Raw genomic sequence first — 141,119 nt, 5'->3', positions numbered from 1 at the left:
TCTAGCAGACTGACATTGGACAAATTACCTAACTTTTCAGTGCTTCTTTCTTTTTGGAATAACCATACTTACTTCTTGTAAGTAAGTATGCCTGGCTGGCTCGGTGGGTGGGCACGTGGCTCTTGACCTTGGGGTTGTGAGTTCAGGCCCTACATTGGGTGTAGAGCTTACTTTAAAAAAATTAAAATTAAAAAAAAAATCAAAAAGGAAAAGTGTGCAGAGTTCTTAGACCAGAACCTGGCATACAGTGGCCACTCAACACTGTAGTAGTTTCCAACTTCGTGGCCTGCTGTCTTCCCCTCTCCTAACACAGGCCACCTCTGTGTCTTAGCTCCTGTGCCAATCTGCCACCCCCCCCCAATATGGAGTGTAACACTAATTTCCTAAGGTCTTGATGTCTTTGGGGATTCAAGGAGGCTCCCTGCATTGCTGGGGAAACCAGGTGGCTGGTTTTAGAGGATGGAGGGGAAGAAGGAGGTGGCAAGGCAGGCTGGTGCTAAACGGATGGGAGGCCAGTGGGCAGGAAAGGGCTAGGCCCTCCTGTCTAGCAGTGACTTCCCCTACTCTTTTTCCGATCCCCCTCAAATATAACCTTTAAAAAGGGTTAGTACTGAATTACACAGTAAATGTAAGAATCCAGCCTCCTTGTAAAAAAGGAAACAATAGGATTATGATCTTATTCTCCTTTGATCCTCCTCCCCTCCTTCAATTTTACTTACCTCCCCCTGCAGGTAATCACTGATATCCGTTTGGTCACACTGTCCTTTTGTGACATCTCCTCCTCTTCAGGGCTGCCCAGACCGTATCAGGCTGCAATGGCTGGGGAAATGCCACTCAGTCCTCTCCCCTTCCTAACCAATCCTACACAGGACTCATTAACTTACAGAAAATTTTCCAGAAGCTTCCAGTTCACACCTTCTCTCCCGCCTCTGAAGTCCTATGAGGACTTATCTCAGGTTTACAAAGTCCCAGTGTTTCCTGTCAGTGGCCAGTCTTGTTTTTTTTCACTAGAGTTTAAGCCCTTTGAGGCCAGGCCCTGTGGCCTCCGCATCCTCCATATCTGCAGAGTCTCTCTGGCAGAGCACACAGTATGAATGAGGTCAATCAAAGTCCTGAGTGAAGAATTCTCCCTTTACCTATTTGAACAAGGGAGGCCCTTGGAGTGTCTGCTTCTGGTCAGCACTCTAACCAGCAATTGAGGGATTTCTGCTGAGGATGCCTAACCCTATGGCCTTCCCGATGAGAGGAGGGATAGCTATGCCGTCAGGGGCCCAGACACCAGATTCAGACAGATCCTTGCTCAGCCACTTCCTGGCTAGGTGACCTTAGACAAGTCACTGAACCCTTCGGAGCTTTCCTCCCCTGTAGAATGCAGACAGCACCAGTCCCTACCTTACAGGCTGCTGTGAGGATCAGTGGGGTAATGGGCTTAGGCTTAGGCTGTTTCATGAGGTTCCAGGGTTACACAGGTTTGAACGCTGCCTTAGGAAAGATAAAGGTGTAAGATTTGTGAGCATCTCTCCAGCAGACCCTGGCGGAGGCAGTGTATGCGTGGGGTGGCTATCTCGGGGTGGGTAGGGGGAGGAGGATGCCGCCGTGTAGAGTACGAAGCTCTTCACCTCTCCAAGTCAAACGCTGCCACGTCTGTCCCTCTCACTTTCCATCCCGAGTTTACCTCCAAATATTAGACTATGGGAGAAAAGATCAGATAAAACGTTCACCGATTGAGCACACGTCCATCACTGGGTTGTCGCGGGTCGCAGGGCACGTATCTCCAGGCCCCGCCCCTCCCCGCCCCTCCCCGCCGCCGCGGGACTGCTCATTGGCCCGCGCTGCGTGACGTTACGCGCGGGTTTTTAAGGCGGAGTCCCGCGGACCGCTCCGCAGTGGCAGCAGCGCCGGCGGTGGTGGCGGCTGTGGCGCGCGCTGGGGGCGGGCGTGGAGTTTCGCGTGGAGGCTCGGGTGGCTGGCCTGGGGAGAGTGCGGCTGCCGGAAGGTAAAGGGGCTGTTCAGGCGGAGCTGTGGTGGCTCCGGTGCGGGGACCTGGGGAGCGGGAGTCGGAGATCCGGGCAAGGCGAAGTGTCACGGGACGGTGGGAAGGGGGTCGCGGTGTTAAGGAGGGGCGTGTCAACCGCTTGGGGATGTGGAGGGCAGGCGGGAGCGGGCCTTACTCTCCCGTCTGAGCGCCCGTACCCTAACTTAATTGGGGGCCGCTGCCCGACCTGCTCCTTCCTGTGAGGATTCTCGCGTGGGGAATGAGGGTCTCTGCGTCTGCGACAGCGCCACGAGCTCGGAGAAGAGTCGCGGGAAGCCGACCATCTCCAGATCAAGGCCTCACCCCCCAACCTGTGTCCAGGACCCGGGGGTCTCTCTAGATCTTGTCTCCCCTGAAAGCGGGGAGAGCCTCTGTTACACTTGGAGCTGTTTAAAAAACAAAACAAAAACTGGAATTTTAAAAAGGAAGGATGGGCGACTGATTTAGGACAGGATCTAGAAGTTGCACATTGCATGTTTATTTTTAAACGTCTCCTTTTTTCTCCCATGACTTTTTCCCGTTCAGATAACCCAGCAGCGGTCCCCAAAGCCTGCAGTTCAAGGCCACCTTCCTGCCTCTCCTGTGTGCCTCCTGACCTGCACCTTAGCTGGAGCTCACCATGGGGAACCACTTGACTGAGATGGCTCCCACTGCCTCCTCTTTCTTGCCCCACTTCCAGGCCCTGCATGTCGTGGTCGTTGGGCTGGACTCTGCTGGAAAGACCTCGCTCCTTTACCGGCTCAAGTTCAAGGAGTTTGTCCAGAGCGTACCCACCAAAGGCTTCAACACAGAGAAGATCCGGGTGCCCCTGGGAGGGTCCCGTGGCATCACCTTCCAAGTGTGGGATGTCGGGGGGCAAGAGAAGCTGCGACCACTGTGGCGCTCCTACACGCGTCGGACAGATGGGCTGGTGTTTGTGGTGGATGCTGCCGAGGCTGAGCGCCTGGAGGAGGCCAAGGTAGAGCTACACCGAATCAGTCGGGCTTCAGACAACCAGGGCGTGCCTGTGCTGGTGCTGGCCAACAAGCAGGATCAGCCTGGAGCACTGAGCGCGGCAGAGGTTGAGAAGAGGCTCTCGGTCCGAGAGCTTGCAGCGGCCACGCTCACCCACGTGCAGGGCTGCAGTGCTGTGGATGGGCTGGGCCTGCAGCCGGGCCTGGAGCGCCTGTATGAGATGATCCTCAAGAGGAAGAAGGCAGCCCGGGTAGGCAAGAAGAGACGGTGACCCGAGGCTGTCCCCTCCTCACCAGTAGGGGTCTATACACCGGGACAGCTAGGCGGAGCCTGTGGCCCCTCCCTCAGCTCTGGGATGCAGGACCTGTCCGCCTCAATGAAGGACCAAGGAGCACACTGGGGGTCCTGTTCTGGTGCAGCATTGGGGAGGGGAGGGGAGATGGGATGTCTTCTCCTCTCCCTCCCTCATCCTCACCTCTGGAGAAAAGGGGGCTGCAGGACTGGGGAGGCTTAAATGTAAGCCCTGACTCTACCTCAACCCTGTTTCTTCTTTTCTTCTCTGGCTTGTTGATGAGATGTGTTTGGAGCAAAAGAAGGTTGTTTGGAGAATGCATTTGGGATAAACGAGGACTGTCTCCCCACCTCCACTCCCCCCCCAGCTGGGGTGTCCCCCAGGCTGCTTTTCTAAGGATGCTAGTCACAATAGTCTTTATTTTTGTGTCTGTGTGAAAGTGCCAGGAACCCTTCCCCACATTTGTAGATCCACAACTGTTTTTATAAGCCGTGTGTGTCCTCTGTAGTATTATTAAATATTTTTTAGCATTTGCCTATAAGTTATTAAAGACTGATGATACTGTAGCTCTGACCTTGGTCTGGCATTTTCTTACCCAGCCCCAGGAGTAGTCCCAGATTTCTGTATGGGTGGCAGGAATGGGTCGGGGGGAGTTTTATCTTGAAGCTGAACTTGCAAAGGAAACACGGGATGGCTGGTGGAAATTACAGACGGAGTTGAAATTGCCCTCTCCCAAGCTATTACCTGATTTCTGCAGGTTTTTTGGGGGGGTGTCCCTTCTTTCTCCTGCTTCCTCCCCCCTCCCCTCATCCCCTGGCTCTTACTTGCCCCTCATACCAGCTGGTCCTTGGGGACACTTTCCTAGGTTTATATAGGTAAGTCCTCAAGGAGTCATTCTGTTCTCATCCTCCCCCACTCCTTGGCACTCAGGCTGATCTGTTTTTTTTTCCACCTTGGGGGATCCTGTGAGTATGGAAAGTAATTCCTTCCTGGCTTAAAGCCATCTCCGTGTGCTCAATCCTGCTGACTGCAGCTCACCGGCAGCAGCGGCAGGGGCTGGTGCTGGGGAGGTCTGGGCTGGATTGAGCCAGCCCGGCCCTGGTGACTAAGCTGTGAGTTGTCCAGCTCTGGGAATGGTGGCTGTTCCCACAAGAGGGGCTGTAATAGTAGTCGCGGTTTGTGCCTGGTGGGAGTGTGGACTACTAGACATCCACTACCCCCTCCAGGGGAGGATGGGGAAGGTGTAGGCCACCAATAGTGGTAATAAGAATAAAATGCTGGGCGCCTGGGTGGCTCAGATGGTTAAGGGCGCCTGGGTGGCTCAGATGGTTAAGCGTCTGCCTTCGGCTCAGGTCATGATCCCAGGGTCCTGGGATCGAGTCCCGCATCGGGCTCCCTGCTCCTTGGGAGCCTGCTTCTCCCTCTGCTTCTCTCTCTCTCTCTCTCTCTCCCCCCACCTCTGTCGCTCATGAATAAATAAATAAAATCATTAAAAAAAAAGAATAAAATGCTAGGGGCGCCTGGGTGGCTCAGTTGGTTAAGCATCTGCCTTTAGCTCAGGTCATGATCTCAGGGTCTGGTATCCAGCCCTGTCATGGGCTCCCCGCTTAGCAGGGAGTCTGCTTCTCCCTCTCCCTTTGCTCCTCCCCCTGCTCATGCTCTCTCTCTGAAATAAATAAAATCTTTAAAAAAAAAAAAAAAAGAATAAAATGCTAATGTTGTGAGGTCCAGAGGGTCTCTGCCCAGACTTTCAAGTCTGCTCCCTCCACCGACACCCAGGGCCAGCTGAGTCTGAGATGATGAAAGATCAGATCCTCCTAATCTGGGTGGGAGTAGTGGGTAAAAACCAAGCACAATTCTTTCCATCCCTCAGCCCCCCAGGCCCACCCCTACCCTTTGTGCAAACATGGGATCCAGAGCAGGTTCAGAGTCCCCACTCCAGAATCGAATAAAGGACCTGGGGAGGGAGAGAAGGTGCCGGCAATCCTGTCCTGGGGGACTTCCTAAGGAACTTGCTTCTTCCTAGCTAGAGTCAGCAGAAGCTGAGTTTTGCTGTGGAGTCTGGGCTGGTTCATATTTGTCCCCCTTCATGGCTGGCAGGATGCGGGTAGGTATGCATCGATCCGGAAGGGTGACCAAGTGTGCGTCAGTGCGGGGCCTGCTTGACAGAGCTGCTGGGCTGGTTCTGCTGGGGACATGTGCTACCTGGCCCCCCTCTACAAACACCTGTGACTCATCTCACTCAGTCCTCAGGGCAGAGTCCTCTTCTGCCCAGGAACAGGCTGGGGAGGACTTGGCTAGAAGGGCCTCTGTCCTGCTGGGAGATCTTTCCTCCTCACTCCACCCCAATAATGCCCTTTTGTCTCAGAATCTCCAAGGACATGTTTTCTCCATTTCTGGTCACCTGGGGGACTGAGGTCTCCAGATTGGAAGAAGAGCACACCCCCTCCCCCTGCAGAGGGGCCTCCATGGGGCCAGCTCCTGGTTCTGGCTCTGCCAACTACCTGACCTCCCTCCTGTTAGAATCGTCTTCTCCCCCAGACTCCAACCCTGGGCAGGAACCATGGTCCACAGGAGACTGCCAATGTCCCAGCTCTTCCCCACATTCCTCTGGCCTGACCAGCTGGTGGGGGTGGAGGAAGGGGTGTTGGCAGCCAGAGAGTGAGATGGAGAAACCAACTGCTTTGAAGGGGTTGTAGGGAGAGGGGAGCCCTGAAAGATTCTGGTAAGAAAGCTACATTCTGGCTGGGTGGGGATCAGGAGCTTTGGAATAATCCTCCTGCCTCGGTTCATCCTACCACAGGGATTCTACTTCTTCTTCTTCTTCTTCTTCTTCTTCTTCTTCGTCTTCGTCTTCGTCTTCGTCTTCGTCTTCGTCTTCGTCTTCTTCTTCTTCTTCTTCTTCTTCTTCTTCTTCTTCCTCCTTCGTCTTCTTCGTCTTCTTCGTCTTCTTCTTCTAAGATTTATTTATTTATTTAAGAGGGGGAGGGGCAGAGGGAGAGAATCTTTCAAGCCAACTTCCCCTGAGCACGGAGCCCCAGGTGGGGCTCGATCTCAGGACTCTGAGATCATGACCTGAGCCAAAACCAAGCTTCAGACACTTTTTTAAAAAAGATTTTATTTATTTATTTGAGAGAGAGAATGAGAGAGAGAGAAAGAGAGCACATGAGATGAGGGAGGGTCAGAGGGAAAAGCAGACTCCCTGCTGAGCAGGGAGCCCAATGCGGGACTCATCCCATCCCAGGACTCCAGGATCATGACTTGAGCCGAAGGCAGTTGCTTAACCAACTGAGCCACCCAGGTGCCCCCAAGATTCAGACACTTAACCAACTGAGTCACCTGGGCGCCCCTGCCCCAGGGATTCTGCATGCTGAGCTCTGGCCACAGGCTTGGAATGGGGGTGGGATCAGGGTTGGAGGTAGGCTGTATTTTCCTTGTCCTGGCTTCTTTATCAAGTAGAATTTCTTTGAGGCCCTGAGATGGACGTTGAGGAGATGCTGAGGGCAGAGGGTCTCAGGGGGCCAGGAGTGGTTGTTAGGGGCTGGTGGTGGGGGGCTGTGGGTAGGGTGGAAGGCTCCCTCTGAGCTGCCCTTCTCCCACCAGCCACCTCCTCTCCTTGCACAAGCTGGATGGTAACATCCAGGTGGACCGCATTTGCCCCGGGGGCCTTGCCCATCCCCCAGCAAAGATGGCAGTGGTCCCTCACCTCCTCTGCCCTCTCCAGTTGTCCTGTGCTGAGAGTGCTCCAGGCAGAGAGAAAACAAAGAGGAAGGGAAGAAGTCTCTAAGGCCCAGAGGAGGCAGCAACTTGCCCAAGAACATGTAGCTACTTAGTGGCACATCCAGATCCTTCCTCCCAGGTTGGCTTTTTGTACTCCCAGGGCCAGACAGATAGGAGATGGGCCACAAGTCTAGCAACTCAGAGCTCCCACCGCCCCTTCCCTCCCTCCTTTCCTCCCTGTATCCCCTCCCTGATTAGTTCAAAGGCCAGCTTTCCGCTCCCATGCTCCCCTTCCTGAGGAGTTGGAGCTTTATCTTTGAAGTCCAGAACTCTGGCCTCAAATCTGGCCAGAAGTCCCCACCCTCCTTTCCTACTGACCACATGTCATCCCAAGTCTTGCTTGAGATGGACTCCTCCACAGGGGTCTGGGAAGCACAGACTTCCACTGAGGCACCGGGGCGTGCATGGGACAGTGTGTTCTCCAAAACAGGCCTTTTGTGAATGGAGGCCAGTGGGAGCAGAGGGAGTGAAGACAGTAAGGGAGGCCCAGGCCAGCACTGGGCTGTAAAGGCTGGGGCCACACATCACTTCCAAGGCCATCAGCTGGGGAGTTTGTGGGTGGGTGTCACGGGACCTCCTCCCCTGGCTAAACCAGAGGAGGGGATTTGTTCTTCCTTTACAAAAAAAAAGTGTTTTCCTTTTTCTGTCCACCCCCCGCCCCGCCTGATTACAAAAGTAACAGATGTTTTTGTAAAGAAACTTAGAAAATGGAGAACCCCATAATCTAAATTTCCGAGCTAGCTAAATGTCGGGGACAGGTTTTTATATATAATCTTTCAGATATTTTTTTTCTCTGCATATACAAAAGAGGTATGTATTAATATCCAACACACAGGGAATTATAGGAGGCATATGGTGGTAGAGTTTTGCTTTTCTCATTTATATCTTGGGCATTATTCAATGATGGGACATATGGGTTTTTCTTGTTCTTTTTGATGACCACATGAGATTCCACTGTCTGAATATGCCATCATTTCTTAATTAAATCCTCTGTTAAATCCACAGCGTGTCCACAGCGATGACCTCCTTGCACATATTTCTTAGGCATGTAATCATTGTGTCAAAGGGTATATGTATTTCACATTTTCATAGATGCTGCCAAAATGTGTGTGTAGAGAGGGTTTGGGGTGAAGGAACTTTAATCCAGCCTTCTCATCCTCCATCCCCGGATTTAAGGGGCGTCTTCAAGCCAAGGTATGTCTGTGGGTGGGGGGGGTAGACATTATAGTGCCCTTGCGTTCGGGGAGGTAAGAGAATCTCCAGCCACTTGGCAGAAGATTTGCAGGCGTGGGAGGGAGCTTGGGCTGATTTTCCTGGTCTGGGAATTGAACCGCTTGGGGGCTGCCTGGCTGATGGTGGAGGTGGGCAGATGGTGAGGACTCCCTAAGCACCCAGCTTCTCACAGACGTCAGGCAGAGTGGGCGAAACATCTCCGGAAATAAATCCCAGCAGCTCAGGGAGGGAGCCTGGCTGAGACACAGAGTGCATGCTCCGAAGGGAACATGGAGAGGAGCTCTTCAGTCTGAAGAAGGGCAGCTGAGACCCCGGACTTTCCCAGGGTGACCCCCACTCTTCTAGCAAGGTCCCCCCACCAGCTGCTCTCGAGCATGGACTCCTGGAACGGGAAGCAGAAGCCCAAAGTATTAGATACCTCGGCCACTCTGGGCTGTGTGGGGTACCACTTCTCTGTTCATTCTGGCCCCTGGGCTAATCTTGGGTCCGTGCCCCTGCAGAATGGGGTGGGGAAGGCAGGAGGGCTTATCTCTTGAGCACCTCCCACCCCCTCCTATGAAATCTGGTGAGCAGTTTGGTGGAGTTGTACAGGGATGACAGCTGGGTTTTAAAGATTGCTGAGAGTGAGGTTTTGTGCTTTTGATTGTGTTTGTTTTTGCAAGATTATCCATTCCTTTCCATTCCAGAGGCTGACTCTTATCCTTAGGGAGTGAGACGGCAGAACTGCTTACTCACTCTCTGGAACTCTCCCAGGCTGATGTGGGGAGGGACAGAGCCACCGTCTGACCAGGCAGCACCTCAGAAAGGACCCCACAATTGGCCTCAGTTTACACATCTGTAAAGTGAGGGGGTTGAGTAGATAATATTGGATCTTTTCTGGTTCACTTTCTATGGTTCTCAGTACAAGGTGGGCATGGGGAACTCCTTCATGATCTTTCTGCCTTCATTTTATTGCCCTCTGAAATTACCTTGTTTGTTTTGTTTTTAAGTTTGTTTGCTGTCTGTCTTCATCTCTAGGCTACCCATTCTAGGAGGACAGCCCTCATTCGTTTTGTTCACCATGTATCCCTAGGACAGTAGTGGGCACACAGTAGGAGCTCATCTATACCTGTGGAATGTGGGGTGTCCAACTCAAGGGTTGGAGGGCTGGGGTATCACCTCAGTGAAGAAGTGGTTTCAGTCTGTAAATAGTGACAGCAACCAGGAAAGAAGCTATCAAGTAAGGTTGGAGAGTTTATCTGGGAAGGCCTCTTGGAGGAAGTGAAGCGGATTTGGAACCCAAGTTAAATATTCTGATTAACAAGGGACTTGGAGGATCATGGGCTTCAGAACATTTTCTTGGCTCTACCTACTGCTCAGGAGAAAAGATCTGAGTCTGAGGTTTAATAAACATAGTTTCGTTCCTCCCTTCCCAGTAATTAATTACCTGACCTAGGACGCTCCCTAGAGTCTGTTTACCACTCCCCTACCCCTGCTCCTCCCAAGGTCACCCCAGGATAGTCAAGTTAGATTGCCATTCTTCCACCCCAGAGGAACTGAGTGTAGGCTGGTGTCAAGGAAGGGACCCCCAGGGAACTCTAGACCCGTGCTGTCCAATATGGCAGCCACAAGCCACATGTGGCAACCAAGCATAGGAAATGTGGCTGAACTGAACTCAGATATGCCCTGAGTGTGAAATACAACAGATTCCGAAGACTTAGTAAGAGAAAAGAATGTAAAATATCTCATCAATACTTTTTAAAATTATTTTTTAATTTTTAATTTTATTTTTAAAAAAGTATTTGAGAGAGCCAGCGAGCACGAACAAGGGGAGGAGCAGAGGGAGTGGGAGAAGCAGGCTCCCCGCTGAGCACAGAGCCCAAACTACATGGGGCTCAATCCCAGGACCCTGGGATCATGACCTGAGCTGAAGGCAGACACTTAACAGACTGAGTCACGCAGGCGCCCTCACATTCTATTTCAATTGACAAGGCAGGTCCAGATATTTGGGGGAAGGAGCATCTTGGGGAAAAGAATGGGAGATCCATAGTTCTTCCTTTCTTCTGAAATTGGAAGGGAAACAGACCAAACTGCAGCAGTCTGGCAGGAGGGTAGATTCTAGGAAGGCCTTCTTGATGGGGAGAACTGAAAAACCTGAAAAATCTGTATACTCTCCTTCCTGGAAAGCTTTCAGGATAGGTAAAGACTTTGTGTATCTTGAATTATCTTAAAATATCTTATCAAATTATATGATTCTCAATGATCCCAACCTGATTGTTTAGCAGGCGATGTTCCTAGCTTCATTCAGGGTATTTTCACTCCTCTATAAGACAGCTCTTTAAATGTCTCTTTCATGTGGAGCCCAGATACCTGGAATCCACACAAAAATCCTAAGGTGATTTTATCCAGTGGTTTCTGATCTTTCACCGGATGGCTGTGGTAGTAACAGCAGCGTTGACTGACTGAGTTTGCATCATCATCTTGCCCTCCCCTGCTGCCTTCCTCTGCCCAAACCTACCAGCTCCCTCAACCTCCCCTCCCCCCAGCGCGAAGGTCCTGGAACAGGCAGGTGATGGGAAGATGACAGCCAGCTGGGGGTCTGGATAATCCACAAACTGGATTATCTGCCCCTGAGTTTGCACATATATAAGCAGGTGGCCTAGATGCAGACAGGATGTACTGGGATGAGCCAAGGGGATAAGGTTAACACCTTATGTGTGACTGTGTGTGTGTGTGTGTGTGTGTGTGTATGTGTGTAAGTGGGGGAGGGGGCAGTCCTACAATAAAAACCCCACCCACTTATCTCCCATCCTGAACATTAAGCCAATCAATCACTCCTCTCAATCAACCACATATAATATTTAGCATTATTGTGCATGGCCATATTGTCCTAGGCACTGGAACTAAGGTACGATTTGTACACAGAGAAGGTGTCCTGGTTTCCTGGATGCAGAGCCTGAGACAGGGATTCAGGGGGCACATGGTTTATTGAGGGCACATTTTCAGGAGAAAGGGAGGGAGGGGGCAGGGCAGGGGCTAACCAAGGATGTGCTCTCACAGTTGGAGTCTAATGTTGGCTTGGTCCCATGGGGAAGCTCTGGTTGGAGAATTGCACCTCAGAAAAGATCCCCCAGAGGCAGAGAGCCTGGTCTTTTATACCGTTCAGTCAGCGAATTGGCCGCTGTTTGCTCAAGTCTCAAGGGAATGAACAGCCAGGAGCCATTGGAGTCAACATTCACAGCCAGCGGAGGGCATCTGGGTGCTGTGTCAGGGGCATCCAATCAGGGTGGAGCCCCAGAAGAGAAGAGCAAGCGGCCCTGGGCAGGCCCCGAGTCCTGACAGCTGTCCTTGTTTGGCAATCCAGTCCTCTTTCTACTCTCACTCTCACTCTCGGCCTCAGCCTCAGCCTTTATCTGCCTTGTCCCCAGCTCCCGACACCCGCCCTTGGTTCCTGCCTCGGATGCTGCCCTCTCTCTTCTGGAGATTTATCTGAAACTCAAGACGGAATGCTGAGTTTCCTCAAGAACCTACAGGAAGGGCGCCTGGGTGGCTCAGTTGGTTAAGCGACTGCCTTCGGCTCAGGTCATGATCCCGGAGTCCCGGAATCGAGTCCCGCATCGGGCTCCCTGCTCAGCAGGGAGTCTGCTTCTCCCTCTGACCCTCCCCCCTCTCATGCTCTCTCTCTCTCATTCTCTCTTTCAAATAAATAAATAAATAAAATCTACAGGAAGCTGGGGCCACTGAGTCATCCCTGTGGACCTCTTCCCTTGCCAATGGGTCAGTGGAGCCCCACTGCTTCCCTAGGCAGAAAGCTTTGGTGTGCCAGGGGAGATTGAAACACACCCATTCTCCTGGGCCCTCCCTTTCCTGGGTGTGCCCATCCTCACCTCTCCTACAGAAAGGACAGTTCAGGAGAATTCATTCTCCAGGCTTGACTCCTACTTAAACATCACAGGATACGTTCTCTGGAAGGGAAGGGTGGGATCTGGGTTGGCTTCCTTAGAAACTTCAGAACAGAAAAGAAGTCTCCTTTCTCTGCCCCCTCCCAAAGTCAAACAGGGGCTGTCAGAGAGGAAGAGATGATTGTGTCTGCCCAAATGCTGGGAGATTGATGGTCTGATCTCTGAAACTTCTTTTTTCTCCGGCACAATCTGGTTTGTAGAGGTGCCAGAATTCTGAGGCAAAAAGCAAGAGAGAGAAAAAGAACATTCTTTGAGGGCATTTTGTGTACACACAAAATGACAAAGAGAGGGTCTAGTGTTAGGTCTTCCCATCTTCCTGTGGTATGTCACACCACACACACACACACACACACACACACACACACACACACACTCACGTTGTTGAAACCAGAGCTGCTGGCTCCAGGGAGGGGAGTGAGGGAGCAGCTGTGGACAGGTGTGGGTGGCCACATACTTCTCTTCTGGGAGGTGACACTTCCAGTACACCCCCACAGGTTTCATCTGAACCTCACCCTAGCCTTGGCTCTGTGTGGTCAGGGTGGGCACGAGGGACAGAAGAACAGAGCTGGCCCAAATGCCACCAGATCAGTTCTCCCAAGAACCAGATCTGGAGGAAACTGAGCTTAAAGAACAGCAACAGGAACAGAGCCTAGATCGCTGGGTGAACTTCAGTAGTTCTGGAGAAGTTTGGGGAAGCACCCATCCTCTGGTATATTGTCTGAAGGCAGGGTGTGGGGCCAGGATAAAGTTTGGAGTCTGGACTGGGGCATATGACCCTGGCAGCCCAAAGCATTTGGCATCTCGGAATCAGGGCAAGGGACTGCCTGGCTGGACGTGTCACCCCCATTAGGCTGGGGCTGGGGCTGTAATTGCTGTAATTCGTTGATGAATGCAATTTGCAGCTGGCTTCTCTCCCCGTGACAGGCCTCAATTAGAGCTGCCAGAAGGATCTGGGATGGGAGGGGGAGCTGGGTGGTTTCCAGTGGCTTCTCCTGGTCCCCTTTCAGCTCTCTGTTTTGCCCTTAAACAAAAGGGGGTCTTTAGGCTGATATATTATCACCCTCCCCTTACTCCTGAATTTGCCCCCAGAGATATAATTTCAGAATAAGTGGCATGGAAGTTGAGAGGGAGAAAGGCGTAAAATGAAGGATGCCTTCCTGCAGGTTGATCTGGGAAGCTATGGGTTTAAAGACTCAACCATGTTTAATTAAGTTTAGTATTTTCTCATTTATTTTAGAGCTTCTAAAAGTCCAAAGGAAGTCTTTTGAGCCATAATACTGATTTCTATCTTGTAGTCCCCACTCGATCTCACCAGACAAAGGAAAAAACCCAAGTCAGAAGGATGGAAAGGAGAGAGAGGAAAAAAAAAAATCAGGTCCACACAAATATATAATTTTAACTTTAAAGGACTGCAGGAACATTAGAGATCATTTAGTCCAGTGGTTTTCAGACTTTTTTTTAAAGCAACGAGTAAACAAAATTGAACATAGAAGCTCAGTATGTAGGATATGTCACGGCTGATCCAATTAAAGTGTACATGGGGGTTCTGAGCCCCCTGGACTGTCCTTCTCCCCGAGACCTGCCCCCCACTTCCTGCCTCCATGGTCTCCTTATGATATCTGACTTTAGGAAGTCCTGCGTCCCAAGAAATCACTCAGATGTGGGCAAACTGGGACAGTCAGTTGCCGATATTTGGGCAATGGAGCATAGTCAAAAAACCACTGATATAATCCTTTTGATCTATTGGAAGACACAGCCCAGGAGAGGTGATGTGGTTTGAAGTCTGGGTCATGGGTAGATTCCCCGTGCCCAAGAGTAGCCTATAACCTTTAGGGGTAAATCCTGCCTCTCTGCCCTGTGCCCCTTGTGAGAGTTAAGATTGCCCACCTTCAAATTTCTCTTCTCTTTCAACACCCTTTCTTCTGAAACCTTCTCTGATTCCCCCGGAAAGAGTTATGTCCACTCTTCTGAGTCTTCTTTTAAAGTACTTACAGGGTAGTCATTTTTACTTTGGGTCTTTCTTCTCATTTGGACTTGAAGATTCTTGATTCCATGTCTTATTTATTTCATATCCCTCAGTGACTAGTATAGTGTAGTACAATAGCAGGCATTCAAAAGATGTTTTTAGATAGATAGATAGATGATAGATAGATAGATGGATAGATAGATGTTTTGAGGGATAGATGGATGAATGGGTGGATGAATGGATTAATTGGAAGATGGATAGATGGAACAAATGAGTGGATAGAAAGATGGATGGATAGAAGGCTGCGTGTTGCGTTGAAGTCCTAAGCATGCGACAATTAGGCAGTTTCTAGGCAAGTTCCTCTTGCATCAATTCCCCTGAGCTGACGATTTTGCTTGAATTTGATTTTTGGAATATCTAACATACCTATATTCAGATGCAAGGACCGAAGTAGTTTCCCAATTAGAAGTCATTTAAATTGATCATTTTTGGATTTCTTATACCATTGCTTTCCTCTACAGAAATTTATGGTTTAAGAACACAAATACAATATCCGATGAAAATACCTCAAATAGGCAGCTGATGGCAGTGACGAATACTGTCTGAAAATAAAACCGTTTAAAAATATCAGACAAGGGAGAGTGTAGGAGGCAGGGAGAGAGGGTGAGCAGTTGGTGAATACAGTGAGCAAGACAATCAGGACTCAGGATTGCAAAGGCTGGAAGGTTGATAGGAGGGATTTGAGGTAGGTGTTCAAAGGACTTCCCAATTATCAGGGAAAAGAGACAATAGGACAGAAAGTTTTGAAAGAAAGAGGGGAATGTTGCTGATCACGTGTTGGAGCAAAGCATTAGGCTAAATAATAATCCACGACTTTTCCTGGACCGACTGTTCATTCAAGTACAATTTATTGAGCATCCATTCTGACCCACGTGTCAGACACGTTGTCTCAGCCCATTGTGCCTGTGGGCAGGAAGATGGCGTCTATACATTCTCAGACATGCGTATTCTCCTTGGGCGTCTCATCCACACCCATGGTTTTAAACCACAGCAGCTACACTGACTCCCAAGTGTTCATTGCTAGTCCGGACCCCTTCTTGAGTCCCATACCTTACCTCCACTGCCGAATATCTCTCCCTGGATGTCTGCAGGTGCCTTCAACTTGAGAGACCCCATGCTGAACTCATCTGCTTCCTCTCTAAACTTGCTCTTCTGCCCAGATTCCCCATCCCCATTCATCTGACCCACTCAACACCCAAGTCAGAACCTGAGCATCATCCTCTTTTCTGGTCCCCCACTCTGCCCCTCCATGCAGGTCACCCTGTCCAGGAACTCTACTCCCCACATACTTCACAAATCTGTGTCTTCCTCTTCTTCCCACGGGAATGACCCTAAGTTCAGGTCACCATTTGTACCTGGGTTACCACCCTACCCTCCTCAGTGGTCTCCCACTCTCCCATCTTGTACTCTGGGGATCCATTCCCCACTTGGTTGCCAGACTTATTTTTCCAAAATTCAAATCTGATCAGTCACCTCTTCCTAAAGCCTTATGATGAAAGCCCAACTGTCTCTAACTTTTTTTTTTAAGTTTTATTTATTTAAGTAATCTCTACCCCCAACAGGGGGCTGGAACTCACGATCCCGAGATGAAGAGTCGCGTGCTCTTCTGACTGAGCCACCCGGGCGCCCCTAAAGCCCAACTGTCTTTAAAATAACATCGCAACTCCTTTGCATGTGTGACCTCCTGTAGTTTCTCCTCCAAAGCTCTCATCCTCTGACCACTCCTTTTCTACACCCTTCACCAAGTCATGGCATCTATTCTTGCTGCCTCAGAATGCCTCTCCTCCTGTTTTCACTGATCTCATGCCTCCTCCTCTTCACGCAACTCCGTGTGTTGAATGTCACCCTCTCCAGGCAGATTCTCTGCTGACCCTTCACTCTGGAATCTGGGTGCAGTGCCCCTCCTCCGACCTCTTCCCTGTGTCCGGGGCCCCTCTCTCCCTTACCACTGCTCGCACTACAGTTGCCCGTTGACACGCCTGTGGCCCTCACTCCAATGCGAGATCTCCCAGGAGCAGGTATGCTGTCTTTCACATCTGCCTTCCTTGTGCTGTGTGTGTTGCTCAGCACGTAGTGTGCCCAGGAAATGTCTGTGGCATGAATGTGTGACCTCCTGTAGTTCTCGGTCATCTCTAGGCTTTTGATCTTGTCCTCCCTCTTGGGGAGGCCAAGTCAGTACACTCGGAGATAAGACTTTTAGACAGGACTCAGGATGTGCCGTGGCCATCAGTACATTTTCTTTCTCTCCCTCCCATCTCTCTCAGATTTTGCTGGTGGCCACACCCTTGGCACAGACACAAGCAGCTCAGTCTGCCCAACGTCAGCTGGCAGCAAACAGTCCCTCCCTTCCTCCCCGGCTCTGTCTTCACTCAGCACAACGGTTTTTCCTTTTTGGGTGTTCAGAGCTCTGATAGCAGAGGGCTGGGTGGGAGGGTGGCAGCATCGGCTGTCTGCAGGGAGGCAGAAAAGGGGGTGTGGGAGAGCCAAGACGTGGGTGGCAGCATACTATTGGGCCCTTTCGAGGGAGAAAGAAAATTTAGCTCTGGGGCTGTCCTGGTTGGAGAAGCTTGTCCCCTTTTGCTCCCTGGGAGCTGAAATTGCCCTGTTGATATTTAGCCTTCTAAATATTGGTGGGCTTTCTAAGGAAGAGAGGGAGGGAGGGAGAGAGAGAGGGAGGGAGGGAAATAGATTATGGATTTTCAGAACTGGCCCCAGACATGCCCTTGCCACCAAAGCACCGGACAGAATCTTGGGTGTCCGGCTACGGCTGTTTCCTTGTTTTGAAGAACATAGGAAAAGAAGATCTGCCACACACCTCATCCATTTTTTCACTCATTTCCTGGTTGATGCCAGATGCTGGGGCACAGGGTGAATAAGGCTCAGGGCTCCTGGAGCTCACAGGTGAAGGGGGATGGGCCGGTAAGTAGGTGTGTTACAACCCAGCAGCCTGGGGTGCGGTCTGGGAGGGCTGTGAGAGCGAGGGCTTGGTGGGATTGGAGGACGGGTCACTGTCCACAGAAAGGCATCAGCCGAGAAGGTGACATCAGGAGACATTTTTGTACAGTCTTGTTCTCACAACGCCTCCAATTTCAACTCCTCAGAGGAGACTGTTGAACTCTGGGTGAGGACAGTAGTATCACATATGGTAGGAAGTGCCGGATTCAGAGAAGACAACATCCTTCAGGTCCTGGCTTACTGACTCATTCATTCATTCACTCACTCATTCATTCAGTAAATACCCTTGATCAGCTGTGAGACCTTGAAAAATTGACAGGCATTCTCTGAGCTTCAGTTTTCTCATAATATAACTGGGATACTGTGACACCCACCTCGTCATTCTTTCTGGAGGCTTACGTGCGCTGATGTGACAATGCTTTGTCAGCTGTAATGTGCTTTACAAATGTGATCTGTTATTTATCCTTCCACTTAGGCACTCATTCCATCAGCCAGGAACTATGGAGTGCCCTCTTGTAAGGTCTGACTAGCTAGCCCCTGTCTGAGGCAGGAGCCTGTTCTGCACACGTGAGGGGGTGTGTGTGCCTCGGTGAGGGACTACAGCGTGCCTTCATCAAGCAACAACCATCTGTTCTGTCTGCAGGGGAGTCCTAGCCTCCCCAACCCCCAACCCTCACTCCCCCCACCCCGGGGTGCAGGTGGGCAGGGACACGTTCTCCCGAATCTCCCTGGGTCATGGATGCTGGTGCCTGGAGGAGGCCGGCCCTGGGCGCGTGACTCACCCGCTTTAGTCACGTTGCCTATGGGACTCCCCTTCCTACAGGGTGAGGACCCCAAATACAAGTGTGGCTGAAGAGCGAGGTAGTGTTCCAGGCTGTCTCCTGCGGCGCATCTGAGCCTCCAGGAAGGGAGCCGGATTCACCATTTGCTTGTCCCCCAGCTTCCCCACCACTCACAGCAGGGGCATCCAGGGGAACCCCAGGGCTGAAGGGTGGCAGAGGAAGAGGCGCTGGCCTCGTGGTGCCTGGGTGGGAGACTGGAGGTCACTTTTCCACCATCTGTCGTGGTCTCAGCAGGGGCTCAATCCCAGGACCCTGGGATCATGACCTGAGCTGAAGGCAGACCACTTAACGACTGAGCCACCCAGGCACCCCCCTCATTTTTTTTAAAGATTTATTTATTTATTTTAGAGAAAGAAAGCGTGCGTGAGTAAGCAGCTGCAGGTGCAGAGGGAGAGGGAGAATCCTTAAGCCGGCTCCCCACTGAAGGCAGAGCCCCTAGTGGAGCTCGATCCGATGACCGCGAGACCATGATCTGAGCTGAAACCAAGAGTCTGATGCTCAACTGACTGATCCATCCAGGCATCCTTCAGATTCCTTATTTTATTTTATTTGTATTTATTTTTAACTAGGCTCCATGTCTTGTGTGGAGCCCAATGTGGGGCTTGAACTCATGCCCCTGAGATCAAGACCTGAGCGCAGGCTGAGTGGGATGCTCAACTGACTGAGCCACCCAGGCACCCCCAGATTCCTCATTTTATTTATTTATTTATTCATTTTTAAAGATTTTATTTATTTATTCATGAGAGACAGAGACAGAGAGAGAGAGAGAGAGAGGCAGAGGGAGAAGCAGGCTCCCAAGGAGCAGAGAGCCCGATGCGGGACTCAATCCCAGGACCCTGGGATCATGACCTGAGTTGAAGGCAGACACTTAACCATCTGAGCCACCCAGGCGCCCCAGATTCCTCATTTTAAAAATGGGGATCACTGGGACGCCTGGCTGGCTCAGTCAGTAAAACATGGGACTCTTGATCTAGGGGTTGTAAGTTTAAGCCCTATGTTGAGTATAGAGATTACTTAAAAATAAAATTTAAAAACATTAAAAATTAAAAAAAATTAAAATGGGGATCATAAGGGGCACCCGGCTCGCTCAGTCAGTGGAGTATGAGACTCTTGCTCTCAGGGTTGTAAGTTCGAGCTGTGAGTTGAGTGTAGAGATTACTTTAAAAAAATTAAAAATGGGGATCATGTTAGCACTTACTCTATATGTTTTTTTATTTATTTAATTTTAAAAAATATTTTATTTATTTATTTGACAGAGAGAGACAGCGAGAGCAGGAACACAAGCAGGGAGAGTGGGAGAGGGAGAAGCAGGCTTCCGCGGAGCAGGGAGCCCGATGCGGGGCTCGATCCCAGGACCCTGAGATCATGACCTGAGCTGAAGGCAGACACTTAATGACTGAGCCACCCAGGCACCCCTTACTCTTTATAGTTTTTGTAAAGATTAACAGTTTACTTGTTTATTGTCTCTGTCTCTCCAAAGTAGACCACAAATTTTAAAGATTTTATTTATTTGAGAAAGAGAGAGAGCAAGAGAGCACAAATGGGGAGGAGAGGGTGAAGCAGGCTCCCTGAGAGCAGGGAGCTGGACGCAGGGCTCGATCCCAGGACCCCATGATCGTGACCTGAGCCAAAGGCAGACGCTTAACTGACTGAGCCACCCAGGTGCCCCTAGACCACAAATTTTAGAAAGAAGCGATCTTTGTTTTGTTTGCTGAGTGTCTGGAGTGTTTAGGACAGTGCTGGACACAGAGGTTTTTTGTTTGCTTGTTTTTTTTTTTAAGATTTTATTTATTTATTTGAGACAGAGAGGGAGAGAGAGAGAGAACGAGCACAGAGAGAGAGGGAGAAGCAGACTCCCTGCTGAGCAGAGAGCCTGACATGGGGCTCAATCCCAGGACCCTGAGAAAATGACTTGAACCCAAGGCAGTCACTTAACCGACTGAGCCATCCAGGCGCCCCTGGACACACGTTTGCAAGATACTTACAGAATGAATGAACAAGCCAGGTGCATAGTATGTCCTGTATGTTAGCTATTGCAGTCAGTTTGGAATGCCGTAACAAAAATACCATAGACTGGGTGGCTTAAACACAGAAATTTATCCTTCACAGTTCTGAAGGCTGGCAAGTCCAAGATCAAGGTGCCGACTGATTCAGTTCCTGGTGAGATCCTTCTTTCTAGTTTGCAGAGGGGTGCCTTCTTGCTGTATGCTCAGGTGGCAAAGAAAGAGCTCTTGTGTTTTCCTTTTCATAAGGCCCTTAATCCCATCATGGGGGGTCTACCATCATGACCTCATCCAACCCGAATTACCTCCAAATACCCTCCCATTGGGGATTAGGTTTGGACATGTGCATTTGGCCTGGGGGACACGAACATTCAGTCCATAGCAGTTATTATAGGATCTTCCCTATTTGGAGGCTGTAGGAACTGACGTTTAGAGCATAGAGATTTAGACTCATAGAATGTTAGAGCTGGAAGGAATCTTAGGGAGAATAGTCCAATCTTTTTTATATGTGAAAAAATGAAAACCTAGATCATTCCACTTGCCCAAGAATATAATACTTGTTTAAAACAAATCTCTTCAGGGCGCCTGGGTGGCTCAGTCGTTAAGCATCTGCCTTAGGCTCAGGTCATGATCCCAAGGTCCTAGGATAGAGCCCCGCATCAGGCTCCCTGCTCTACGGGAAGGCTGCTTCTCCCTCTCCTACTCCCCCTGCTTGTGTTCCCTCTCTCACTGTGTCTCTCTCTGTCAAATAAATAAAATCTTTAAAAAAAAAATAAAATAAAACAAATTTCCTTGAGGGGCACCTGGGTGGCTCGGTTGGTTAAGCGGCTGCCTTGGGCTCAGATCATGATCCCAGGGTCCTGGAATCGAGCCCTGCATCGGGCTCCCTGCTCAGCGGGGAGTCTGCTTCTCCCTCTCCCTCTGCTGCTCCCCCTGCTTGTGCTCTCTCTCTGTCTAATAAATAAATAAAATCTTTAAAAGAAATTAAAAAAAATCTCCCCGAGGGGCACCTGGGTGGCTCAGTCAGTTGAGTGTTGGACTCTTGATTTCGGCTCAGGTCATGATCTCAGGGTCCTGAGATCCAGCCCCGTGTGGGGCTCCATGCTTAGTGGGGAGTCTGCTTGTCCCTCTCCCTTCGCCCCTTCCTCTCCCCATCCTCCCACCGAATGCTCTCTCTCTCCCTCTATCTATCTCTAAAATAAATAAATAAAATCTTACGGAAAAAAAATCTCCCCTAGAGGAAACGGGGTGAAGATTTACAGGGACTCTTTTTACTGTTACAACTTTACAACTCGTTTGTAAACCTGAAATTATTTCAAATAAAAACAACAGCAGCAAAAAAAAAAAAAAACAAACCCGTGATCATAAGACAGGGAAGGGGATGAGGGTGGGTAGGGGTTGTGAGGCGAGGTGGGGAGGTATTTAAGAATATTCTTCTCCAATTGCCTTATTCCTCCCCCAAAGAGGCAGTGATTGTATCTCCGTGCACTTATTCCATCTCTGCTATAGCCCATCTATTAAACCCATCTACCGCTTTCTTATTTTCAGTGTCAATTTGATTTTTTTCTTTTCTTTTAATATTTTATTTTTATTTATTTGACACAGAGAGAGCACAAGCAGGGGGAGCGGCAGGCAGAGGGAGAAGCAGGCTCCCAACTGAGCAAGGAGCCCAATGTGGGGCTCGATTCCAGGACCTTGGGATCATGACCTGAGTCGAAGGCAGTTGCTTAACCAACTGAGCCACCCAGGCGCCCCTTGATTTTTTTTTTCTTATGAAATAACTGATTTTTTGTTCTTATTCTCTGTTGAAATTCTCCATTTTTCATCCATGGTGTACAGTTTTTCCTCTACTTTTTGAATATATATATATATATATATATATCTCCAGGAAAAAAAAATATAAAAAATATATTTTTTTAGAGAGGGAGGCAGGGAAGGGCAGAGGGAGAGAGAGAATCTTAAGCAGGTTCCATGCCCAGTGAGGAGCTCAACTTGGGCTCGATCTCACAACCCTGAGATCATGACCTGAGCCAAATTCAAGTCGGATGTTTAACCGACTAAGCCACCTAAGCGCCCCTATTTTCTCAGCATAGTAATAATAATTAATAATAATTATTTAAAAGTCCTTATCTTAGGGGCACCTGGCTGGCTCAGTCAGAAGAGCATGAGACTCATGATCTTGGGGTCATGAATTTGAGCCCATGATGGGTGTAGAGATTACCTAAATAAATAAAACTTAAAAAAAAAATCTTTAGGAAGATCATTTGCAAGGACATGCCAGCCAAAATCATTTTTAAGGATGACCAGTGTCTTGCTTTCCATGACATTTCCCCTGAAGCACCAACACATTTTCTGGTGATACCCGAGAAACATATATCCCAGATTTCTGTAGCAGAAGATGATGATGAAAGTCTTCTTGGACATTTGATGATTTTGGCAAGAAACATGCTGCTGGGAAGCCTGGCTGCCTTCAGCTCAGGTCGTGATCCCAGGGTCCTGGGATCAAGTCCCACGGCGGGCTCCTTGCTCAGCAGGGAGCCTGCTTCTCCCTCTGCCTCTGCCTGCCACTCCCCCTGCTTGTGCTCTCTCTCTCCCTCTCTCTCTGACAAATAAATGAATAAAATATTTTAAAAAAAGAAAAAAAAACATGCTGCTGATCTGCGCCTGAAGGAGGGGTATCAAAAGATAGTGAATGAAGGTTCAGACTGTCTGTCATGTTCATCTTCATGTTCTTGGAGGGTGGCAGATGAATTGGCTTCCTGACTAAGCATGTTTTAGGGATAATTTTTCTCTTATGTTCCAGTCCGGGCTTTTTTATTTATTTGTTGGGCAAACACAAGTAGGCATTTTGTTCCTTTGAGCTGGTTTTTGTTTGTTTGTTTTTTATTTTTATTTTTATTTTTTTAAAGATTTTATTTATTTATTTGGCAGAGAGATACAGAGAGAGAGCAAGTAGGCAGAGAGGCAGGCACAGGGAGAGGGAGAAGCAGGCTCCCCGCCGAGCAGGGAGCCCGATGCAGGGCTCGATCCCAGGACCCTGGGATTATGACCTGAGCCGAAGGGAGCCGCTTAACCGACTGAGCCACCCAGGCGCCCCTGTTTGTTTGTTTTTTAAATCTGTAAAATAAGAAACATAATCCCTGTTGTAGGATTAATTCATCACAATGGGAAGGGGATCCTCTGCCCTGATTGTATCCCTGACAGAGGTAAGTTTCTTACTGTGTCTGTTTAGGATTTCATTTGGTTTGTTTCCTCTTCTTTCCCAACCTGTCAATGTGATTGGGAATATTGCATGTGATGATACCAGGTGTGAAGGTACTTTGTAATTCAAAGGGGACCAGGAGAGGGGCCCAACCAGATACCTTCCTATCAGAAGGTATGATCCCAGTGACACACTGTCCCCCGACGCTCCCCCCATGCTGACGTCGCCCCATGGACACGTGGTGGTACCTGAAGAAATGCCCTTTGAGGAGTGTTTTGTGGTCAGAATATATTCTCTACACCCTCTCATTCTTTCATTCATTTGTTTGTTTGCTCACATGGACAACACCTCTTGAGTGTAACTCTATGTATATAGTCCCTATTCAGTGCACTGGGCAGAGAGTAGTGTGAAAAAGGCAGATCCGCTCCTTGCCCTCAGGCAGCAAACAGTCTATGGGACAGAGAGAGGCCCAGAGGTTTCCAGAGCTATGTGATTGGTGCCAGGATAGAGGGACACATCGGGGCTCTAGGATCACAGAATCCTCATATCAGTCCTTCCCAAGTTAGGGGTGGGCGTCTGCCCAGCATGGCCTCCCCCAGACAAGCCAAGATATCCCTTTGCTCTAGGTCATGGGTCCAGGGTGAACAGCAGTTGGGGGAGCTCTAGGAAGGCCCCAGAGGAGGAACCGAGGTTGGGCACATGCCTGCTCTAACCCTCCTGCCTAGACGCCCGTGTGTCCCCCAAGATGTCAGAGAGCAGAGCCGGTCACACCTTTTTTGCCTTCTGCAATTAAACATCACGAAGGCGGGGAGACTTGGAGTGCAGCCTGGCCAAGGGGTTATTTATTCCATCACTTGAATCACAATACATCTCCAAATTTCCCTTGATTTGGCTAATTCAAGAGATTAAGGCCCAGATGTGATGGGGGCAGGGTTGCCACTAAGTGTCACAAACCCTTCATTTTGTACCAGCTGATGGGAGACCATAATTGCCCAGATGGTGGGAGAGCATGATTTAGTCCTTCTTTTGTGCCAAGCCCCAAGGGAAATGGGAATTAATCGTGGAGCTGGGGTAGAGGAGCCTCTCCTATCTTGCTCTCCCTCTCGAGCTGGCAAGGAGGCCCCTGATGAATATGCAGGAGAGGAAGCTGGTCAAGTCTTCCTGCTTAGCTCCAGTCAGGTCTGGCTATAGTTCAGGATTCTAGCGACTCTGTGCTCAATATAGCTTTTTGCTCCAAGGTTTTTCCCTGTGACTGCATATTTTCTTTCTTCCATTTGCCTGCACACTTCACTTTTTTTTTTTTTTTTTTTTTACCTCCCACTCACCCCTTTCAATATGTTTTTATGTTCTTGGCAACAGCCTTAGCAAGGTCAAGAGTGACCTCCTACTCACCAAGACTAACGGCCTCCAGGATTGTCCTCATCTATTTGAACTCCCTGCTAATGTTTGAAGCTGTTGGCCACTTCCTCCTTCTGGGAACTCTCTTTTCTTGTCGCCCGAAACTCCCTCCTCCTGCTTTTCTGGTCTTTTCTCCTCCATCTCTACCTCCCTCCCTCCCTCCCCCCCCCCATCCAGAAAATGTTGACAAGTTCCCAGTTCTCTGTCTTTGGCCTTTGTCCATTCTCTCGGCTCCTTCAGGGAGTGGAGGATCCTGTTGGAGGCCCATTCCACATTGTCTTTTCTTCTTGTTCGGGGAGGAAGACCCCTCCTCTCTGCCTGGGGACGAATTATGATTGGTCCAAAAAAAAAATCACAGTAAAAAATGTGTCTTTATACTTGCGGCGCCTGGGTGGCTCAGTGGTTAAGTGTCTGCCTTCGGCTCAGGTCCCGATCCGGGATCGAGCCCCACGTCGAGCCCCACGTCGGGCTCCTTGCTTGGCGGGAGGCCTGCTTCTCCCTCTCCCTCTACTGTTCCCCTGCTTATGCTCTCTCTGTCAAATAAATAAATAAAATCTTTAAAAAAAAAGTGTCTTTGCACGTGATTTAAGGGTGGACACACGACATAGCCCTGGCTAACGGCCCATGAATAGAAATTAGGGTGGGAGGGATTTCAGGAGACCAATGTGTGAGGAGAAGCAGCCCTTCCTGCCTTTAATCAAGAGATGGGGAAAGGGGCACCTGGTTGACTCACTTGGTGGAGCATGCAGGTCTTGATCTCAGGATTGTGAGTTTGGGCCCCAGGTTGGGTGTACAGATTACTTAAAAAAAAAAAATCTAAAAAAAAAAAAATATGAGGATATAGTGCTAGAAGCTGTAGCATCCATCTTGTGAGCTTGGGGAGAAGACCCCACAGGCTCCATCACAGCCATGCCGCCCTGGAGCTGTGATCTAGTTAAGGCAGTGAATGTAGCAGTCCTGGGCTGGCCCTGCTATTCTCATTTTTAAGCTGCAAAAAGCATCCCTGACTGATATACTGAGAGATGCTGCTAACGTCTCCCATGACTTCAACTGCTGGTTTTCCACGGATACCTCCCAGGTTTATATGTTTAACAGCGAGAGAGGGAACACAAAGCAGGGGAGTGGGAGAGGGAGAGGGAGAGGGAGAAGCAGGCTTCCCGCCGAGCAGGGAGCCCGATGCGGGACTCGATCCCAGGACCCTGGGATCATGACCTGAGCCGAAGGCAGACGCTTAACGACTGAGCCACCCAGGCGCCGCTCCCAGGTTTATATGTTTAATTCAGACCTCTTGCCCACAGCATCACATACATCTTCGTGTGGATGTCCCTCGAAGCTAATGTCTAAAACAAAACACCATCTATAGATCCTCTTGTGCTTAGACCAAGTCACTTTGCCTTCTGTCATCCTGCAGTACTTTGTTCTTACTTCTGCTAGAGCACTTTTCCCATGGGTCTATTTGTTTTAACTGTCTGTCTTTCCCTCTAGAATTTAAGCTCCGAGAGGGCTGGAAACTCATCCATCTTTAAATCCCTGGTATCGAGTAGGAGCTCATTAGGTTCTTGTTGAACACATCAATTTGCAAATGTTTAGAATGTTCAGACGCATTCAGCTGTAAGTGACACATTACCTAAAGAACAGTAACCCCAATTGTAAAGGCATTTCATTATTTCACAAAACATAAGGTCTGGGGGTAAGTGGTTCCAGGATTAGTTAAGCTACTCAGCAAGGTCAGGGCACTGAGTCAGAATCTCAGGGATTCTCTTGACTCAGGATCTCTGAGAATCTGAGATTCTTCATGGTTTTAAGGTAGCTGTCACAGTTCCAACGCATCCTCCCACAAGTTGCCTCCAAACAGGACACAACAATGTGGATGGTCAGGTCTCGGTGGCAGGAAAAGGGATTCAGCTTCACATACTTCTCTCTTTTGGGCAAAGCAAATCCTTTTATTGTTGATAGCTCCAACCGTTTATATGCTCCCTTGGACCGATCACTGGCCAAGGGGACAGCAATTAGCAGGAATGGCTTAGACCCATCCCAAGTTGTCCTTGGTGCTGGGCACACTGCTGTATGGGAAAAGCAGGGTTCTGAATCAAGGCAGAAGAGGGAGTATCTGCTGGACGTGTGATCAATGATGCTTGCGACTGTTGTGTTCTGTCGCAGTCCAAGTTCTTCCGGAACTCTCACTGCTTTCTTGGGCACTTCCAAGGTACATGTAGCTCTTTGATGAACCTGTCCCTATATGCTCCATGTTTAGTGACCATAGTGGAGGCTGCTGATGGGCAGTCCTGCAACTCCCCCAGTAGCAGGTCTGCTGCAGATAATGGTGAGGGTTGGTTGTTGCACATAGGGGTTAGTGTCAAGGGGAGCAAGCCAGGGTTGAAAATCCAGCTTCAACTCTGCTCACCGAGCCACGCTCTGTGGCATGGGGTTGTGTCTACTTGGAGGGAGGGGCATCTTGCTCCAATTCTCACACAGGTACCCTAAGGGCTAGGGCTGCCCTGCCTTCTGGAAAAGCTGTGCTAATTTATACACCCACCAGCAGTATGTGAGAATGTGGGTCTCTCTGCACCCTCTCCACTACTAGATCTTATCACTTTAGAAAATCTTTAATAATCTCTTATTTGGTCCCGCTGACTCCTCTATAAATTTGCTATCTACTCTCAGATTTATCTTCCCCCAAATTTTGAATCAGTCACCTCCTTGCTCAAGATCTTCTACGACTATCTCTTAGGTTTAAGCTAAACCCCTTGTTTGGCATTCTGGGCCCCTCGAGATCAGGCCCCACCCAGCGCTCCCGGCCTTATTTCTCATGACGAATCTTTTGCCTAAGCCAAACATGTCCTTACGGCATTCTCCACCCTCAAATTCCTTTCCTCTTTTCTGCTCCTTCTTGAAGCCATGGCTCAGATCCCATCTCCTGCAGAAACATTCTTGGGCCACCCTGGCCTGTCCTCTTATCACCTCTGAATTCCTTCAGTTCAGTGGTTCTCAACCTTGGCTGCATGTTGGGGTAACCCAGGGAGCTATGGAACATAACGATGCTTGGATCCACCCACAGACATTCTGATTTAATTGTTCTGGGTGCCAGACTGGACACTGGGATCTTTAGACTCTTCAGGTGATTCTAATGTGCAGCCAAGTTCCAGAACCACCTCTCTCTCCTCTCTCTCTTTTTTTTTTTTTTTTAGGTTTTATTTATTTGACAGAGAGAGAGACAGTGAGAGAGGGAACACAAGCAGGGGGAGTGGGAGAGGGAGAAGCAGGCTTCTGCTGAGCAGGGAGCCCGATGCGGGGCTCGATCCCAGGACCCTAGGATCATGACCTGAGCTGGAGGCAGACACTTAACGACTGAGCCACCCAGGCGCCCTAAACCACCTCTTGAAATCACATGGACGTTTGCCTTGCCTAAGGGAGAGCTCTCTGGGGGAGCTTTCGAAATCAGATCCACACAGGTTCTGATATCTCATCTTTTTAAAGCTCCCCGGGTGATCCTGATGTGCAGCTTGATTGAGGGCCACTGTGCTGCCATGCTTATATACATATTTTTTTATACTTCTTATGGGGCCAGGTACGGAGGAGGTGTTTGATAACATCAAAGTGTTTCTACATCGACTAGGGAGAAATAGAACGACATAAATGTGTAAAGGAGAGTTGACCACTGTAATGTGCTGTGCAGGTATAAGAGTTTCTTTTTTTTTCTTTAAAGATTACTTATTTATTTATTTGACAGAGAGAGACACAGCAAGAGAGGGAACACAAGCAGGGGGAGCGGGAGAGGGAGAAGCAGGCTTCCTGCTGAGCAGGGAGCCCGATGCAGGGCTCGATCCCAGGACCCTGGGATCATGACCTGAGCCGAAGGCAGACGCCCAACGACTGAGCCACCCAGGAGCCCCGGGAAGGGTTTGGAGATGGAGTTGGGGGTTCAGATGGAGGTCAGGAGAGAAGAGTAGAAACGGGTGCTGAGGCCAGACCCATGTTGGATACAACTCTCAGTTAGTCTTATTTTTCCTCTGCCCTCTTGCCCATCATAGAAGTAGTACATGTTCAGCATGGACCGATGTGAGAAGCCTGCCAGAAACAGGACAGACGCACCTCACCACCCATAATCCCATCTACCAGAGGAAACCATTGTTATTTGAATTTCTTTCAGTCTTATTTCTATGCATAACAAAAATGGTATTATGTGGTGGCCCGATTTTTTATTTTCACTTAGAAATATATCACAAACATATTTGTTTGTCAGTAAATATTCTTCTAGAGCAGAGGTTGGCAAACTTTTTAAAAGATTTTATTTATTTATTTATTTATTTATTTATTTATTTATTTATTTATGGGTGTGTGTGTGTGTTTGTGTGCGCACATGAGCGGGTGAAGGGGCAGAGGGAGAGGGAGAGAATCTTAAGCAGACTCCCCACTGAGCAGGGACCCTGCTTGGGTTCTCGATCCCAGGACCCATGAGATCATGACTTGAGCCAAAATCAAGAGTCAGATGCTTAAGCCACTGAGCCACCCAGGCACCCCTGAACTTTTTAATTTAAATAAAGGTCCAGATAGTAAATATTTTAGGCTTTGCAAGTCATTAGGTCTGTTGCAATTACTACTTACATGCAGTGTAGCATGAAAGTAGTCATAGACACATAAACAAATGAGCATGGCTGTGTTTCAATAAAGTTTTATTTACAAAAGCAGGAGGCAGGTCCATTCTAACCATTGGTATGGTTTGCCAACTCCTGTTCTATGACCTTATTTTTATTTATCTATTTTTTAAAGATTTTTTTTCATTTATTTGACAGAGAGAGAGAGAGAGAGAACAGGAACACAAGCAGGGGGAGAGGGAGAGGGAGAAGCAGGCTTCCCGAGGAGCAGGGAGCCCGACGTGGGACTTGATCCCAGAACCCTAGGACCATGACCTGAACCGAAGGCAGACGCCTAACGACTGAGCCACCCAGGCGCTTTATGAGGTTATTTTATTTATTTATTTATTTTTGAGAGAGAGAGAATAAGAGATAGAGAGCACGAGAGGGAAGAGGGTCAGAGGGAGAAGCAGACTCCCCGCCGAGCAGGGAGCCTGATGTGGGACTCGATCCCGGGACTCCAGGATCATGACCTGGGCTGAAAGCAGTTGCTTAACCAACTGAGCCACCCAGGCTCCCATATGAGGTTATTTTTAAAGAGTTTACTAAGACCCCTTTGTATGTTTACTCCACAATTTTTGTTCTTTTGTCCTTGAACATTTTAAAAATATTACAAATGTCACTGCAAGGAGTATCTGTGCACCTTTGATTTTTTTTCTCCCTGCTCGGAATAAATTCCTAGAAGTGTGATTTCAGTGGCATGGGATTTGCCTAATTTTTAGGGCCTGTGACACAAACTTCCCATTTGCCCTCCAGGAAGTACAGCGGAAGAGTGGGCTGCCCACTTCTTGCATCCTTGCCAACACTGGGTATTAGAATTCCTTTTTTTTTTTTAAGATTTTGTTTATTTATTTGACAGAAAGAGACACAGAGAGAGAAGGAACACAAGCAGGGGGAGGGGGAGAGGGAGAAGCAGGCTTCCTGCTGAGCAGGGAGCCCGACGTGGGGCTCGATCCCAGGACCCCGGGATCATGACCTGAACCGAAGGCAGTCGCTTAACGACTGAGCCACCCAGGTACCTCTAGAATTCCTTTTCATCTTGGTCAACTTGAGAGATTTTTTTTTTAAAGATTTTTTTTGACGGCAACTGTAATGCCCTTGCGGTTTTTCCCACCTCAAAACCAATGTTTGCAGGTCATGATGTAGAGATACACGGTGGCTTTCCCAGTCCTTTGTCTCCAAAGCTGTTGTTTCTGACACCTTGTAACCCCCCCCCCCAGTGAAGACAGTTAGGTAAACAAATGACTTGATCTGGGCTGAGATTCCCCAGATGCCTGCTCCCAGGTAAATATTTGGTGGAGAGTAAGGTAGGAAGGTCGCTAGAAATCTGAAGTTTAATATCTTCTCACCCCTCCCCAAATAAAGGGAGGAAATATTTTGGAACTGATGTAAAAACATCTTTGTGATTTTGCCTAAGCAAACAAACCTGACACCCTGTTTTAAGTCCAGGAGCCGGGGGTCCACCCCCGGGTAGATGTCCTGTCCTTTCACACAGGAAGTGGTGTGTGGCTTCAAGGCTCTGCTGGCTCTTTGGGAGTTTGATTTGGGAAAGGGGGGAACAAAAGACAACTTAAATTGCTGCCATCTATCCCCGGGATGAATGGCTACATGATGGTGCTGATGAACAATTTGCATCTAAGAGGCGGTTTGGGAGTTTGGTGAATAGCCTGTGATTGCAGATAAACACCACCTGCCACGCTGGCCCCCGCAGCCCCCCTTCTGCTTGGGAGGGAGAGTTTTCTCCCGGGCAGAAAAGCTCTTCTCCTTTTCCTCCACTCTCCAAGGCTTCTATGCTAACGATTTGGAGCTTGCTGCGAAAACTGGATTTACAGGAAGTCTAGCCGGTTCCTCTGGGGAGAAGGAAGAGCCGTTTCCAGTGGAAATTTGTCTACATTTTGATTCAGTTGCAAGAATGGTGGTTGGGAGGCCTTTTCCCAGTCTGTGGACTGCATGCTTGTAGGAATGCACATCCCATGGCCCTACACCAGACCCTAGGTAGGCCGGAATCTACATTTTTAATAAGCACCCCTGGGTGATTTTATGAACTCTAAGGCAATGGCTTCTAAACTTAGGTGAACCTCATAATTCCATGGAGGGGGTTAAAAACTGTAGCTCCTCAGGCCCTAACCTCTGAAGATTCTGATTCCATAGACCAGGAATCTGTGTGTGGAAAGTGAGAAGGTTTCTCCCAAGGGATTTTGGGAAGCAGCCAAGTCTGGGAATCACAATCCTAAGGAATATATCAGAGGTGAAAGACTGGGAGCCTCTCCACTCCTTCTGTAGTACCTGGAGCAGAAAGGCAGGGAAGGAGGCTGAGGTGCTGGGATCGGCTCTGGGGGTTGTCTTTGCGGACCTCTTTAGACTTGAGCCGATTACTTGGCGAGACGGGTGATAACTCCAGAGGCTGAGAGGCCCTCTGCACCGACCCCTCATGTAGTCCTGGGTGGGAACTGCATCCTGTAATCTGATTTCAGCACTGAGTGCATCTGAGCAGGGGGAGGCTATGAAGTGGGCTGGAAAGAGCACTGGACTAAGCAGGTAGGAAACTTTCCTTCTAAGTTGGACCAACTCCATGAACTTGGGCAACTTTACCTCACCTCTCTAGTGGGGTTTTGATGTGTAAAATGAAGATAATAATTATCATTCTAGACACTGTGTACAATTTATTAATATAAGGAGGAATGCAATAATAAACAGCAGCAGGAAAACACATGAAATCACAGAAATGCAAATTTAAGTCAACTTGAAATACCACCATTTCACATACATGGACAATTATTTTTTTAAATGAAGAGTCCTTGGGGCGACGGGGGGGCTCAGTTGGTTAAGTGTCCAATTCTTGGTTTCGGCTCAGGTCATGATCTCAGGGTTGTGAGATTGAGCCTCACGTCGGGCTCTGTGGAGCCTGCCTGAGATTCTGAGACTCCACGGAGTCTTCCTGAGATTCTCGCTCTTCCTCTCCCTCTGCCCCTCCTGCTATGGTCTCTCTCTCTCTCTCTAATAAATAAATAAATCTTGGGGGGGAAAAAAAAGAAGTGTCTTAATGCTGGTGAAGTTGTAGTGAAATTGGTGCCCTCATAGACTGCCAGGAAACAATGTAAATTGGTGCTTATTTCTTGGGAAGTGATAGGGAACTTTGTTCCAAGAGCCATAAAGATGTCCACACCCATTGCCTCAATAATCCCATTTCTGGGAATTTTTTGAATAATTAAAACAGAAGGAGAGTTGTGTGCATAAAAATGTGTATTGCAGCATTACCGATACAGCAAAAAACCAACCAATAAACCTGGAAATTAGCTAAACATTTAGCATTTGGAAGTTTGCTTAAAATGAAAGTAGATCCTTTAAAAACGCTTGTACTAAAGATGTTTCTAAGGACCAATAATAATAATAAAAGTAGATCAATGTAATGGAACACTGCGCAGAAGACCATGTAGCAACATGGAAACCATTTATAAATGTTGACCGGAAACAGCAGAAGCCCAGATGGTTGCTCTTTGACTATACTCTGTACACTGAGAGCGAGTGTAGATAGGGAATGGAGGTAACACGCAAAACAAAGTAATTATGCAGGGAGTAGGAGTATAGGTACTTTTCTCTTTCCCAAAAGTAAAAAAATGCTCATTCTTTTTTCATAATAGAAATGACTCATTTCTAAAATGTGAAAACTGTGGTATGTCTGTGAAGGCTTGTTGGAGGTGAATCTACCATGTATGACTCATAGTTTAATCCCTATTATTTTAGGTTGATAAGATTGGACACCTCCATTCATTCAGCGCTCAGCCATATCCTGGGGGTGAGGACTGTAGGCACCTTCAGGCTCTGGGTACAATGCGTGCTCTGCGCTGTGGAGTGAATACATGCACAGATCCCTGGGCCGGTTGCTAGGGAAGGAGGGAAAGAAGACACATGGATATTAGGTCTCTCTCAAGAGGCTCACAAAATAAAGAGGTAGACACCTTTTGGGGGTGTCTATTTATCTCAGTGTTTCTTTCCTGAGGCTGGTACTCTCCCCTGGGAGCACTTTGATTGTCACAATGATTAGAATGATTAGTACCGGCATTTAGTAAACAGGCTTGAGATAGCCCTGCACAACAAATTATCTGGCTCTCAACCCCCATAGTGCCCCTGTTGAGAAACATTGGTCTAGTCCTTATTCCATAGTCAGGGCTGCTCTGCACGGGTATACAGGTTGCCCACTGCACAATTCTTTTTTTTTTTTTTTTTAAGATTTTATTTATTTTTCAACAGAGAGAGAGACAGCGAGAGAGGGAACACAAGCAGGGGGAGTGGGAGAGGGAGAAGCAGGCTTCCAGCAGAGCAGGGAGCCCGATGCGGGGCTCGATCCCAGGACGCTGGGATCATGACCGGAGCCGAAGGCAGACGCTTAATGACTGAGCCACCCAGGCGCCCCCCACTGCACAATTCTTAAAGGCATCATTCACATGGTGGTTAAATATGTGGATTCCAAAACCATACTGCCTGAGCTCAAGTGCAGGAAGGGTTGGAAGACCTTGGACATGTTGCTTTATCTTCTGTGTATCTTAGTTTCCTCATTTATGAAATGGCAATAGTAATGCACCTCAAAATAATAATAATGATGATGTAAGAAAAACCTCATTGGATTAACATGCAGGATTTAGGACAGTGCCTGGCACACGGTAAATATCCAGTTAATGCTAGGTGATTATTATTCTCTGAGCTCTAACTTCCCCCATCCATTAGGGTGGGACCCCAGTTTCTACTCCCTGATCTTGACCTTATATTCCCGGATTCCTGCTCTACCTTTTCCTAGTCCCACCTGTAATCTTATTGTAAACTCCCTTGTTGCTTAAACCTTGAGTTGGTTTTTGTAATTTGCAACCAAAAGTCTTAATAACTAAGACAGGGAGAGGAGACTGCATCAAACAACAGTGGATAATACAAAAGCACCTTCAATTAAGTGTGAGATTGCTTCCCCAATAAAGTCCATGAACGCCACAGACAATATCTAATCATAACTGAATGAAATTTCAATTCAAACCACAGTCATTAAGCGATTGGAAGGCTGCTAGCTACGATCTCATTCTCTGTTCTAAGAAAACAGGATCCAAAAGATCAGAACCAGGACAGTCACATGCCTGAAAGGTCAAGGGAAAGAGACCCTCTCCTCCAAAACCACCCCTACTAGCACCTCAAATTCTATCCTTAGCCATTCATGCCTTTGGTTGGCATCTGGTCTTCTTTGAAAATGTGAATGTCCCTCAGAAGGGTCATGAGGAAAGCTTGCTACATCCTGCTGGGAATGTGTTTTTTAAGTGGCTCCTTCCCTCCTCCTCCACGTTCCTATCCCCAACTACCAATGGGGGCCTGAGCAGGACAGAGGAGGCAAGGCACAGCAGAATGTACTCTCCTTGAACTGTTGATGGTCTCATCAACCACATGTTTGCGGAGAGAGCAGTGGCCATTAAGGAACTGGAAGGAATGTTCTAATTTGTTTCTGTCCAGCTTGGTGAACAGCAGGAATGATTGCATCTGTTCTTTTGGCCAAGGACAAATCCGATCTGATTTCTCTGAAGTCAAGCGGGGGAGGGGGCTGACTTTTGGTTCCCCGGGAACGGTTGTTCATCAACCATTTGCTAAGCCGGTGGTTTTCAAATTTTGTTGCATGGTAGAATCCACCCTAGAAGGCTTCAAAACTCTCAGTACTCGGGTTGCACCCCATATCAGTTTAATCACAATGTCTGGGGGTGGTTGCCAGACATCAGAAGTTTATAAAGATCTCCAGGTGGTTCCAATGTGTGGCTGCTGGGGAACCACTGTCCTAAGCATTTACTGTGTGATGAGACACAAAACAGGTGAGAACCTGGTTCCTGCCCTCCAGACACAATGCTTACTTTTATTAAATTTAATGAAAATTTTCTTCTGTTGGCGTACAGTTCTACGACTATTTTTGTCCATATAATTCACATACTGTAAAATTCACCCTTTGGGGGTGGGCAGAGGGAGAGAGAGAGAATCTCAAGCAGGCTCCATACCCAGTGCATGAGCCTGATGTGGGGCTCGATCTCATGACCCTGAGATCACGACCTGAGCTGAAACCAAGAATCAGACACTTAACCAACTGAGCCATCCAGGCGCCCCTCACCCTTTAAAAAAAAAAAGGTATTATTTTTAAGTAATCTCTCCATTCAGTGTGGGGCTCGAACTCACAACCTCGAGATCGAGAGTCATGTGCTTCACCCACCGAGCCAGCCAGGAGCCCCAATTCACCTTAGTTAAATACATAATTCAGTATGTATTTAAGTACATAATTCAGTGACTTTTGGTATATTCCCAAAGTTGTGCAACCATTGCCACTAATTCCAGAACATTTTCATCATTCCCAAAAGAAACTTTGTACCGTTTAGTCCCCATTTATCCCTCCCCGCAACCCCTGGCAAACATGAGTATACTCTCCGTCTCTATGGATTTGCCTGTTTCGACATTTCATATGAGTGGAATTGCACAATCTGTGGCCTTTTGTGTTCGGTTTATTTCACTTGGCATGTCTTCAGGATTCATCCATGTTATAGCATATATCAGTACTTCATTCCTTTTTATTGCCAAATAATATTTCATTGTATGGGTGTACCGCATTTTGTGTATCCATTCATCGGTTGGTGGACACTTGGGTTGTGTCCACTTTTTGGCTATTATAAATAATGCTGCTTCGAACATTGGTGTGCAAGTTTTTGTGTGGACATATATTTTCATTCTCTTGGGATAGATATATTGAAGAGTGGAATGACTGGATCCTATGGTAACTATGTTTAACTTTTTGAGGGACTGCCAGGTTGTTTTCCAAAGTGGCTGTACCATTTTACATTCCTTCCAGCCATCTGTCAGTGTTCCAATTATTTTACATCCTCCCCAACACTTGTAATTATCTTTCTTTTTGGTTATTTATTTATTTGAAAGAGAGAGTGCATGGGGGCGGGTAGAAGGAGAGGAAGAAGCAGACTCCCCACTGAGTAGGGAGCTCAACTAGGGGCTCGATCCCAGGACCCCGGGACCATGACCTGAGCTGAAGGCAGATGCTTAACCGACTGAGCCCCCCAGGCGCCCTTGGTTATAGCCATCCTAATGGGTAGTTCGTTCTTTTTTTTTGTTTAAGTTTTATTTAAGGGCGCCTGGGTGGCTCAGTTGTTAAACGTCTGCCTTCGGCTCAGGTCAGGATCCCAGGGTCCTGGGATCGAGCCCCGCATCGGGCTCCCTGCTCAGCGGGAAGCCTGCTTCTCCCTCTCCCACTCCCCCTGCTTGTGTTCCTGCTCTCATTATCTCTCTCTCTCCGTCAAATAAATAAATAAATAAATAAATAAATAAAATCTTTTAAAAAATAAAATAAAAAAGATAAAGTTTTATTTATTTAAGTAAGCTCTACACCCAATGTGGGGCTCAAACTCATAACCCCAAGATCAAGAGTTGAATACTCTTCCAGCCAGGTGCCCACCCCCCCCCCCCGGGGGTAGTTCTATAAGTTTTGACACATATATCGGTTTATATAACCACCACCATAATCAGGATACAGGATTGTTCCATCACCCCAAAAAACTCCCTTATGTTATCCCTTTATTGCCGTCCCTTCCCCAGCCGTATCCCTTGGCAGCCACCGATCTTTTCTCTACCCCTCCTCTAGTTTTATCATTTGAGAATGGCATGGGAATGGCATTATACAGCATGTAACATTTTGAAGCCTGGTTCTTTCCCTCAGCATAAATGCCTTTGAGAGTCATCCAAGTTGTGTGTACTAAAAGTTTGTTCCTTTTTATTGCTGAGTAGGATTCCATTGTATGGACATTCTACAGGGTTTTTTATTTTTTTTTTTAATTTTTAAAAAATGTTTTATTTATTTATTCATGAGAGTCAGAGAGAGAGAGAGAGAGAGAGAGAGGCAGAGGCAGAGGGAGAGGGAGAAGCAGGCTCCCCGCAGAGCAGGGAGCCCGATGCGGGACTCGACCCCAGGACTCTGGGATCATGACCTGAGCCGAAGGCAGACGCTTAACCATCTGAGCCACCCAGGCACCCTCTATGGGGTTTTTTAAATCCATTCAACCATTGAGAGACATTTGGGCTGATACCAGTTTTTGACAATTATACATATAGATGCTATAAATATGCATTTACAGGTTTTTGTGTGGACATATATATTCATTTCTCCAGGGTCAATGCCCAGGAGTGGGAATTTTGGGTCGCAGGGTAAATGTATGTATGTTTAGCTTCATAAGTAACTGCCAAAATATTTTCCATTTTGCATTCTCACCAGCAATGGAGGAGAGCTCCATATTATTGCCAGAACTTGGTATTATCTGTAGTTTTTATTTTAGTCATTCTAATAGTTGTGTCGTGATATCTCATCATAGTTTTAATTTGCATTTCCCTAATGACTAATGATACTGAACGTATTTTCATGTGCTTATTTGCCATCCTTATAATATCCTCTTTGGTAAAGTAGTCATGTCTTTTGCTCATTTTTAAAAAATTTTTAAAAGATTTTATTTATTTATTTGAGAGAGAGAGAATGAGAGAGAGAGCACACGAGAGGGGGGAGGATCAGAGAGAGAAGCAGACTCCCTGCTGAGCAGGGAGCCCGATGCGGGACTCGATCCCGGGACTCCAGGATCATGACCTGAGCCGAAGGCCGTCGCTTAACCAACTGAGCCACCCAGGCGCCCTTTTGCTCATTTTTTTTAAAAGATTATTTATTTTAGAGAGAGAGTGTGTGTGAGCGGGGGAGGCAGGGAGAAGCAGAGGGAGAGGGAGAAAGAATCTTCAAATAGACTCCCCACTGAGCGTGGAGCCTGACATGGGGCTCGATCCCACCACCCTGAGATCATGACCTGAACCGAAATCAAGAGCCGGCCGCTTAACCGACTGAGCCACCCACGCGCCCATATCTTCTGCGAATTTTTAAATTGAGTTGCCCATTTTCCTATTTGTTCAGTTATGAGAGTTCATTATATATTTTGGATACAAATCCCGTGTTGGGTATGTGATTTGTAAATATTTTCGCTCAGTCTGTCGCTGAGACACAGTCCTCTTTGTATATGTGTCTGAGGAGAGAAAGGAATGGCACTGATATTTATTGAGCACCTACCACGTACTAGACCTCATATTGGGTTGCTGGAAGAATGGGGGCATGAGTAAGGTAGAGTCCTGGGCCCAAGGGAGCTTTCTCCGGCATGAGGGTGGAGAAGGGACACCAGGACACCACCTTCCATACCACAAGCAGAAACGTCTGAGCCGCTTGAGGGCAGAAGAAGGAAATGGGAGCGCCCAATGTTTCAAAGCAAGGGCTCTGGAGTCAGCCTGGTCCCAACAGCACACTTGCCCCCTGTGTGACCTTGGGCGGGTTACTCAACTTTCTGTTCCTTAGTCTCTGCACTTGCAAAATCGGTGCAGTAATAACGCCCACCTGGAAGGGCTGGGGCGGGCGGGGGGGGGGGGCAATAAAAGGAGATGATACAGGTGGCACGTGGGAAACTCCACCAATGTTAGCTAGTGTTTCTTCCTCTTCTTCTTCTTTTTTTAGAGAGGGAGAGAGAGAGAGAGAAGGGAGGGAGGAGCAGAGGGAGAGGGAGAGAGAATCCGAAGCAGGCTCCACACCCAGCGCAGAGCCCGACAGGGGGCTTGATCTCATGACCCTGAGATCATGACCTGATCCAAAAATCAAGAGTCAGGGGCGCCTGGGTGGCTCAGTCGTTAAGTGTCTGCCTTTGGCTCGGGTCATGATCCCAGGGTCCTGGGATCGAGCCCCACATCGGGCTCCCTGCTCGGCGGGAAGCCTGCTTCTCCCTCTCCCACTCCCCCTGCTTGTGTTCCCTCTCTCGCTGTCTCTCCCTGTCAAATAAATAAGATCTTTAAAAAACAAAACAAAACAAAAATCAAGAGTCAGACGCTTAACTGACTGAGCCACCCAGGTGCCCTGCTATTGTTCCTTTTTGCAGCAACATCCTTCTGTGGCAATCAGCGAAAGCTTCCTGGAGGAAATCTTCCCTAAACGGAGGCTCAAGGACGGGAAGGACTTCCAGAAACTGAGATGGAGATGGTGAAAGGTAGAAGCTGCACTTTGGAGCCATGTATTTTGTCCCAAAGCTTGTATTTCTTCTCTCGTCCTTAGTCAAGCCTGTCTCCTCTTTCCTTTCCCTACATTTTTCCCCTTCTGATCCCCCACTGGTGGCCTCCGTGGGCCCTTCTGGTGCCCTTGGCCTTATGAGGTCACCGATCGCTGGACCGCTGCCCTGAGGCTGCAGGGCCACCTTGGTCCCTTGTTGGGGACTCTGTACTCCACTCCAAAAGGAAGCCAGATGCTCTGTGGAGGATTCGTCCCCAGCAGCCAGGTGCTGGTGCTCAAGGAGAGATGGATTTAGCTCTGGGTCACTTCCAGTACAAACTGTTGAGCAGTTTTCCATGTGGATGTCAGGCCTATGTTGGAAAAACAGCTGTACCAGCTCAAGCGTGTTCAGTTAATAATTTACTGCTGGGGAAATGGGAGTTAAATGAGCCAGGAGACATATTTTGTGTGAACTTTGAGATATCTCTGACAGCAATTTGTGTAATTTTTCCAGGAAGATACTAAAGCTGTCTGAATCCTAATGTCCAGCCTGCCATGCTGACCCTCTGGATCCCATTTTATTAACATGGTTGCTTTTGATTTATGCTTATTTTATTGCTTTGGTTTCTCTTCTGAGCTCATGATCAGAGCAGCAGTGAGTGTGGAAAGTGACCCTGTGAGGAAATTGGTTCCCAGGTGTCCGAGGAAACCTACCAGCTGCCATGGATTTTCTCTGCTTTGCAGGGCATTTGTCTTGCAGCGAAACCGCCCCCTTCTGCCCAGCTGGTCACTGGGTGTGTGCAGGGCCAGCTCCCTGGGGCAGGGGGCTGTGCAGTGGGGCAGGGCCTTTCATTTGCAAGGACCCCATGCTTGATTTCATGGTCTGCTGCTACTCTTTGAAATTCTTAATAATTTATGAATGACGAGTCAACATATCGTACTGGGCCCTGAGAATTATGTATCTGGTCCTACTTGTGTGCCATGGTTTTTTGTTTTTGTTTTCTTTTTAAGATTTTTTATTTTATTCATTTGATAAAGAGAGGCGGGGAGAAGCAGGCTCCCTGCTGAGCAGGGACCCTGATGTGGGGCTCGATCCCAGAACCCTGGGATCACGACCTGAGCCTAAGGCAGATGCTTAACCGACTGAGCCACCCAGGCGCCCCATTAATAGATATTTGTAGCAATATATATGCTACAATGAATGTCTTTGTGAACACTTCCTTTTGGCCCATGAGAGAATATATTTGTAGGATAAATTCAATTCGTTTAAAAGTCTGGTAGATTCTGTCAAATTGCCCTCCACAGGCCTCTGAGGGTTCTTGGCTGAGTTGTCTAATTGTGTTCCTGCTCATCACCTAAAGCCATTTGACCTTAGGAGAACTACCCCCTTGAGGTTGCCCTAAATGGAGGTCAGAAAGGAGCTGAAAGTACCAGCCTCATTACACCACCCCTTTATGCTTCTTCCATTAATTCATGCCAAGAAACGAGGAATTTTAGATGCAAATGGTGGTAAATAACATCTGGCTCATCAGGGTCCCTGGCTATCTTGTCCCCAGAGACTTTGGAGGAGCCCTTCGGGCCCTGCCAGCTCCTAGTGATGGATGGCTTTCATTGGTTGGGCTGTCCCAGAGGCACTCTTGGGTTCATAGTCCACCTGCCTCCCAATCTTCCAATCTGTCACCAACACAGGACGATTTAATCATTGTAACGAGGCTGTCACTGAGCATGCACGGCCACCTCTGGTGAGAAAGCGGGTTCCATATCTTCCGTGGCCAACCTCAGCACATGTGGTCTCTGTTTGCCATCCACTGAGATCTGGGCGAATCCAAGGTTACATGGAGCAGAGGGGACATGGTGTTAAGATTTTGGAGCTAGGAATCTGGATGTTTGGATCTGGAGCCCTCTTTCACCTCTTCCTGTATTAGCTGGGTGACCTTGAGCATCAGTTTCCTCTGCAGGAAAAAAGGGGCTAATAACCCCTACCTATTACCTGAAAGGTTCGTCATGAAATTCAAATCAATAATTTATGGGGAAAGGAGAGTGAAAATTATGATGCATCCTCTAAATATAAAATATTTTGAGGTTGGCAGTGTGGATGGCATAGGGGGTCAGGGTGTTTTTTTGAGTTATTATTATTTTTATTATTTTGTTGTTGTTGTTTGTTTTTTTACCAGTGTAGCTTCAAAATTTCTCTCCAAGAGGGCTTAAAGGGCCACCACATGGAAAGTGGGAGTGGGAACTTGCCCTTTAGAAAAGACGGGGAGGGCGCCTAGGTGGCTCAGTCGTTAAGCGTCTGCCTTCGGCTCAGGTCATGATCCCGGGGTCCTGGGATCGAACCCTGCATCTGGCTCCCTGCTCAGCTTCTCCCTCTCCCACTCCCCCTGCTTGTGTTCCCTCTCTCGCTTTGTCTCTCTCTGTCAAATAAATAAATAAAATCTTAAAAAAAAAAAGAAAAAGAAAAAGAAAAGACGGGGACACAGTCAGTATCAATAAGGCCCGGGGGCAAGGCAGGTCACTAACAGGGAATGGGTGAAACTTCTCTCAGCCATCCCTTGGTGACCCCACTGTCTCCTCCCAGGACTGGGAACTGGGGTGTCTGCTCCTCTGGGTTCCCTGTTTCTCTATGTAGAAGACCCTCTCACATTTGCTCATCAGGACAGACGATATTGACTCGGCCATACTCTAGAAACTTGCCATTTCCAAAGAGGCAACCGTCCAACCTAATTTAAGATTGAACTTCTTCCAAGTTCCCACCTTGGCACCTGGCAGTTCCTGGCAGGAGCTCTTGCAGTGCAAAAAAGAAGCCAATTTGTCAGCACTCTGGGGATCAGAGAGCCTTCCGAGAAGCGGCTGAGGAAGTGCTGAGCCCTGGGGCAAGGGAGGGTGCTTCATTTTTATACAACAAGGAGTGAAGTCCTGACCCTCCCCTCTCTGCCCGCACGATCTGGGTTTTTGTCTCCAGACTCCTTTTTTCCCTCTGAAGGAAAAGGTGGCAAATCACAGTGTGTGTGTGTGTGTGTGTGTGTGTGTGTGTGTGTGTGTGTGTGTGTGTGAGAGAGAGAGAGAGAGAGAGAGAGAGAGATGCAAAAGGATGCATTACTGACCTGGGCCCTTACCATGAGGACCAGTGACTTTTATCATTGTGAAGTGCCTGTGACCTGCAAATTGAGAACGATTTCCAACGTCTACTTGCAGCGTAAATCACCCCCCAAAGCCCCATGTTACACCTTCGAGGCTGCCCTCATAGAGTTGCCTTTCTTTGCCAGTTGTTGGGCCTGACAGCCTCACACCCCGGAGGTGGGAAATCCACAAGAATGAAAGTGGGTTCGTCCCGGCTGCTTGAGGGTGGGGAGGCCTTTCCCTGCAGAAAACAGACTTAACCAGAGCCGACCAAAGTGCCCCTTATCTCACGTTCAGCACCTGGGGGCAGAAATAGATTCTGAACTCTAACAAAGCAGAGAAGTGAGAGGTGGTTGGCGCTTGCACGCTGGAAAAATCTAGTATGCTCTTTTTTTTTTTTAAGATTTTATTTATTTATTTGAGAGAGAGAATGAGAGATAGAGAGCATGAGAGGGAAGAGGGTCAGAGGGAGAAGCAGACTCCCCGCCGAGCAGGGAGCCCGATGTGGGACTCGATCCCGGGACTCCAGGATCATGACCTGAGCCGAAGGCAGTCGCTTAACCAACTGAACCACCCAGGCGTCCCTCTAGTATGATCTTTATAGCACTTGTCCTGGGTGCCTGCACTCCCTCCAGCAAGGGAGGTATGCATCTGGCAGAGGGAGCCTCCCAAGTCTGGAGACGGTGACTGGTTCCTGCCTGGTAGGTGGTGGCCCAGCAGTGTTTCTTCACCGGAACTCTTACTTCCTTGGGAGTTCAGGTTAGAAAGCTGGATGAGGCCCTTTCAGGGTTCTGTTCCAGGCACAGGAAAATGGGCAAGTGGAAGAAGGAAGTGAAAATCTTCCCATTCTCCAAACCCATTCCCAGGACTCTCCTGCCCACCTATAGTTCTGAAGTTTGGAAACTTGTGGACTTTTCCAGGAAGTGTCAGTTCCTTCCTGCTTTGCTTCAGCTCCCCTGACCTCCTTTCTGTTCCTGGAAACCACCTTCCTGCCTCAGGGCCTTTGCGCCTGCGGTTCTCCTGCAAGGTTCTTGGAGAGACTTCCTCTTCAAATCAAAAAGTCTCTTCCTTAAAGGGGCTTCTCCTGACCACCACTTCTAACATAGGATCCCTCCTTTTACCTCCACACTCTCTATCCTCTAGGAGCTGGAACATGAGGTCCAGTGAACAGGGATCTCTGTCAGGTTTTGCTCGTTGACATATCTCCAGCACCTAGCAGTGCCCAGCCCAGCCCAGATGCTCCTACGTCTTGTTCGAATTGAACACTGAATGAATTAATCCCCCTGTTTTATATTTCCCATAGCCCTTATTTCTGTCAAACATCATCCTGTTTCCTTATTTATCTGTTTGCTTGTTTGTTGCCTAGAGGCGCTATTATTCTCCCACTTCAGAGATGACAAAGTTAAGGCTCAAAGAAGTTAGGAGAACACTTGTACCAGCAAAGGAAGCAGCCAGCCTCTGGGTGGGAATGGGGATGTAGACCTATGCCTTTTCTTGGCTCGAAAGATTTTTCAAAATGATTCCTACTTATAATTTTTCTAGAATCTCTGAGGGCAGAAGCATTTTTTCCAGACCTGTAGCCTGCCCAGATTTGAACTGGAAATCGGGACCAGGACTGAGAGCCAGCTTTCCCCTTTCACTCACCCAACAGATTACTAGCCTGCAGTTAGTAAGCTTCTCTCAAATGCAGAATTTGCCACACGTCCCTGGTTTTCCTGAGTTGGCCAGAGTCGGGCATCTCCTATGTGATGAGGCCAGGCCACTGAATGCTAATGGGTGACTGATGAGCACATGGGGAAATAATTACCTGCAGCACAAGCTGCAGGGGATGTCTCTGCTTTGCCCCCTGGGGAAGGGCCACGGTTTCATTTCAGGCACCTTGGTCCATTATTCATCTGTCACCCTCAAGGGCTCCCAATTAATTTTCATCTCTCCCGGTGCTTTACAAGAGTCTCCCTTCCTGGTGTCCTGCAAAAATCTTTCTTTTTTTTTTTTTTTAAATAGTACCCTGTCATAGAGAGAATAGATCTCTTTAGAGCTGAGTGATAGATGAAGGACTTTTTGTTTTGTTCTGAGAAGGGAGTGGGCCTGATTTGCCAAAATTCCAATGGCTGGCATTGATTCTGCTTTCGGATAGGATGTAATCCAAAGGGGGCATTTGCTTTTGTTCTATTTTCTTGTTATCATTTAAAAAATAAACCATGATCTAATGGCTGTGTGAAATGTAATTTAGTAATTTGTGGTACAATGCACGTAAGATAGACCATCTTAACCATTTTGAAGCATACGGTTCCGTGGCAGTAAGTACGTTCATCCTTGTGCAACCAGCACCACCATCCACAAAATCTTTTCATCTTGCAAAACTGAAACTGTCTACCTTTTAAACAATAACTCCCCATCCCGCCCCCACCCTTTCTTTCTTTTAAAGATTTATTTATTTTTTTAAAGATTTTATTTGTTTGAGAGAGAGAGAATGAGAGAGAGCACATGAGAGGGGTTAGGGTCAGAGGGAGGAGCAGACTCCCTGCTGAGCAGGGAGCCCAACGCGGGACTCGATCCAGGGACTCGATCCAAGGGACTCGATCCAAGGGACTCGATCCAAGGGACTCCAGGATCATGACCTGAGCCGAAGGCAGTCGCTTAACCAACTGAGCCACCCAGGCGCCCTTAAAGATTTATTTGTTTCAGAGAGAGAGAGAGAGTAGGGGAAGGAGGAGGGGTAGAGGGAGAGAAGTGGACTCCCTGCTAGGCAGGAAACTGACCTGGGGCTTGATCTCATGACGTTGAGATCGTGACTCCGAGATCGTGACCTGAGTGGAAATCAATGGTGAGATGCTTCACTGACTGAGCCACCCAGGTGCCCACCCCCACCCTTTCTTTTGACAGTATGTTTTCAGATGGTCAGAAAGAGAATTAACAATGTGGATTTGTCCCCCTTAACTGATTCGGTCTCTGTTTATCACTGTTTCTGGGAAGAAATGATCGTACAACCACATGAATCACCCACCTATAATGGGGTCAGGTGATTGAACCTTTTCCCCTTACAGATGTGGGCAGGAAAGGGACCTTGGAGTCACAATTCACAGAAGCCTATCAAGTTCAATGGCAAGCTCACTGGGTAATTAATGGTCCAGACAATGGTCAGGTGAGACAGATGCTGGGCTGACATCATTCTGAAAAAAATATCGACGAATAGAATTAAAAAAAAAAAAACAGTTTAAAAAAATGAAAGATAGGGGGATGGGGTAACTGGATGACGGGCATTAAGGAGGGATGTGATGTGATGAGCACTGGGTGTTATATGCTACTGATGAATAACTGAACTCTAATGATGTACTATATGTTGGCTAATTGAACTTAAATAAAAAAAATTTAAAGATAATGCTCCGTTTTAACTATTTAAACTGTATACAAGGATATAGAGAAAATTAAGTGTCCTTTCTTAGTTCTCTCTCCTGTTTCTTGTGCTTCTTTCCAGATTAGATATGTATAAAAACATATGTTTCTAAGTGTGTTTGTATCCATCTGTATCATCTATTCTTTAAGAAAGAAGAAAATAATGATATCATAGCACTGTGCCAGTTCTTGGCTGCTCACCATATGGCTGTCCTGCAATTCATTTAACCATTTCCCTGGTGATGGGCATTAGGGTGATTTTCACTAATATAAGCAGGGGGGCAATGAACATCTTTGTGCTTCTGGACATGTAGCCTTGCATGTTTCTGTGCACACGTCTGTAGCATACATTCCTGGAAACAAGATTTAAAAATTAGGTGGATATTGGGGCTCCTGGGTGGCTCAGTCGGTTAAGTGTCTGCCTTCGGCTCAGGTCACGATCCTGCCAAATCCCGAAACATAACATTTTTAGGACAGCTGCTGACCTCTTGAGAAGCTTTACTTAGGGCCTCATGACTCTATAAACCTAAGAGATCCTCACCCAGTAAGTCAGTTAGGACCATCCAACTGGTAGAGGTGCCGTGTGGTCCAGGCACCTGCGTTATTTCAGACTGGAGTGCTCCTAGCGCTGGGAAGGTGTGTGGTCATTATAAAGGGTCAACGTGGCCTGATTAAGTCAGTCTCTTGGTGACTTTGGTGAACATTTTTTTTTAAGATTTTATTTATTTATTAGAGAGAGAGAGAGAGAGAGCAGGAGCGGGTGGAGGAGGGACAGAGGGAAGGGGAGAGGCAGACTCCTCCATGAGCAAGGAGCCGATGAGGGACTCAATCCCAGCACTCAGGGATCATGACCTGAGCTGAAGGTAGACACTTAACCGACTGAGCCCCCCAGGCACCGCGCCTGACTTTGGTATTAATAAATTCTCTGGATACTGTTCATCAACGTAGGTGGACCAATGCAATTTACAATCTCCTTCCTTCCCTTGAGGTTTGAGATGGTCAACCACGGGGTGGCTGCACCGCTAAGCATTTATCCTGCACCACTCAGTCATTCTGCTGCATTGCTGGCTTGAATTACCAAGTGCCTGGAGCCACCCTGGGGCCTGGGATAAATCTGAGTGCTCATTTTCTCCGGAGCCCAAGGGGATGCCAAGGTGATTGTGGCTGACTGACCCCAAAGAGGCTGCCCTAAGAAACAAATCATTTTCCCCTGGGACTTACTCTATTTATTTCCTTGGGATCGGGTCTGGTTGGAATCTAGCCAGGAATTCGGATTGTCCAAGACAGATCTGAGTTGGAGATTCACACCCAGCTGATTCTGCCTGCCCAGGGAACAGAAGCATCTGTTGGGTGCCGGGGGAATTAGTGACAGATGGCTCCCGGGGGTGCAGGAAGAGCTTCTGCAACTTCAGCTGGAGGAGATTCCCCAAGTGACAGCAACGCCTTCAGCCCCATTTAAATTTTGATCTAATTTCTGCATGAACTGATATTCTTCTGGTGACAAGGAAATAAAGGAATGACAGGCCTCAATCATCTTCACATGCTCAGCAGGAGAAATCACGTTTTCTGCCACTGGGGCAGCCTGCTATACAAGGGCAGGGTTTCCAGTTCCCTTTTACACAACTTGGGCAATGGAATGTCCTTCTGCCTCCTCGAATTTGCTTCGCATGCCATTGAGAGTAGCAAAAAGGGAATTGGGACTGCATGTCTCATCCATAAATCACTCACTAGCTCCTGTAGAAATCACTCTTTTTTTTTTCTTGAGCATTTTTGCGCTGGAGTCCTAGGTTTCTGAAACAGCTTGCTTGGGAAGCAAGACCTTTCAGTGCTAGAAGGTCTAATAATGCCTATGGCCGGTAAACATTTATTTGAAGAACTTTTGGCTGGCAAGCCTGAGAGGTGGCAAAGGGCACTGCCTCTCTCATGCAGTAGAGAATTAAGGTCTCTGTACTTGCACTACATGAATTCATGAAGCGGTTAGAAACGCTCACAGCATCTTGTAGTCGGGTGCAGAGTGATGCAACCCAATTTTTAGTGCCCCCTCTGCCCTTGATTAGCTGTGTCACATCGGACGAGTCACTTCATGCTTTGGCCCCACATTTTTCATTCATCAAATGGTTGCTGAACATCTGAACATCGGTAGCGCATGAAGTGAAGGGATGAGTTTAACGAGCACCTACTATGCTCCTTGCACTGGGGTACATATCTTTTCACAGTCTTCTCTGTAAAATATAAGTTAATAACTGCACCTGCTCTCTATCCCTCTTGGGTTGCCATGGGACCCAAAACAAGATGATGAGTGGGAAGGGACTTTGGGAGCAGCAAAGCATATAACCATGGAGAGGTCTGTTATCTTTGCCTTTAGCTCACATTTTCTACTTCTTTCATTTTCCCTTCCCATCCTCCCAAGCCTGTATGAGTTTGTCTGGGTGTGGCTTCATTATCACCATGCCACCCAAGTCCAGTGTAGACACCTAGCTAGGAGTGTAACATTTCCTTCCGAGCCCATGCCCTAAGGTGCACATGTCATTTTTAAATGTACAACATCGGTGGGAACATCGGCTTCCCACACAGTGTGTGGGAAACTGAAGCTCAATATGTGTGCAAATCACATGAGGCTGAAGGGCTGGGTTTGATGCCTTTGTGCTGTTCATTCTCACATTGTCTGGCACAAGATCTGAGCAATCAGGTGAACTTGATCTACTGTGGCAGAAAGAGCCACAGGCTCAGGGGTCACCTCCTCTAGTCCAGGCCTCTTTACTCCCCAGTTGCCAGGTGCATAAAGACCACTTGACTCAGGTTACGCAAAAAGGGGGATTTAGTGGAAGGATCCAAGAGCATCTAGAATTGGGATAAGTGGAGTCAGGGACTTAAATACCTCCAGGACACTCTCTCCCATGGATTTTTTTTTTCCCCCTCTATAATGTGTTTGGCTTTATTCTTTCCGTTTGGCTTTCTTTCCAGAGAGGGGATCATGCTTTCTGGTAGCTCTTGTGTCTCATGGATCATAACATTACCATTAGAGAAGGCCTGGTCTCTTTCCTCTATTCCAATATCAAATATCCTAGAAAAGAAGTCTGATTGGCCTGGCATGGGTGGGGTGTCAGTCCTAGACCAATCCGATGTGGCAAGGTTAGGGAGGGAGGGTGTCAGGCAGCAGAGACAAAACTATTTCCAGAGATCCGGGACATTCACTGTGAGTCTGGCTGATAACCCAATGATACAGTTTCTTCACCTCTGAGACTCAGCTTGATCATATGTAAAATGAGACTAATCATACTATCCAATGACATAATGACATTTTGATACTTCCATCCTACCCTTAGATTTAGCTAGTATTGGGGGTTGAAAAATAATGAGACAAACTGGGAATCTTTAATGTATTAATACAAAGACATTTGGTGACATGCAATATTTACTTTCACATACCAAAAGTATGCAAAGCAGTTACTTTTAAATAAATTATTTCCTGGGCAAGACCTAAATTCTGGAATTCAGTGTCTAATTAAATAATACCTTTAAAAATGGTGAATGAAACTCTGTGGGTATTAAAAAATGCAAACTGATCTGAAGCATATTATTACAGAATGGACAAAAAGACAAAAAGCACTGGTGTAGGCCTAAAAGAACATAACCGAATGTGAAATCTTTCTGTTTTATGTAAACCAGGTTTAAAATGAATAAAGGGAAAGGTAAAATGTAGAAAATTATAAGGAATAGTTTTTTTATGAATCAGAAATTTAAAATTATAATAAACAAGTATATTGATAACATGGATTATTATAGATGCAATTTGTAATCTACAAGAGTATGTGCCATTAATCAGTTTTTCTATTATATTCATAGGAATAGCTAGATGATACCCAAAGAGGATCCTCCCTTGTGCTCTGGAGGAGGAAAGATCTCCCTGTGAGCTGGAGTGATAGTAACACTGTCTCCTAAGTGGCCAAGGGGATAGTTTCTTGATCACAAACTCAGCTGGAATTTACACGTAGCTGTGAAAGACTAGTCCGGGCCAAGGCAACTGGGGCAAATGGCTTTTAGAAAGAGTTGGAGGATATAGTTCAAGGCTTAAACCAACCATGCTCAAATCTGCTTCTGAAAAGCAGAGAAATTTGGAGACCCCATCATTTGAGGCCTGGCCAAATGGCCCTGCTGCCTATCTCCCCGCTTTCCTGTATCTTGCAGTCCCTACTTAACCTCCTCAGGCTGTGATGATAACCACTAGAGCATTTAGCCACATGCCTAAGTAGGTACTTAAGGAACACTGATTCCCTTTCTGTAGCTCAAAAAAAAAAAAAATTGGGGCGCCTGGGTGGCTCAGTCGTTGGGCGTCTGCCTTTGGCTCAGGTCATGATCCCAGGGTCCTGGGATCGAGCCCCGCATCGGGCTCCCTGCTCGGCGGGAAGCCTGCTTCTCTCTCTCCCACTCCCCCTTGCTTGTGTTCCCTCTCTCGCTATGTCTCTCTCTGTCAAAAAAATAAAAATAAAATCTTAAAAAAAAAAATCATGGACACATAAACAGGATTGGCTACAGACAATTCATTTGGAAAAGCAGGCCATATGGCTCAAATATTGATTATGGTATCCTCTGATTTGCTTAAAATTGGCCCAGAGGATCCCACAGTGAGTCTTAATTTCAAAAATATCTCAGTATTCTAAACAGTTCCTGGCCCACAATGAATTAGGCAGGCACGAGCATGTTTGGGTGAAGAGTCACATCTCCTCCATGAAAATACATAAAATGCTGATATTGTATCTTATATTACACAGACACATGGATATAATCAGAGTGCCATGGTATGCCAAAGGCTCAAAATGGCAGAACACTTATTTAAATTGTAGTTTAGAATTTCTCAAATCACTACCTTTTCCTAAGAAGCCCGTGTCCTCATGACATGGTCAGCCCCATAAAAAAAAAAGCAGGAAATTGTCTATCATCTGAATGTGCAGTCTCCATCATCTAGCAAAACATTTCTAACTAGATGTGTGGCTTTGGGCAAAGCTTCTTGAGCCCTTGAACTTGAGGAACATTTTCTGTGCCGACCACATGCAAGGCTTCGGGATGGACTTCTGTGGGATGACTCAGATGTGCCCTTAAGATTTGGAGCCTGAGAGGGTGCCTGGGTGGCTCAGATGGTTAAGCGTCTGCCTTCGGCTCAGGTCATGATCCCAGAGTCCTGGGATCAAGTCCCGCATCGGGCTCCCTGCTCCTTGGGAGCCTGCTTCTCCCTCTGCCTCTCTTTCTCTCTCTCTCTCCCCCTCTCTCTGTCTCTCATGAATAAATAAATACAATTAAAAAAAAGATTAAAAAAAAAAAGATTTGGAGCCTGAGCAACTTGGAGAATGGGATGTCTTTTAAGCAGCACTAGGGAAAATAGCAGGACGAGTTAGTGGGGGGTTTAGAGATACAAGTTAAAGATCCTAGTTGGATATCCAGCTGCCGCTCCCAATAGATAACTGAAATGTGGACTCAGAGCTTGGGAGAGTTGCAGCGGCTGGAGACAGATCTGAGCGTTGCTGGAAGTGATAGTTGAACTTGACTGAATCTGTCAAGGTTGTAGGTTCAGCTGATATAATAGGAACACCCAAATAATAGTAGCTTAACCCAGACAGAAGTGTATTTCATTTTTTGTTTTTTTGGAAGATTTTATTTTTAAGTAATCTCTAAGCCCAATGTGGGGCTCAAATTTACAACCCCAAGATCAAGAGTTGCATGCTCAAGAGTGGCCAACTAGTCTCCCCAGAAGTATATTTCTTTCTCTGTCACATAACAATTCAGGAGTAAGCAGTCTAGGGCTGGTATGATGGCTCTGGGAGGTCAGAGATTCAGGGTCCTTCTGTCATTTTGCTTCAACAGCCCCGGGGTCATGACCTTGCTCATATGGTCCAAGATGACTCAACACTACCACATCTGCACATCCAGCCAGTGGGAAGTGGGGGAAGTGGGGAAAGTGGGAAAAAGACAGGACCTGAAAGTACTGTAGGATCAGAACCGCAGTTTTTAGCTAGGCATGGCTGCCACCATGAAGGTCACATTTCTTGTGTCCCTAGCAGATAATTGGTTAAGGGGAGGTGAGCAAAAGACATGTGAGCAACTTCTAGGTCCACTCTGTAAACATGTTTTGAATATCAATATGTCCTTGATTACTGAGTCAGAGGGCAGTATTGGAGAAAGCCACATTAAGGAGAGTCTTCTTAAGGAGCATTTTTATAATGTTACCCACAAGCCAAGGAAGATGGGAACTGAAGATATTAGGGCAGTGGCTCTTAACCAGACTGATTTTGCTCCCTAGGGGATATTTGGCAATCTCTGGAGACTTTTTAAAAAGATTTTATTTATTTGTCAGAGAGAGAGAGAGAGAGAGAGAGAGAAAACAAGCAGGGGGAGTGGCAGAGGGAGAGGGAGAAGCAGACTCTCCATTGAGCAGGGAGCCCGATGCAGGGCTCGATCCCAGGACCCGGAGATCGTGACCTGAGCAGAAGGCAGACGCTTAACCAACTGAGCCACCCAGGAGCCCCTCTGGAGACACATTTTAACATTTGTGACAACTGGGGGGAGGGGATGCTTTTGGCATCTACTAGGTAGAGAGGTTGAGGATGCTGTTAACCACCGTACAATGAGTAGGAAGCCCCCAACAACAAAGAGTGATCCTGGTCCCAAATGTCAGTAGTGCTGAGGTTGAGAAACCATGCATTAGGGGATTGGGGCAGTGGTTCCCAGACTTTGCTACAAAGTAGACTCATCTGGGAACTTTTCAAAATCCTGATGCCCAGGTCATATTTAGACCAATTAACTCAGTATCTCAGAATGAGTTTGATTACATTATTTCTTAAATCCCTTCCAACTCTAAAGGATCACAGCATGGAGCCCAGCATGGGGCTCGAGCTCAAAACCCTGAGACCAAGACCTGAACTGTGATCAAGAGTCAGACGTCCAATCGACTGAGCCACCCAGGTGCCCCACTCACACCAATATTTGAGTGTAGGCTGTGGAAGTTAGGGAAGATCAGTCTTCCTGGGTCATGTCAAGGCAAATATATGACTAAGAAGAAAAAATATCTTTGCCCCACATATACCCATGTGATAGAGGTTTATCCTTACTTCCCCTTCCCCTCTTTCGGTCAGTTTGCAACAAAAGAGGGTAACATAGTCGACCTGGAACAAATGACTTTGAAAGGTGGACCCACAGGCTTGTGTTTACAAGATGACTGGGGGCACTAGAGAGGGGCAGAGGGGATGCTTGTTAGGACTTGTGATCATTATTGAACCAGGCAGGGGAGCCCAGGCCCCGGAACTCTGCCTCCTTCTGCTGAGCTCTGAAAGCAGGAGCTCGGCTCTCTAATTGCCCCATATGCTGGTTTTATTGGGTGGCTCAGCTGGGTGGAGTGAAGTCCAGGAAGAGATGCATTCATTTTTAGTTACCTCACCAGATTGCTAATTTTCACTCTGGAGGCATAAATCACCATAATTGCTGTAAACCCAAAATGGAGAGGCAGCTCTTCTAGGCATGGGGGGGAGGGGAGGGGGCAGGCAGCCGCTATGCTCCCACCAAAGCTCTCCTCCCTGAGGCTCAGGGCCTGGAGGGCCAGGGAAGGACTCTTGCATAGCTTGCTCTGAGGGGCACTCCAGATTTTGGATGGAGGCCACGCTGGAAACTCATCTTCCTTCACTTGGAAGAAGAAGTGGAGTTTCCAGAGCAGCAGTTTTTTGAGTTAGTGGCAAGAACATGCAGATTCACCCAGATCTTTGGTCTAGGACTAACCGGACAGCTGTTTACATGTTTGGCTTGCAAATGGATCGGCCCCTCTTTTATTCTGGTCTCTTCCCATCAATACGCTTCTTGGTTGGGCTTGCTTTTAGCATCTCTCCTGAGGAAAACCTTAAAAGTTCCTAAAGAATTACCTCAATCAGAAACCAGAGGTTACAAAAATCGTTAGAGAAAAAAGAAGCCTAATGTGTCTTGTCAATTTGTTGCCCATACTTGCAATACTGACTTTTAAAAGTTTCCTCTTAAAGAAAACCAACCTAGGGGTGCCTGGCTGGCTCAGTCTGAAGAGCATGTGACTCTTGATCTTGGGGTCATGAGTTCAAACCCCATGTTGGGTGTAGAGATTGCTAAAAAATAAATAAACTTAAAAAAAAACCAACTTTTTTTTTTTTTAAGATTTTATTTCTTTATTTGACAGAGACACAGCGAAAGAGGGAACACAAGCAGGGGGAGTGGGAGAGGGAGAAGCAGGCTTCCCGCTGAGCAGGGAGCCTGATGCGGGGCTCGATCCCAGGACCCTGCAACCATGGCCTGAGCCGAAGGTAGACACTTAACAACTGAGCCATCCAGGCACCTCAAAAAAGAAAACCAACTTAAATTAAGTTTTTTTTTTAAGATTTTATTTATTTATTTGAGAGAGAGAGAATGAGAGATAGAGAGCACGAGAGGGAAGAGGGTCAGAGGGAGAAGCAGACTCCCTGCTGAGCAGGGAGCCCGATGCGGGACTCGATCCCGGGACTCCAGGATCATGACCTGAGCCAAAGGCAGTCGCTTAACCAACTGAGCCACCCAGGCGCCCCCCAACTTAAATTAAGTTTAAGAAGCAGGGTCACTTAAAGGGTGATTAACTCGTAAATAAGTATGTGAAACTTCCTTACCATTCTCACAGAAGATGAGGAAGTGGAGATGGGAGAATAATTTTTTTTTTACAAAGTTCACCTCATAAGGGTGTCTGGGTGTCTGATTTTTTTTTTTTCTTTTTTCCTGATATTTTTAAGATAGCCCTGAAAGTGAGGAAGGAGGAAACTTGATTGTGACAAAAAAAAAAAAAAAAAAAAAAAGAAAGAAAGAAAGGCCTGTTGAGGAGGAATATTTTTTGCCTAATGCTATAAAGCTTTGGAGAATCTACAGCCAAAAGGTAGGTTGATGGCCTAACAAGAGAGGGAATTTTAGGTCAGGGACATTTAGGGCAAAATTGAGGCTGTGCCTGGGCATAAAAAGATAAGGCTGACAAATAATGGATTGCAGCAGAAGAAACTGTCCTGTGAGATGACCCTGGCCCTGGGCTGGCCCCTCCCCTCCCCCAACTGCCCCCAGATGACCGGGAGCAGACCTGCTTTGTTTTTTGTCTTCCAATCACCTGCCCTCATGTTTAGGCAGCTGAGAGACCAGAGTTGTAAACACAGCTCTGCCAACCAGCCACGAGTTCAGCATTTAGAGTATTCTAGTTCTTCCTTGATGGCTTCCCACCACCTTCCAGATCTCTAAGGGTCCTTTCCAGAACTTACCAAAGTGCCCGGGTCCAAAGTATTTTGATGAATTGATTCAAATCTGGAGAAGAATTTGGGGGAAAAGTCAAAGAAGGATTTCACTCCTTCATTTTTTCTGGGGTCCTGTCCCTATCAGGAAGGACCGCAGATGAAAGGGTTTAGGCCATTTTCATCGATGTCTTTAGGCTGGGTCAGGGCCTCAGTGGAGCAATGAAGGAGGGGCCATTTTTTCTGAAGTCCCCCTGCATTAATAACAATGAATAGCTGAGTGGCAGTTATATGCTTAGAAGCAAATCATTCTGATTTTTGCCTTCCAGAGCAGAGGTGTTTCCCCTAAGGTCTGAGTTTTACTCCAGCAGAAAAAGCTAGGGCTGTCTTGGTTGCAGCAATACCATTTTGTTTTGGAGACAGGAAGTCCTGTGATTTTTCTCACCAACTTCCCTGAGGATGCCACCTTTCAGCTACACACACTTAGGTGATTTCTGCCCTCCCCCATCCAATCCAGGACTGTTAAGAGGTTCACTACTTCTCTGCTTCCTACCTGCCCCAACTTCTTACCCAAATGCCAGCAGCTGTGACTAGTCTCTGGGACAGAGCAGAAATAATGCGGGGATTGCGGTTAGGGCCCAACACATATATCAGTCTAGGAATAGGCATCAAAGCAAAGTCTTTGTTACTACAAAGAAGGTGGTGAGAGATCATTTCTTATCCATAATGGGTGGTGGTGTGGGTGGTGATGAAGCATAGGCTATTTGTTTTAACATATTTTTTGGTGAAGGTAAATTATTTACAGGTAACTGTCAATGGCTGTGTTACAAGGGCCACATGGAAGCTATCTAAGGAAAGCAGTATAATAATAATGGGCAATTAAATGTATTTATCTGATATAATATTTAATATAACACTATAAATATTATATATGATATATAATATTTAATATAATATATATAATAACCAAAGGACAATTAGAATACATCCACTTTTGGACTGCATTTGATTCAGTGTCTCTTTTTTTTTTTAAAGATTTTATTTATTTATTTGACAGAGAAAGACACAGCGAGAGAGGGAACACAAGCAGAGGGAGTGGGAGAGGGAGAAGCAGGCTTCCCGCGGAGCGGGGAGCCCGATGCGGGGCTCGATCCCAGGACCCTGGGACCATGACCTGAGCCTAAGGCAGACGCTTAATGACTGAGCCACCCAGGCACCCCTGATTCAGTGTCTCTTAAGGGGAGAGGAAGATTCCATGTGCATCTGTGTTTGGGCTGTCAAGTTATCCATTATCTTTGCTTTTATTTCTTTTCCTTTGGCTTCAAAAAATTCCTTGGTGTTGCAGGAAATATGTGTATCGTGTAACAAACTTGCACTCTTGAAAACATGTATATGTAAATAAAATTTAGTAAGTTTTGCTGTTAATATTTACTGTTGAGACGTATGTTCAATGATTCCCAAATAATCCTAAGAGTGCTAAAAGTTAAACTTTATTTATTTATTTATTCGAGAGAGAGCACACAGGGGAGGGGGGCAGAGGGAGAGAGATAATTTTTTTTTAAAGATTTTATTTATTTATTTGAGAGAGAGAGAGAGCGCGCACACACATGCGAACAGGGGGAGGGGGAGAAACAGACCTCCCACCCAGCAAGGAGCTGGACTAGGGGCTTGATCCCAGTACCCCAGGATCAAGACCCAAGCTGAAGGCAGGCACTTAACTGACTGAGCCACCCAGGCTCCCCAGTCCTAAGCATTCTTACAGTACTTACTGCTACTACCACCACCCATTGTGGTTCTATAGCCCTTTCCCCCACAGCGCTTTTAAGACAAAACAAACTCCATGTTTTCCCCTTCCAGTTAAATATTGGAGAAAAGCAGAATATAAATACAAAATTTCTAAAAGCAGAGAAGCACAGAGAAAAGAAGTCAAATGGAATAAGTCCCTAATATCCTAACTCCAAGCTGGCAAGTTGAGCACGTTGAATCAAGAGCAGGATTTTCCTTTCCATTCATGAGGAAAAAGAATCAGTGCAGCACTGATTCCTTAGGAACTTGGAAACATGGAACTCTTGGAGTCAGTGAGAGCTACTGCTCCAGGGGTTTCGCTGTCATTTTTTTAGTCCATGGTGAGTTGTTGGAGGGACAGAGTCCAAAGGTGCAGCCGTGTAAATGTAGCCTGAAGCTAAAAGCAAAAGGGTTTGATTCCCTCCCTTTTGCTTGATTGGAGGGCCACTAACTCCGGGTGCCTTCATTTCCTTATTCATTACACAGAGCAGTGCAGTGTGGGAAAATCCTTACCTCACCTTAGAGCTGTTGCAAAGGAAAATGGAGACCAGAAATAGAAGTTGGGAGACCCCAGCTTAGGACCCCCTAATTAGGTTCACAGCACAGCTGCTTTTTGGGGGCACAAGTTCTGAGGGTATTGGCACGGGAAAATCCGGAGTTGAGAAGCGGTTTTCACAAGAGATGAGCCAGGTGGTTCTCTGGGGTCTCAGACTGAGGGGATCTGTACCTGACAGATGAATTTTACAGTGACCATTATCTCGCCCTTAGGATTACAGTAACTGGCATTTGTAGTTTTCTATGCGCAGGACCCCAGGATTATGACCTGAGCCGAAGGCAGACGTTTAGCCGACTGAGCCACCCAGGCGCCCCATGCCTACTGGTTTGTTACAGAATCGCTCCAGATAGTCACGAGCCACGAAGACGCAATAGAGGAATAGAGGGAACCGCTATAAAGCAAGTTTGGCCTTTTCCAGGCTTGAATTCAGGTTCCTTTTTTCTTTTTTTTTTTTTAAGATTTTATTTATTTATTTGAGAGAGAGAATGGTAGAGAGAGAGCATGAGAGGGAAGAGGGTCAGAGGGAGAAACAGACTCCCTGCTGAGCAGGGAGCCCAATGTGGGACTCGATCCCAGGACTCCAGGCTCATGACCTGAGCCAAAGGCAGTCGCTTAACCAACTGAGCCACCCAGGCGCCCAAGTTCCTTTTTTCAAAGCGCAGGCGCGCAGGAGGCGTGGGGGTCGTGACCTCCTTGGCGCCCCTTGCACAGGCCACGGTCGCCCTCTGCCGACGTCAGGTGGGAGAACGCTGAAAGTGAACGTTTCCGGGCCTGAGAGCCGATTGAGAATCTCGCTGTCCTGTAGAGGGCGCTGCCGGCGTGTAGGGTAACCTACCTGGCCGTTCCTTCCTTAAGCACTTCCTGTCTGATCTCTATGATTCTTCGGTTGCGTCATGGGAAGTTCCTAAAGTTTTCAATTTACTGTAAACAAAAGGGACGTGCGCCGACCCGGAAGTGGAAGCTTGAGCGGACCTGGCGTAGCTCAGAAGGCCGGCAGTAGAGCTGGCTGGTGGCGGCCGTAGGCATGGCGGTGGTTGTGGCCCTGGCGGGAGCCGTAACCACCGCAGACCTAGGCCCCGCAGAAGAACTCGCCAAACTCGAGTATCTGTCTTTAGTGTCGAAAGTTTGCACCGAGCTGGACAATCACCTGGGGATCAACGACAAGGATCTGGGTAAGCCCGGGGAGGCCCCTGCGGCCTCTGGGCTTGGGGTCGAGGGAAGCGGAGGGAGAAATGGGGCTGATGGGTTGACTGCGTGTGTCCCTGTGAGTCTCTTTCCCTCTCTGTCGCAGATACTTGGGCCCAGGGAACCCGCGGCCATGGCCCCCGCATGAGAACCCTCCAGGCTGAGCTGTTACAAACCATTGCCTAGAGCTGTCAGTGAAACCCGGAGCGGCTGTCGCTCCTGCTCCTTGCTTCCCCCGCCCTAGTTAGTTAAACAGCGTTAACAACGACAGCAGCCGCAGCCGCACTGTAATGACGATCATGATGGCCGACCTTTATTGACAGGGCAGATACTATGCACAGTGCTTTACTTACATTATCTTACTTGGTCTTCACACGACCCTATGAGATAGTATTATCTGTTTTTCGATTAAGAAAACAAGGTTCTGAGTAATTAAGTAATCCTCCTCAAAATTATATATCAAATGTGAGCCCAATCTGGAATCCCAAGCCTTTTGAAGTCTGCCTTTAACTATTCTCAACCACTTTTTAGGCGTTTGGGGACAGAATGTACCAAAACGCGGAACTGAAAAAGGCCAGGGGGCTAGAGCTAAGGCCACAGGCAGGTGGAGTCCTTATGAAAGCAAAGAGATGGATGGAATCAAGAGCATGAATGGAGGGGTTGACCTTTGAGAGGTACAGGGATGCTTGATCCATTTTAATAGGAAGGAGGACAGAGAATGTGGTCGTGGATGCAGATAGGTTTCGGGATTGGTGGTAGGAAGATGAGGGAGAGACTGCCATTTAATTGTTGTGTTTTCTAAATGAAGATGAGGTCATCAACGGGAGAGATGGAAGGGAAAGGGCATGTGACAAAAGGGGTCAGGGAGGTTGGATGTGTGACCTTGAGTAAGATACCTAATGTCCCAGAAGCTGTTTTCCTCATCTGTGAAATGGGGATGATGTGTTTTTCGCGGGGTTACCGTGTTGCACCTAGGAAGAAGCCCTGCTGCCAGTATGTTTTAGTTCACTTTTTTCTTGCTTCCCAGTCAAGATGTGCTTGTCCTGTATCATTTTTCTTCATTCTCCTTCTCTTTTAGATGGTAATGAGTGACAATCTTGTAGTTTGCTGTCTGGGTTGTGTGTTCCTTCGTTCAGCAAACGTTTACTGAGCCAGTGTTAAATCGTTTTGATGTTAACCTCATTATATACAAAAATAAAATGAGGTATAAACTCCATAATTTTCTAGCCCATATGTAACTGAAGACCCCATTTAATTTGCAAATAAATCACAAATACGTTTTCTTCTGCTTGTAATTCTGACACCATTTATTTATTAAAAATATTTATTTATTTAATTTCTGTGGCCAGCGTGGGGCTTGAACTCACGAACCTGAGATCAAGAGTTGCACGCTCTTCCAACTAAGCCAACCAGGCGCCCCTGACACCCTCTGTGATGTGTGTTTTTGCCAGTACTGTTAAGCAGTTCTGTGACACCAGCTGGTATCCTGCATTGAACTGAGTTTTGACACTATCTACCTGGAGATAGCATCAGATCCCACAGGTTAAGGACTCAGACCTATAAGACTGCCCCACCTCAAACTTCAGATGCCATTTGCAAGGTCAGGTTGTCAACTTGTGCTGACCCAGTCACTAAGATCAGAGGTTCCAATGACCCCCCCACCTTGGGTTTGATTAATTTGCTAGAGTGGATCCCAGAACTCAGAGAAACATTTTACTTACTAGATTACCGGTTTATTATAAAAGGATATAACTCCGGAACAGCCAGATGGAAGAGATGCATAGGGCAAGGTATGTGGGAAAGATTGAGGAGCTTCCAGGCTCTCTTAAGTGCCCCACTGTCCTCAAATCTCCATGTGTTCACCTCCCCACTAGTTCTCCATACTCAGTCCTTTTGGGTGTTTGTGGAGTCTTCATTATAATAGGCATAATTGAAAAAAAAAAAAGGCATAATTGATTAAATCGTTGGGCATTGGTAAAAGAACTCAATTTCCAGCCCCCTTTCCCCCCTCTCCAGAGGTCAGGGGTGGGGTTGAAAGTTCCAGCCTGTAAACACATGGTTGGTTTCCCTGGCAACCAGCCCTCTCAGCCTCACCCTTGTTTAGGAGCTTTCCTAAAGTCATCTCCTTAATGTAACAGAAGACCTTTTTCACTTTCCACACTTCTGAAATTCCAAGGGTTTTTAGGAGTGCTGTGCCTGGAAAGGGGATGAAGACCAAACACATATTTCTTCTTAGAAATCACAGTATCACAGTGTTAAACACAGATTTATAAAACTAGTAACATTAAAGTAACTAAAGTTGGAAAAATGTGATAGATAGTATTGTTCTGTTGAAACTAAATTGCCAGAGTGGTTTTAATAACTAAAAGGTGTATATTTGCTACTTTTACGTTTTATTTATTGACTTGATTCTTTTGATTTTGGCCTTAATGTATTATCATTTTTTTAATTTTTTTTTTTTTTTTTTTTTTTTTAGGGAGATTGGTGGGGAGGGACAGAGGGAGAAAGAAAATCTTAAGCAGACTCCACACCCAACGCAGAGCCCGATGCAGGGCTCGATCTCACCACCCTGATAGCATGACCTGAGCTGAAATCAGGAGTGAGATGGTTAACCGAATGAACCACCCAAGCACCCTGATGTATTATCACTTAAATCAGTGTCATTATTTTTCCTGTTTTCAGCACTGAACTTGTTTTTAACCACTAATTCATCTTTGGGGCACCTGGCTAGCTCATTTGGTAAGCATGTAACTCTTGATCTCCAGATTGTGAGTTCCAGCCCCACACTGGGTGTAGAGCTCACTTAAAAAAAAAACTTGATAGTTCAGTTAATTTAATGATGCCCCCATATAATTCTGAAAATTAAAAAAAAAACTTGATTAATGACAGCTGCAGTGTGAATATGCTGCTGATTGCTTTGGAATAGTCTGTAGAGCTTTGCATGCCTAGCACCACGTGGCTTACTTTAACCTCCACATTTCTCTACAGAATGTGGGCTCAGAAGTCAGATTTCCTGGGTTCCAATCCTGGCTCCACCAGTTATTATTGGGTAGGTCAGTATCTCAAACCCTTAGCCTCCTCATCTGCAAAAAAAAAAAAAAAAAAAAAAAAAAAAGGACAATAATGTTACCTACCAATGAGGGTTGTTGTGAGGATCCTGGGGATAACTCACGTGAAGCACTTAGCATAGTGTTCGCTGGGCATGTGGCAGGTGGTCACAAAGCCTTAACCGTTGGCGTTGTTACGCATAAGCTGTGTCCATGTAGCCCCATGGCATTTGGCTTTTACTTAATGTCATCAGAAAGGTAAAGGCAAATGCCAGCTCGGAATTGGTATGGTGGCACTAGTTTATATTAGTTATCCAGATCTTCCATGCTATTATTGTTTGTTTTTTTTTTTTTTAAGATTTTATTTATTTGACAGACACAGCGAGAGAGGGAACACGAGCAGGGGGAGTGGGAGAGGGAGAAGCAGGCTTCCCGTGGAGCAGGGAGCCTGATGTGGAACTTGATCCCAGGACCCTGGGATCATGACCTGAGCCGAAGGCAGACGCCCAATGACTGAGCCACCCAGGTGCTCCCATGCTATTATTGTTATGTTTTAGGTTTAAAATCAGGATGAAATCATTACCATTTTCTTCACAGCGTGACGCTTATTGTCTCAGCCCCTCATAAAATGCACTTTTCTTCCGTAAGTCTCTTACTTAATAAATAGCTCTAATATTAGACATTTCAAACACTGGGCAGGTTTGTAGAGAAAAATTTGGGGGGCAAGTGAGTCTTTGATCAACTTGGAGACTGTACCACCCAGCAGCTGCCTGACTCTCGTGGATGGATTGGGTCTGACCTTCCTGAAACTGTAGAAAGCATCCTACTGTGTACGTCCATGAGGGGTGGGGAAGGAGGGCTCTTGCTTTTGAGCATCGTTACCTCTGGAGTCTGTATGGCAATGCGCACAGCTGCTAGTCTCATGAGAAGTGTATGATGATCTGGAGAGGAGGGGAGATATTTCTCCCTTTGATGCACTGAAGGGCCTGGTGAGCCATTCTCTAGTAGTATCTTCTTTTTTTTTTTTTTTAAAGATTTTATTTATTTACTTGAGAGAAAGAGAATGAGAGAGAGATGGCACGAGAGGGAAGAGGGTCAGAGGGAGAAGCAGACTCCCTGCCGAGCAGGGAGCCCAATGCGGGACTCGATCCCGGGACTCCAGGATCATGACCTGGGCTGAAGGCAGTCGCTTAACCACCTGAGCCACCCAGACTCCCTCTTCTTTGCATTTCTAAAAATTAACTGGAACATACCTGGATAATCTTGGTGCTCTGAATTCTCTTTACTCTCACTGGATGGTGCTCTTTGGTTTTTATGACTGCTGGATAGGCTCATTGGTTTTGCTTTTAATGTACTTGAAAGTGCTTTTTTACTAGTCTCCATTCCAGTTTTAATCCCTTTTCTCCTTTGCAGCTGAATTTGTGATCAGTCTTGCTGAGAAAAATACCACCTTTGATACTTTTAAGGCTTCTCTGGTCAAAAATGGTGCCGAATTCACGGTATGTGTACCTGGAGACCCCTGTTTTGTTTTAATGTCTGATAGGATTTCACATAGGATTTTGATGGAGAAAGGAGATAATTTGTACATACCAATCAAAGAAACCATTAAGTGTGTAATGTTTTCATGCCACTGAGCAGTGGTGATATAACCGGATTTCCTGTGATACCTTTCTAGGAAAATGGGGCAAGATTTCCATCATTAAGTCTTTATGTGTGTTTATATTCTTGTTCTATGGATCTGAAGTCAAAAACAAAAGAGTCTAGGTTTTGAAAGTAATTCTAAACAGTGGAAAACAAAAATGGTTGAATGGAACTAAATTACTCCCCCCCCCAAAGAGTCCTAAATAATCAGCTTTCTCTGAAGCTATTTTGCTAGTTTCATGCCCATCAAATTGATACTGTGTGCTTCATTTGTTCCATTTAGCTCCATTCAGGTATACAACCACCTTTTCTTAGTTTTTTTCTTTTTTTAAGATGTATTTTAGAGAGAGTGAGAGAGAGAGAAAGCGCATGTGTGCGTGGGGGGGAGGCAGAGGGAGAGAGAGAATCTTAACCCAAGCTGAGCATGGAGCCTGACATGGGGCTCAATCTCATGACCTTGAGCCAAAACCAAGAGTCAGATGCTCAACGGACAGTGCCACCTAGGTGCCCCTAAAACCAGTGTTTTTAGGCAATAATTCAGGGGCTGATAATTTTTGTTCTGTTTCTTTTGGAAGGATTCTCTTATTAGTAACTTGCTGCGCCTCATACAAACCATGCGGCCTCCAGCAAAGCCTTCTACTAGCAAAGGTGAGTGTCTGGCTGCGCTTAGCCTCCAGAACGGTTTAGTGTGAGCATTCTGTAAATTGTGTTCTTTCCCTGTCCAGAGCCAAGTACACAGTCTAGTAAAGTTTTACAAGTGACTTAAAATTAAACTCATAAGACATAACTAACCAAGTGAATTCTGATGTATCCCCCTAACACACCCTCCGCTACATGCCCAGATAGTTTGTCGAGGGTTTTGTCATCAGTGTTATTTTTAGGAAATTAAATTATATTTATAGTAATATGTGAGTAATTTGTAGAAAAATGCCATATTCAGTTTTTAGTTTGATGCAAATCTGATACTGAGGTGCTTTGTTAAAAATCTTAAATATATCCTTTTCTTTTTTTAACCCCTTTATGCTCTTTGATGAAACAAGATCCAGTTGTTAAACCCAAAACCGGAAAAGAAAAGCTGAAGGAACTCTTCCCGGTCCTTTGCCAGCCAGACAACCCTTCTGTCCGGGTACTGATACCATTTTGGGAATGTCTGCTGTAACTGGGTGTTTCCCCCATTCTTGTCCCTTTTGTCTCATTAGTTCCTAGCTTTAAGTTTGTGTTCATTGTCATATATTTTTTGAATTGAAAGTGTTGGATCACTCCCTGAGTACACACTATGCATAGAATAGTATTACAGTTCAGGGAATGGTGTTTGAGGGAAATGGGATTGAGAATTGTGGGGAGCAGTGGTTAGGGATATGACATAAGTATGAAATAGCTCTAGAACAGATACCTGATATGTGAAATGAGATTTTTTTTTGCTCTATTACATGTTAGAAGGTCTAATTTTTTAAGTGTTTCTATTTTTATTTATTTTTTTAAAAGATTTTATTTATTTGAGATGGAGAGAAAGAGAGGGAGAGAGAGCACATGCGCCTGAGAGTGCACAAGCAGGGGGAGGGGCGGGGGGGGAGGGAGAAGCAGACTTGATTCTGGGCTCTATCCCAGGACCCTGCGATCATGACCTGAGCCGAAGGCAGACGCTTAACCGACTGAGCCACCCAGGCGCCCCTTAACATCTGTTTTCTATTTATAATCATCACTTGGATGCTTTCACAGGAGGGGTGGTTAGGCTGATTGCCCTCGGTAGGCTTGTATGAAGGACAAAGGGAATTTGCTAAATGTAGCAGTGAGCCTTTGCTCATTCCTTCTGCCTCTCTCTCAAATTGTGCTCGAAATCTCCACCTGTTTCTGCTTCCTTCACATAAAGTGGTCAGTGATGTAGGCGCTGGAGTGATGTAGATGGATCTGGAGGGCAGATTCTCACATGATTTTCTCCCCCTCTCCTGACTTTGGCGGCCACTGCTCTTACAGACCATGCTGGATGAGGATGATGTGAAAGTCGCTGTGGATGTCCTGAAGGAACTGGAGGCCTTGATGCCCAGTGCAGCGGGCCAGGAGAAGCAGAGAGATGCTGAGCACCGGTTTGTTCTTAGTGTCTTAGCCTTTGGAGGTTTAGGGTACTGTGATAGTTAAATTTTGTGGACCCACTAAGCAAAATTTTGGGCAAGTTTACAGAATCTAGACTGGCCATGTACCACATTGTTAGATCTACTTCATTGCTCCCTGCAAAGAGTATTTACGCAGCAAATGCTAAGTTGTCCGTAAGATAGAAGTCTGGATCGAAGGAGGCTGAATATGTTTGTGACCTCATTCTTTATTGGCCTTCAGGGGTGTCACAGTTAGAGGGACTCTAATTCACTTCAACGCTTAGTAGGCACCTGACGTGTGTGGAACTGTGCTGGGTGCTTGGGGATGCAGAGATGAAATTGGGCTGGTTTCTTTTACAAACAGGTGTTTATTGATTTGTTAGGGACAAGACGAAGAAGAAGAAGCGGAGCCGGAGCCGCGACCGGGACCGAGAACGGGACCGAGAGCGGGACCGAGACCGAGACCGTGATAGAGACCACAAGAGGAGACACCGGTCCCGCTCCCGGTCACGCTCCAGGACCCGGGAGAAGAATAAAGGGAAGTCTAGGTATCGGTCAAGGAGCAGAAGTCAGAGTCCCCCCAAAGACAGGAAGGACCGGGACAAGTATGGGGAGAGGAATCTGGACAGATGGCGGGATAAGCATGTGGACCGCCCTCCCCCAGAAGAGCCTGCCATCGGAGACATTTACAATGGCAAAGTGACCAGCATCATGCAGTTTGGATGCTTTGTGCAGCTGGAGGGATTAAGGTAATGGCTGGTACTCTTCTTTCACACCCGTGATGGGCAGAATTTCTCTTATCACTGGGGATTTTCACATTCTAAAAAGTTATGATTAATTCCGCTTTAATCAAATCAACCATATCAGGTTGTTAGAATTTGACTTTTTTTTTCTTCAAGATTTTATTTATTTGAGAGAATGTGTGGGGGTGGGGCGAGTAGTAGAGGGAGAGGGACAAGCAGACTCCATGCTCAGCGTGGAGCCCAGTGCCGGGCTCAATCTCACAACCCTGAGATCACAACCTGAACCAAAACAGAGTCAGACACTTAACTGACTGTACCACCCAGGCACCCCACTATTTTATTTTTTGACCACCTTCTTGGTACTTTTCTCTCAAGTTTTTGCATTTAAGACCACTTCCTATTGTTGAGTCCCAACAAGGGTGGAAATCGGTTGGGGAAAAATATTTTAGGCATGCTGCAGATGTTTGTGACTTTCCCTTAGGAAGCGGTGGGAAGGCCTAGTGCACATCTCTGAGCTCCGTCGAGAAGGCCGTGTGGCCAATGTGGCTGATGTGGTGAGCAAAGGCCAGAGGGTGAAGGTCAAAGTACTGTCCTTCACTGGGACCAAGACCAGTCTGAGTATGAAGGTAAGTGAGATATCCAGTCTTGTTTCTGCATCTGATGGCCAAGGAAACATAAGAGGACAGAAAGTGAGTTAGTTCTCATTTTTGTATGTGCTTTAGGATGTGGATCAAGAGACTGGAGAAGATCTAAACCCCAATCGACGACGAAATCTTGTTGGGGAGACCAATGAGGAGACCTCCATGAGGAATCCGGACAGACCTACTCACCTCTCCCTTGTCAGTGCCCCTGAAGTAGAGGATGATTCACTGGAACGCAAGCGCCTTACCCGCATCTCTGACCCGGAGAAGTGGGAGATCAAACAGGTTGGGGCCATTTGCCGTTATGGTCACACAGTCATTCTGCATGTCATAAGAGTTAGGAGGGTGAGCCCTGGAGCTCAATGGCCTGGGGTGATTTCTGGCCGCTTACTAGCTATGTGATCTTGAGCCAAGCTACTTGACTTCTTTGTGCCTCAGTGCCCTCATCTGTGAAGCAGGACCAGTGGTGGCATTGTGGGGATTAAATGAAGCGCTTAGGTTCTTGTTTTCACCACTCGTCAGTGCACATCAGAGCCACGGGGTGCCAGGCACTGAGTAGATGTTAGGGCTACAGAGGCGAATGTATCATGGTTCCTTACTCTTGAGGAACTCATCACAGTTGGATGTTACAAACCGGGAATGTGCACAGTGCTGGGGAAACCTGGGAAGGAGCAGGTAACACTTCCTGGGGGTGAGACCCTTGAGCCCTACTTTTAGGCACCATGCTGTACCCCCTAGGGATGGAATAGATGATGTTTGAGGCCCTGCAGTCCCGGGGCAGAAAAAACCCGGGTTTCCTATGTGAACCTCTGTATTAACTCTTACAAAGGAAGGGTTTTGATCCTAGCAGGTTACAAAAGCTGCCTTCTGTCCTTTCGCTAGATGATTGCTGCCAATGTCCTTTCCAAAGAAGAGTTTCCGGACTTTGATGAAGAGACTGGCATTCTCCCTAAAGTGGATGATGAAGAAGGTAACTAGCTACTTGGATCGAGCAGGATCATGGATCCAGAAGACAGTGGGCGAGTTGAGCAGTTGGATAGGGTGGTTTAGATGTAGTTTAATCTGCATCTACATCTAAGTAGTGACTTCGCTCATTTGTTCCTTAGGTCTTAGCGCTCATTATCTCTGAGAACCAGGGTTCCTCCAGGATGGAAGCAGAAAATGCATTTTTCTGACAGACATTTATATATTGTACTTTTTGGTTATACTTTTTTTTTAAGATTATATTTATTTTAGAGAGGGAGCGAGAGTGTGTGTGTGCTGAGCAAGTTGGGGGAGGGGCAGAGGGAAAGAGAGAATCTCAGGCAGACTCCCTGCTGAGCACAGAGCCCAACTCGGGGCTCAGTCTCACGACCCTGAGATCATGACTTGGGCCAAAACCAAGAGTTGGACACAACTGACTGAGCTACCCAGGCCACTCCTATGTTACGTGTTCAGGATATAAAGAGCTGTATTTTGGGTAGTAAGTTTCATCTGATAATTCTTTTTTTTTTTCATCTGATATTCTTAATAATTGTTCGGAAAACCGTGGGTCCAATTAGATTACCTCTGAGTTGCCATGGAAACAACTTTTAACTCAGCCTATTAACAGTTTTTAAAAATTGTGAAACAATGGGACATAAAATTTATATAACAGTAATAATTGAACACTACCTACTATCCAGGTTATGTAGAATTTTACCTGCACCTTTGAAACCCTTCATGTCCCCCTCTGATTAGATGCTCTTCTTTCCTCCTCTGGGTAACCACCATCCTAAATTTTGTGTTAATTATTTACCTGTTTATTTTAGCATTTTCATATCTAAATACTCTCCCTAACCACTGCCTTGTTTAGTCGGTTTTTGAACTTAATTTCTTTTTTTTAATCATTCTTTTGATATTTATCTGTGATGATTTTTATAGTTGTATTTAGTTTTCATTTCTGTAGTGTTTTTTGTATGTAAATTTACTATAATTTATCCATTTCACTTTCGATGGGCATATGAGCTGTTTCTGTGTTTCTATTTTTATTTTTAAGATTTTATTTATTTTGAGGGCTCTTGGGTGCCTCAGTCGGTTAAGCATCTGCCTTCGGCTCAGGTCATGATCCCAGGATCCTGGGTTCGAGTCCCACATTAGGCTCCCTGCTCAGCAGGGAGTTTGCTTCTCCCTCTGCCACTGCCCTACACTCCTGCTCACACTCTCTCTCAAAAATAAATAAAATTTTTTAAAAAATGTACTTGTAGATTTTATTTATTTTGAGAGAGAGAATGTGAGTGTGGGGAGGGGCAGAGGGAAAGGGAGAATCTCAAGCAGACTCCATGCTGAGCATGGAGCCTGACACTGGGCTCAGTCTCACAACCCTGAGATCATGACCTGAGCCGAAGGCAGACGCTTAACCAACTGAGCCACCCAGGCGCCCTTAAGATTTTATTTTTAAGTAATCTTTACATTTAACGTGGGGCTTAAACTCACAACCCCAAGATTAAGAGTCTTATGCTCTACCAACTGAGCCAACCAGGGGCCCCCCCCGCCCCCATTTACACTTCTGTCATAAGTGTGGGCTTCTGTTGCTCCGCATCCTTGTGGACATTTGTTATGTCCAGTTGTTCAACTTAATTTTTTTGTCAGTCTGTTGTGGGTTAAGTTACTCCATAATGAAGTTGGATGGCAAACACCTTAGGACCCTGTAGAATGTTAGACCACATTTTTCCACAGGCTTAACTTCTTTTGAAGGTAGCCCCTCTGATCAGTTCTTAGGTCAGAGCATAAATGCCCAGAAGTACCTGGAGGGCAGGAGAAACAGTTCTCTCTATTAGAGTCTCTCTATTAGAGTTTCACTTGAATTGCTGGCTTTTTGATCTTGGGAGCTGTCTTTGTAAAGATCACTGGTGCCCATGGAAATCATTTGTTTTGGTGAAAATGATTAGTTATTTCTCTCTCAGTTTTTTTTCTTTTTTCTTTTGGGGGGATTTTTAGATGAAGATCTTGAGATTGAACTGGTTGAGGAAGAGCCTCCATTCCTGAGAGGGCACACCAAGCAAAGCATGGACATGAGCCCTATTAAAATTGTTAAGGTGAGAAATGATGGGCCTCTAACCTGGGTGTGCCGAGTGAATTTCTTTTCTTAAAGTAACTGTTCAGTTAATTTTTCAGAGCAGGCTATTACATTTGTGGAAGCAGAACTCAGGCTGGAATGTAGTATTGCCTGTTGGTCAGGGTCTAGAATGTTTTTGTTTTAAAGGGTGATTGACTTGGCTTTGTTACTTTTGCCTTTTTAATTCTTTTGCTCTCTCTCTGCTCTATTTTGGGAAGAAAGGAGGAAATAGGAGAGCTTGATCTACTGTTACTGCCTTTGCCCTTGCAGATTCCAAGGCAGTTTGAAGGACTGTCTTGACCAGTTGGGGCTGGCCCTCAGTAGAAAGCTATAGCACTGGGTGCTGTGGATGGCAGGGCTGTGAAGAGAAGAACTCATGGAAAGTTATGATACCTTTTTAGGTTCGGAAAAGGGTATTTTAAAGGTCTTCCAGCCCAGTCACCCATACAGTGCTTGTATACCCTTCTGCAGCATTCTTCCCCTGTGGTTTTCTGTCTGCTCAGCCTTGTTGGTGACAGGGAATTCGCCAGCCCTTAAGGAGACCCATTCCATCTTCAGAGGGATCTGATCATTAGCTCTTCTTTAGGCGGAGCCGAAATCTGTCTTACCGAGACAGCCATGTTGGTCCTAATTTTAGTTCTTGGGACCGTACAGGAGTCTTACCCCTTTCTTGTGTGTCCCATCTCTCTTGGGGTTCTCATCTTCAAGCCAACAGCCCCAGTTCCTCCAGTGTAGTTTAGTACATTGAGATGAACATCCTTCCAGGTGGGTCTCATTTCTTAGATTCAAGGGGCTTAACCTCTACATTTTATTTCCTGGACATTTACTGCATGCTGAGAGATCTCATTCTAATGCTGTTTGTCCTCTGTTGCACTAGAACCCGGATGGTTCCCTCTCCCAAGCAGCAATGATGCAGAGTGCCTTAGCCAAAGAAAGGCGGGAACTCAAGCAGGCCCAGCGGGAAGCGGAAATGGATTCTATTCCCATGGGGCTCAACAAACACTGGGTTGATCCTCTGCCTGATGGTAAGACCCTGGGAGGGGCATGTGGACTGTTCAAAAACAATCTGCGCTTTCAGTGTGTTAAGCATCTGACTCTTGATCTCAGCCCGATGCTGGGCGTAGAGCTTACTTTAAAAAAAAAAAAATTCTTTTTTATTTTTATTTTATTTTTAAGCAGTCTCCACACGCAGTGTAGGGCTTGAACTCACAAGCCTAAGGTCAAGAGTCGCACACTCTACCGACTGAGCCAGCCTGGTGCCCCCAGAATTTTTTATGCTAACAGCTTTGAGGCTTCTTTTTTCACATAGTTCTTTGTGTAGTCAATGTTAAGTAACTGCCAGATACAGTCGTAACAAGTGCTGAGTAATTTGTGTGAGGCAACTGGGGAGCTTGAGGCACGCTGTGAAGTAAGTAGACATGATCCCTTCTCTTACGAGGCTTATAGTTTAGTGGGGAAAATGAAGATTAATGACATAGTTACCAGCTTAACTAAATACATCATGACCAGTGCTGTGTGAAGAAGCACAGGTAATATGGGTCACTTCCCTGAGAAAGTTGAGACCTGAAGGATAAATAGGACTTTGTCCGTCAGAGGCGATGAGGTGGGCTTGGGGCGTGTGTCCTGGGCTGGGGCTGTGAGGTGGAAAGTAGGCCTGTTGGCTAGACTGGAGTGGTGAGCTGAGTGGTGGGGATGAGGTGGGGTGGCCAGGACTTAGGAATTGGGGCTCAATTCTAGAGTCCACTGGTAGGTGCTGCCAGGGTCTAAACGGGAAGGGCACGATCAGAGTTGCATTTCCAAGGGATTGTTGAGGGTGCCCTGCAGAATGGATTGGATGGGGCAAGCATAGACACCTGAGTTGACCTAGGAGGCTTTTCTGACAGAGGACAGAGGATCGTGGCTTGAACACAGAGGTAGCAGACAGGAGGGATCAACTGGGGAAATGGGATTTGTTGAATGTTGGGGGCGGGGGCACCGAGGTAGCTTGAGGATAATACTAAGTCGCCTGTTTTCCTTTGCAGCGGAAGGCAGGCAGATTGCTGCCAATATGAGGGGTATTGGGATGATGCCCAATGACATTCCCGAGTGGAAGAAGCATGCCTTTGGGGGCAACAAAGCTTCTTATGGGAAAAAGACCCAGATGTCAATCATTGAGCAGAGAGAGAGCCTGCCCATCTACAAACTGAAGGAGCAGCTGGTCCAGGTGAGAAGCCCCTTTATGATGTATTGGTGCGGGAGTAGTGATGTTTTCTAAAAGAAGGGTGACATGTTTGGATTGAAATTAGCTGGACGGGTATGTGTACACTTGAAGTGCCTTTTCCAAAGAGGATAGGAAAAAAACAGAACATATCCAAGTACTTTAAAAATATATATATATGTTAGTCTATACATTTTTTTTGGGTTTATTTATATAAATAGATATCCTAGTGTGGGGCTCGAACTCATGACCCTGAGATCAAGAGTTGCATGTTCCGCTGACTGAGCCAGCCAGGGGCCCCTACGTTTTTTTTTTTTTTTCCAAAGAGGAGATAAACCTGTTTGAACGAGGGGCCCCTGGAGCGGTTCCGAGTGTTGTGGGGCACAGAGCAGCATCTCTGGCCAGTACGAGAGCTGGGGATGCTTGGCGAGGGATCCCGTATGGGCAAGACTTTGCTGCAGGTACTTTTTCCAGTTTTTGGAGATCGGATTTGAAGACCAGCAAACTTTCCCTAGGCAACCGAGCTTACGAGCTCTTAGTGAATCCTTTCAGTGTTACGTCAAACATACACAAGCAAGTACAAATACATATGTACGGGCATATGCATAAACGTTAAATGTTTTATGTCTACTATGTGTTTCTAGATGGCAGCATATCATGCATATGTTCTGCATCTTGCTTTTTCCCCTTAGTGATATAGCTCAGAAAATCTTCCTTTTTTTTTTTTTTTTTTTTTTTTTGATGCTTTGTTTTGTGGAAGTGCTCTGGCTTGTTTCACTAGTCCTGTATTAATAGACATATAGGTTGATGGCAATCCTTTGCTGTTATAAACGCTGTAGAAATAAGATGACTTCTGGGGTGAGGTGTTGGAGATTTGGCAGTGGCAGTGAGTGGGGAGCCCGTTTTGGGGCTTGATCCCGGAACCCCGGGATCATGACCTGAGCCGAAGGCAGATGCTTAACCAACTAAGCCACCCAGGTGTGCCAGGAACACTTTATATACCTTTTTTATTTACTGTAGAATTCTTTAACCGTGTGCATATAGTACTTAAAAAACATATATGTAAAATCAGGGATATCTGGTTGGTAGTTTATGCTTTTAGCATCAACCTTAATGTTCTTACGAATTTAAGAAAACCAATAAAATTTTAAAAAATAGAGTTGAGTCAGTTAAAAAAAGAATACCCATAAAGTTTCAAGTTTTTAATTTAAGTTATACATGCAGTTCAAATAAGAAAGAGCATTGCCGGGCGCCTGGGTGGCTCAGTCGGTTAAGCAACTGCCTTCGGCTCAGGTCATGATCCTGGAGTCCAGGGATCCTGGAGTCCCACATTGGGCTCCCTGCTCAGCGGGGAGTCTGCTTCTCCCTCTGACCCTCTTCCCTCTCGTGCTCTCTGCCTCTCATTCTCTCTTTCTCAAATAAATAAATAAAATCTTTAAAAAAAAAAAGCATTGCCCATAGAAAATCACCATTAATATATTTTTCGACGCATGATTAAAAATAACTTAGACTGTGGTTGTAATCCTACCATATGTCTATAATTGTGTTCCCTTTTTCTTCTTTAGTGTTAGAATGTAAACATTAATTATTTTCTTCCAGAGTAATGTGTGGGAATTTTTTTTTTTAAGATTTTATTTATTTATTTGACAGAGAGAGAGCGAGAGAGGGAATACAAGCAGGGGGAGTGGGAGAGGGAGAAGCAGACTTCCCGCTGAGCAGGGAGCCCGATGCAGGGCTCGATCCCAGGACCCTGGGATCATGACCTGAGCCGAAGGCAGACACTTAACTGACTGAGCCACCCAGGCGCCCCAGTGCGTGGGAAATTTTTAATGACTGTATTTATACTGCTGCTTTCAGGCTGTCCATGACAATCAAATCCTGATTGTTATTGGAGAGACAGGATCTGGGAAGACAACGCAGATCACCCAGTACCTGGCGGAGGCAGGCTACACGTCCCGGGGCAAGATTGGATGTACGCAGCCCAGAAGAGTAGCAGCCATGTCGGTGGCCAAAAGAGTGTCAGAGGAGTTTGGTTGTTGCTTGGGCCAAGAGGTAAGTGGGTAATGAAGCTGTTCTGGAAATGCCGGAAGAGAGTATATAGGCCCAGATCTCTCTCTGTAAAATGGGAATGGTACTATCTTCCTTCAGGTCTCTCCTGAGGGGGAGAGGGTTCTCATTGTCATCATTGATCTATTTTCAAGTCCAAGGCATATTTTACTTGAGGAAATCACTGCACATTTTGGTCAAATTCTTACCTGTTAAGATTGCAGGTAACATTCTGACTGGGCTGAAGTCTTGCCTGGTGATTGCAGAAAGGAGAGGTTTGTGTCTGAGGTTTTCAGTTTCGCTTCTGCTTTAGGTGGGCTACACCATTCGATTTGAGGACTGCACCAGCCCAGAGACAGTGATCAAGTACATGACAGATGGGATGTTGCTCCGAGAGTGCCTGATTGACCCTGACCTCACACAGTATGCAATCATCATGTTGGACGAGGCGCACGAGAGAACCATTCACACTGACGTGCTCTTCGGATTGTTGAAGAAGGTAACTAGGTGCTCTTTGGTGACCCTTCCACTGTTGGGGACTGAGTCCTGGGAATCGGATTTGAGTCTGCCTTTTTGCTTCAGTCCTTCTTATCCACGTTGTGTTTCCCTTTTAGACGGTACAGAAACGGCAGGACATGAAGCTAATTGTCACCTCAGCCACGCTGGATGCAGTGAAGTTTTCTCAGTACTTCTATGAAGCGCCCATCTTCACCATCCCAGGTCGAACATACCCAGTGGAAATACTGTACACAAAGGAACCTGAGACAGATTATCTGGATGCCAGCTTGATCACCGTCATGCAGATCCACTTAACAGAACCACCAGGTGGGAGGAAAGAGCATTTTCCCCTCTTAGGCCAGAAGTCCTGACGCGGGTCGATTTCTCTCATCTTTTCAAAAATGCCTTTTAAGTATCGGTCTCTCTGTAAGCCTAAGTCTTGCATGTTTGAAGCAGTGGCAGGGTTTAAATGCGTCTATTTAAATATAGATACACACACACAAACAAACATAGATACAAATTTTTAAAAATTAAAAAAATATTAAAAATAACACCCTAAAAATGAAAAACCGAAATAAAAACGGACAGATGAAAACCGCTTGATTTATTAGAGGTCGGAATAGGAGTGTGTCTTTCATCGTTTGGCATTCTTTTCATGTCACTGTGGCCTTCTATGGAGCACACACACAGGACATCAGTGTTCTCTTCTTAGGTGATATCCTGGTCTTCCTGACTGGTCAAGAGGAGATTGATACCGCTTGCGAGATCCTCTATGAACGAATGAAATCCCTGGGACCGGATGTTCCAGAGCTGATCATCCTGCCAGTGTACTCTGCTCTTCCCAGTGAGATGCAGACCCGAATCTTTGACCCGGCTCCTCCTGGCAGCAGAAAGGTAACAGCGGGCAGGGATGAAGCTTCCGTGTGCTCTGGAACCACACGGCGTGTGCACCTGGCCCTAACGGGGATTGCCTAAGGTGCACACAAGCTTTGTTTTTTTATGTCTTAGAGAACAGTCCAACCAGTTAAGGAATAAGGATCTTGTATGTAGCCCCAGCTCCTCCATTGGACAAATACTGAGCATCTACCAGGCTTCCGGGTACCCACCAGGGCTGCGGTATGAGGCCAGGCCTCTCTGCTGTGGGGCACCCACTGGTAGACAGGCTTTGAACGTATGGCGTGAAAGAGCTGCTCGGGCTGTGGATACCCCGAAGAGGGGGAGCCCCTTGCTCAGAATTCTTAGAGGAAGTAAGGATCTGAGCTCGTCCTGAAGAGCACGTGGCTGTTCCTCTAGGCAAGAAGGGCAGGAGGACAAGCATTCTGAGAGGACAGCCTGTGATGGCCTCGGGACAAGAGAGTGTGGCCGTCTCAGGAGGCTGCGTCCTTCTAGCAGCTGGAGCTCACTGCGTCGGTGTGCATACGAGACAGTGGGAGAGGAGACGGATGGGTTTTTTTAAATAATAGCCTTACTGAGATATAATTTACATACCGTACAAATCATCCCTTTAAAACATACAATTGGGTGGCTTTTGGTATATTCACAGAATCGTTTGACCGTTAATTGCCATTATTGATGGTAATTAATCATAACCATTAATCACTAGTTAATTTTAGAATAATTTCATGACCTCCAAACAAAACCTGGTACCCCTTAACAATCACCCCCCCATTCACCCCTCTGCTCAGTCCCTGGAAACCACTAATCTACTTTCTGTATTTCTGGATTTGCTTATTCTGGATGGAATAAGACTCCAAGTCATATGAATGGAGTAATATAATTTGCAGTTCTTGGTGGCTCGTTTCTTTCACTTAGCATGTTTCCAAGTTTCATCCACATTGTAGCACGTATCAGTACTTCTTTTTTTTTTTTTTATTGCTGCACAGTATCCTATCATAGAATGATATTCTACATCCAGAATGTGGATGTACCACATTTTTGTTTTTCCATTCACCAGTTGTTGGATATTCAGGTTGTTTCCACATTTTAGCTTTTATGCATAATGCTGTTATGAGCATTTGTTTACAAGTTTCTTTGCGGACATAATGTTTTCATTTCTCTTGAGTACATACCTAGGAACGGAAGACAGATGAATTCGAATAACACTGAAGCGTTAGAATGGATGAGCCATAGTGGGTGCCTGGAGGTGCAGGGGAGAAGGGCAGGGAGAAGTCAGGAATGACTCCCGGTTTTCTGGCTTGGACGGCTGGTTGGAAGAGGGTACCAAGGAGGGAAACATGGAGGAGGAACAGCTTTGGGGAGGGGAAGGATGGCGATTCCTCCTCTGTTCTCTTCCTGATGATTGGACTTCTCTTTTTTTTTTTTTTAATATTTTTTAAAGATTTTATTTATTTGAAAGAGCACACAGAGGGAGAGTGAGAGGGAGAAGCAGACTCCCCGTGGAGCAGGGAGCCTGAGGCGGGGCTTGATCCCAGGACCCCGAGATCATGACCTGAGCTGAAGGCAGACACTCAACCGACTGAGCCATGCAGGCGCCCCATGGACTTCTTTTTAAGAGGGCTCTGCAGCTCTGTGGCAGGTGGAAGTCTTTCAGGGCCAGTGAGATGCTGGCACAAGGCGGGATGTTCTGGTGCTTCCTCGCAATGATTTTTCCAAGTGATTGTGTTTTATTAGCTGAAACTCTGGGTGGAAGAACAGTGGCAGTGCCAAGCCGAGACCAATAATCTTCTAGATCACACATACTGCTGCATACACACAAACCGTGAAATTCCTCTGCCGCCTCGTTCATTTTATGATCAGAAAAAAAAAAAGCGTGCATCTCTCTCTTGTTCCACATACACAACAGCCCATTTTGTAGTCCAGATGTCCCCATGGGGGAAGAAAAATCTCATTTTGCACTGGTACATGTGATGCCAGGAAATCTCTGCTTTCCCAGGGTGCAAGAAAATTAAAATTGTAGTAATCAACATTGGATCTAGAAAATGAGCTATGTAGCCATTTGCACCAAATGAAATTGGCTTTGATTGGCCCTTGCTTTTTCCTGTTCCACTTCTCCTCTCAGGTACCACCCAGTCCCCATCTTGACCTTTAGGATGAAGGTACTGCCCCTTCCACCCATTTGAGGCCCAACAGATTAAGTGCTATCCAATCATGTGGAGAGGCAGAGGATGGCACAGACCTTCAGGAAAATGTCTGAGGTCAGATGTCCTGATTCACACCTCGGGGCTGAGCCACTGTCCCTCTTGTCTGCAGGTCGTGATTGCCACCAACATCGCAGAGACCTCACTGACTATTGATGGCATCTACTATGTGGTGGACCCTGGGTTTGTGAAGCAGAAAGTTTACAATTCCAAGACCGGCATCGACCAGCTCGTGGTGACTCCGATTTCTCAGGTATGGCAGCTTTTACCCACAGCTGTCCTGAAAAGCCTCGTTAGGGCTTTTAAACTTTTTATGGTTTTGTATTTTGAACTTGATTGTTTTTCTTCTTTTTTTTTTTTTAAAGAGCTATTCCTTTTTTTTCTTTTTTGAAATACTGAGCCATAGACATTTGAGATAGTAATAATTCATGAAATGTTAATTTGTTTCTTTGGTAATTGTGCAATAATTTCCTGCCCAAATTATATTTAAAAATGAATAACCTGATCAGCCTTTTTGAGAGCATTTTGGCTACAAGGTGTCCAACATTTAAAAGTTCATCTTTTGAATGTAATGGTTCCACTTGCAGGAACACATCTGAAAGTTTAGTAAGCATGCGTCTGAAGGTAAGGGAAAAGGGTGTTCACTGAAGCGTTATTTATATGAAAGGAAACCTGGGAAAATTCTAAACGAACTCCAAAAGGGAAGTCATTTCATAAAATATGGTATATCCTCGCCATAGAATGTTGTATGGCGTTAACATGGGGGTGTGCATCTATATTTAATGACATAATCATATAATTATGGTGTGTTATTCGAGAAAAGTGATCTGAAACATAGCGTGTAGAATCCAGCTTTTGTTTAAAAATAAATGGTGTGCGCTGTGTACAGTGTGTGTATGTGTGCACGTGCGTGCCCGAGACAGCGTGTAGTCGGCCTGGTAGTCGGGTTATTTGTTGGTGGACCTGCTGGTTTACTGTGCTGAGGGGTGAAGTGCATTTTTTCTCCTTATGCTTTTATATATTATCTTAATGTTTTGTAAGAGGGATGTGTGACTTTCATAATCCATCAAAATCAGAAGGCTATTGTCATTTTGAACCTTTAGTAATGCTAGCCACCACGTGCAGAGTGCTTACTAAGTGCCAGGCACAAGGTACTTGCACACACGTGAACTCCTTGCATTCTCGCATCCATCCCTGGTGGTGGATGTTGTTTTTACCCTCATTGCACGGATGAGGAGGCACAGAGGGGTGAAGTGACTTGCCTAAGGTCATACAGCTGGTGGAGCCAGGATTTGAACCAGGGCGGTCTGGCCCCTGCATGTATGCTCCGTACCATTTCTCGGGGTGGTGCATGCAACTCACAGTGATTGAGGAATGAGCTACACTCGTCCTCTCTCATTTGGAGAGAGACATCTGTAGAATGCCGTGGAGTCGGCCACTGTATGTGATTGCAGCCTGCCTCTGTGTGCTTAGTGACTTTGCATACTCTATCTATCCTTTGGTTTGGGGCTGGAATAGGAATTTGTAAAATCCTGATGCCATTTGTAAGACAGATGGTTTTGTCAGCAAATGGCCCTTTTCAGATTTCCATTCACTGTTTCCTAGCAACCTATGGCTAAACTTAACGTATTTTTTTAATTTAAAAATTAGCTCTCAGGGCACCTGGCTGGCTCAGTTGGAAGAGCGTGGGACTCATGATCTCAGGGTCGTGAGTTCGAGCCCCACATTGGGTGTAGAGATTACTTAATTAAAAAAAAAAAAAGTTTTTAAAAATTAGCTCCCCTCTCCCCTAAGTAGCGCAGAGAAGTATTACATTATTTTGGGGAAAGAGGAGAAAAAATCTTAAATTGCTCGTAATTCTCCTACCACCCCTGTCATCATTTTGATGCTTTTCCTGCCCATCTTCTATTGTTTGTTTCTTTCTTGTTTGTAATCTAGTAGTCTACTAAGTGTGTGGTTTTGTGTATTTTTTGTTTAAATATTTAATTTTCTTGATTATTATGGTCTAATAATGTTCAACATCAGATCTTTGATAAAAGTCAATAGAACTGATCTGCAAGCCTACCATGAGAGTTAGCCACAGTTTTAGGGCATTTTGTCCTAGTTTTTCCTTCTGGTAGTTTTTTTTGTTTTGTTTACAAAATTAGTATTGTTCTGTAACTTGCTTTTTCACCTGTGTGCATGAACATTTCCTTCTGTTATTGAAAGTCTCAAGCCTGATTTGGGAGGGGCACCTGGGTGGCTCATTTGGTTAATGTCCAGCTCTTGGTCTCCGGTCAGGTCTTGGTCTCAGGGTCGTGAGTTCAGTCCCTGCGTTAGGCTCCATGCTGGGCCATGAAGTAAGTGGAGCTCATGATTCTTTTGTAAATGGAGCCTACTTACACACACATACACACACAAGCTGCAGAGTCATCGCTGATGTGATTAACATATCATTTCTTTTTTTAAAGATTTTATTTATTTATTTGACAGAGAGAGACACAGCGAGAGAGGGAACACAAGCAGGGGGAGTGGGAGAGGGAGAAGCAGGCTTCCCGCCGAGCAGGGAGCCCGATGCGGGGCTCGATCCCAGGACCCTGGGACCATGACCTGAGCCGAAGGCAGACGCTTAACGACTGAGTCACCCGGGCGCCCCTAACATATCATTTCTTTAGTTCACTTACATTTTTGGTCACGACTGTGGGGATGGTATTTTTCATATTGCGTTATGCTTTTTTCTTTTATATTGTGCCACACTATTTTGAATGTGCATTTCTACGATCTTTACAATCTTTCTTCCATTCACGGTGCTAATATTTGCCTCACTTGAACAAACTTTCCTGAAATGCTGAGGGGATGGTAAGAGCACTGATAGTCTTGGAAATGGTCCTAAAGTAAGTGAAATAAACCTCATTTCAGGTTTTGCCAGCTGCCCAGTACCCCCCTTTTAGTCGATTTCCTGGGCAAAGCTGTTGAGCAGTGTTTAACAGATATGTTACTTTTATATGCCCACCCCTCTAGGCTCAGGCAAAGCAACGAGCTGGCAGAGCCGGGAGAACAGGCCCAGGGAAGTGTTACAGGCTGTACACCGAACGTGCCTACCGAGATGAAATGCTGACCACCAACGTGCCGGAAATCCAGAGGACCAACCTAGCAAGCACAGTGCTCTCGCTCAAGGTAGAAATCACTGTCTTGTTAGAATGGGCTGGTGGAACAGTCCAATCGTATGTCCATAGTAAATGAACGTCAGTTTTATGAACCTTGTTAAATACTTTAGTAACCTCGTGGAACCAGTCCCTTTGAATGGAATGCAAATGGCTGTGGTAACAGCCTCTCCACCGCGGGTCTGGGGCTAAGTTGGCATGTCTGCTGTGAGTACACATTTGTTTCTTACCCTCATAACCAGCAGGGTATTTGGTTATAAAAGAGTTTAGTTAGGAGCAAAGGATATTAGAAAAATCTAATGAGTGCCAAACTGTGGACAGGCACACTTCCTTCAACCCCGATCCAGTTCTCCTCTTTGAGAATGGAAGCGAAACTCCCAGTCCAAAAACTTTGCAAGGAGACTATTAGTACAGGTTTCAGACTGACCCTCTTGGGGCTGGGTTTTCATTCTGAATCATTGCTCTTCCTCTCTCGGTCCCCAGTGAGGACCCTCATTCTCTTTTGGCGGGGGGGCTGCATGAATAATTTCCCAGCTGATGAAATCCCCACCCCTGATGCTGGTGCTGCCCTGGGGCACTGGCACTCTGCTGGTGCAGAGTGCTCTGTTGGAATGTATTATTCATCCACTGTAAGAGGGGCTGAAACAGAGCTCAGACCAGAAAACCCTGCTCCAGTCTCTGGAGTGAGAACGGAGAGGCATCTGTGGTTCAAACTTTGGCTCCGAGCTCTGTGTCCTCGGCAAATTTATCTGCTCAGCCTTCTGTTCTATATTCTCCTTCTTAGAAGTGGGCTAGTAACAGTATCTGTTGTGAAAATAAATGAGATAATACAGGTAAAGGCCCTTGGCACAGTGCTTGCTGATTGCTAACATAATTCCTTGTAGTTATTATTCATACAATAAGCAGTTATTGGACACCTGCTGTGTTTATGGTCACAGTCACTTTAGGGAAAAGAAACAGAAGGCTTAGGTCCCACCACACCCTCCTTGTACACACTTGGATAGTGCATCACTCATCTGTTTCTTTGATTCATCAAATTAGCTGACAAACACATCAAATGCCGACTCTTGGCCCAGCACGCAGATTCCACTGCGTTACTGCAGTTTCTTGTCCGTGTGTCTCCCCGTTGTGAACCCTCCGAGGGCCAGGGCCCTATCTTGGTCATCTTCATATCCCTGGCACCTGACACGAGGCACTTCCTCTATGCACAGTAGAAATTTTGTATGCAAGAGACAGGACAAGCTGGTGTGTTGTCCTTTTTAAAAAAAATTTTGGTAAAATACACGACATACTATCCCTTGTAAGCTTTTTAAGATGTACAGTTCAGCGGCATTAAGTACTTTCCCAGGGTATGCAGCCATCACCACCATCCATTTCTGGAACTTTGTCATCATTCCAAACAGAAACTCTGTCCCTGTTACACTGAACCATCCCTCCTCCCCTCCTCCAGCCCCTGGTGACCATTAGTCCACTTCCTGGTCTCTGTGAACTGAATTTCCATGTAAATGGAATCCTGCAGTATTTGTCCTTTTGTGTCTGGCCTCTTTTGCTCTGCGTCCGTGTTTTCATGGTTCATTGTGGTATAGCATGTGTTAGAATTTCATCCCTTTTTAAGGGTGAATAATACTCGTGGCGTACCTAACACTGTGTTTTGTCTGTCCCTTCATCTGTTGGTGGATATTTGGGTGGTTTCTGCCTTTTTGGCTATTGTGAATAAGGCTGCTATGAAAATTAGTGTACAAGTATCTGTTTGTGTCCCTCCTTTCATTTCTTTTGGGCATATCTAGACGTGGAATTGCTGGATCATATGGTGATTGTATGTTCAACTTACCGAGAAATCACTGGTTTACGTTGCCGCTGGCAACGCATGAGGGTCCTTATTTCTCCACATCCTTGCCAACCCTGGTTCTGTTCTTTTCCTTAATATAGCCATCCTGGCGGGTATGAAGTGGTATCTCATTGTGCTTTTGATTTGCATTTCCCTAATTACCAGTTCTGTTGAGCATATTTTCATGTGCTTTTTGGCCATTTTTATAACCTCTTTGGAGAAATGTCTTTTCAAATCCTTTGCCCATTTTTATTTACTCGTATTTATTTATTTATTTATTAAGATTTATTCATTTATTTAAGTAATCTCCACACCCGGTGTGGGGCTCGAACTCACAACCCCGAGATCAAGAGTTGCAGGTTCTTCCTACTGAACCAACCAGGCGTGCCCCCCCGCCCCCCCCCCCCCCGCTTTGCCCATATTTAAATTGTCATCTTTTTGGTGTTGAGTTGTATTTACATTTACTCTGAAGGAGCAGTTTTTAAAGTTTCCCGAGAAAGTATATGCTTTCTACTAGTCTGAGTGTTTTGTGTGGCCCAGCCCTGGAGGTGACTGCTAAGCTTGCTGATGACTTCTTACCTGCAGTAGAAGAAACAGGAAAGAAGTGTACAAGGACTGTCCCTCCCCGTTAACACTGGCAGGCCTCACCTTCCCATCACACAGTTCTTTCCGTTCTCTTCTAGGCCATGGGCATCAATGACCTGCTGTCCTTTGACTTCATGGATGCGCCTCCAATGGAAACCTTGATCACAGCCATGGAGCAGCTATACACCCTGGGGGCCTTGGATGACGAGGGCCTGCTCACTCGCCTGGGCCGCAGGGTAGGAGCCAGACTGAACTTCCGGTGCTCTTGGGGAGAGTCCCTGGCCAGCCTTCCGTACTCTTTGTTCTGTGCAAAATCAAACTCTGAGGCCCTCGATCAACTTTGAGTAGAATTCTAGATGCCTGTTTTTAAACTGGATTTTCCCCTATCCGTTAAAATTATTTCTTTACAGAAAAAGGAATTCTGTCCAAAGTCAGTTTTACTTCAGGATCCATGACTGAGTCTGGCCTTGATTTTGAAAGATGTCTGCAAAATTCCCGTCTACCCCAGTAGTAGTTATGTTCTTGGTCACATGCATTTCGTTGAGGTTTATTTGGGAAATTAAAAAACAGCATTGTTCTGATGGAGACTGGCAACTCGCATCATCATGCAGGGGTAAAGGTCCTGTGGGCTGGTACCCACACGGACCGTGCAGTGGCTGCCGCTGGTCTGTACGGTGGCGTCTTCCGAAGGGCAGCAACTGTAGTCCCTGCTTCCCCCTCTAGATGGCAGAATTCCCTCTGGAGCCGATGCTGTGCAAAATGCTGATCATGTCCGTGCATCTGGGCTGCAGCGAGGAGATGCTGACCATTGTGTCCATGCTGTCAGTGCAGAACGTCTTCTACAGGCCCAAGGTAGGGAGGTCAGGCTCACGTTCAGGTACAGGGTGTGGTGACGTTGGGTTACATCAGCCTTTTGCCACCCGTAGTGCTTCATGTGGACACTCGACAGGGCCTGGTAGGACTCTCTGCAACTGCTAAGTGCTCACTTAGTAGCTGTTGGACAGAAAATGATCCTCCGCCCCACCTCTTGGCAGGATAAACAAGCCCTCGCAGACCAGAAGAAAGCCAAGTTCCACCAGACTGAAGGGGACCACCTCACCCTGCTGGCCGTGTACAACTCCTGGAAGAACAACAAGTTCTCCAACCCATGGTGCTATGAGAACTTTATCCAGGCTCGCTCCCTGCGCCGGGCCCAGGATATTCGCAAGCAGATGTTAGGCATAATGGACAGGTGACGTCCGGCGACTTGTCCCGTGTCTGAGTGGAGCCTGCTTGACTCTCCTGTCTGTTCGTCTCTCTGTCTCTCTGTGCACCTGAGAAGTTAAAGGCTCCTCACATACGCCTTTTCCTCCAGCTCTTCCATCTTTGTTGTACCCATCCCCAGGCAAGGCTACAGCTGAGAATCACTTCAGAAAGTGCCTAAGAAGGTTACTTCTGAGTAATTGACAAATGCTTTGTTTATAAGCATCTGGAACATTATAGGTTGAATTGAATAAAATGTCTGGCTCTTTCTGCATCCGTCTTGCCCACTGTAGAGCTGCCCCTGTGGTGCATGTAGGGCTGGACTCTGGGGACCCAAGGTGGGGGTGTTGGGCACCATCATTCCGGAACATAGAGCCTCTGATTGCAGAGTAGTCTCACATCTTTATCCTCTCTTGATTTCTTCTCCTGCTAGACACAAGCTGGACGTGGTCTCCTGTGGCAAGTCCACGGTGCGAGTGCAGAAGGCCATCTGCAGTGGATTCTTCCGGAACGCTGCCAAGAAAGACCCGCAGGAGGGCTACCGGACGCTGATCGACCAGCAGGTGGTCTACATCCACCCTTCCAGCGCTCTCTTCAACAGACAGCCCGAATGGTAGGTGGGCAGGACGCGGGGCCGGGGGCCGGCGTGGGCAGAAAGGACCTGCAGCCGTCCCAGCACTTTGCGTTCAGGTCTTCGCCCAGCCCATCACTATCTCCTCTAACATCGCTTCCGTTCTAGAGCGGCAGAAGCCTGACGTAGGTGCAGTGTCAGGCCCATTCGAGAGAAGTAAGATCACAGGAGTGAGAGCCTAGGAGGATCTAGAGATCATCTAGTGAGACGGTTTAAACAAATTTTTTTTAAGTAGTACTTAGAATCTTATGCACCTTAACGTCAAACTGCGGTAAAACCATGGTGTTGTCCTGTAGGAGGGGTTGGAGAGGAGAACCTTGCTGCTTGGCCTGCCCTAGCCCCTGGGGCAGCCCCCGGGGCGCCTCTCCAGGGCCCCAGAGTTCTGTGGAGACGGCCTGAAAAACCACCCTCCCATCCCACAGAGCAGGAAATCCAGGTCCAGAGAAGGGGTGTGATTGGCTTCGTGTCACTTAACTAGTTAAGAGCCAGGACTCGTGAGAGCCAGGACTAGTTAGAGCCAGGACTCGTGAGAGCCAGCACTAGAACACATCCTGACAGCTTTCTCACAGTTAGAGGCAGGCAGCTCCTTGGCGTTGGAGCGAGGCTGTCGTAGACAGAGACTGCAGCCTCCTGAGGGGCCCCACGGGGGAGGTACGGGGGTAAAGTGCGAGCTCAGCTGAGGGCCGCCAGGGGGCCATGGGGACCGTGGAGTGGGGCCTGCACGGGAGGCCGCAGCCTTCTTTCTGTCCCCCGCTCAGGGTGGTGTACCACGAGCTGGTGCTGACCACGAAAGAGTACATGCGTGAGGTCACCACTATCGACCCCCGGTGGCTTGTGGAGTTTGCCCCGGCCTTCTTCAAGGTCTCCGACCCGACCAAGCTGAGCAAGCAGAAGAAGCAGCAGCGCCTCGAACCCTTGTACAATCGCTACGAGGAGCCCAACGCCTGGAGAATATCCCGGGCCTTCCGCCGGCGCTGAGAGCCGGGACCCCCCGTCCGTCGTGCGGCCGTGGCCCAGGGCGTGGACTCACTCTCACGGGGGAAAGCTCGTCCTGAGGATACGGCTGTCCAGTGACTGTCTTCCCTGGGCCTTTTCTAAACTTGACTCTTACTTCTTCCCTGTGGTAAAATAGAAACAAATTTCTGCCTGGTTCGACCAGAGCCTCCAGCCCCTACCACCTCAAGGCACGGTGGCCGGGGGTGTGGCTCACGGCCGACGAGGGAGTACAGGGCATCGTCTCCATGAAATGGGCAACTCCTGTCGTCCTAGGATGGGAAGGGGAGTCTCGAGCATCTGACCCCCAGGCGCAGTGAGGGCCTGATGCCCTAGCTGGGACTCTGGAGGAGGGAGCCACGAAGCTCACTGCCAGTGTTGGCCCCACTTCCCGCCCCTGTCCAGCCCCTGTCCTGCTCAATCTCCTAGAAATATTTATTTTCTTAAGGAAACATAAATGGTTTTCTGTGGCTGTTTCTTCTAGCTGGAAGGTTAGGATATTGGCCTGGGCTCAGGGTGGGGAGATGGGTGGCTTTGGCGCACGTGATGGAGAGTCACCTGTAACCAGAGCTCTGGGCCTCGTGGGGCTCAGAGGTGATGCATCACCCAGGCCTGCAGTCCCATCTCTTGATACCCGCGCAAGACCGGCTCTGCCACACGGCCCCGTGATTAACCGCATCCACTGCCCTGGTCTGGGCGCCTCAGTGGTCAGATGCAGCACACTGAATACAGAATGCTCTCCCGGGCTACCTCCTCTGCACGCCACCCAGGGGGCGGTGCGTCCTTTCTCCTTTTGAAACATGCAGGCGACGTCACAGCTTTTATTTTTTTCCCCCTGGGGTCCTCGATGGGCTTTAACAAAGGCTTTTTCTGGTCAAAGCTTCTCGTCCCACACCACAAACAAAACCCACAGAACCCCTCTCAGAGCCAGTTTGTACTGCTGTTGCTGAGTGAGTTTCTCGTAGCATTTGCCTGGGGAATGGCCACCTCCCGGTGCCCCTCTCACGGTGCCTGAGGAAGCTCTCGACTGGGAAGAAGATCAGACAGATGCTGCCAGGCCAGGCAGTGGGGCTTCTGGAAAGCGGGTCTAGGTGTGGAGCTGGTAGAGAAGCCCCTGGGGGACTGGGCGCATGGGATATTATGGCCTGTACTGCCTCCTCCATCCTTATTCTAGTAAGTTCTGAAATGATGTAAGTACTACAACTGCTGAGTTGTACACCAGATGCTGAGACTCTAGGATGTTCTAGAATGTAAAAGAATATAGGCTGTCTTTGGTTAGCAAACTGACCACCCTAAAGACAGTTCAGAGAGGATGCAGCAGAAAATACCAGAAAAGAGGCCAGGGCATCTGCTATTGGAAGTCCCTGCCCTGTCCTTGAGCTGATTTTGTTCGAGTGCTCCTCAGGAAGCCCAGGCCAGTAATTATGGGCAGGGGATCTTTGTGTGTTTACCTTTAAGGCCTTACAGGGAGAGACAGGCAGGGGCCTACAGAGGAAACCGAACGTGAAGCAGGGGCTGGGCACCCAGTTCCCCAGTCTCCAGCTCAGGAGCAGACTCCAGGCTTGGCAGCCGCCTGCCCCACTAAGTGACCAGGCCTGGGAGGCATGGGCACCTAGGAGATCCTTAAGGCCCTGGGGGGAGGGTGGGGAGGTTTGGTATTTTGGCTGAGGTTGAGAAGGACGTGTTTAACAGGCCAAGGTGAGAGACAGCCGGGCTAGTCATCTTTTGTGGGTTACGTGAGCAAAAAGGACTGTAGCTCTGTGGGTGTTCCTTGAACATCTACCCCAAGAGCTGGGGTCACTTCTCTGCTGTCAGTATGGCTAGGGGTCTGACCCTCAGACTGTCCATCAGGAAACAGCATGGAGGCAGCATTGTTGAGCCTGCTCAGAGGGAGAAAGGGGCCAGATTGGGAAGGAGCACTTGTCTGCTGCTCCCACACAATGGGGCCCTTGTTTCTCTTCCCTGAAACAGTATTTCCCAGAGATTGAGTGACAGCCCAGGAGAGGATGTGGGTCTCCTGCAGGGAGCTGGAATCTTCTAGGCCATTCACCCCACCCCTGCAGGAGCCTAGCTCAGGAGTTTCCTGCCCCTGTGCATGTGCTGAGTGTGTGCTTGTGTATAGGGCGGGGGCGGGGTGGGGGGGGACCATCCCGGGGCTGCTCATGTAAACTCTACTCCTCGGTCTAGGGTTCACCTTCATCCAGGCCGGAGCCTGATTGCCTCCTGAGTACTGGCCCTCCAAGGTTAAGGATTTGAACAAAGAGCTGTGAGGAGTAGTGTGTTAATAAACACTTCAGAGGGTAGAGGTCACAGATCTCAGGCGGTGGATACCATTTCTCATCCAAATCTCTTGTCACTCCTTTACAAATACTCAGGACCTCAGGGTTTCCATGGACTTCTACAGCTTCCCACCGAGATAGTCTGGCTTTAACATGGAATGAAATTATGTATTTTTAAAAAATATGTATATTTTTTAAAACTTGTATTTTAAAGTGTTCTGTTCCTTGCTCTAAATTATCAAAGTTGATGTTTTCAGTTTCTAGGAAAACAATAACGTTGCTTTTTACCTGTGGGTAGTGGTTGACAGGCATCCGTTCCTCTGAGGGCTCAGGGACTGGGGACCCAAGCTATTCAAGCCTTAATGAGGGCTGGGCTGGGCTGGCGCAGCCTTAGCAGGGCTGCAGTTCTGGTTTAACTGGAGAGCACTCTCAACCAGAGCCTGGGTCTAGAACCTTCCATTCTTCCCCTCACACCTGGACAGTTACCCCTTGTCAGGTCTACTCCCTCCCTAGGTGTTACCACTTTCTCAGTTTTGCCTTTCCCATCCACCCACCCGGGCCTCAGTGTTCTAGTCTCCCCTAAGTCTGCGGAAGGAGCCCGTGTTTCTACTCCCCTTTCCCTGAAGACCCAGGGTCGTTCGCCTTCACTGATCAGAACACAGGGCTTTCCCTGTACCCTCTTGCCTGGGTGCCTTTCTTCTCTCTCCATTCTCCAGATCCTCTCTGTGTAAACTCTTGTCCCCAGCTTCAGCAAAAACAGAAGCCTGGAGCCACAGCAGAAGCGGGGGGGCGGGGGGGCGCGCACATAGTTAGGGTATAGACATGCATGGGTAGCGCGGTCATGGGAAGAGCATCACCTAAACCATAGGCCAAACTCTGCCCGAGGAAGCCCCAGGAGGGCCTCCAAGCTCAGCCCTGTCTGGCCCCTGCCCAGCTGGTAGCCATTGGCCTGGGGGCACCGGGCCAGGTTATAAAGTACCTGTCAATCATTATTTCAGGATCCTGACACAATAATCCTGGAGGAGGATAGAACAGGGGGGAAGAACAGGTATCACTGAGCCCATTTTTCAGAGGAAAGTCAGAGGTCAACTGTCTTCACCCAAATCCATCTGGGAAGCTAAGTGTCAAGGCCAGGCCCCAAACCCTGGCCGTCTGCCCCAAGGCCAAAGCTCTTTCCAACCCCAGGTCCTTCCTTCTCCCATCGCGGCAAAGAGGACACGGGACAACTAACAGGGGAAGCAGGGGCCTTTATTGGGGTCTGGCAGATGTGGCGGAGGTTGGAGGTTAGAGGTGGACTCCCAGGCCTGGGCCTAGGAAAAGGCAGAGAAGAGGCAAAGGGCCCTAGAAGCAGGAAACCCAGGCCTCCCCGCCTCCACCCTGCAGCCCCTCCCCCACCCCAGGTTCCTTACTCCAGCCTCCCCCTGCCTCTGGGAACGCAGAGCACCAAGAATGGACAAACAGGACCCTCCCGGGCCACAGCTTGGAGCGGAGTGCAGGATCCAGGCTTCTGTCTGCCCACAGTGGGAGATCCGGGGAGCTCAACGTGCCCCGCTCCACCAGGACAAAGTGGGAACGCTCCTTCTATGTCTCCCAGAACAGAGCAAACTCTTGTTCTCTGTGTGGGGGGACAGGAGTGCAGCTTGGGCCTCTAAGGGAAGAGGCTGGAGGTGACGCCCCCAGAGGAGCTTCTAGACCCCACCTTTACACTTGCAGCGTTCTCCAGTCTTCCTTCCCATCAACTCTGGTGAGCAACTCAGAGTCTGGGCAGGGGCGACTGATGGGCCAGTGGGGATCTGCTCCAAAGATATCTGTGGGTTTCAGAGTGAGGGTTTCCCCAACACCCAATTCATCTATATGTACACAGGGCGGCAGGGGCGCCGGGGCCAGGGCTAGTAAGTGTAGCCGCCCTTGGGGCCAAAGGCCTGGGTAGGGCCAGCTAGCTCCGGGAGGTAGGCAGGGCTCTCGTCCAAGTGGGACAAAGGGACTGTGTCCTCCTCACTGACTGGCCGGTCAAACTCGGCCTTGAGGGCTGGACGCTGATTGTCCGGGAAGGCCAGAGAGAACAGGGCCTCAGGCTCACACACAAACTTGTACACGTAGCGCTCGCCGGCCACCTGTGGGAAGAGAGGGGCTGGGTGGGCCTAGCTCTCCCTCCAGGTCGGCGGGGGGCAGGGGGGCGCCGGTCCAGGCAGACGCGTGGGGCGCGTCTCTCTCCCGCGCTCGTTCCTCCGAGAGGCCCGCTCCCTGCACACTTCCTGTTCTCCAACCTCCATGTCTCCACACTTCGGGCTTTTCAGTTACTGGGGGGCACTCTTTGGGGAGAGGGAAGTCTTGTCCACAGTGTCTCATTCCCTCCGACGGGGGCATAATCTGCTCCCACAGACTTGCTGGGAAACACTCCCCTGGCCCCGTTGACCTTCCCATAGCTGCTGGCCCTCACCCTCCCATCCCTGGGCCCCTGGCCCCCCCACCTTCTGCATGATGCCTTTCTCATAGTAGTATCGGAGCGAGCGGCTCAGTTTGTCATAGTTCATGGCTGGCCGGTTCTTCTGGATGCCCCAGAGCCTGGCAACCTGGGAACAGGACAGAGTTTCGGGATGGTGGTGCTAGCTCAGCAGTCAGACAATGCGGAGGCGGGGGGACGGGTCAGAAAAAGCACCTGAGATTCTTGGTAGAAAATGGTAAGCTGACCCCGCAGACTACACAGCAGCCCACAGACCCAGGCCTGACAGGAATTCAGGTCAGGTTAAGGCAACTCTGATGGGGAGGCATCTGCCACATTCCCACGTCCTCCTATCTCCAGGCCCCAAAGATATTGGGAGGAGAGGTACAGAATCTGAGAGGCCCACCTCCTCAGGCTCTATTAGTTTGAATTCCATCCCCCGGCCGGTCCAGGCAATGAAGTGGGCATTTGTTGGGTCATCCAGCAGGGCCACCAGGAACTGCCACAGCTGCAAGGCCCCCCGGCGCTGGTAGGGCGGTCCCTCTCTGAATGCACCAACCCCTTCCTGCTTGATGTCTCCTGGGGAACACAGAAAACAGGAGGTGTCAGGTTTGTGCCTTCTGGTCCCTCAAGCAACCCGTTCTCCTCTCTGCAGGGATAATGGGATTCCTGGGGGGGTGGGGTGGGGACATGGCTCAGATCCTGACCCTCATGAACAGTCACTTCTCTGACCTTCAAATTTCTCAGGAACGACGCAGACATCATCTGGGAATGGTCGCAGAGGTTTCTCATAGCCATAACCTTGAGGAGGAAGTTGGGGGTCATTCAGATCTTGGGGGGGGTTCACTGCTATGAGCCCCTGGCATCCAGAGGGACTCCTGGCCAGGAGACCCCCCCCCTCAACAGCAGGACTCCCCCCTCCAATGTGGAGGGCTTGGCAGAGAGGACGGGGCTGTCTTACCCATGGTCCCGTCACCTGGAGAATGCCCAGAGAAACCCTCTGTGTGAAGGTACATTGATGCACACCCAGGGACATCTGGGAGGGGAGGAAAGAAGGGTGATGTTACAGGTGGCTGCGGGGGGAGGGCGGGTGGCAGTCCTGCCCATATTCAGGGACTTCTTCCTGCCAGCCTGCATTCCAGTTCTTTCCCCAGCTGCCTGCCAACCACCAAATCCCAAGGCAAGTTCACCCAGAGGGAGTGCAAGGCCTGAACCTCTCAGCTTGGAGTCTGGGCCAGAGGGCATGGCCGGCAGCAGCTGGGCTGGGCAAAGCTGTTGCACAAGGCCCAGGATTCCAGGCAACAGCTGTTTCCTGTGAGTTCAGCGGGGAGGAGGGAGGGGAGGGATGAACCTCCGGGGAAAGGGTTCAGTGTCCATGCCTAAGACTCCCTTGGAATGGGTTAACCTCCGGTCAGCAGGTCGGGTTCCTAGCCGGTTCCTAGCTTCGTGTGCGTGTGCGTGTGCGAGCGCACAAGTGCAGGGAGGGAGGAAACGGAGGAAGATGGGGGTTGGGGGAAGACCCGTAGGGAGGGAAGGTGGGAGGGGGAGCGAGAGAGCACACCAGAAGGTATCTGGATCTGGGGAAGAGGCGGTGGGCACTGGGCCGCGTTTTTTCAGGTCTGACAGCAGAGCGCATTCACGCCCTTTTCCTTCCATTCCCTAGGATTGAAATAGCCCTGCTCCACCTGGAGGAGGCGGGTTGTGTGAAGCCACCCGTTCAAGTTCCAGGCCCTTCTCGCCCTACCCCCTGCACTCCCACCTATGAATGAGATGGTGAAACCCGACACCTCCGGGAGGAGGCGGGAGGGTGGGCTCATTCATGCCTCCATTTTGTGAATGAAATTCCTGACTCCATTGAGAGGAAGCTCAAGGGGGAGGGGCAGAAGTTCAAGGGCATGTAACAAGATCTCCTCCGGTCTACATCCTTTGAAGGTCAGCGGCCAGAGCGTTTCCCTCCTCCTTCCTCCAACCTCACAGCCAGGCACGGCTCAGCGTCTGCCCCACGTTAGAGGAGAGGCGCACCCTTGTGGTTTCACTCGGGCAGCCCCCGGCGGGGTTTGTGGTTCATCCCTCTCCCCCTAAAACACTGCACAGCAGGAGGTGGGAAATTCGAAAGATCTAGCCTGCCCTGAGCCTACTCTAATCTCAGTATTTATTTTTCTCACACGAATTTGCTGATAAACTCAAATATGGGGATGGTGACAATGTAACAGAAGCCAAGGTTTTCTGGGTCCCTCCTAAATGAGAATGGCCCTCCCTTGGCACCGGAGGCTTTGCATTCTAGCTGGCCAAGAATCTGGCTGAGTGCCCCTCACTCTTGTCAATGGTCAGGTGGAGCTAGAGTTTAAAGCAGCCCTACTTGCGTACCCAGCTCCATCAGCCTGGAGGCTGGAACAGTAACCCTGCGTTCCCGCTGGGAACGAGGAGCCTCGCTCCTTTCAAGTTCATTTTTTCTCTTCATTCAAGTCTGTTAATATTTTTAAGCTTCCATGGGGGTGGGGACCAATGACACATCCTCTTCATCTTTGTGCCCTCCAGCTCCACACCACTCATGCTCCCAGCCCAGCACTCGGGTCTCAGTAGGTAACTGTAACCTCAAACACTTGCTAGAGAGGAAAAGGAAGAGATGCCTCAACTTTCCTATTAAACCACGAGCTGCCTGAGGGCAAGGAGCTGCACCCTCTTATCTTTTATCTGAGTAGAAGTGTGCTGACTGAAAAATGACAATTTTTTGAATCTATGACCAAAAGGGAGTGGTTGGGTGGGTTGGGAAGGTAAAACAAAACAAAACAAAACAAAACCTGTAGGGAGACCTCCTGGGTGTCATGGAACTGTTCCTAGGATCACATGCCACCCTCCTCAGCAATCCCAGCAAAACTCCTCCAACCCCCTTCCCCAGGGGCATTTCTTACCTGAGTCGTAGGCGAAGTCCGTCTGCTCCTGTTTGATCACCACCCCCGCCCCTGGGTACCTGTGCCCATTGACTCCACCCTGGCCCACCGTGGGCTGGCCTGCCTGTTCATACAGGGGGTCCAGGTATTCCTGCTTGAAGCTCTGCGGGGGGTAGGGCGGGCAGGGCTCCGACAGCTGGTGTGGGTAGGGGGCGGGGAGGGCTTCCCGGCCCCCTCCTTGGGAGGAGGTGAAGGAGTGGCAAATATCCAAGGGCTGCTGGAAGACAGAGCTGGATGTGGTTGGATGGAGAAGGAAGAGAAGATTAATTTAAGCGGTCCCTGTGCGGGCCACTCCCAGAGCTTGCAGACTGGGCTCTGGGGTGGGGGAGTGTCAACGTCCCTTCTTCCCCACCTCCCCCCACTCCAGGTCTCTTAGGGGCAGCTGGAGAACACTCAGGGATCGAGGAAGAACCGGTGAGACCTCGGTCCACAGGTTCTGTGGGCCTCCTTGTCTCCTTACCTCTGCTCCCCGAGGTACCCGTGGCCAGGGTGGGGCTGGGAGGTGCCAGAGGATCTCAGGAAACTCCGTTGTTCTGCCCGGGGGAAGGGCTGCAGGGGCGACTGTCCGGGGGCACCGGGGGCAGGGGACTTGATGGCGATTTGTCTAGGGGGGTCATAGGCACTGGAGTTGAGGGGGAGACAGGGGTGAGGGGGCAGAGAAGCTGGGCGAGCATCTTTGAACCCTTTATCCCCAGAGAAGGAAAAGCAGGGCATGCTGGGAAAGGAATGGCATGAGCGACGGGGGGAGCCCCCAAGTGAACTCTTTCTCTCCCTTCTCGTAAATCCTGAAAATGGGTGTAATCCTGAGAATGCCTCTCCCCAGCCCACAGCAACTGGGCTGGGCAGGAAAATGGCTTCCTCCAGTGGAAAGGCTCTGCCCGGGCCCTAACACACACCCCTTGAGCCCCCTGCTGCCATCTCCTGACCACTGGGAGGAAATCCTGAGCCGTGGGGCTCCCCTACAGGGGCTCAGAAATCCTTTGTGTTGTCTAACTTGCATCCCATTGCTGCCTTTACTCCTCCCTCCTCCCCCCTCCTCCCCTTCCCTGGGCTGGGCTGGGGTTCACCTGGAATAAAGGCACTGCTCGCCATGGTGATAGGGGAGTGGCAGCTTCCTGCTGCAGGACAGGGCCGGCTCTGCGCGGGGACTCTGGGGCTCCTTCTTGATCCTGGTGGTGGGGCTGTGGAAAGCTACTGCAGGAGTGGGAGGAGGCAGACCGAGGCCAGAGAGGGTCACAGAGGACGCAAGGAGAGCTCCCCACACCTTCGCTCTTTGAGCACCAGCCGGGGAGATTCCCTGGGGCTCAGTTTTCAGAGACTCCTGGTCACTTTTAAGGGCAGTTTGGCTATTTACACTATGTCTAGTTTTATACGTCGTCGGGCTAATGTCCAATATCAACCAGAGAGACTGTCTAAAATTCAACTTTTAATGCAACCCCAAACCCCCAAAAACACCTTTGTAGGAGTGAGCACCTCCAACATAGGGCCTGTGGTTTTCCTGAGTGCCCTGGAAAATTCCAGGGGAGAGACATGTTTTCTTCTTTGGTGCTATAAAGGATCTTTCTTTTTCTGGTTCAGGTTGGATATTCGCCCACTTGCATGTCAGCTGACTACCATTAAGCACATGCTCCTAATTATCTGTGAAGAACATTGGTCTTTCCTGTGGGCCTTGCTGGGTCCGCAAACTCCAGCCACCAGACTGAGCCGCAGAACTGGTTCCGAGCGACTGTGAGGTTCTGTCTCACGGCGTTGAGCCCATCGCCAGTGGACTGTTCTGTTATCGGCTGTTTTCCTTTATTTGTGCCTTAGTTCATTTCAACGGTGAGTGAAGACAGTTGAGAATGGAGTATCTGACATTAAAGCAGGGTTTCTCAACAGTGCACTGAGGACCTCTGGGCCAGATTATTTTTCTTGTGGGGGGGGGAGGGGGCGGGGGGGCGCTGTCCTGAGCATTATAGGGTGTTTGCAGCATCTCCGGCCTCTACCCATTAAATGCCTGTAGCGCTCCACCCTCAGTTGTGACCACCAAAAAGCGTCTATAGACGTTGCCACATGTCTCCTGGGCGGGGGGCGGGTAAAGTTGCCCCCCCACTTGGATGAAAGTAACTTAGAAGGGTAGAACTGGGCCCCGCTGAACTGGTCCAAGCCCCTCATTTCAGAAATCAGGGAATGGGGGAGGGGAGCAGAGGGACGAAGTGTCCACTCGCAGGGCACAAACCCTGATTTGAACCAAGGTCTCCAGCTCCCAGTTACTGCCTTGGTCTTGGCGTCCAAACCCAAGAATGGGGAGCCCCGTTCTTCCCCCTTTTCTTTAGGAGAGAACAAGTTGATCTTTTGTGATTCTCTACCCCTGTGACTCATTTCCGGCCCTGCCCCACTCCCCATTCCCTCAACCCAGGGCCCTCCACTCACAGTTTTCAGAATGGAAATCAGGAACAAACTGCTCATCACTGTCAGGTACCTGGGCTGCAGAGAGAGGTCAGAGGTGAGTCTGGGTGGGGGCCCCTGGATGGCAGCCCCGGGGAGACACCATTAAGGCAGGCCTGCAGATTAGCACTGGCCCGAAGGGGGAAACAGCCTTCCGAGGACCGAAAGTAACCCCACCCCAGGTCCTAGTGCCCTCCATCTCTGGGCTCCACTAAGACCTTGGAGGCAACGCTGCCAGTTCCCAGAACCTGTCTGAGCAGATTCCAGCGTCTTTTCCTAGATGCTTTGTCTTTATTCCCTGCATTTTTCGGGAAGTGAAGGCAGCCCTGCCCCTCAGAGTTCACAAAGCTCCCTCTCCGGGCTCCCAGCAGAGTCACATCTGGGATGGGCAGGCATTACAGTGACATCCTATGGACCTAGAATAACATGCGGGAGATTCTGAATCGGGGCTGGGCCCAGGAATCTGTGTTTTACACAACCTGCTGGGTGAACCCTGGAAATCGAGAACTTGGGAAAGAAGATGGAGAAAAGGGGGTGGCTCAGGAGAGGTGACTAGGAGGATGGTGGGAGAGGCAGTGGCTGGGGGCATGGGCAGGTCACCGTGCCTCGTGTCCTCGGCGTGTAGCTAGGAGAGAGGGGAAGGTCTGAGAAGCACTCCCACGGTGTCAGCGGGGGCGGAGCTGGGTTTGGGAGTGAGGCCTCGATAGCATAGCAGTTCATCCATGGCCTCCAACCTGGACCTTCGGGCTCTGATTTCTAGTTTCTTACCCTGGCCTCTCCAACTCCTTCAGGTGGGCATATGGCTGAGGACCACCCCTGACCCCAGAATCTTTGACCACTTTTGCCCCTCTCTCCAGAATACACCAAAGCAGGAAGGGGAAGGGTAGACACCAAGAACTTCCTGATAGTCCAGAAAGAGTGGCTTGAAGGTGAGGGGGTGGAAGACGAGGACACTGCTCTTAGAGTGGACAATGGGGAAACTGCTGGATAAAACGACCGGAGTTGAGAAAAGCTGGTAAGGGAGGACACAAGGCTGGGGAACAGCTTCACGCCTAGCTCTGCCCGAACACACACCCCAGCCTCCACGGCTTCCCCGTCAGCAGAGGCTCCATCGTTTCTTCCTGGGATTTCAGCCAGAGCCTCTGTTGGAACTCCCTCTCTTCCATGCTCACCTCCTACAGCAGGTGGTTCTCCACACAGCTGTCAGAGTGGTCTCTCTGCAAGAGAAGTCCAATCCCTTCTCTCCTTGCTTAAAACCTCCAACCCCAAACTCTTCCTCTTGGCCAGCCCCCTGAGGCCCCACATGGTCTGGCCTGCTTACCTCTCCCACCTGCCTTTCCTCTCCAGAGCTCTTGATTCCTCTTTTCCAGACCTTTGTCGGCCTGTTTTTTTCTGGCCACTGAAGTCTTAGCTCACTTCGTCACTTCCTCAGATGCCTTCTCTGACCACCCACACCAAAAGTGGTCCATCCCGGCTCCTATCACAACCCATGTTTATTTTTGCCCTAGCATGTACGCTACCTGGATGCCTCTTCTTAATTTATTTACGCCATCTTCTTAATTTACTTACGTTTCTGTGTTTGTTGTCTACCCTCTACCTTCTCTTCGGGAAATTTAAGCTCCCTGAGGGCAGGGGCTTTATCTGTCTTGATGATTCCCCAGGGAGGGGAAACAGGGTCTGGCTAAGAATAGATACTCAAGTGCTTTATTTGTTGACTAAGTAATAAACATACAATGACCCTGCCCTCAGGCTGGTGGGTGTCCTCTTGGTGGACTTGGGAGCAAGAGTGGAAAGGATCCTGCCCAGCCAGCTCTTCCTTCTCCCTGGGGGCTTCCCTGTGACCCTACACAGGGTAACTATAGAGGCAGGTCCTCCCTCCAGAGAAAGCACACCTCACAAGAAATAACTTTGGGCTGTGATCAATTGCTTGGCAGGATTCTTCATCAACTTGCTTTGAATATCAGAGGTGCCAAGTGCTTTATTTTATTTTATTTTTTTTTAAAGATTTTATTTATTTATTCATGAGAGACAGAGAGAGAGAGAGAGAGAGAGAGAGAGAAGCAGAGGGAGAAGCAGGCTCCCAAGGAGCAGGGAGCCCGATGCGGGACTCGATCCCAGGACCCTGGGATCATGACCTGAGCGGAAGGCAGACGCTTAACCATCTGAGCCACCCAGGCGCCCGGTGCCAAGTGCTTTAAAATACACATTTATAGGGGCGCCTGGGTGGCTCAGTCGTTAAGCGTCTGCCTTCCGCTCAGGTCATGATCCCAGGGTCCTGGGATCGAGCCCCGCATCGGGCTCCCTGCTCGGCGGGAAGCCTGCCTCTCCCTCCCCCACTCCCCCGGCTTGTGTTCCCTCTCTCGCTGTGTCTCTCTCTGTCAAAGAAATAAACAAAATCTTAAAAAAAAAATACACATTTATAGATAATTGCCTTCTTGACAGAGGGATGGGACTGAGGGGTTTAAGAATCAGAAGCCACCAGCAGCTAAAGAAGAACTCATGAAAAGTCAGCAGAAAACTATTCTGAAGTGATCGAATGAATGAGCAGGACAAGAAGTCCCGTGGCAAAAACAGGCAGGCAGCATTTATCTGTTCAGGAGCACAACTAGTGCACAAAGGCAACCATCCCCAAACTGATCTAAATCAAGAATTCCCAGTTTATTGTTAAAAATACGCATTCCTGGGGCGCCTGGCTGGCTCAGATGGTAGGTAGAGCATACACGACTCTTGATCTCGGGGTCATGAGTTTGAGCATAGAGTTTACTTAAAAAGAACACACACATTCCCTGTCCCCAGCCCTGCAGAGTCTAATTCCATAAGCGTTGGGCTGGGTTCCAGGCATCTGTACTTTTAACAAGCACCCTCGGTGGCCCTTAAGAATAGGCAGGTTTGAGGGGCGCCTGGGTGGCTCAGATGGTTAAGCATCTGCCTTCGGCTCAGGTCATGATCCCAGGGTCCTGGGATCGAGTCCCACATCGGGCTCCCTGCTCCTTAGGAGCCTGCTTCTCCCTCTACCTCTCTCTTTCTCTCTCTGTCTTTCATGAATAAATAAATAAAATCTTTAAAAAAAAAAAAAAGAATAGGCAGGTTTGGGAAACACTGGATAAAGGGAAGGAGCAAAACCCTCTCAGGGGCGCAAGGGCCAAGCTCATCCCTGATGTGCCCTCTGGCCCAGCCACAGGCGATACCCCCAAAGTTGGCAGGATGGGGTGATGGGAGCAGGATGAGTGACGCTTACGCCCTTGTTACCTCGGCAAGGAAGGTCCGGCGGGCAGAGGAGGTGGGGAATGTGGGGGAGGCTGACGCCTTCTGGGCCCCCTTCGGGGCTTCACTGCCGGTTTCCACCGAGGTAATGGGCTGGGGGCATTTCCTGTGGCATCCCAGGCCAGTTCACATGATGCTACAGAGCCCTAAGGGGTCGTCTTGCCTTTCCTCCCGCCTCAGGCCTGAAGGTCTGACCAGAACCCCCACAGCCCGGCGGTTCCCAGAGGAGGCTACCCCCGGCACAGAGACCGTACCCCAGAAGAGGCGCCATCTTCTTCCCAGGGCCAGGAGAAATCAGTCAAGACAAAAACGGGCTGTGGTGTGAATCCCAGTCTCTGCTTGGCCCCTCCCCAGAATACTGGCTTCTCCAACCAAAGGGACAAGGCTAGGGCCTTGCTCAGAGACTGCCAACGAGAATCGGAATAGGAACAGTGACACCGAGGCCCGAGTTCCTGGAGAGCAGGAGAATTTCTAACTACCATGTTCAGGCTTGAGAATATGCCACTCTACTTATTTGTTGACTTGGCTGAGTTTTGGCTGCGAAGCTAGTGTGCCAGGGGCTGCCCTCAACTCCATCCTGGGCCGAAGGCGGAGTTTATCTATCTGCCTGGGAACCCGGCAGATAAGATTAAGGAGGGGATAAGAAAAGTGCCCCATCAGCATCATGCCCAGAGAGGAGAGAATTTTAGGGAACGTCCCTCCAACGCGGGGTGGGGGGGTCAGTAGAAGAGAAGGGGTTTGGGAGCTTCCCAAGCTGGGCTCTGAGAGAACTGGGAGGTTAAAGCAGCCAAGCAGTTAAGCCCACCCCAGCTTGGCCACCTACCTACCTACACCATCTATGTCCCATCACCTTTTCCCCTTCCTGGGGTCCAATCACTGGGTGAAGGGGTCTCTTTAGTAGGAGTTCCAGTGGAGGCGGGGGAGACATTCTCCGCAGCTTCTGCTCCATTGTGTCACCACTGGCCTTGTCTCTCACCCTTACCCTGCCCCCACCCTGGCAGCCTCTGTACTGGAAGGAACCAGTTCTCTATCTATGGAGGGACATTTGTCCCCAAGAGCCTTCTGGAAGGGGAGGAGACAGAAAGATGTAGAAGGAGGCATTGTAGCTAGGAGAAACTGGGGGAGGGGATTAACCCCATCTCATCCCACAGACATGCTGAGGCACCAGCGTGCACACACACGGATTCATACACACCCTACTTCCTTTTTACTACATGGCAGCACACGGGTAAAACATATCCTCCATGCACACCCTTCACACATCAGCCCTCTTTTTGGACTTGCAAATGTGATGGGGGGCGGGGAACCAAAAGGCAAAGGGACTGAAGACCTTAGAGGAAGCTTTGGGAGCATTAAACCTGCTGAAAAGGGGAGCACAGACCCACCCTTTTAAGAATGCCCTAAAGCCTATGGATCTTCTCTTCAAAGAAAAATCCATATTCCTTTGTGTATGGTGCACCCCTAACAATTTTGCACACGATATCGGAGGGCGTAAGGACCCCTGCAACCTATCCAGGGAGCTTCTGTGAATCCAGACTCTCCGTTATGAGACCCCAGCCTCATACAAAGGGCACACGGGGCCCAGACTCAGTGTTCCTTGCTACCAAATAGACCCAAGTCATTGTCCCTGAGGGTTCCCGAGGGAGGGCTCCCGACAAGCCTGGAAAGAACCCTTCAACCAGAAGCAGTACATTTTGACCCTAACCAGACACAGCTTGAGCTCAGCCTGCCTGAGCCCCGGTCTCCCTACAGCAGACTGATCCTTTCTGTAGCAACTCAACAGATCCCAGGCACCCGAAACAGACACACCCTCTTAGCCTTATCTTAACACCTCCCCCCACACACACTACCTAGAAAAACCTCAAACCCAAAGATGTCTAAGCTGTCTCTCCAGAGCCCCACTCACAGTCACCCCTAAATAAGCCCAGACACCAGACTGAACCCACAACCCCATTGCTGCGGACCCAACCTGGCATCCCCCAAATTCTTCACAGCCCCACCCACACTACAAGGACCCACTGCTTCTCTCCAAATTGGGACTTAAAGAAAAAAAAATCAAACTTGCAGTGGGGAGGTTGGGTTCCGGCCCCCATTCCTCCTGATGTACCCCACCACTGGCAAGCTTCCAAAGAAGCTAGTCCCCCCCATCACCCCAAAGCTCCCTCTGGGCTGTGGGGGTCACTGACCTGGTGGGAAGAGGCAGGAGAGGAGGCTGGGCTGGTGCTGGGATGGTGCAGGGGGACAGGGCCCCGGCAGCTGCATCTGTCTCCGCAGAGAGAGTGAGAAGCAGCGAGTGGCCTCAGCATCCCCCTCTCAGGCCCGGCCATCCATCGCCAGCTGGGAACCTGAGCTGCTCCCTCAGAAGGAAGGAGAGGGAACCAAGGAGATCCCCACCCCCACCTCCCCACCCACTGGATTTAAATGTACAGGGACTCCCAGGGCAGCAGCATGAAACACACACACTCGCCCTCACACTGACACATGCAGATAGACACACGTACACTCTCTAGACCCCCACCGCCAAGGGGTGGGGCTTCCAAGGGTGAGAGAGCGTTTTTTCCCCTCCCCTTCCCATTCCAGACCCAGGCACAAATGGATCAGCTGCTGCCAAAATGCCAACCCCTGAGCCTACCCCTACATCACAGCCCTGGGAGCTGCCCACTGGGGGGGGGGCAGAGGGACCCTCCGCTGACAGACAAGAAGGCTGGTGAGCCAGACAGAAATCAGGCATTGGGAAAGGAAGTCTTTGAGAGACCGTGGAAACTGACACCCCTGCGTTCTTCAGCTCCAGCCCAGCTCCGGAACCTCAGAAGGAGGATGGGCCGACTGGGCATACGCTCTGCCTGTAACTCAGAGCTGGGTGCACGGGGCTTGCAGAGTCAGGGAAGGTGTGTATCATTCCCTCCCCAGAACCCCCGGATCCCTCCAGCACCCATACAAGCCGTTTGGCCACGAATTCCACAAAATGTCTTGAGCGTTTGCTCTATGCTAAATAGCCGTTTTGTTAATACACATATTTTTGGGGATACCATGGCAGTCAAGACAGATAGTCTAGTCTCACTCCAGGGTTCTAGTCAGGGGTCCTTCCCTTCTACCTCAAGCTTTTAAAGATGGTTCCAGAGGAGCGGGGTTTGAGTTTAAAAAAATCACCAAAGATACCCAGGTGGAGGGATGGGGAAATCCTAAAGAAAAGCCCTGAGAAAGGGGTTCCTAGTGTAGTGGTTTCTTCGTTTTCAGAGTGTTAAAATAAAGGGACCCGAAGATGGGGATATTAACCCTTCCCTCTTAGACTGTCTAAACACCTGCCACTCCACCAGTGACACCCTGAGGCCCCACAAAAATGCACCAAGGGATCCAACCAGAAGACCCTGAGAACACAGCTCCCTACCCAGAGGAGGCCCAGCTCCTGACCCCATCCCTGCCAGCTCGAAGTTAACCCCCCAGCAAACACCCCAGCCAAAGTAGGAGGAATTTGCCTGGGGCAGAGGTATTCGGGAGAGAAGGGGGAGGGAGGATCACTTGCCATCAGAATTACAATCAAGGCTATTTGTGGGAGAAGCCCTGGGCCCTCTCTGCCAAAGTGCTGCAAAAAAGAATTATTTAAACTTTTGTTGTGTTTTTGGCTCAGACAATAAATTGTTTAGCGCTGGGGGTTGGGAAGAGAAACCCCGGGGGCAAAAATCAATGTTTTGGCAACTCCTGAAGATAGGTTACAAATTAATCCTTTCTCCTCATCCTCCCTCCCTTACCCCCCCCGCCCCCCCCCACCACACCAACACACACCTCGGCCTGGCGGCTGCTGCCAAACAAACTTTGCAAATGAAAATTTCAACCAGGAAAACGGGCCTGGGGCCAAGTTCCATTCAAATAAGCAAATACCCCACACAATGGTCTGATTCATCCCCAGGCCTAGTTACACAAGCCTGGCTCAGGGCAGAGAAAATAAATATCAATATAAGTGTCCACAATGGGCGCTGGAGAGAGCGGGGAGTAAGGGGACTTGGGGGGGGGTGTCTTTGGAGAGTTCCTTGAGGCAGGGAGAGAGGAGAAGTGGGTTAGGTTGGAATATCAGGGGTAGAGAGCATCCCCCGCCCCAATAATAGAAAAGGTCACAAAACTACTCACCTTCAGCAAGCCACGTCTCCTGGAAGTGACTGAGATCCTGGAAGAGATCTGAGGGGGTGAATAATGGAATTGGAGGTGAGGTGGAGGAGATGGTAAGAGGGAGGGAGCCCTCGCGAGGTGGGTGGTGACCGGCCCCCCTCTTGGTTGTACGGGCCCAAGAATGATCAGAGATCCTTGGAGGGGAGTCTTTCGGAGAACAGGGTGGGGGCTCCAGGATCAGCCTTCGGGGTGTGTGAGGTGAGGAGGGTCACGGTTTGTCTCGCGGGCTCTTTACCTTCGGAGTCGGGGGGCGGCAGGGAGCCCGGGTCCATGAGCTTCCCCTGCGAGACCATCAGCGCTTCGCGCAAGCTCCCATTTCCGGGCGATTTCTGCGGGGAAGGGGAAGAACGCCCCCGGGTCACCCTGAGGCCGCCCGGTCTGGGGGGGGCGGGGCTGGGGTCCCGGGGTGACACAGGGATCGGGCAGCGCTGGACCCCGTAGGGGCCGCGGGGAAGGGGCTGTAGGGCGGGGTGCAGGGCGGGGGCGGGAGTGGAGGCCGGCGCGGCGCTCACGCTGCAGAAGGTGTAGGGCACTTGCTGGTCCAAGTATCCGCCTTTCATCCTCCGCTCCATCCGGCCGCTCCCTCCGGCCGCACAGCCCGGGCCCCGCGCGGGGGCAGAGACCTGGAGGGGAGGGGGGGCCTGCGTTCGCACACCGTCCTGGGAAGGCAGCGGGGTGGGGGTGGGTAAGGGCAACAGGGAGGGGCAGTCCCGAGGCTCTGGGTCCGACAGCAAAACTTCTCCGACTCACTCAGGCGATGGAGAGGTTTCCGCCTGCCGAGCTGAGCGCCGCCACCACTCCCCTCCCGCCAAAGGAGGTCCCACCTGCTCCTGGGAGCCGGGCTCGCCGTTTCGGCTGCTTTCTGCAGCCCTGCTCTGCCCAAGCTCGGTTACATAAGACGTGTGTGTGTGTGTGTGTGTGTGTGTGTGTGTGCGCGCTCGAGCGCGGAGGAGCGGGCGAGGCGCGCACGGTTCGCACGCCCACAACTCCCGCACCCCCTCCAACCCCGAATCCCGGCGCCTCCCACACCCCCCCGCCCTAGGATCTGCGGAGGCGGTGGTTAGAGAGTGCAGTGTGTGTTGGAGGCGAGGCGAGGAGTCATAGACGCTCTCCCTCCCTCCCCCTCCCGCAGCCTCACCTGAGGCCGGGGCGTCTGAGCTGGAGCCGCGCGGGGTCGCGAGCTTGCCCCGGGGCCGCACCGAGGGCCGCGGGGCTAGGCCGGAGCGAGGCAGCCCCGGCCCCGGGTCCCCCGCGCACCGGCTTGTTTTCCTGGCGCCGCCGACAGTTGTGAGCCCGGGGGAGTCGCTGATTGGTGCATTTCCTTCGCCTCGGCCTCGGCTCTCTTACCCCCCCCCCACCCCGTTCCCTTTGTTTCATTGACTTTTGTGAATGAAACCCCAGGGCCGGGCACGCCCGCCAATCCGGAGACTCGCCCAGCCGAGCTGTGGAGGGCGGAGTTTCCCAGACGCGGGGGCCAATCAGAACGCGGGGGCTGGCTCCCGGTTTCATTCACGGCTCGGGCTCCCATTCATAAAAAAATAAACTCCTCAGCGGCCGGAGTTCATTCATAAAGAGCTGAGAGAAAAGGAGCGAAGCCGAGGACCCGACGGCTTCCTTGCGGGGCTCCGCGGTGTCCCTGGGTGTGAGGCTCGGCGAGCTCCTCGGGCTGGCCCGGCTGGCGTCTGCACACGTCTCTGCATCTGCGTGTACGTGGGAGTGTGAACATGCCTGTGTGTGCGCCCCGCGGGGAGGCGAGCGGACTTGTGCCCAGAGGAACAATAATAACTAGCATTTATGCAGCGCTCCGCTTCCACGTGCTCATTTCATGCCCATAACCTGGCGAAGTGATTCCATTGTTTCCATTTTACAGAGATTGAGAATGAATACTCAGTGAGGGGTGATGACTTGGCTGCAGTAACTCAGCGCAGCTGGGGTTGACAGCCCCCAATCTTCCACATTATCCTGTACAGCCGTTTAAGGCGACAGTTAAATGAATTAAGGCTTTGTGACAACAACTGCTACACAGTAGGCCCTCAATAAGTTAGCACGGAATCTAGGCTTTTCCTCAAGGGTCTGCTCTGCAGAGCTGTTGTGTGACCCACTTTCTGTTGATTGCAGCAGAAACCAGAGGCCCCGGCATGGACCTCTGAAAGTGCAGTTCCCTCTCAGCCATCTTTCCTCTTAATCCTGGGAGCAAACATAGGGTCTTAGGGATCTGATGACCTGGGGGTAGGACTGGTTTCAGGGTAGCCAAAAAGCTGGTCATAGGCTCTGGTCCCTTAAATCATTCGCCAATTCACTGGATAAACATTAATTGTGCCAGACACAGTGCTGGGTGCCAGGCAGGCAGCTGTGACTGAGACAGAACCCCCCCACCCCGTAAGAGTTGGGCTGTTTAGGCTGTAGCCATGGGGGCACACAGTACATGAAGTCCCCCAGGCCCTTTTTTCTGAGACAATCTCTGGGTCTACAGTCCATACACTCCTTTGAGGAGAGCCCAGTTTTGCCCCCTGCCTACTTATGATACACACTAGAGACTAGCTGAACCCCAGGCCACTTGGGGCTACTTTCAAAATTCATCTAACCTGGGGTGCCTGGCCTCCGCCGGTAGAGCATGGCGCTCTTTCTTGATCTCTGGGTTGTGAGTTTGGACCCCACGTTGGCCGGAGAGTTTGTGTAATAAACAAACCACGAAATTTGTCTAATCTAACACTTCCACTTTACAGATGAGGCAGTGGCATTTCAGAGAAGGAAATGATACCGGTAAGCTCTTTAAGCTGCTCAAGATTAGAACTGGGACTTGAACACCAAACCTCTAGCATCTAGGGCTATTTATTTTATTTAGTGTTCATTCCAGGAGATCACCGTGGGCAGATGAAAACAAACTTCTCTCTCTTCTCTGAGGAACTATTCTTTGAGGCTCATGTCTATTGCCCCTCTCCTCCAAGAAGCCTTCCAGATAACCTGAGTCAGTTCCTAAAGGACCCCCCAACATTCGTGCCTATATCTCTGTTGTAGATGTCTTTCATTCTGCATCATGGTCATTCCTAAGTTTGGAGAGCTCTCCAGGTCCTGAGGAGGAGGTCTCTTTGTCTCCTAAAATCTTCCCCAGCTGTTTCATGCTTAGGAGAGTCCCTTGAAATACTAGTTCAGTAAATAGGTGCAAAAGACCAAACTAATCGAGCTTAGCAGGAACCCTGCGCACAGCAAGAGAGAGACAAGCCCCAGCAAATCCCAGCTTTGGGCTGGATGGAACCAGCTTAGGGAGGAGCTTGTGTCTCAAGGCCAAAAGAAGTGGGGGAGGAGGATGGAGGATTCTTCCAGGAAAGCAGCTCTGATGTAGTCTCCATGACAATGAAGAAGTTTCCTGTGGGTCCCAGAGCGGGCACTCCAGGTGGGGGCTCTCAGTGGTTCTGAGCTTTAGCATTTCTCTGGAAGGCCCCTGGCTCTCTGGAGAGTAAGTGTTGCCTTTCTATTCCCCATCCGGGGTCCCAGCTGAGAGCCACGCCCCTCCTCCTGCTCTTCCTCCGGCTCTGGCTCAGCATGCTGGCTGAGTGAGAGAAAAATGCGGCTCGCTGCTGTTGCCCCTGCCGTCACCTGGCCTCTGATTCAACACCCAGGCTCAGAGCAGCGACATCTCCAGGGGGAACATTCAAGCCTCTTCCAGGGCTTGAGATAGTTAGGGAAAGGAAGGAATAGATGGGCCGGAGGTTTCTGTTGGAAATCCCATCATGATAAGCAACATTTCCTGAGCATGTCCAGTGCTTGACTTGATTAACTCATGCAACTTTCACAGGGGTCTGGTGAGGGGTCTTGTCCACTTTACAAATAGGGAAATTGAGGCCTTGCAAATACACATCTATCCCAAGGGTCCACTCAACAGACTGAGGGCACCCCAAACAGACTTTTTGTCACAGAGACTCTTCATTGAGGGAACACACAACAGGCTGGCTGGAGGACTCTCCTGAGCCAGGACGCGGACAGGACATGTGAACTCACCCAGATTAAGGATGTTCACAGTCCCCTCTTGGACACATGGCTTTGCTGATGAAGCACAACATACTCTCTGGTACCCCACCCCCCCAACACACCTTGGGGGTGGTGCCCAGGTAAATGCTTCTTTCTAGTATATTGGGGCTGGACTCTGACCTGTTTCCCAGGAGCCTAAGTTATAAAATGTCAATGTAGGTTTTAGATATGCAAATATTCATATAATAAGCCTGGGGCTTGATCAGAGGGCTGGGCTGAGCACTGCAATGGGAAGGGAGAGGCCCCTGGATCCGACAAGGAGGCCCAGGAGCCATCAGAGAAGCCGGCTTTCCCAGGCAGCCTTGCGAGAGTGTAGTGGAGGGGCGCTGGGTGACCTGTCCAGCCTACCTGTGAGTGTGAGGGAGGACGGAAATGTCTCCAAAGGCCTGGCTTCCACAGTGTCTGGAAAAGCTCAGAGTCCCATTGGCATAAAGGGTGGAACTCAGGAGGTAACCCAGGGAGACAGCCCGGGAAGGCCAGGTGGATGAGATAAACAGGGTCAAGTGGTGTCCTATGTCCCTTTAGTGGCTCCCAGACTAGATCTGTCACCAGGGGGAATGAACCAGAGAACAGGGTCAGGCAGTGGGGGGGGGGGGAATCACGGGATCTTCGCCGTGGACTGGTGGGTCAAGACCACCAAAAACAAAGTGCCACTCGTGGGTTTCCTTTGTCCTTGACTCCCGATCCCACTTTCACATTTCTCCCTCCAAAGTGTAGGGCGTCTGAAGCCAGAGTTCACTGATGTGCCAGCCACTGAGGCCAGCCGCTGCACTGCGTGCGCACGCACGTATGGACTTTGCTGATGAGAGGGGCCATGGTTTTTATCGGGGTCATCACAGAGCAGGTCTGTGACCGCCCCCACCTCCACCTCCACCTCCAGGTTAAGAACCACTGTGCTAACAGCTTTCATCATATCTTGCCAATATCTATTACCTTAAAAATGGCTGGAAAGGCACTATTTTGGAGGATGTGCCTTTTTTTGGAAGGCACCATTTTTGGAGGGGGTGGTGTGCAACTGCTTCCATGTTCATCTCTACCTTCCACTTAGACTAAGACCTTTCTTGAGACCCCACAGAAGAGAGAGCCTCCTTCTAGTCAGCTGAGTGGGAGCGTGTCAGGCTAAAGAGGAAAGGTAGAGGAAAAGCTGACGTCTTGCTCAATTCCAGAGGGCACCCTGTCTCAGGAGAAAAGTCCTAAAGATGAAGTCTTTTTATTCATTTATTTTTTAAAGAATTTATTTATTTATTTGACAGAGAGAGACAGCCAGAGAGGGAACACAAGCAGGGGGAGTGGGAGAGGGAGAAGCAGGCTTCCCGTTGAGCAAGGAGCCCGATGTGGGGCTCGATCCCAGGACCCCGGGATCATGACCTGAGCCGAAGGCAGACGCTTAATGACTGAGCCACCCAGGCGCCCCCTAAAGATGAAGTCTTAGAAGGAGCCTCTGGGTGGTGCAGTCGGTTGACCATCTGGCTCTTGGTTTCGGCGCAGGTCATGATCTCAGGGTTGTAAGATCGAGCCCTGCGTCCAGGCATCCAGGTATCCAGGCATCCAGCTCCTGTGCTCAGTGCTCAGCATGGAGTCCGCTTGGGATTCTTGCTCCCTCTGCCCCTCCCCCTGCTCGTACTCTCTCTCTAAAATAAATCAATAAATAAAATCTTAAAAAAAAAAAAAAGAATCCTTGGAGACCGGGCTTCTCTTTCTCTTGGGTATTGTACGGTGGTTATACTCAAGGACCTTGGGAGAAATAGAAGGTGATCGCACCAGTCCAACTCCCGCGTCATGGGAACCCATGCCATAGCAGATGGCACGGGCAGTCAGGGATCTGAGGGGGGAGGTTCCAGTTCCCGGGAGAGACCCGCTTCTGTGTGGCAGCTGTGGTATTCTCAGGAGGAGATGGATAGACACAGTGACCTCCGTGGGGCCAAGCCAATCCTTGGGAGCGGCTGATTTTAGGATTCCTCCTGGGGAGCCATCTTTTGGGGAGCTGTACTAAGAACTTTTCAGAGGGCGCCTGGGTGGCTCAGTTGGTTAAGCAACTGCCTTCGGCTCAGGTCATGATCCTGGAGTGCCTGGATCGAGTCCCGCATCGGGCTCCCTGCTCGGCAGGGAGTCTGCTTCTCCCTCTGACCCTCCCCCCATCTCATGTGCTTTCTCTCTCATTCTCTCTCTCTCTCTCAAATAAATAAATAAAATCTTAAAAAAAAAAGAACTTTTCAGAAATCCAGTGAAGAGCATTTAAATTTTTTTTTTAAAGATTTTATTTTTAAGTAATCTCTACACCCAGTGTGGGGCTTGAACTCGAAACCCTGAGATCAAGAGTTGCGTGCTCCACTGACTGAACCAGCCTGGCGCCCCAATATATATATTTTGTTTTGTTTTTTATATATATTTTTAAGTAAACTCTATGCTCTACACCCAACGTGGGGCTCAACCTCATGACCCTGTGAGCAAGAGTCACATGCTCTACCGACTGAGCCAGCCAGGTGCCCCTAGCATTTCAGTATTTTTTAAACAAGGTGGAATACATGTGTCCTCCTTTGATCTGGGATATTGTCCCAGGGAGAAAGGTTGAGCCTAATGCTGGCAAGAGTCTGGAAGTTCAAAGAGAGACCAACCATGCCTCCAGGAGAGTCATTTTTATTTTTAGAAGGTGTTGGTGACTTCAGCTTTTCATATTTGCTGCCCACAGCCACTCGGGACTCCCCCCAAATGCAAAAACTTCCTTGTTCTGTTCTGTCTCTTCCCCTATTAATTTAGCTCTCAACCCTCTACCGCTCTACTTAGAGACCAAGTGCCCCAGCTCAAGTTCAGGCCCTGTCTGAACGCTGCAGGATAAAAGATTCTTTTTCCTCTTTTGATTACCCCCTCCCCGCTTTTTGTCAGCAGCCTGAAGGATTAGAATGGAATTGGTACCAACTGGGCAGAGTCCAGAATGCTCCCCTTTTTAATTAAGTGCAGACTTGAGTGATGAGGGGCCGCAGCGCCTGTGGGGCAGGGCTCTACCAAGCAAAGGCAACTTCTCTCTTTAAAGACTAAACACCGTTTATTTCACTTAGTCTCTCCTCAGTTCTCTGAGTGTCTATATCTGCTCTTGTCATCACGAATAATGGGCAACTGGGGGGATGCCCCGACTTGCTAAGGCTGTGGCAGGGAATGCCACGGCTGGCAGAAGCCTGGGCCCTTGACTCATTCTGGACTGTTTTGGGGGGAAGAGGGGTGGCTGTAGGGATTCCCAGTTTTATTTCTGAGTGTTTTTGTTTTTCACAACAGAAACTCCTCTGTCACCGTCCCCCCCCCAACCCCTGACCGCTCCTGAGGCATCGTGGGGGCTCCCCTGTGACTCAGGGAGCCCCCGCTGTAGATTTAGTTCTCCTGTTGATTCTCATCCATCCCGCTGGTGACCCCAGCCCAGAGTTACCTGGTAATTTACAACCACATTTGTTAATTTACGGGCTGGGACGGCGGAGCCCAGAGCCAGGAGCCCAGAGCCCAGGAAATGACACTTCCCCTCTTGGGGAAGCTCTGCTTCCTTCTCTCTCCGTGGGGACCAACTGCCTGGGTGGAGAAAGTGTGTGCAGGGAGGAAGGACCAGGAGGGGGACGCATGCCGAGAGGACATAGTACCTAATCAGAGGGGACCAGGCATTCTGGATCCCAATTCGAGTTTCCAAAATACGGCGTTTGCACACATACTTTACACTTTCTCCTAAGCATTTTCAGATATGTTCTTTTACATTTGCCTAGCACTCCTTGAAATTGGGGTTTTTAGTTCCATTTTATAGTTGAGCGCTGTAAAGTTCAGGGAGCAATTCGCCTTATGTCACCGGGTGGGGGGGTGGGGGGGTGGGGACCAAACTCCTAGCTCCTGAGTCCCATCCAAGCTCCACCCAGTTTCAGGGTTAGCTATGGCCTCTGAGGGGAGAGAGGAGACAAAAGCAAGTTGTTTTTAGCAGCCGATTCCTAGTCCTCCGTACCCTGACCCCACCTGACCCTCCCCTCCCTGACATTTCCTTTTTATGTCCCCCCCCCACCCCGCTCCCCGCCGCACCCCGCCACAAGTCCCACTTTCCTGATAAGAAATATCTGTTAGGGTCTTGTTAATTGTGGATCTTCTTAGGGGGTGGTTCGGCATTTTCTTAAATTGTGCATCAGACATGAATGTCTCCCATGAAGGGAAAACTGATGGGGGTAGGGTAGCATTTTGCTTCCTAGAAATTAGAATGTAAAGTATATTTAATTAAAATGATAAATCTGATTTTCAGTTTTGCTTTTACTACTGCTTAAAACTAATCTATTTTATGCACGTTTGCAGAAGGTTGCAGCCATCAAATCAGAGAATATTAGAGCTGTGAGGCACCTGGAGATCTTTCTGGGCCAAACCCTTCATTTTATAGACAAACCAAGTCTCAGATTGGTGAAGGGTCCCCTGAAGTTCCAGTGATGTGCCCGGGGCTGGTTCTCCGTGGCTCCACCTTCTTCCCCTATTTTGACTTCCCGGTGTATCTCAAGGGCTGGAATCACGGGCTGGGCTCCTCTCTCTTTAAATGTCTCCCCCTTTCCCCCACCCACCCTCAATGCAAACTCATGCTGGGAGGGGCTTGGCCTCCGGAGCCCCTTTCCCCACCTCCCTAGTTGGTACCAGATCTCTTCTCTGCCCAGTTTCCTCCCTCGCGCTTTCCTGACTTCCCAGGCTGGATCCTTTTTCCGCATGAATCCCATTTGGTGAGATTTTAAATTATATTTGGTTCTCTGTATTTGTCTCTCTGCATTGCTATGAGGCAGTAACCAGACCTTTGATTTTTGGTCCCAGGTAGGTCGGCAGAATTGAAAACAGAAGTTAACGAATTCACATTTTATGTTGTTTTTGCTTAAACCGAGGTTGTAAACGTTGTAAAGCGCTTATTTATTTATTTATTTGAGTAGGTAAGACATCCACATGGTACAAAATTCCAAAATCATATAATATTCTCTGGTGAGATTTTATAATGTCTCCCCTAGCAACCCATTTGGCCTTCCTAGAGACAGCCAAGATGTTCAATTTCTTGTGTGCTCTTGGTGACATAGACCCTGCATATCTATATACAGCAAATACAGACCTCACACACAGACGGTATCTCTCCTTTGTTTACACACATGGTGTGGAACTGTGAGCACTGAGGCCTGAATCTATCATGAGCCAAAGAAACTTCATCCCGACAGAGCCTGGCACAACCAGAGAACAAGTAGTTCAAGAAGCAATTCATGCAGCTGGAGGCTGTTCTTTGTATTGTTAAGATGGTCATGCCTATTGTCCCACCTGCCATGCAATTAAAAGACAAACAATAGAAACCATAGAATAACTTAGAGGAAGTCCAGAAAGGTTTGATTTTTATCCTGACTACCAATACCAAAGTATGTATGTGTGTATGTATGTATGTATTTTTAAGATTTTTATCTATTTATTTGCCAGAGAGAGAGGGAGAGAGAGAGAGAGGCAGAGTTGGAGAAGCAGGCTCCCCGCTGAGCAGGGAGCCCGATGCGGGACTCCATCCCAGGACCCTGGGATCATGACCTGAGCCGAACGTAGATGCTTGACCGAATGAGCCACCCAGGCATCCCTATTTATTTATTTTTTAAAGATTTATTTATTTATGAGAGAGGGAGAGAGAGAGCAAAAGAGAGAAAGAGCATGTGTGCAGGTGCGTGCCAGTGAGGGGGAGGGGCAGAGGGAGAGGGAGAGGGAGAGAGAGACCCTCAAGCAGACTCCCAGAGGAGCACCGAGCCTGATGCAGGTCTCCATCTCAGGACCCTGGGATCCGGACCCCAGCTGAAACCAAGAGTTGGCCGCCCAACCGACTGAGCCATCCAGGTGCCCCTATACCTAAGTATTTAAAAGAAAAAAAAAAAGGTGCTTCTGCTTTGCTAGAGCCCTAGGCTCTGGCGTTAGTGGCACATGGGTTTTGAGATAGACAGGCCTGGATCCAAACCCTGGTTGTGCCTCTGATTAGCTTTGTGATCTGGGTGAGTCAAGCAATCTCTTTGAACATCAGTTTCTTCATCTGTACCGTGGGGATAATAAGATCCCCCTTGGCTCTTGATTTCAGTGACCTCATAGGAGCGAGAGGACTAGAGATAATGTGTAGTTAATGCCAAGTTAATAGGAACAAGCCATTTTCTGGTCTCTCTCTGTATGTCTGGGCAACATATAGGCATGTGCGAGGTCCCCGTGACTGTCCCCTTTTCCTGGTACACCCTCACTTCGCTGCCTCCTCCACTTCAGGCTCCCAGTGTACGGGCTGATGTTTGGACAGGCAGCACGGCCTGTGGGCAGTGGTGGGCTAGCTTCAGGGTCAAGGGCACCCATGGTGGGAGGGGCTGAGTCCCAGTCACCTGAGAACTCGTCTCAGAGAGATCAGTCAGCCCTGGCGGCCAGGGTGAGAAGGAGAAAGCAAGAGGGGTAGGGGTGGGGGGAGAGGGCTCTTTTCAGCTCATCCTGACTATTCTTCCCACTTCTCCGCATGCTGCTTGGGCATGCATCAGTAGCTGTTCAGCCGTGGTTCTGGTTTGCCGGCTCTGAGGGAGTGACCTGTCCCATTCCCTGGGTGTTGGTGGCCAGGGTCATTTGGCTTCTAGGGGAGTTGGCTTTGAGGCCCCCAGAGCCCAGTCTGCTGTGGCTATTGGGATGTCTAAGGGACTTCACCTTTTTTGGCAGAGAAGTGGGGGGCCCAGTTAAGAGGCAGGAGGTGGCTGTCAGAGACAGGAGGATTGTGGGTCCCCGTGTGTGTGTGGTGTGTGTGTGTGTGTGTGTGTGTACACACACACAGATAATAGTCGCTGCTTCCCTTCTCATTTTCAAGAAGTCAGAAGGCTGCAGTAATTCTTCCAGAATGAGGAGTCTCCTCTGAGACTCTTAGGTTGTGCCCAAGACAGCTGGTGCGTTTCCTGGGAAGTGCCTTTCTGGGGCCTGGGGAGCTGGAGGAAATAGAGGGAACAACACAACCTAGTTGGTTCAATTTCCATCAAATCTTTGTCATCCTTGGGGCGCCTGGGTGGCTCAGTTGGTTGAGTGTCCGACTCTTGATTTCAGCTCAGGTCATGATCTTGGGGTCCCTGTTCAGCAGGGAGTCTGAGGATTCTCTCCCTCTCCCTCTGACCCTCCCCCCCCACTTGTGTGGGTGTGCTCTCTCTCTTTCTCTCTCTCTAAAATAAATAAATAAATCTTAGGGAAAACGTCTGGGGCACATGGGTGGCACAGTTAGTTAAGCATCAAACTCTTGGTTTTAGGTCAGCTCGTGATCTCAGGGTTGTGAGATCAAGCCTCGCGTCCAGCTCCACTGAAGTCTGCTTGGGATTCCCTCTCCCGCACCCTCTGCCCCTCTCCACCACTCTCTCTCTCTCTAATAAATAAAATCTTAAAAAAAGACTTTGTCCTCCTCTTTCCCAACCCCAACCTCAATTCAATCTCGACAAACATTTACTAAAATATACTTTGTGCAAAAAACATGTTCTTGGGAGCCAGAGGCTCAGAAATGAGTTAGGTCCCTACCCCTGCCCTGAGAAGCCCACCATCCGGTGATGGCATTATGGGTATGAGGCCAGGGAAATAGCTAACAGGTCACAATGTTTTTGTGCAAAAGCCAGAGAGCACCCTTTGTGTGGAGGAAGGAAGACTAGGGGTGACCAATTCTTTCCTAGAGTTCCTGTTCCCACAAGTTCATCTCCAATGTCATTTCCTCCATGAAGTCTTTCTTGGTACATTTCTTCCCCCAGGAAGCTGGTTACTCTCCTCCAACTTCGCCAAGCACATTGCCAGAACTTATCCACTGGACAAGGTAAGGTCTCTCTCATGACGCTGACCTTCCTCCACCTTGTATTAGACTCCTCCTTGGACTTGTCTTGGACACCCCTATTGGGTTCAAAGCTCCTTGAGGGCAGTCTGGGGGCCCCACTCCTTTTCTGTACCCCCTTGTGATGCCCAGTCCAGCCCCTGGAAGAGTGAGGACTTTGCAAACAGCCTGCTGAAGCTGAATTGAAGATGAGTTTGTGGAACTGAGTTTGTGGCCAGGGAATGCTCGCGGGGGAGATGCGGAAGGACTGGAATCTCCGAGGCAAGGCTTAGGAAATTGTAGCCGGTGGGCCAAGTCGGGCCCAGTGCTTATTTTTGTAGGGCCTGCAAGCTACAAAGGGTTCTTACCTTTTTCAATGATTGGAGAAGATCAAAAGAAAAACAACATTAAGGACATATGAAAAATATAAGAAATTCAACTTTTAGTGTCTATAATTAGTTTTACTGGGACGCAGTCATGCTTACTGGTTTCCATATTGCCCAGTTGCTTTTGTGCTACAACAGGGGAGCTGTGCAGCTGCAGGAAAGATGGTATGTAAGACTCTCAAAGTCTACATTATTTACTCTCTGTCCCTTGACAGAAAAAGTTCACCGAGCCTTCCTCTAAAGTGTAGAGGACCTAATTCAGAGAGTAGGAGTTGGGCATTGAAGGTTGGGCAGTCCAAGGGCAGGGGGCCAAGTATCTCTGGGCAAGTCAGGGGCAAAGGCAGCCCATGAGCCATCTTCCCAGCAGGAACCCTCCCAGGGGGCCGAGAAGAACCTTTGCAGGTGTATCTTCCCCAGGTCAGGAGAGCTGAGCTGAGCGGGAGTCGGGTGGGGTGGGGTGGAAATTTAGGTGACAAACGGGCGGGGGCTTTGGCTCCAGTTCCAAGCCTCTTCCCAGAGCCCTCCGGAGTATGGAGGAATGGGGAACCCAAGCGAGGGGAAGAAAGGGCTCCAAATAACACCATGCTCTTACTTTCCTGAAGCCTGACTTACGGATGAGATGGAGAAGCAAATTTTAGAATCCTCAGGGAAGAGCCTGGCCCGTCACCACAAGCCCCATCCTGAGGCCACAGGATAAGAAGTGACAGCTTCTCCCAGAGCAGAGCTCAGCCCCCGTGTCACTGGGGTCTGCCCCGGCCTGCCCTCCGCTGCCTACAAAGAAGGGGTTCGAGCTGGGTGCTTGGTGCTCCCCACCTCATTCCTGCACCCACATGGGAGAGGCCAGGCAGCCGGAGACACTTGAGAAACTTGCCTTAAAGAACAGCCAAGAGTCAGAGAGATGAGCAGAAGACCGTGTGCCTGAGTGGCTCTTCCTCAGGACTAAGTGGGGAACTGGTCACTGTTGGGGTCCACCCCAGGAGACCATCGTGAACAGCACTGGCAGCGACTCTTTTGAAAGCTCACACCTGTAGTGTCAGCCTTGTCCTTCCTCACTGGTTCATTCAACACATATTCATGGAGTTCCTTCTGTGGGTTGAGTTTACCCTCCAGCTGGGAAGATTGACATTCTCTGCCATGGGGGAGAATGTTCTAAGTCAAATAGCAATAGCTCACATTTATTGAGAGCTTACTAGGCGCCAGACATTATTCTAAGCCTGTCGAGAATAATGTAATCCTCTCGAAAACTCTGGGTTGGGGCGGGGGGGGGGGGAGAGAAGAGTCTATCATTACCCCCTTAGTATAGCAGGGAACACGTAGGCTCAGAGAGGAGAGGGAATTTGCCCAGCTGGGAAGGGGCAAAGCCAGCCTATTAACCCAGCCTTGTCTGATTTCAGAAGCCAATAAATATTAGCGAAGGAAGGAAGGAAGCAGTGAGTGGGTGCTGGGGGGAGGGGTTTGTCCATGGAGATAGAAAACAGACCTCTACCTGCCAGAGGCTTCCTGTCTAGTCGAGGAGGTGGGGGGGGAGGGGCAGCGTGATGTTATAATAATAACATTTTTCATAACTCAAGTTTGAGGCACCAAAGGCAACCCAGCCTAGTGGAAGTCAACATGAAGTGGGGGGGAGCCGCTCTCAGAGGGGACATCCCCAGTTCTAGCCTGGAGAGGTTCAGAGCCCCCTGCTCTGCTCACCAGTGGCTTCTCTCAGAGGTCCTTCCACGCTGGGCCCCTCACACCCGTACTTCAGGGTGTCAGGCCCTCATTTGGTCTCTGCTGCTCTAGCCGAGGATGGAGTAAATTTATTTCTTCATTTTTTAAAAAGATTTTATTTATTCATTTGAGACAGAGAGATACAGAGAGAGAGAGAGAGAGAGCGCATGAGCAGGGGGAGAGGCAGAGGGAGAGGGAGAAGCAGGCTCCCCGCCGAGCCGGGAGCCAGACGTGGGGCTCGATCCCAGGACCCCGGGACCGTGACCTGAGCCGAAAGCAGACGCTTAACCGACTGAGCCGCCCAGGCGCTCCGGTGGAGTGACTTTAGAGCCACACGGATCTGTGTGTCTGTCCTCCCCGGGGGGGAAGGAGGGGCCTTGAGTCTTTGGGTCCCCCTGTTCCTTCTCTAGGAGCTGCAGAGTGTTCCTTCTCTGCTCAGACAGTGCTGGGGAAGCAAGTTGTGCCTTTTGTCCTAATCCAATTCCGGCAAACGCACATGATGGGGAAGCATGGCAGCCTGGAGCCACACTATGGTGCCTGGCCACATAGGTGCCCCCGGTAGGAGGGTGTCTGTCCATGTCCTCCAAGTCCTCTACCTTCCCACAGCCGGGGTAATGGTGGTGACTCTGTATCCCACCCCTCTTCTCCGGTCCCCTCCGGATCTCAAACTCTGGAGACCCCGAGACATTTAGCTCTGACCCCACCCTACCCAGTCTCCCAGGGCAGGCAGCTGCCACAGGGAAGGAGCTGCCATCAGAATAATCTCTGTGCGGCTTTATGTGGCTGAATCTCACCCATCTCTCTACAGTATCACCGCAACCTGGGCTTTCAGAGAGGGTAAGTGACTTGCCCAAGGTCACACAGCCAGGCATGATAGTTGGAGCCCGAAGCTCTCTGATTCTGTCTAGTGCTCTTTCCCTTGTGTGAATGGACTCAACAGACTGAGAACAGGAGACACACAGCCTGTCCCAGGCACCCCCATCCTGAGGAGCAGGGCGAGGAGGCAGAGTCCCTATTGAGGACTCAGTTGGTTTCAGATAATAGAGATCATAACCAGAGCCGGAGAAAGGAAAGTGAACAGGAGAGGGATGGCTGGTGGAAAAGCTCTGGATTCTCCAAATCTGGAGGCAGGGCATCCTGGACAATGGTTCACGCCTGTGACTCCTAGTTCAGGATGCCCTCTGCTGCCTGCTTTATGGAGTGGAGGGGAGTGGGGACATGGTGTTCATTTGTGTGGAACCCTGGAGGCCCTGCCCTCCAGAGGAAATACCAGGCTGATGGAAACAGTGACAAGATGCTACATTTGGGGTCCCAAACTTGGACGCACAGCAGCATTTTTGGGGTTAGAGGGGGGAGTGGGGAGGAGGTAATTAATTAGCTATTTTACCCGTTTTATGTATTTATGAAGCAGCTACTACATGAGAGCTGGTGTGCCAGGGGATGGGAACGCATAGACCCCGACAGCCAAAAATACAGCGAATCTTTCTTTCAGGGCTCGCCTTGTGCCAGGCTAAACATTTTATGGCTGCTACTCCCTTGTTCCACACCAGACATGGCGGGGGGGGGGGGGCGCTCAGAGAAGTGAGTTTCCTGAAGTCACAAAGCTAGTTAAGTAGCTAGGGAGACAGCTGAGTAAGCTCATGTCAACACTGCAGCAGACCAGGTTTTCTTCCTGGAGAGGTGTGCTCCAAGTGTCCTGGCAGGTTTCGGGAAGTGGGGAGGCAGCATTTGAACCGGGCCTTGTGAAATTTCATCTGTAGGGGAGGGGAAATGTTTCCAGGTCGAAGAAACAGCATTTACAAAGTTGCAGCAGCACAAAAGGAAATTTGGGTCCCAGGGTAATGGAGTGGGGGCATTCACGATAGGGCTGGGGAGTCGAATGTTCCGGAGACCTTGTTAAGGACCTCGTATCCAACAGACAATGTGGAGTCACGGGGCAGTGGGCGTGTGGAGGTGTGGGGGGTGCTAAGGTGATTCTGAGGATCAGAGGGACGGTGGGAGAGCAGGGCCTCGGAACCTTCAAGAGTAGCTCATCCCTAATCTTGTCCTCTGAGGCCTCTACCCGCCCCCCCCATCTTGCTCCATTAGCAGTGATGTCATCATTCAGCTCACACGGTGGAGGCATGACCACGTGTCAGAGGAAAGCGCAGACTTTGGAGGCTGATTCTTCTTTTTTTTTATTTTTTAAATTTTTTTTAAAGATTTATTTATTTGAGAGAGCGAGAATGAGAGAGAGAGAGAGTACATGAGAGGGGGGAGGGTCAGAGGGAGAAGCAGGCTCCCCGCCGAGCAGGGAGCCCGATGCGGGACTCGATCCTGGGACTCCAGGATCATGACCTGAGCCGAAGGCAGTCGCCCAACCAACTGAGCCACCCAGGCGCCCCAGGCGCCCCGGAGGCTGATTCTTCTTGCTCTACCACCAGCGAGCTATGAGGACCTGAGCAGATGAATGTATCTTTGCCTCAGTTTCCTCATCTGTCAAAGAGTGGTTAATAATAGTACTGACTTCAGAGCGCTGGGTGTGAAGACAAAATGCAATGACCTGGGGGAACACAGTGTCACGCTGTTAGGAAGCGTTCAGTAAATGCTAGTTCTTTTTAGCAGATGTCGCCTCCCCACCCTGCCCTGGTCCAGTCAGCTCCTCTCCTCGGGGTCCTGACTGTCAGGAATGTGTCCGGTCTGATCTAAATCCCTCCTGTTGGAGATGGATTCCAGCTTCCCTGACAGCCCTTCAGAACCACACCATTCTGTGTTCAGCGCTCCCTTACCTCATCCCGCCCCTCTAATCTCAGCTCTTTCCCTCTCCCCTCCCCTGTGATTATCACAAACCCCCTGGAGCTAGCTAGCAGGCAGGCTTGGCTGGGCCCCATGCCCCTTTGAAGTCCCAAGCCAGGTTCCCAGTCCCACACACTGACTTCTGAGAAAGCTGCTTCCCATCAAATCCTGCCGCCAAAAAGACTCCCCTCTTAGGTATTCCTGCCAACTCCGTTTTATAATCTCAGTGCTGGGGAGGGAGGAGAGTACAGGCACTTTGTGCGCAGGAAGGAAGCAATTAAATTATTAGCACTTTGAGAAATTAAACGACATAACTTATGGCGGAATAAGTTTAGCAAAAAAAAAAAAAAACCCTTGTAATGTGAGAAAACAATTAAAAAGAATTATATAAGGTTGGGCTCTCTCCTTTATTGCAATAGAGTTAACAGTTCATTGATTCTCGTCTTGTTATAATGCAGGAGGATGGCGCGGGCTGCCACGGAGGCAGCGACATTCAGGAAGGAAGGTGCTTAACTGGGTCCTGCAAGAGGACACAGAGGGGCTGAAAGGTTTTCTAGGAGGGAAGGGGGAGGGGAGGATGGGGTCAGGGGAAGACCAGCAGAGCAAGGTCTTCCTTCTCCCACCTCCTGCTTTGGTAGAACCTGTGCGTTTCAGCCTGCCCAGGCCCTGTGCCTCAGCAATTCCGCTCCTAGCTCTTCATCCCAGTGAAGTGTACACACAGCTCCGTAAGGGGAGATGGATGAGCATGGCCGTTGAGGCATCCCATGTGTCCCTCGCTGGCCGAGTGGAAAGGTAAAATGGGGTTCATGTGTCATGGAGCAGCAGTGAGAAGCAACAGACTGGACGTACACAGAGCAACGCGGCTAGATCTGAAAAACTTAGTGCTACACAGCAGTTAAAAAGAGCAATCTACTGCTACCCATACCACATGTAGGAATCTCCCAGACAAACTGAGCAAAAGAAGCAGGACATGAAAGAGGACCCACTGCAGGATTCCGTGTAGAGGAAGTTCAAGGAGGGAGGCCTGGGTGGCTCAGTCTGTTAAGCATCTGCCTTCGGCTCAGGTCATGATCCCAGGGTCCTGGGATCGAGCCTTGCATCGGGCTCCTTGCTCAGCGGGGAGCCTGCTTCTCCCTCTGCCTGCAGCTCTCCCTGCTTGTGCTCTCTCTCTCTCTCTCTCTCTGATAAATAAATAAAATCTTTTATTAAAAAAAAGATGAAGTTCAAGAACAAGCTAAACTAATGAGTGGGAACCGAAGTTGGAAGAGTGGTTATCTCTGGCAGCAGATGGGGGAAGGGAATAGTTTATGGACTGGGAAGGGGTCCAAGGGAGCCTTTTAGGGTGCTGGAAATATGTCTTATTTTGATGTAGACGGTGATGACACGGGTATATCCATGGATAAAAAATTGCGTTTTATACTTAAGACCAGTGCACATGACACATTCTACTGTATGCATGTTATACCTCAGTAGGCGAGTAGAGGGAAAAAATGTTGCCAAGGGAAAAAGAGAACAAGAAAAAATGACACAATACCCTTTAAGTAAATAAAAAACCACATGCATATAAAATAACACCACCCATTCTGTAAGATCTCGGCAAACAGACAGTAGACACTATCATACAGACTTGGGCTACGGGGATAAAAGAGAATGAAAGAATGAATGAATGGGGCCAAGAGCATGGCCCTGCAAAGACTAATTATGATAACGGGCCATGAACAGAGTATGGTTAACTCAAATCAGAAGGTCTTTGGGCTGGATGTGGTATGTGTAGCGTGTTGGGGCATTTTCATCTGAGAGGTGTGTGTGGAATCCGTCACTGATGACTGCCAGGAGGTTAGGGAGGCACCTCTCCCATGTTTCTATCCTTCTCGGCTGTTTGCCAAGCAATGCCATCACGCCCACTGCCTTAGAGGGCCTCACATATGGCAGGCAGCTCCCCAGAGTGGGTGGATCGGAGCCAGGTGCCCACACTTAGCTCAGACCTCCTACTCCCAGCTGGGGACCCCACCCCCACCCCCGGTAGTTGCCTTAACCTCTCTGGATCTCAGCTTCCTTATCTGTTACATGGGGACGATCAAAAAGAGTGCCCAAGGTGAGGGTGGTTTGGAGTAGGGGTCAGCAAACTTTGAGTGTAGAGAGCCAGGGAGTAAATATTTTCAGCTCTGTGGGCCGTAACGCCTTCGTTACAGCTGCTCTGGAAACAATCATAGACGTCAATGAATGTGCAAAGCTGTGTTCCTATAAAACTTTATTTCTGGACACTGAAGTTTGAATATCATAGTTTTCCTGTGTCACAAAATATCATCCTTTTGATTTTTTTTCAAACCATTTAAAAATGTGAGAATGGTTCTTAGCTTGCAGGCTGTTTACCAATAGGTGAGGGACCAGATGTGGCCCACGGGCCACAGTTTGCTGGCCCCTGGTCTAGAAGATTAAGTAGATTGGAGCTTTGCTTGGCACACAGCAAGTGCTCACGAAAGTGTAATATTATTATTCTCACCCCCCACTATGCAGGTGAGAAGGCAGAGGTGCAGAGAGACAAAAAGACTTCCCCAGGGTCACCAGAGTTAGGGGCAGGGCTGGGACTCTGACCCAGATCTCCCGAGTCTGCATTCAGTGTGGTGGTTTCAGCCCACTTTGAAAAATGTTGAAGGAGGGATAGGTCTGGTTGTACCTCATGTCCTTTGTTCTAGGGCCCATGCCTTACAGCAAGTCTGACTTTACTCTCAGCAGCTAGTTTCGCCTGATGGATCAGAGAACCCCTTGCATCAGTGGATTGCATTTTTACTCTTCAAAGCCTTTCCTTATTCTTTGTCTAAATGGTTTGACAAATGCTACTCTGTATACTTGTTTCCTAGTCTTCTTTTGTCCTATGGTGTCAGTGTTATGAATTTCTTTTTTTTTTAATTTTTAAATTTTTATTTAAACTTTATTTATTTATTTAAAGTAGGCTCTACGCTCAACATGGGGCTTGAACTCACGACCCTGAGATTGAGAGTCAGACACTCTACCAACTGAACCAGCCAGGGGCGCCCTGAATCTCTCAAAGTGAATGTCATTATGGGGTGTCAAAGTGAACTGATGCATTTATATAAAATTCAAAACCAGGAAAAAAAAAAAGTACAAAACCAGGCAAAGCTAATCTAAGCTGTTAGGAGCCAGGAGAGTGGTTACCCCAGGAAGGAGTCATGTGGGGGCCTCTGGGATCAGGAAATGTTCTGCCACTTTTTTTTTTAAGATTTTATTTGGGGCGCCTGGGTGGCTCAGTCTTTAAGCGTCTGCCTTCGGCTCAGGTCATGATCTCCAGGGTCCCAGGATCGAGCCCCGCATCGGGCTCCCTGCTCCATGGGAAGCCTGCTTCTCCCTCTCCCATCCCCCCTGCTTGTGTTCCCTCTCTCTCGCTGTGTCTCTCTCTCTGTCAAATAAATAAATAAAATATTTTTAAAAAATTAAAAAAAGGAAAAAACAATCGTTAAGATTTTATTTATTTGAGAGAGAGAGAGAGCTCAAGAGAACATGGGCAGGGGGGAGGGGCAGAGGGAGAGGGAGAAGCAGACTCCCCGTGAGCAGGGAGCCCGACACATGGCCCAACATAGGGCTCAGTCCCAGGACCCTGGGATCATGACCTGAGCCGAAGGCAGACGCTTAACGACTGAGCCACTCAGGCGCCCCTGTTCTGCCTCTTGATCCAAGAATGGTCTTTGGGAAAAGGTATCGAACCTACACTTACGATCTGGGCACGTTTCTGTGTAACTGTTCTACTCCAATACACTGTACATAAAATAGCTCCAAAGGCATCTTGGGACAAACAGTGAGCTTTTGGTGAGTCTAGCTGTGGGAACAGGGAGGCAATGCTGACATCCCCCAAGCCCTGTCGCTCTGCTGGGCAGCAAAGGACACGACTGGCGAGCCTGGAAGTTCACTATATGTGTGAGCATGTATGGCTGTGTGCACGTGTGAGTGGGTGTGATTGTGCTTGTGAGCGTATGTATGAGGATCTGTGTGGTGTGGGGTGTGTGTGTATGTGCAAGGGGTTGTGTTGTTTGTGAGTGCATGAGTGTGAGGTGTGTATGTGTGTGAGATGTGTGTGTGTGTGTGTGTGCGAGCCCATGTGTGGTGTGAGATGTGGGTGTGTCCAAGTGTTCGTGATTGTGTATGAGCAAGTGTGTATGTGTGAGTATGTGTCGTACGTGTGTGTGTGAGTGTGTGTACCTGTGCATGGGTATGATTGTGGGTATGTGTGGACGATAGATGTGTGAGAGGTGTGTATGTGTGTAAGTAAGTGAGTGTGATTTCGAGTGTCAGTGTGTAAGACGTCTGTGTGTGAGTGAGTGTGTGAGCACCACCTGAAACAGGGCCCGAAAGTTTTTCTCTCTCTTTGGAGTGTGGATGTGGGACTTAGCAGGGTACGCAGAGGTGCCGGAACGCATCTCTCTGGCGCCTGGCAGACACCCACTACTCCTGCTCTGGGCACAGCCTTTATGTGTGTTTGTAACATGTGCCCCTTGATTGCTGCAGATTTATGCAGACAAAAATGGGTTCTGGTAACCAGCTGACCCGTTTAGCCGTTGCTCATTTGGGTGGATCTCAGGCTCTCTATTTGTTTCTGCAGGGTTTGCTGGAATTCTTTCTGAGATGTGCCAAGCTTCCTGCCTAGGAGCCGAAATTTAATTAATTTACTAAATTCAGATGATTTAATTCTCATGCACAGAGAGCAAAACCCAGATTCTGCATTACAGGGGTCTGAAGGAGAGAGAGGGAGAGAGTGGGGTGAAGAAGGTTGAACACGGTAATTCTAGCTAAAGCTGGAGGAGAACTTCTCTCCATCGGAAGGAGTTTCACACATGGACAAAGGGAAAAGGGCCTGTCTTCGGGGTCTTTCTGTGAAAAAGAGCTCATTTTGTCGGCCAGATTTGAGGAAGAATATTCCTCTCCTTCCATCCAATGTCCCTGTCTGGGTCCCCCTGCACCAGTGCCCCCCACCTCAGCCTTTAGTAGCAGTCCCCGCCCGCCGTCATCCACCCCTGCCTACCTCTCTCCCTCCTCTGAGCTTGACTGTTCTAGTTCCAAGAGCACACCATGCCCCTGCATGTTCCTCTCTACTGCCTGGGACATCCTCCTCCCCCTCGGCCCACTCGGAGAACGCTGATTTGTCCTGAGCTCCGCTCCGACGTCGTGTTTGATCAGACGCTTTCCTGTCTCCTCTCCCTTGCAAATATCTTGACTGTGGGACTCCCCACATACAGCTGTAATTCTTTGCACATGTGTTTTTCTCCCACATTCCACCATGGGTTTCTCCTGGGTAGAGACCTATGCCTGTTCAACTCTGAATCACCGGATCCCAGCGCAATGCTTGCCACAAAGAAAATGCTGGACGAACAGAAGCTTCCTGAATGACTGAATGAGTACACAAGTAGGGGAAGGGACAGGAGTAACTCCAGAGGACTCAGACGCAGACACACTGTCCCTCACCCACCTGCCCCTCATGTGCGCAGGCCATCACACAAATATTTACCCACGCCAATGCGTGCTCTCCCCACCTAACTCATGGCTGTGGAACTGGGTCCTATCGATTGATTCTTGTTCTGCACATCTTGGCCCTTTGCTTTCAGAAAGGCTTTGGGTAGCATTGGCTGTCCTTCCAGACAAGGTCTTATCTGATTCTAGAACAGGACAAGCTAAGAGTGAAAGACAGCATTGGAGGGGCATTTTAATTGGGACTGAGACCGAGTCAGGGGACTTGGTGCTTTGGGGTCTTGGCCGGAGATGGGCTGCTCTGAATGTGGTCACGGGCTGGGGTGGGAAGGCCTACGGAGGGGAAAAGTTTAGGCCAGTGACCCAGAAAGGAGAAAGATCAAAGGCTGCCTGGACAGATGCCATCTCGACACGAATGAGTGTTCCCACAGCTGAGTGGCTAGTCCTCTGCACTCAAGTACTTGCTTACCACATAAGCTCTCACGAGAACACATCCTAGGACCTGGCACAGAACATGAAGGAATGGAAGAATGAATGAACGAAAGTCTTCATTGTATGAATTTGGCATGATCTTATATCCCTGGGACTCATTTTTCTTCACCCGTAAGTCGAGGGGTTTGAACCGGATGCCTACTGGAGCCTTTCCAGTCCTGCTTCTTTCTGCCTCACCCCCTACTTTGTCTATTAGTGACACACGCACTGCACATACATAAATAATCTTATACTTACATTAAATATTAACTTTGCCTTGTACCTCTCGGTATCTCCTGGGGCTCTTAGCACAGGAGGATGGAGACTCTGGAGTCAGACAACTGAAGCCTTAGTTCTGAGTTTGCCACTAGTGAATTGTGTAATTTAGGGCAGGTTTCTTTGGCCTCTGGTGCTTTATCCCTGAAGTAGGGATAATAATCATCCTACTTATGGCTCAGATTTGTGAGCAGGAGGTGAGATAATCAATCCAAAAAAGTTTTGCAGCCTGTAAATGTTATGAAGGCATTATTTATGATTATCCCGCATAGTAGGTGTTCAGTAAGTGCTCAGTAAGTGAATGGGCAACTTTCTGGATCGGCTTCTATCTTTATTCAAGCCCTTGCTAACTAATTCCTCTGTGTGTGTGTGTGTGTGTGTGTGTGTGCGTGAATGGTCTTTACCCTCATGCCACAGAGAGCTTGAGACCATGTCATCAGAAATACCCCATCACTGCACAGCCCAGCGCCCAAGTGCTCCAACACTGTCCCTCCCATCAGTCAACAGAACGAGTGGGGGCTGGGAGGGGAAACAAAGGAGCTGTTAGTAGGTAGGAGCAAGTGGGCTCGTCTCTGCGCGAGTCACCACCAATAAAACCTAATCAATGCAACCCCTTTTAAGTTGGTTGGATCAGTGACCCAGAAGATAGCTCCCCTGCAGGAAAGGAAGTGATAGTCAATAAAGTGAGCCGTCAATGGGAAAAATCTATTAAAGTGAGTGAGATATCAGGGGACCTCTGGTGTTAACGGAGACCCTTTGGAACGGAGCCATGGAGGAGAGTGGGTTTTTAACCCTCTGGAGCCTGGAGTCGCCTCTGCCCCAAGTCGGGCAGCAGTAGAGCCTGGGGGCTTCTGCAGCTTGGCCTGGTCCTGGATCTTCCCAAACGGTGTCGAGGAGCCCATGCTGCGCTGAGTTCTTTGTGCTGCTGGCCCTTTGGGGGCCTGTGTTCCCCGCCAGCTGGTCAGCGGGAGGGACCGGTCCAAGGCTCTGTCTGGCGTGCTGCCCTTAGAGAGGATCTCTCTCTGGCCTACAGGGGAAGGAGCTGGGGGTCTCTGCTCCCTGAATTATAACAGCTGCTCCGACCGGGGCGTGGGGAGCCAGAGGGCAGCCCTTCACCCCGACACCGTTACCACCCTGCCAGTTAATCAGAGCTTCGGGCCGGCTGATGCCACCCCACCAATTAGCGGGGCTTCGCTCCTCTGCAGTTTACAAGGCAAAGAAAGCCGCCCCCCAGGAAGTGTTCGGTGATAAGGTAAAGCCTTCCCCTGGCTGGCGCACGGCTCTCGGTGGCTCTTCCAGCTTGAAGAGCTTGTGATCTGTGATCAAGGAGGGCCGGGGAGGAGGGACATGACCGTGGGTTGGCGGGGTTTTGGGGTAAAACTGTGTTGAACCCAGAAAAAGGTGGGAGCACACCGGCAGGAGGGGAAGCTCTCAGAACGGCGTGTGCTTGTTCCGGAGATGCTGAGCAGCCTACCCATGTCCCCATGTCCCCGACGTGTCCACACCGCTAGCGCCAAGCTGCATACACCACGTCTTGTGCCGCTGCTGGGCACGCCTCACGGAGCGTTGTATCCCGCTCAATAGACAGTGACAACATCTCAGATAAAGGACATTTGGATGTGCTGATGTATTGTGCATACAGGTGAAAGTGATAGAGTAAGTTTAAAGGGGGGGGCATGTTTTTTTTTAATTTTTTATTGTTATGTTAATCACCATATATTACATCATTTGTTTTGGTGTAGTGTTCCATGATTCATTGTTTGTTCATAACACCCAGTGCTCCATGCAGAATGTGCCCTCTTTAATACCCATCACCAGGCTAACCCATCCCCCTACCCTCCTCCCCTCTAGAAACCTCAGTTTGTTTTTCAGAGTCCATCATCTCTCCTGGTTCGTCTCCCCCTCTGACTTACTCCCCTTCATTCTTCCTCTCCTGCTATCTTCTTCTTTTTCTTTTTTCTTAAAATATGTTGCGTTATTTGTTTCAGAAGTACAGATCTGTGATTCAACAGCCTTGCACAATTCACAGCGCTCACCGTAGCACATACCCCTACCCAATGTCTATCACCCAGCCACCCCATCCCTCCCACCCCCCGACCACTCCAGCAACCCTCAGTTTGTTCCTGAGATTAAGAATTCCTCATATCAGTGAGGTCATATGATACATGTCTTTCTCTGATTGACTTATTTCACTCAGCATAACACCCTCCAATTCCATCCACGTCGTTGCAAATGGCAAGATCTCATTCCTTTTGATGGCTGCATAATATTCCATTGTGTATATATACCACATCTTCTTTATCCATTCATCTGTTGATGGACATCTTGGCTCTTTCCACAGTTTGGCTATTGCGGACATTGCTGCTATAAACATTGGGGTGCACGTACCCCTTCGGGTCCCTACGTTTGTATCTTTGGGGTAAATACCCAGTAGTGCAATTGCTGGATCGAATGGTAGCTTTAATTTCAACTGTTTGAGGAACCTCCATACTGTTTTCCAGAGGGGCTGCACCAGCTTGCATTCCCACCAACAGTGTAGGAGGGTTCAAAGGGGGGGCATGTTTATGCGGACCTGGAGTGAACTAGACAGGGACGGGCTTAGGGCCAGAAGGTTGCAGGGAGCGAGACCTTGGCCGTATTCTTCCTTTGCCTGGTTAGCTGTGTCCAGTAACAACACGCATCCTTTCTGTTATTATTATTCTTATTGCTATTGTTTCATCTTTGAGTCTTACAGACTTCTTTCAGAAGGGGTAGAGTCCTGGAGCCATCGTGTTTATGGCCTCCTGGTGTTGGTGGGCTTGAGGGGAGAGATTGGCAGCGTCTTGGTCCATTTGGGACATTTCCGGGGCCTGTGGGTGGGTGCTAAAGCCCAGAAGAATCAGATAAGATTAGGGGATGAGACAGTTACAAATATCTCCAGCCTGGGGGTAAAGGTCATTTACCCCGAGCTCTCTGTCCCTCTCTCCTCGTGACACTCACATTGTTTGTGGGGCGTCGGCGGCTCCGGGCGTGGGGGTGGGTACGGGGTGGTTACATTGGTGGCGACTGCGCAAGATGTTCTGTTGGGTTTGAGGAGGTAACTGATAAGCAACTGTGAAAATATAAATTTTGGAGTTGGGCTTGTCTTGTTTGCAGGATATGTGTCAGCAAGAGGATCACTTCTCCTGAGAATATGAGAACCACATGACTCTGTCCTCATTCCACCTCAGGTTGGTCACGGCCTCTGGGATGTGGTGGGGAGGTTTCCACCAGTGGCGGCTGAACAAATTCACCAACAGGCCACAGACACAGGAGCTGAGTTTCTGGTTCCTCTGAGTCATGGGTTCATGCCTTCTTTAGGATGCGGAGGTTTCTTTTTGGCATTGCAGGGAACGTTCTGAAAGCTTCTGATGTGCTCCAAGTCAGCCTGGTGAGCCGAGAGCCTTGGGTGAAGTTCCATCGATCCCCATCCCAGGAGCAGGGCAGGGGTGTTCCTTGGAGGCCTTGCTCTTTTGCCCCCCCTCAACTCCCCAGCTTAAGAGGCTTGTGAAGGTGGATTCCGAGAGACCCGAGAGAAAACAGCTAGCATTCCTGCGGAGGCAGCCTAAGCTTTGGAGTCTGGTGATCTTTCTCTCTGAGTTTCAGGGTCATCTCTTTCTAGCTATGCGACGTTGGATAAGTCGCTTTGCCTCTCTGAGCCCTAGTCTCCTCCTCTGTACAACGAAGGCCAATCATATCTTCCTCCCAGCATTGTTTTCCGGATCACACTAGAGAATACGTGTGTAACATATTCACTGTTGTAATTGGCATATTGTTGTAATTGGAGCTTTTCCTCTTCTAAGACAGGATCATATTTGCAACAATGAGTGTCCTATGTTACAAACTCCAAAAGAGATATTTTTCAAAACACAGCTCCTGTTTTGTTTTATTTTTTTAGTGAACTCCCTGCGCAGCGTGGGGCTTGAACTCACGACCCTGTGATCAAGAGTCGCATGCTCTACTCACTGAGCCAGCCAGGTGCCCCCAAAGAGAGCCACTGTTGATAAGAAGGAGTCTCTGCTCTGGGATGGGGGTCGCGTGGTGGGGTGCGGGGACCCGGCTGCGGGCGTTGGTGGCTCTGACGAGGGTGAGGAGTGGAGGCCTCAAGAGGGTGTTGTGTGTTCCTGCCACAAGGTGGCAGTGTTGGCAAACACGCTACATCTCTCCGCGCCGCAGAGCCCCAAATCAGAATTTTACCTCCAATTTAAATTATTTTTAGAAAAAAAAAATATTAGAATGGGAATGCTCTTAGAGATCACCTAATCCCATGAGTCTACATCTCGGGAAATGGAGGCTCGGAGAGACGAAGACATTTCCCCAAGACCACAGAGCAAGTCAGTGGCAGAGCTGGGTTCACCACTGATCTAGGGCTTCTGACTTGATTCATTCAGTTAACAGCCATTTGCCATCTGCACTTTCCCATCACATTCCTCATCTCAGGACTGGGGGGCGGGGGAGAATGAGGTGGGCTTGAGAGCCCTTGGTTTCAGTCTTAGCATCCCTGTATTCAGAGGTACCCAGAGTCCCCGAGATCTTAATTCTATATTCTGCACCTCACTTACTGCTAATTAGTATCCTAGTGAGAAGCAGTGCAACAGTCTGGTATTTTCTTAAATCCAGGGTGAATGGGTGGCCTAGCTCTGGTTTACCTGCTCATTTACGGGATGAGAAGGACGCCGGTCTAGCGGTCTGTGTTAAGGCCTGCCCTGCCGTTCATCGGGCTTTTGCTCCCTTAGGAACTAGGTAAATGCTAATGCCCGACCTTCCTCTGGTGATACTGACAGATGACAAGGACAAGGCAACTCACCGCTGAGGAGGCTGAGGCCCAGAGTCTCAGAGAGGAATAGTAACTCACCCAGGTCACACAGGATTTCCAGATTCCGAGCTTCGGCTCTTTCTGGGCTGGCCCAGGAGTGTGGGAGGGGGAGGACTGAGATGGCCCACCGTCATGATTTGTGTCCCTGGGCCAGGGGCTCTGTCCTGCCCCGGCAAGTCCCTCAGCAGAATGTTCTTTGCGCAGACTCCTTCCCTCCTCCCACTTCGCCCCCTCCCCACTGCAGCTTCCCTGAGAGTTCCTTTCCAGAGCAGTCACTTGCTGAATCGGTTTCTAGTGGAAATGTGGTTTTCAAATTTGGGAAATCTCCATTAAGTCCTTTTATTTAAGGAGGATGTCATTATCACGCCTCCCCAAGGACTATTACGGTTCTATTAGGCAAGGCCGCAGACTTCCTAGGTACTGTCTGGGGTCTGATTCCTGGGCAGGAAAATGTGAGACAGGAAGAAGGGGAGGGAGGAGGAGAGAGAGCATGGGGGACGGAGAAGAAGGAAGAAAGGCGGAGAAAGAGCGGAAGAACAGGCGGGAAAGAGAAGGGAGTGCGCAGGGCAGAGGAGAGGCAGAGGGCACAAGCCCTTCGCTCCCAGGTGGCTGAGAGAGGGCAGAGGCCCTGGGCCCTTGGCCACCTGCTAGTCCAGACCGGTTAGGATGAAACTGGAGGGAGATGCCTGCCCTTCCTTCCATCACCCTTCCGAGCAGACCGCGGCCACGGAGGACTCCAGATGACACAGGCCTTCATGCCCCCCAGCTGCCAGGCTGGCCTCTGGCCTCCAGGTTCAGACTGGGGGGGCTCTCTTAGGGACGGAGGAAGAGGGTGCCTGGGGCGGGGCAGCAGTTCTGGAAACTGGGTTTGGGCTCAGGACTCTGGGCTTCCTGACCACTCGTTGGTGAACAGCCTGTTCTCCCATTCTCTGTCGCTCTCTCTAGAAGGTGAGTTGCAGGAAAACGGGGGCTCCTCTCTGCTCTCTGCTGTCTCCCGGGCACCTAAACCCGTGCCAGGCACATGGTAGATGCTCGCTAAGTGTTTGTGGAATGAATCACGAACAGAAACAGTTCCATTGCTTCCCCATCCTCTCCCTGGCCGAGTTCAAAACAGTCTTCTGGTTCGAATGGACCTTCTCTCTGTCCTCAGCAAAGTCTGGTAACTCTTGATGGTTACACACACACACGCGCGCGCGCACACACACACACACACACACACACACACACACACACCCTGGACAGGGTTTAGGGAGTGTCAGGAACCTCATGGCAAACAGCTGACACTGGCTTGGCCAAATGAGAAAGAAAAAAAACATGCTTCTCCTGGGACCTGCCAGTTCGGGGGTTACCGGCCGCAGGCTGGAGGCGGTTTCTAACCTCCGGGCAGGAAGGCTGATGTTCCTGGGACAAACATCCTGGCTGGGAAATCCCCTGGCCTGGGGCGTCCTTGGGGCCTGGCAGCTTCGATGCGTGCCATCCTGGCCTCTTCAGGCCTTCCCCCGGCTCTGGGCTGGAGGCCAGGCTCCCCCACTCTGCCCTCAGGAGCCCGGGTGAGAGCTCGCCCCTGCCCAGGGGCGCCCCTCCCTCGGGCTCCTGTGCAGCGGTGATTAACGAGGCAGCCGGAGCCCCTCTTCCCCAGCTGTGTCAACAGGCCCCCGCCAGCTGCAGGTATGGGAGAGAGCCGGGGCCCAGGGCGGTGGTCTCCTCCGCGCCTGCTGTCCCCCCACCAGGGGCTCCCTTTGCGGCCCCGGGCCTCCTGCTGGGCCAGCAGAGTCTGATGGTGATGATGATGATGATGGTGATGATGAGTTTATGGTGCTGACAGCACTTGATGTTTGCAGAGAGCAGGGCCCTCCTGTTTCTCCACTCCTTCCTGTGGCTTGAGCCAGAGGGTGGGGATGTGGCTCTCTTTGGGTCACAGGGAGCAACTGGGCTGTGTAGTTGCTAGAGCTTATACCACCTCCTCTGTGAAGCCCTCCCTGATCGCCCCAGCAGGCCCATCCCCACACTCCAGTCACTGCAGGGTATTGTCACCGTGTGGGGAGCCCATCTGTTTCCCTCACTGCTTCCTCAAGGGAGGAGACCGTATTTCTCTGGGTCTCCCTTATCTTTGTCCCCATGGCCCCCTTCCCCCCACATTCCCCTTCTCACAGCAGCCTAGTCCGGCCCTTGGCGCATGCTATGATAAATACTTTTTAAGTGAACAAATGACCTGTAGATCTGGAACGATCTGGAATTCCAGGGCTTGGGTCTGTCTGTGGTTCTGCAGACTGATTCCCTTGTGCTCGAGCTGGCTCAGACCTGCCCATGACCACACATCCTGCCTCTGGTCCCAGCTTATCCTTGTGGGGCTCCTCGCGGTTGCCACCCAAGGCTCTCGGTTGGAGCCAATAGCGAATTTGTGCTGCTGGGGGTTGGGGAGCCGAGGGGGTGGGCAGGAAGCCAGAGGCAGCCACATGTTTTTGTTTTTGTTTTTAAACTAAACTTTCTGTTTTGGAATAATTTTAGATTTATAGAAAAGTCGCCACGAGAGGACAGAGTTCCCCTGTTAACATCCTACGGAACCATGATCCTTTCGTCAAAACTGAGACGTTAACCCCGGTCCTCTTACCAGCAGCAAAACTCCAGTGTTTATTTGTATTTCTCTGGTGTTCCCATTCCTGTCCTTTTCCTGGGCCAGGATCGAGTTGTGGATACCACATTATATTTAGCCCACGTGATTTCGAAGATGGTGTTTTACTTAAACATTCATGCAAATCTTGCTTTCTTCCTCATCATCTATCTGGGTTGATAGGATGTGAGAACAAAGGTTCTCCCTGCCAAGTATTCCCGTAAATGATTGTCGCCACGTTTGTGTCTTGTGGCTTCCCAGGCTATTACACACCCTGCCGTGGGCTTGTGGACAGCCGAGCCCCATGCGGGGAGGACTGGACTCACACCATTCAAATCTGCTGACAGCAAGTCTGCTTGGAGCAAGAAACAGGAATCGCTGGGCCTGTACAGGACTGGGGAGGGCAGAGGCGTGGTGGGGAATGGATGTATGTGGGTTCAGTGAAGGTTTGGGGGGGAGGTGGGCTCTCAGGGAACCAGCGCGGGGTCTCCTGTGAGGCAGAGACACGGTGCTTGGGCTTCGAGTAGGAGAAATGTCCAGGGTTCCCCTCGTTCCTTAATTCTCAGCCTTTGCCTCTCTCTCTCCTGTCTTTTCACGTGTGGATCTATTTGCTGCCTCATAGTTGGCCTTGGGTTTGCTTGCATTCCTGGTCAACAGGTGGAATAATTAGAGTTAAGTTTTCAATTAAAATGTTACCGGATGTTCTGTTAATAGCAGAGGCGAACATTCCGCCTGCTTGAAGGAAGACAGGACCTTCCTGTGCAGCTAAGGCTTTGGAGGCCCAAAGGGCTGAGGAGAAAGAAGCTGGAATGCAGGCGTGGCGCTGGGTCAGTTAAGGTCCCTGCTCTTTGGCCCCCTGCACGGACCAGCTCCCCTTCTGGTGTGAAGGTCTCTAACCAACATCTGCTGTGTCATTTTCCATGCTTGCTGGTTTCTAACTGTCTTTGCTCCAATCAGGGACAGGCTGGTGGGGTTGTGGGAGGATGGGGAGGTAAAGCATTTGGAGTTTGCTTTGGGGATTCTTCCTACTTTCGGAGGGATAGCCAGTGACTTCAAGGAGAGCCCTCCGCGGGCTGTGTGTTTATGGGGTGGGAGGTGGGGAGGAAGGAGGAGGCTGAGGGTGGAGAGAAACCTCAGTGACCTTTCCAGCCCGCTGGGGACAGGGCGCTCTGCTGGGTGGGCTGAAGGCCAGAGGTCCAGGACACACCCTCAGGCCTCCACCCCAGGTCTCCCAGGGCCTGACCCTTACTGGAAGGAAGCAGCCTCCAGAAGGGCAGTGCCAAGTCAGCAGGCAGGACAGGGCTGGGCACAGGGAACCCCCAGAGCCCGCAGATACAAGTGCATTAAAGGGACAACTCCTCTCATCTCTGGGTGGAGGGAGCCCTGATGTGTGGAGTGGGAGCGAGGGGCACTTTTTGGACAAAGACCTTGTCTTAATCCATTCAGGCTATTAGAACAAAAATACCACAGCCTGGGTGGCTTATAAACAACTAAAATTAATTTCACTGTTCTGGAGGCTGGGAAGTTCAAGATCAAGGAGCCAGCGGTTTTGGTGGATGGTGAGAGCCTACTTCCTGGTTCATAAATGTCTGTCTTTTTGCCATGTCCTTACGTGGGGGTCTCATTTTATCAGGACACTGATCTCATTCATAAGAGCTCTGCCCTTAGGACCTACTCATCTCCCAGAGGCCTCAGCCTTACACACCATCCAACTGGGGGCTAGGGGTTTAGTTTTTCTATTTTTTTGAAGATTTTATTTATTTCTTTGACAGGGGGGGGGGGAGAGACAGAGAGAGAGCATGAACCAGGGGGAGGGGCAGAGGGAGAGGGAGAGGGAGGGAGAAGCAGACTCCTCGCTGAGCTGGAAGCCTGACGCAAGGCTTGATCCCGGAACCCTGGGATCGCTTGACCGACCAAGCCACCCAGGCGCCCCTACTTTTTATTGTTTTAAAGATTTTATTTTTAAGTCATCTCTACACCCAACCTGGGGCTTGAACTTACAACCCTGAAATCAAGAGTCACATGCTCCACTGACTGAGCCAGCTAAGCACCCCTGGGAATTAGGATTTTAACATGAATTCTGGGGGGACACAAACATAGCAGATCTGCAGGTGCTATGGCAGAGTGGGAAAGAAGCAGCAAGAATCGAGACTGGGAGAAACACGGAATCCGGTCAAAGCCTGCAGGGGGGACAGTGGTGGCAGAGGGGTGTGGTAAGACCAGCTCAGCATAGACCGTGAAAGGCCCTGTATGCTAAAATAGAAATTTGGATTTTATTCTATCGGCAATGGGGAGCCATTGGAAACTTGTAGGCAGAAAATGGCACTTTTTGATCTGTTTTTAGAAAGAGAACGCTGGCGGCCATGGAGAGGAGGGATGGAAGCTGGAAACGTCTGGAAATAGAAAAGTCAGTGGGGATATTTTGCCATAATCCGAGGGAAAAAGGCTAAAGGCCTGAGCTGAGACAGGGGTGGGAGGGATGGAGAGCCCGGACTGGGGTTAAAGAGATTTCTGATACGAGGCTACACAACTTGGCGACTCAATAGATATGGAAGATGGGGAAGGGGGAGGAGTTGGAATTGATTTCCAGGGTTTTGAGCTGGGCGATTGCATGTAGTGGTCACAGCCGACAAAACAGGGAAATATGGGAGGAGGGGCAGGTTGGGGAGCAGAGGTTAGGCTCCTTTGGGACTTGTTGATTCTGAGCGTATGAAAGATGTTCAGGTGAAATGACCAGATGAGACAGGATAGGCTCAAGTCTTAGAGAAGAGTTTAGGCTGGAGACGTTGCAGTACAAGCCAGGGAGGGGCATTTGGGCTCAAAGGAGCTGAACCAAGAGAGGGTATAGTGGGAGAAGAGAGCTGAAATAAGAGGCCGGCAGAGGAAGGGGTGAGGGAGACCAGAGGCTGGTGAGAAAGAGTGGTATCTGGGGGAGAGTGGAGGCACTAAAGGAGAAAGGGTTCCACACAGCTGAGCGGTAAGGGCATGAAGACAGGAACTGAACCATAGTTTAAAGACAAGGAGGTCATTGGTGACTTTAGCTAGAGAAAGTTCAAAATCAACCAAAAGCTGCATCTCCATTAAACCCGTGGACTAGCGCATCTGTTTCCATGGAATGGTGGGAAGAGGGTTGAGAACTCCACGGGAGTTGAGGAAGCGGTGGCGTCCCCCTGGAGGGAGTGAGAAAGTGTGTCTTACGAAGTGAGAGAGACTAGAGTAAGGCTTTAGGATTAAGAGGAGGCAACAGAGGGAGAAGTGAGATCTCAACTGGGCTGAACAGGGCGCCACGCTCAGGCCCCAACTCCTCATTAAACGGGTTGTTTCAGTCAACACTCATTTTCCCATGTAACGCTTAGGTTCTCTGACCAGACGCCCAAACCTAGTTCACCTGAAATCCCCCAGAAGCACAGGACAGATTATCCATGGGAAGGACATTCCTCGCGCCAGCTCAGAGCTCTGGCTTATCTGGAATATCTCACCATTTTAAGGATGTTGAAATGAGGAAACTGGTCTCCCAAGAGTGGGCAGGATGGACCTATTCTGATTTGGGTCATGTATCTACGAGGCACGGAGCCTTGCTTAAGTCACACCAAGGAAAGGGGAGCTGAGGGCAAGGAAAGGGGAGCTGAGGGCAAGGACACATATAGTGGGGGGTCTAGAACCAGAATGCAAATGGCAAAGCCTTGGAGAAGGTGGCGGTGTTTGGCCCTTGTCTTGTGGTTGCTCTGTTTCTCTCTGGGCATCTCCGGCCCCCTAGCCTCCGGTCCTTGGGGTCTAGCGGTCTGAATGGACTAAGACAAGGTCCTTGTCTGAAAAGTGCTAGTCCATCTGGCACAATTCTACCTGAGCGGAATTCAAGGTCCTGCTCTGCAACACCCCCCCGCCCCACTCTGTAAATTCCCGTATTCCTTTGTCTCTAAAGAGCACACCTCACTCTGTATTGCAGTCCTTTTTCTATGTCTGCTTGGCCATCAGGTTGTAAGAATCTTGAGGCCGGGGATCGTGTGTGATGCCAACAATGCCTGGCAGCAGCTGGTAGAGACGGCTCTTCAGTGGATGCCTATTACTGAATGAATGAATGAATGAATGAACACATGAATGAATGATTTTGGTCTCTGTTTGGACCTAGCTCTTTCAAATCTGTGCATATAAACTGCAGTCACGGGTGCCTGGGTGACTCAGTCGGTTAGGCGTCTGCCTTCAGCTCAGGTCATGATCCCAGGGTCCTGGGATCGAGTCCCGCATCGGGCTCCCTGCTGTCCGCTGCTCCCCCTGCTGGTGCTCTGTCTCTCTGTCTCTCTGTCTCTCTCTCAAGTAAATAAATAAAATCTTAAAAAAAAAAAAAACACACACAAAAAACCCTGCAGGGGCAGATATGGGGGTGGGAATACATTTCTCACGGGCTGTTTATCACCACCTCCCCAGGACAGTGCCTGACCCATGGCATGGGTTCATTGTTGGTGAACTGGATGTACCAAGGATCCTGGGTTTGGGTCCTGTGCTGGGGCTGACTTAGATATCTTTGAAGTGAAAAGCAACAAATAAACATTCCTCTTTACATTTTATAGATGAGGCAACTGAGCTTAGAAAGTTTGTACAACTGGGGCGCCTGGGTGGCTCAGTTGGTTAAGCGTCTACCTTCGGCTCAGGTCATGATCCTAGGGCCCTGGGATCTAGTCCCTGGTGTAGTCAGGCTCCCCGCTCAGTGGGGGGAGCGGGTTTGCTTCTCTCTCTCTCTCTCTGCCTTTCCCCCCACCTCATGCTCTCTCTCTGTCTCTCTCACTTTCTCTCTCTCTCAAATAAATAAAATAAAATCTTAAAAAAAAATGAAAGGAAGTTTGCACAAGCCTTCCCAGGTGCACGGTAGCATCGGATTTTCCAAGCGATGGGGTGCTAGGTTCTATAAGACCTGTCGGTTCCGAGTTGCTGCTCAGCATAGAGTCCTCAGCGCACATGAGCTCGGACAGCTCTCAAGCAGAATTCAAGCAGGCATGTTGTTCTCTGCAGGCTGGAGGGCTCCTCACTGGGGCTTGGATTCCAGGAAGGGGCTCTCTTTGGCAACCCCAGGTCTAGGGTGAGGGGAGCGAGGCACTTGTCACCGGCTCAAAATGCAATGGGGCCCCAAAAAACTCAGTCATCAAGAGCAATACAACACAATACTAAAAAAAATATCAGGTTGGCTCCTTGTTTTTTATTTTTTATTTCTAAAAAATTTTTACTAATTTATTTTTTTCAAGTAAGCTCTACACCCAGTGTGGGGCTCAAACTCATGACCCTGAGATCGAGTGTCGGAAGCTCTACTGATTGAGCCAGCCAGGCTTCCCTGGCTGCCTGATTTTTGAAAATAAGGTTTTTTTGGAACCAGAGTTGGGATTAGGGTGAGGTGGATGAGGCAGAAGATTGGATGGGAAGTTGGATCTTTGTTTAAAATTTTCATACTTTTTATCCTAAAGTTTTGCATTGATTTTGGTTTACAAAGTACTGCATTAAAATATTTTTATTTCTTGATTTCTGAGTTTTGAGCCTTAAGTTTAATGTCCCAGGCAAGTGCCTTACTGGAAACCCTGGGTTCCAAGACAGGTCAGGGCCAGGCCACTGAGATTCACTTCCTCTGGGTCCCCGGCTGCCTGTACGAAGGAGCCGCGGGCCTAGATGCTTTCTGTCGTTCAGACATTATGGCATGAGGTTTTGCTTTGGATTCTCTAGAAAGTTAGGTCTCCCCTTGCGCACCCATGTCTAAATGTTGAACTCCCATCTGCCAGCCCCCATGGGTATTCTAACTGGGATTGCAAATGTTCTCTAAACCCTGCCCTTCCCTCCATCTCGGCTGTCTTATCAGCCCCTGGTCCCTCTGCCTCCAGCTTCCACAGTGCTCCCAAGGTCACCGGGACAAAGTGCACATCTGACTTCAGTGTTCCCCAGCTAAACTCTCCAGCACCTTTGGCATAAGTCCCAACAGCCTAAACAAACCCCCTTCCTGAGCCAGCCCAACTCTCAGATCCTATCTATGTCCCAGGCACACCGGACTCCTCGGGATATGGGCGTGTGTCTGTTCCCTTTCTTTCCTGCGTCTCTGTCCTTGCACACATGGTTCCTTCCCCTCGGATCTACTTGTCCCCTTCATCTTGTCCCCTTTCATCTACTTTCGGAGCCAGCCCAAGGGGCTTCTCCTCTGTGCTTTGTGACTCTCCTGCTTACCTGGATGAGCCCATTTGCTCTTCTGTAAGGTAGTTAGAACAGTGCAGTTCTTTATTTACAGGGCTATGCCCCCCACCCAAGTGTGAGCACCTCAAGGGCAGGTCATGCCCATTTTGTATCCCCCCGGCCCCATACCACACCCCCAGTACAGGGCCTGGCACAAGATAGGCTCTTAGGGACCGAAGGAATGCACGCGTGCAAGGGACATAATTTTGTTCGCCCCTTTAGGACTTGCCACACTGCAAGACTTTGAGCAGAGCCCTAATCCCTGGTTTTCTTCTAGAGCTCATAGCATCCGATTTGGAAGTTAGGGGGTTACTGGTGCCCCAGCACCGGGGAGGACAGATGAGAAGGCTGCTTTGGGACAGCTGGGCCATTCCAAGGGAGGAAATTAAAACTAAATTGAATTAATTAGCGTTCATATTGAACCCTACTTCTTGAGTGTGCTAAATCTGATTAAACAAACAACAAAAAAGAATCGCTTTGCTATCTTTTTTTTTTTTTTTTTTGGTAAGAGAAAAGGAAACAACAACAACAACAACAAAGATGTTCATTTAAGATAGGCCCAGGGCTGGGGGCCGGGGGGGGGGGGGGGGGGGACGTGGTGAAGGCTCCTGTTGTTTGGGGTCAGAGGTCGCAGGGGCAGCCGCTGCCTGGGGATCAAGCTCAAGGTTCTGGAGTGATGGAAAAACCTGGCCTGACGCTTTTCCTCAGTGGACCCTTAACTCGCTAACAGGAGCCAGCTGAGCGAACACAAACAGAGGCTCTGGAACAGGCACAGATCCCAGCTTCCTCTGAAATTTCCAGGCCTCTTTTTTCCTGTCGGATTCCAGACAGATGAAATTTTCCTGGCCCCAGCCCTG

At 49.1% G+C, this 141,119-nt stretch overlaps 3 protein-coding genes and 1 non-coding gene across 7 annotated transcripts; 3 read left to right on the top strand and 1 right to left on the bottom strand.

Annotated features, from left to right (window-relative positions):
* Positions 1-1,937: 1,937 nt before the first annotated feature.
* On the top strand, positions 1,938-3,783 carry ARL4D (ARF like GTPase 4D). Its single transcript, XM_028092791.2, has 2 exons — positions 1,938-1,996; positions 2,561-3,783. The coding sequence occupies exon 2, from the start codon at positions 2,655-2,657 to the stop codon at positions 3,258-3,260; it is 606 nt and encodes a 201-aa protein (XP_027948592.1). The 5' UTR covers positions 1,938-1,996; positions 2,561-2,654; the 3' UTR covers positions 3,261-3,783.
* A 54,650-nt stretch (positions 3,784-58,433) lies between these two features.
* On the top strand, positions 58,434-86,614 carry DHX8 (DEAH-box helicase 8). Its single transcript, XM_028092739.2, has 23 exons — positions 58,434-58,644; positions 63,118-63,203; positions 63,921-63,993; positions 64,386-64,471; positions 65,320-65,429; positions 65,819-66,184; positions 66,660-66,804; positions 66,901-67,104; positions 67,702-67,789; positions 69,778-69,875; positions 70,773-70,920; positions 71,917-72,098; positions 73,950-74,144; positions 74,452-74,637; positions 74,753-74,963; positions 75,349-75,530; positions 77,847-77,987; positions 80,735-80,890; positions 83,389-83,526; positions 84,014-84,142; positions 84,325-84,521; positions 84,966-85,145; positions 85,922-86,614. Exons 1-23 carry the CDS (start codon positions 58,497-58,499, stop codon positions 86,139-86,141), a joined length of 3,669 nt encoding a protein of 1,222 aa, XP_027948540.1. The 5' UTR covers positions 58,434-58,496; the 3' UTR covers positions 86,142-86,614.
* Positions 79,395-79,467, top strand: TRNAM-CAU (transfer RNA methionine (anticodon CAU)). Its single transcript has one exon. It is a non-coding gene; the product is annotated as a tRNA-Met (tRNA).
* A 3,710-nt stretch (positions 86,615-90,324) lies between the features above and the next one.
* ETV4 (ETS variant transcription factor 4) lies at positions 90,325-105,061 on the bottom strand. Of its 4 annotated transcripts, none has more exons than XM_028092789.2 (13): positions 104,942-105,061; positions 104,197-104,307; positions 103,920-104,013; positions 103,646-103,693; positions 96,242-96,295; positions 94,897-95,023; positions 94,290-94,451; positions 93,791-94,059; positions 91,840-91,914; positions 91,611-91,679; positions 91,285-91,457; positions 90,907-91,008; positions 90,325-90,549 (listed from the first exon to the last, which is right to left on the bottom strand). In XM_028092789.2, exons 1-13 carry the CDS (start codon positions 105,059-105,061, stop codon positions 90,325-90,327), a joined length of 1,629 nt encoding a protein of 542 aa, XP_027948590.2. The 4 variants fall into 4 exon arrangements, with proteins under 4 accessions (XP_027948590.2, XP_087883411.1, XP_087883410.1 ...); XM_088027285.1 differs by lacking the exon at positions 104,942-105,061 and adding an exon at positions 104,818-104,853 and having other exon boundaries at positions 104,197-104,343; XM_088027284.1 differs by lacking the exon at positions 104,942-105,061 and having other exon boundaries at positions 91,855-91,914; positions 104,197-104,256.
* Between the last annotated feature and the right edge of the window lie 36,058 nt (positions 105,062-141,119).

The sequence above is a fragment of the Eumetopias jubatus genome, unplaced genomic scaffold, assembly GCF_037043125.1.
Source record: "Eumetopias jubatus isolate StellerSeaLion01/CBP00866 unplaced genomic scaffold, mEumJub1_p1.0 scaffold_10, whole genome shotgun sequence".
NCBI classification, from domain to species: domain Eukaryota; kingdom Metazoa; phylum Chordata; class Mammalia; order Carnivora; family Otariidae; genus Eumetopias; species Eumetopias jubatus.
The sequence above is the reverse complement of the archived record's forward strand: the minus strand, read 5'-3'. Positions and strand labels throughout refer to the sequence as shown.

Coding starts and splice junctions, on each gene's coding strand:
- ARL4D (XM_028092791.2), top strand. CDS start 2,655: ATGGGGAACCACTTGACTGAGATGGCTCCCACTGCCTCCTCTTTCTTG.
- DHX8 (XM_028092739.2), top strand. CDS start 58,497: ATGGCGGTGGTTGTGGCCCTGGCGGGAGCCGTAACCACCGCAGACCTA. Junction 58,645..63,117: donor GATCAACGACAAGGATCTGG/GTAAGCCCGGGG, acceptor TCTCCTTTGCAG/CTGAATTTGTGATCAGTCTT. Junction 83,527..84,013: donor TCACTCGCCTGGGCCGCAGG/GTAGGAGCCAGA, acceptor TTCCCCCTCTAG/ATGGCAGAATTCCCTCTGGA.
- ETV4 (XM_028092789.2), bottom strand. CDS start 105,061: ATGAAACAAAGGGAACGGGGTGGGGGGGGGGTAAGAGAGCCGAGGCCG. Junction 103,694..103,919: donor GCCGCCCCCCGACTCCGAAG/GTAAAGAGCCCG, acceptor TCACCCCCTCAG/ATCTCTTCCAGGATCTCAGT. Junction 91,458..91,610: donor CGTTCCTGAGAAATTTGAAG/GTCAGAGAAGTG, acceptor TGTGTTCCCCAG/GAGACATCAAGCAGGAAGGG.